The 144179-nt window shown below is 42.8% G+C and overlaps 2 protein-coding genes across 2 annotated transcripts; both read left to right on the top strand.

The window, feature by feature from the left end:
* The first annotated feature begins 11239 nt into the window (after positions 1-11239).
* LOC100194622 (adenylate kinase 1-2) lies at positions 11240-29034 on the top strand. The gene is given in 7 exon segments (NM_001139707.1): positions 11240-11311; positions 16149-16201; positions 17033-17068; positions 17580-17743; positions 18045-18161; positions 26500-26691; positions 28567-29034. Coding segments are annotated over 6 exon segments (585 nt in total). The 5' UTR covers positions 11240-11311; positions 16149-16194; the 3' UTR covers positions 28636-29034.
* Positions 29035-35715: 6681 nt separating this feature from the next.
* On the top strand, positions 35716-107538 carry LOC106565750 (endoglin). Its single transcript, XM_014133218.3, has 14 exons — positions 35716-35900; positions 37816-38045; positions 73874-74022; positions 85387-85506; positions 91213-91384; positions 91526-91709; positions 91840-91945; positions 92175-92376; positions 96609-96757; positions 97494-97724; positions 98199-98265; positions 101574-101681; positions 101829-101876; positions 102155-107538. The coding sequence occupies exons 2-14, from the start codon at positions 37982-37984 to the stop codon at positions 102277-102279; spliced, it is 1725 nt and encodes a 574-aa protein (XP_013988693.1). The 5' UTR covers positions 35716-35900; positions 37816-37981; the 3' UTR covers positions 102280-107538.
* Positions 107539-144179: the final 36641 nt, after the last annotated feature.

Consider the following 144179-nt stretch of genomic DNA (forward strand, 5'->3'; position numbering starts at 1 on the left):
CCATGTCGCAAGGATCTGTACACAATTCCTGGAAGCTGAAAATGTCCCAGTTCTTTCATGGCCTGCATACTCACCGGCCATGTCACCCATTGAGCATGTTTGGAATGCTTTGGATCGATGTGTATGACAGCGTATTCCAGTTATTGCCAATATCCAGCAACTTTACAACAGCCATGGAAGGGGAGTGGGACAACATTCCACAGGCCACAATCAACAGCCTGATCAACTCTATGGGATGGAGATGTGTTGCGCTGCATGAGGCAAATGGTGGTCACACCAGATACTGACTGGTTTTCTGATCCACACGCCTATCTTTTTTTTAAAGGTCTGTGACCAACAGATGGATATCAATATTCCCAGTCATGTGAAATCCATAGATTAGGGCCTAATATATTTATTTCAATTGACTGATTTCCTTATATAACCTCTTACATCTAGACGTTCCGCTAGCGGAACACCTGCTCCAATATCCAATGACGGGCGTGGCGCGAAATACAAACTCCTCGAAAATCCGAAAACTTCAATTTTTCAAACATATGACTATTTTACACCATTTTAAAGACAAGACTCTCCTTTATCTAACCACACTGTCCGATTTCAAAAAGGCTTTACAGCGAAAGCAAAACATTAGATTAAGTCAGCAGAGTACCCAGCCAGAAATAATCAGACACCCATTTTTTCAAGCTAGCATATAATGTCACAAAAAACAAAACCACAGCTAAATGCAGCACTAACCTTTGATGATCTTCATCAGATGACACTCCTAGGACATTATGTTATACAATACATGCATGTTTTGTTCAATCAAGTTCATATTTATATCAAAAACCAGCTTTTTACATTAGCATGTGACGTTCAGAACTAGCATTCCCACCGAACACTTCCGGTGAATTTACTAAATTACTCACGATAAACGTTCACAAAAAACATAACAATTATTTAAAGAATTATAGATACAGAACTCCTTTATGCAATCGCGGTGTCCGATTTTAAAATAGCTTTTCGGTGAAAGCACATTTTGCAATATTCTGAGTAGATAGCCCGGCCATCATGGCTAGCTATTTTGACACCCACCAAGTTTGGTACTCACCAAACTCAGATTTACTATAAGAAAAATTGGATTACCTTTGCTGTTCTTCGTCAGAATGCACTCCCAGGACTTCTACTTCATCACCCAATGTTGTTTTGGTTCCAAATAATCCATAGTTATATCCAAATAGCGCCGTTTTGTTGTGCATTCAAGACACTATCCGAAGGGTAACGAAGGGTAGTGTAGGGTAGTGCCCGGCGCGTATCGTGACAAAAAAATTCAAAATATTCCATTACCGTACTTCGAAGCATGTCAAACGCTGTTTAAAATAAATTTTTATGCGATTTTTCTCGTAAAATAGCGATAATATTCCGACCGGGAGTCGTTGTTTTCGTTCAAAGACTGAAAATGTAAACATGGAGTCGTCTCGTGCACGCGCGCCAGTCTCATTGTTCTCAGATCGACCACTTACCAAATGCGCTACTGTTTTTCAGCCATGGCCTGCAAAGTCATCATTCAACATTCTGGCGCCTTCTGAGAGCCTATGGGAGTGTTAGAAAATGTCACGTTACAGCAGAGATCCCCTGTTTTGGATAGAGATGGCAAAGAAGGCCAAGAAATGGTCAGACAGGGTACTTCCTGTACAGAATCTTCTCAGGTTTTGGCCTGCCATTTGAGTTCTGTTATACTCACAGACACCATTCAAACAGTTTTAGAAACTTTGGAGTGTTTTCTATCCAAAGCTAATAATTATATGCATATTCTAGTTTCTGGGCAGGAGTAATACAAATATTAAATCGGGTACGTTTTTTATCCGGCCGTGAAAATACTGCCCCCTATCCATAACAAGATAAACTGCAACGCAGTAAAATCTTTGAAATTGTTGCATGTTGCATTTATATCACATTTCAGGGAAGAACAGACAATGTCGAAGTAACAAAAGTGTATTACTAGAACAGGGGGCAGGCAAAATGACAGGTCAAGGGCAGACAGAGGTCAGAAATCCAGATCAGAGTCCAAAAGGTAAAGAACGGCAGGCAGGGTCAGGGTCAGGGCAGGCAGAATGGTAAAAACCCGGAAACCTAGAAAACAGGAACTAGAAACAGACAGGAGCAAGGGGGAAAACGCTGGTAGGCTTGATGAACAAAACGAACTGGCAACAGACAAACAGAACACAGGTATAAATATACTGGGGATAATGGGGAAGATGGGCGACACCTGGAGGGTGGTGGAGACAAGCACAAAGACAGGTGAAACAGATCAGGGTGTGACAGTACCCTCACCTCTAAGGGTGCCACCTGGCGTCCTACCTGGGCGCATCCCTGGTTGACCGGGGTGCCGGCGTTGGAAATCAGCAATGAGGCTTGGGTCCAGGATGTCCTTAGCGGGGACCCAGCACCTCTCCTCCGGGCCGTAACCCTCCCAGTCATGCAGGTACTGGAATCCCCTGCCCCGAGGTCGAACCTTCAGGAGACGCCTCACTGTGTATGCCGGTGGGCCGTCGATGAGACGGGGGAAAGGGGTGGGTCTGGAAACAAGAGACAAAGGGATGTGAGACATGGATTTGATCCTTGATACATGAAAAGCGGGATGTATACGGAGGGTACGGTGCAACAAAAGGCTAACAGCAGAGGGGCTAATGATCTTGGTGATTGGGAAAGGGCCAATAAACCGGGGGAGAAGTTTGCAGGAGTCCACCCAGAGGGGCAGATCTCAGGTGGACAGCCATACCCTCTGCCCAAGATGATACCAGGGAGCCTGGGTCCGGTGGCGGTCCGCTTGTTGTCGATACCTGTAGGTGGTCTTGAGAAGAGCCAGCCGGGCTTCTTTCCAGGTACGACGACAGCGGCGGCCAAACATCTGGGCCGAAGGTATGCCGACCTCTTCCTCTTGCTCTGGGAAGAGCGGAGACTGATAACCCAGGGAACACTCAAAGGGCAAGAGACCCATGGCAGAGCAAGAAAGGGTGTTGCGGGCTGGTCCAAGTCTGCTGGGTCAGTCATGGCCAGTTCGTCACTGTCACGTTTCAGGGAAGACCCAGATGCAGACAATGTCGAAGTAACAAAAGTTTATTACTAGAAGAGAGGGCAGGCAAAATGACAGGTCAAGGTTAGGCAGAGATCAGTTAACCAGATCAGAGTCCAAAAGGTACAGAATGGCAGGCAGTCTCGGGGTCAGGGCAGGCAGAGATCAATAAACCGGGGTGGTGTGACAAGGTACAGAAACGGCAGGCAGGTTCAGGGTCAGGGCAGGCAGAATGGTCAAAACCGGGAAAACAGGAACTAGAAACAGACAGGATCAAGGAGAAAAATGCTGGTAGGCTTGACGAACAAAATGAACTGGCAACAGACAAACAGAACACAGGTAAACTCAGCAAAAAAAGAAACGTCCACTTTTCAGGACCCTGTCTTTCAAAGATAATTCGTAAAAATCCAATTAACTTCACAGATCTTCATTGTAAAGTGTTTAAACACTGTTTACCAGTGTTAAACAATTAATGACATGGACCCGTGGAATGGTCGTTAAGACACTAACATCTTACAGACGGTAGGAAATTATTAAGGTCACAGTTATGAAAACTTAGGACACTAAAGAGGCATTTCTACTGACTCTGAAAAACACCAAAAGAAAGATTCCCAGGGTCCCTGCTCATCTGCGTGAACGTGCCTTAGGCATGCTGCAAGGAGGCATGAGGACTGCAGATGTGGCCAGGGCAATAAATTGCAATGCCCGTACTATGAGACAACGCTACAGGGAGACAGGACGGACAGCTGATCGTCCTCGCGGTGGCAGACCACGTGTAACAACACCTGCACAGGATCGGTACATCAGAACGTCACACCTGCGGGACAGGTACAGGATGGCAACAACAACTACCAGAGTTACACTAGGAATGCACAATCAGTGCTCAGACTGTCCGCAATAGGTTGAGAGAGGCTGGACTGAGGGCTTGTAGGCCTGTTGTAAGGCAGGTCCTCACCAGACATCACCGGCAACAACGTTGTCTATGGGCACAAACCCACCGTCGCTGGACCAGACAGGACTGGGAAAAAGTGCTCTTCACTGATGAGTCGCAGTTTTGTCTCACCAGGGGTGATGGTCGGATTCGCGTTTATCGTCGAGGGAATGAGCGTTACACCGAGGCCTGTACTCTGGAGCGAGATCGATTTGGAGGTGGAGGGTCCGTCATGGTCTGGGGCGGTGTGTCACAGCATCATCGGACTGAGCTTATTGACATTGCAGGCAATCTCAACTCTGTGTGTTACAGGGAAGACATCCTCCTCCCTCATGTAGTGCCCTTCCTGCAGGCTCATCCTGACATGACCCTCCTGCATGACAATGCCACCAGCCATACTGCTTGTTCTGTGCATGATTTCCTGCAATACAGGAATGTCAGTGTTCTGCCATGGCCAGCGAAGAGCCTGGATCTCAATCCCATTGAGCTCGTCTCGGACCTGTTGGATCGGAGGGTGAGGGCTAGGGCCATTCCCCCCAGAAATGTCCAGGAACTGGTGCAGTCCATGAGGAGGAGATGCGCTACAGTACTTAATGCAGCTGGTGGCCACACCAGATACTGACTGTTACTTTTGATTTTGACCCCCCCCTTTGTTCAGGGACACATTATTCCGTTTGTGTTAGTCACATGTCTGTGGAACTTGTTCAGTTTATGTCTCAGTTGTTGAATCTTGTTATGTTCATACAAATATTTACACATGTTAAATTTGCTGAAAATAAACGCAGTAGACAAATTGAGAGGACATTTCTTTTGTGGATAATGGGAAAAAAGGGCGACACCTGGAGGGGGGTGGGTGTGACAGTTTATATTTTGTTCAGTATAGTATGCATACTTACTTTATCATGTACTTCTTATTTTTATATCTTGTGTGTTTTAGTTCTACCTTATTATTTTTTCTATTAGATTATTATTGATTACTGCATTGTTGGGGTTAAAGCTGGCAACAAAGGCATTTCACTGTACAGGTGCATGTGCCATTAAAACGTGAAACTATGTAACAGTGGTCAGACTGCAAAGCTCTTTATTCAGCTTGAGTTGTGGTTCACCTTTGCACATTGGCTCTTTTCCTGTTTGTTGCAATAACACAGATGCATCATTTCTCTTTTACTCTTTTAGGATCAGCCTTCCTTTGATAATTACTGTACATAAACAGCCTCTCCTCTATGATGTCATAGGGAAGCTTGCTATGGGAATAAAAGTGAGCAAAGACCAAGCAATTCCCATGCATCTCCAATCTTCTGCTGGAACAGACCACAAAGCTTTCATTGGGCACACCACGTCATTTAAACGTGGAAATGAGGGTGACATTTGGTTGAGACATTGGTCAATGAGATTTCAAAAAGACAGCCAGAGGTTTCCTGAATTCCCAATGTGTTATCACTATGCGTTCAGCCATTTAAAGGTTAAACACATTGAAAATTGTTATATAATGACAGATATTTTGTATTTATACAACAACTTAATGTGCTATCACTGTGCTTCATGTATTAGCACAACCAAATGACCTGGATTGCAGTTTACATAGTGTAAGTGATCAATGCTGTTCAAGATTCTGCACAGATTATTACAGCAATTGTGAAGCTCTCCACAGACCTGCAACCTTTGCATGCTATCATCTTGAACATGCACGCTTTCTATGATTACATAAGAAGACATTTATAGTTACAGTAGGCTAACCTCAAAATGTGGCCATGGATGTGTTACTTATTTTAAGGTTGAATAAATACTGTTACATTAGATTCTAAGATAGCCTCAGCTTTAGGCTATTTACTGTGTTACAAAAAGATTATTGAATTGTGTTTGGTTGACAGCACAATCAAATATCGACATTTAAAGGGTATCTAATGCTTGGATAGTTTCATCTGAGCCACTGGCTTAATCCTATTTTTGAACCTATTTTTTGTTTAGTTGGAGACGTGAATCCAACATTTAATATGTTAACTTGTTTCTAGGCTATTTACTGTATTGCAAAAGTGACAGATTCCACTTTGTCTACAAATTAAGAATTTATATGTTGGATTAACGTCTCCATCTCAAACAAGAATCAAAGTTAAAGAATAATACTAAATTAAATAAAACTTTATTTAAAGTTAATTTAAAGTTTGATTTGATTTAGTCCTACTCTTTAACTTAGATGTTTGTTTGTAGACAAACTGGAATTAAAACAAGACTAAGTCAGTGGCACAGATAGAACTATTTAAGCAGAAGATATTGTAAATCTCCTTCAAATGTTGATATTTGGTTGCGTTAACAACCAAACACAATTCAATATCCAGTTTGTCTTCAAATTAATAATTGGATTCCCATCTCCATCTCAACCTAAAGTCAAAGAAAAAAAATAGGACAACATTTAATCTAATCTAACTTTGAATGCACTTTAGATAAAGTTGGATTTAACTTTTAACTGTGACATGAATCCAATATAGAGTATTAATGATTAACTTGAAGATTACTTTTGAAATCTACCAAAGCTTGGAAAAATAGGCCTATATGTATTGCTTATTTTTCAGTTGAACCCTGGGTTGAATTGAAACTATAGCTGTTGATAACTTTGGAAATGCTATATAGGCCTAAATAGTATCATTCATGATATATGACGTATAAAGATTGGTTACATTTAATTTGTTCTGTTAAACTTAGCCTTTGGAACAACTTCGATAGCAACAGCTAATATACACTGCTCAAAAAAATAAAGGGAACACTAAAATAACACATCCTAGATCTGAATGAATGAAATAATCTTATTAAATACTTTTATCTTTACATAGTTGAATGTGCTGACAACAAAATCACACAAAAATAATCAATGGAAATCCAATTTATCAACCCATGGAGGTCTGGATTTGGAGTCACACTCAAAATTAAAGTGGAAAACCACACTACAGGCTGATCCAACTTTGATGTAATGTCCTTAAAACAAGTCAAAATGAGGCTCAGTAGTGTGTGTGGCCTCCACGTGCCTGTATGACCTCCCTACAACGCCTGGGCATGCTCCTGATGAGGTGGTGGATGGTCTCCTGAGGGATCTCCTCCCAGACCTGGACTAAAGCATCCGCCAACTCCTGGACAGTCTGTGGTGCAACGTGGCATTGGTGGATGGAGCGAGACATGATGTCCCAGATGTGCTCAATTGGATTCAGGTCTGGGGAACGGGCGGGCCAGTCCATAGCATCAATGCCTTCCTCTTGCAGGAACTGCTGACACACTCCAGCCACATGAGGTCTAGCATTGTCTTGCATTAGGAGGAACCCAGGGCCATCTGCACCAGCATATGGTCTCACAAGGGGTCTGAGGATCTCATCTCGGTACCTAATGGCAGTCAGGCTACCTCTGGCGAGCACATGGAGGGCTGTGCGGCCCCCCAAAGAAATGCCACCCCACACCATGACTGACCCACCGCCAAACCGGTCATGCTGGAGGATGTTGCAGGCAGCAGAACGTTCTCCACGGCGTCTCCAGACTGTCACGTCTGTCACGTGCTCAGTGTGAACCTGCTTTCAACTGTGAAGAGCACAGGGCGCCAGTGGCGAATTTGCCAATCTTGGTGTTCTCTATCAAATGCCAAACGTCCTGCACGGTGTTGGGCTGTAAGCACAACCCCCACCTGTGGACATCGGGCCCTCATACCACCCTCATGGAGTCTGTTTCTGACCGTTTGAGCAGACACATGCACATTTGTGGCCTGCCGGAGGTCATTTTGCAGGGCTCTGGCAGTGCTCCTCCTTGCACAAAGGCGGAGGTAGCGGTCCTGCTGCTGGGTTGTTGCCCTCCTACGGCCTCCTCCACGTCTCCTGATGTACTGGCCTGTCTCCTGGTAGCGCCTCCATGCTCTGGACACTACGCTGACAGACACAGCAAACCTTCTTGCCACAGCTCGCATTGATGTGCCATCCTGGATGAGCTGCACTACCTGAGCCACTTGTGTGGGTTGTAGACTCCGTCTCATGCTACCACTAGAGTGAAAGCACCGCCAGCATTCAAAAGTGACCAAAACATCAGCCAGGAAGCATAGGAACTGAGAAGTGGTCTGTGGTTACCACCTGCAGAACTACTCCTTTATTGGGGGTGTCTTGCTATTTGCCTATAATTTCCACTTGTTGTCTATTCCATTTGCACAACAGCATGTGCAATTTATTGTCAATCAGTGTTGCTTCCTAAGTGGACAGTTTGATTTCACAGAAGTGTGATTGACTTGGAGTTACATTGTGTTGTTTAAGTGTTCCCTTTATTTTTTTGAGCAGTATATTTAGTTATTAAGGGGTCTCTCAATAATCATTCTCATGATAGCACATTGGTAGTAGTCAGTGTTCTGTTCAATGTTCTCTACCTATAAATTACTCTAAATACCCCAGTTAAGTTCAAAAGAATACACAATAAAAATTGCTCACACCATTCAAACCAATGAAGGGCGGTTCTGAACAATTGAAACTGGATTTCAAAGAGATGATTGATTCTCTGCTTAAATGCGGAAGACACATTTTAGTTGAATGCATTCAGTTGTACAACTGACTAGGTATCCCCCAATCATATCTGGCCATGTGCCCTCTCTGATTCATGGCATTGAACGCTTTAACAGGATTCTTTCTCTTCACAACTGGCTACGTGATTATTGCATCTCAAAGAGTGTAACTTTTGTTGACAAATTCAATACCTTTTGGAAACAGAACAGGTTTTATTAAGGAGGATGGGATTCAGCACGGTTATAGGGAAGGACATTCAACAAGCACATCACTTACACAAATGACTGATGATTGGCTGAGAGAAATTGATGATAAAAAGATAGTGCGGCTTTTGACATTATCAATCATAGTCTGCTGCTGGAAAAACATAAGTGTTATGGCTTTACACCCCCTGCTATATTGTGGATAAAGAGTTACCTGTCTAACAGAAGACAGAGGGTGTTCTTTAATGGAAGCCTCTCCAACATAATCCAGGTAGAATCAGTAATTCCCCAGGGCAGCTGTCAAGGCCCCTTACCTTTTTCAATCTCTACTAACGACATGCCACTGGCCAATTTGTTTATGTGCGGATGACTGAACACTATACACGTCAGCTACTACAGCGACTAAAATGACTGCAACACTTAACAAAGAGCTGCAGTTAGTTTCAGAATGGGTGGCAAGGAATAAGTTAGTCCTAAATATTTCAAAAACTAAAAGCATTGTATTTGGTACAAATCATTCACTAAACCATGAACCTCAACTAAATCTTGTAATGAATAATGTGGAAATTGAGCAAGTTGAGGTGACTAAACTGCTTGGAGTAACCCTGGATTGTAAACTGTCATGGACAAAACTGTTGATACAACAGTAGCTAAGATGAGGTGAAGTCTGTCCATAATAAAGCGCTGCTCTGCCTTCTTAACAACACTATCAACAAGGCAGGTCCTGCAGGCCCTAGTTTTGTCGCACCTGGACTACTGTTCAGTTGTGTGGTCAGGTGCCACAAAGAGGGAATTGGGAAAATTACAATTGACTCAGAACAGGGCAGCACGGCTGGCCCTTAAATGTACATGGAGAGCTTAAATTAAGGATAGGGGCGGCAGGTAGCCTAGTGGTTAGTGCATTGTACTTGTAACTGAAAGGTTGCAAGATCAAATCCCCGAGCTGATAAGGTAAAAATCTGTTGTTCTGCCCGTGAACAAGGCAGTTAACCCCCTGTTCCTAGGCCGTCATTGAAAATAAGAATTTGTTTTTAACTGACTTGCCTAGTAAAATAAATAAATATGCATGTCAATCTCTCATGGCTCAAAGTGGAGGAGAGATTGATGTCATCACTACTTGTTTTTGTAAGAAGTGTTGACAAGCTGAATGCACAAAGCTGTCTGTTTAATCTACTAGCACACAGCTCAGACACCCATGCATACCCCACAAGACATGCCACCAGAGGTCTCTTCACAATCCCCAAGTCCATAACAGACTATGGGAGGTGTACAGTATTACATAGAGCCATGAGTACATGGAACTCCATTCCACATCACGTAACTGATGCAAACAGTAGAAGCAGATAAAAAAACGGATAAAAATACACCTTATGGAGCAGCGGGGACTGTGAAGAAACACACACACAGGTACAGACACATGCCTACACACATGGGTGCTAGCACACACTCTACACGCATGTACATTGTTGTATTCTTGTATGGTGGTATTATGTATTTTATGTTGTGGATATGTAGTGGTGTAGCGATGTTGTATGATGTACTATTTTTTTGTGTGTGTAATGTACGTGTCTTGATGTGTTTGTACCCAAGGAAGAGTAGCTGTTGCTTTGGCACCAGCTAATGGGGATCACTAATAAAATACACAAAAATACAAATGAGAGTTTGGAACATTAAAGACTATTATATCAGAATAATATTTTGTCGATAGAACATTATATACCCAAGCTCTCGAAATATAAAAGCTGAGCTGTGCTGGGCTTGGTTAAAACCCTGAATGGGAAACTAAATGATCAGCTGTAGATCAACTCTCCAGTAGGAGGTGCTGCCCAGCCCATTGTTTAAACAAAAAAAAAATATATATATATATATAGTGTATATAATGTTGAATTAATGACGTTTCAAAGGTACAAATTCAACACATTTTATACAAGGTTTGTCTATGCTGAAAATTGGTTACAATGATGACATAATCCTGAGGTTGAAATTTTACCCTCAAAACAACAATTGATAAATATTTTCAAATCCAATGTATTTTCCATGTAGATTCCACGTCAGAATACATTGAGAAATGACATTGAAACAACGTTGATTCAACCAGTTTGTGCTCAGTGGGCTCCTTTGTACAGTAGTTGTGTGTTTCCCTACTGACCTCCCCAGCAGTTGGTTCAGTCCATATTAAAGGAACTACATCTCAATCTGCAGTTAGTTGATAATCCCCCCCTTAACTGACTTCCTCATTAGCTTGGTGTCTCCCTAGCTCTCTCTCTTTTCCCCTCGATTACATAACCTCTCCTTAATGAAGCAGGGCGTAAAATTTAAATGCAAAGAGAGCAGCCGCGGATCGAACACACAACACAACAATAATTAATCCTTAGAGAAGCACACTGCCTGCAAACCCTCCCCCCCTCTCTCCTCCTGTCTCTCACCCTCCCTCACTCTCCCTCTTTTCCCAGAATGCACTGGTGTCTGAGCAGGCTGAGCTGCGCTATAAAAAGGAGGAGGAAGGAGAGGGAGGGCCACCGTGCATCAGGGACACTGCTCAGACACACACAGGATACAGGGACAGTCACACTGGTGGACAGATCTGCACCGTTACAGAGAGGTCAGTACAGTACAGACACACAATGGCAGCAGCGCAGAAGAAGAGAGAGTGCAGGAAGTATGGCTTGGGGGCTTGTTGTGCTGCAGGAAGACAGAGAGAGGCTTGTGAGGGAATAGTGGGCAGGGCTGCTTGACTGGCTGGAGAGAGAGAGAGAGAGAGAGAGAGAGAGAGAGAGAGAGAGAGAGAGAGAGAGAGAGAGAGAGAGAGAGAGAGAGAGAGAGAGAGAGAGAGAGAGAGAGAGAGAGAGAGAGAGAGAGAGAGAGAGAGAGAGACTGTGCAGTGGTGCCTGATCTTAGCTGTAACTGCTTCTCTGATGCAATTCATTTAGAGGCTATGAAAGGCTGACAGCCAAAGGAAGTATGAGTCATTCTATGTGTCATCCACCATGGCTGTGAATGGACTAGACCATCGCACAGTATTTATAAATCTCAGTGACTGACAAGAGCATGCCTAGGCTGCATGCACAGAAGGAGATAAAAAGAACAGGCATGGCTGGATTTTGACACACTCATCTTTTATTGAGCTGTCATGAAGTTCAACTGGAATTTCCTACATGTTCCTGTGCCTGTCCTGTTGCTTCTCCCCTCATGTTATTTTTGCATTCCGACATAGGCCTACCTTATTTGCAGTATGGCTCTATTTACAGCATGTTGCATTGATATGAGCTGCTGCATGCCTTTTCATGCTATTGATTCTTCTCAGTTAATGGTGCAGCTCCAAAACAGCGAAGCCCTACAGCCTGGAACTCACACACACACACACACACACACACACACACACACACACACACACACACACACACACACACACACACACACACACACACACACACACACACACACACACACACACACACACACACACACACACACACACACACACAACAAAGCTACAGTAGATCTCTCTCTCTCTCGCTCTTTCAGACTACAGAATATCATAACTCAGACTGGGCTGATGATGTCAAATAGTTTCCCTGCTTTCCCTTAAAGGCATATCACCACTATTAAAGTAGCAGTACCACAGGAGGACCACATACAATATGGTACATCACCTGCGTTGCACAACAGCGAGCAGGGGACACTGCAGTTGTAATGACGGATTATGTGCTTATTGCTAAGTACTCTATGCTACACTTTCATTGGCTTTCCCAGCTGCAAGTGCAATACAGCATTCCATGTGCTTTCTGGGAATAGTTGACATGGTATCTGGGAACAACTGCATGGGGGACTGACAGGGTATTTTTATAGCTGGGGAAAGAGAGGTGCAAAAAAAATTAACAGTCAATGTGGTCAACATTGTGCAGCGTAACATAATATAACACACATGTTACGCCTCATGTCAAATCAATCATACTTCATAACGGTAACCCCAGCTGCCAGGGGCATGTCCCTGACTGGAGGCCATGAGTGTTTGGCATTCCAAGTAGGCTGGAGACCCTGATGAGGGCACCATAATAGGCCAGGATGGGAGTCCCAAAAGGGCACGGCACAGACTCAGATGCCTGGGTGACATTTACAAAGACCACAGGGTCAACAGCCCCTACATAAAACCTGCCACCCTGGACCTGGACTATTGAGCCTTCAGAAAAAGGAAGATAGAGTAGATCCTCTCAGCTCTGTCAGGTTGGATGGGGGGTGTTGCTGCACAGTTATTTTCAGGTCTCTCCAGAGATGTTAGATCGGGTTCAAGTCCAGGTTCTGGCTGGGCCACTCAAGGACCAGCCAGAATGGGGTGGAATGGGGTGAATGGGGTGGAATAATCTTATCAAGCACTGTCTAGTGCAGCTAGACATGTGTAGACACATACACCAGACAGTGTGCAAACAATATGGCCGCTCTATTGAAACACTTTTCCAATGGTGAAATTTATACTCGAGCCTGTCTGTGGAACACGGCTGAGCTGTGACCTTTTCCTGGTGCATTATAAAAAAAATCACAAAGCAAATGAAAGGACATCTATGCTTAGTGCTACTAGTCACCTGCCTACCCATTTCTTTGGCAGTGTCACTGCAATAATTAATCATAGGATATTTTAAACCAGAAACACCTTCTAGTGTGTGTGGTTGGTAACCTGTAAGTTTATGCAATGAAAACTACTGCCATGACACGAGAAAACATGCAAACATTATTCTATTCAGTCCCTAATGAATCTGAATATCCTGTTTTCTCTATGGAGTTCAACGCAGGATACTCAAACCAACAAAAGGTCACTAAGTAACCAAATAAACCCTTGATTATGTTCCACTGTACTCAGGTTCAGGCTAGAAGAAGGGCTAGTCTGTGTTAGTGTATCTGATGCTGCATTCTAATGATTCCCTTCTGTAGACTGGGTCAAGTTACATTTTTTTATTTTTTTATTTCACCTTTATTTAACCAGGTAGGCAGTTGAGAACAAGTTCTCATTTACAACTGTGACCTGGCCAAGATAAAGCAAAGCAGTTCGACACATATAACAACACATGGAGTTACACATGGAGTACACATGAAGTAAAACAAACATACAGTCAATAATACAGTAGAAAAATGTGTCTATATACAATGTGAGCAAATGAGGTGAGATAAGGGAGGTAAAGGCAATAAATAGGCCATGGTGGCGAAGTAAATACAATATAGCAATTAAAACACTGGAATGGTAGATTTGACAGTAGATGAGTGTGCAAAGTAGAAATACTGGGGTGCAAAGGAGCAAAATAAATAAATAAATAAATACAGTAGGGGAAGAGGTAGTTGTTTGGGCTATTTATAGATGGGCTATGTACAGGTGCAGTGATCTGTGAGCTGTTCTGACAGCTGGTGCTTAAAGCTAGTGAGGGAGATAAGTGTTTCCAGTTTCAGAGATTTTTGTAGTTCGTTCCAGTCATTGGCAGCAGAGAACTGGAAGGAGAGGCGGCCGAAGGAGGAATTGGCTTTGGGGGTGACCAGTGAGATATACCTGCTGGAACGCGTGCTACGGGTGGGTGCAGCTATGGTGACCAGTGAGATGAGATAAGGCGGGACTTTACCTAGCAGGGTCTTGTAGATGACCTGGAGCCAGTGGGTTTGGGGACGAGTATGAAGCGAGGGCCAGCCAACGAGAGCGTACAGGTCGCAGTGGTGGGTAGTATATGGGGCTTTGGTGACAAAACGGATGGCACTGTGATAGACTGCATCCAATTTGTTGAGTAGGGTGTTGGAGGCTATTTTCTAAATGACATCGCCAAAGTCGAGGATCGGTAAGATGGTCAGTTTTACGAGGTTTTACATTCAAGTTACATAATATACAAATGGTAGTGTGTTTCATCTGCAAAATACTTGGTCAATCAGAGATGTGTGGAGAATCTGAGGAAACGTTATTCTCACATACATTCTCACAGTGCATTCGGGAAGTATTCATACCCCTTGACTTTTTCCACATTTTGTTATGTTAAAGCCTTATTCTAAAATTGATTACATTGTTTTCCCCCCTCATCAATCTACACACAATACCCCATAATTACAAAACATGTTTTTTTTTTTTTTTTTAATCAAAAAATTAAATATCACATTTACATAGGTATTCAGACCCTTTACTCAGTACTTTGTTGAAGCACATTTGACAGTGATTATAGCCTCGAGTCTTCGTGGGTATGACACTACAAGCTTGGCACACCTGTATTTGGGGAGTTTCTCCCAAATTTCTCTGCAAATCCTTTCAAGCTCTGTCAGGTTGGATGGGGAGTGTCGCTGCACTGTTGTTTTCAGGTCTCTCCAGAGATGTTCGATCAGGTTCAAGTCCAGGCTCTGGCTGGGCCACTCAAGGACATTCAGAAACTTGTCCCAAAGCCACTCCTGCGTTGTCTTGGCTGTGTGCTTAAGGTTGTTGTCCTGTTGGAAGGTGAGTCTTTGCCCCAGTCTGAGGTCCTGAGCGCTCTGGAGCAGGTTTTCATCAATGATCTCTGTACTTTGCTCCGATCATCTTTCCCTTGATCCTGACTAGTCTCCCAGTCCCTGCTGCTAAAAAACATCCCCAAAGCATGATGCTGCCACCACCATGCTTCACCATAGGGATTGTGCCAGGTTTCCTGTCTCGGAGCTCTACGGACAATTCCTTCGACCTCATGGCTTGGTTTTTGCTCTGACATGTACTGTCAACTGTGTGACCTTATATAGACAAGTGTGTGCCATTCCAAATCTTGTCCAATTGATTACATTTACCACAGGTGGAATCCAATCAAGTTGTTGAAACATCTCAGGGATGATCAATGTAAACAGGATGAACCTGAGCTTAATTTCGAGTCTCATAGAAAAGGGTCTGAATACTTATGTAAATAAGGTATTTCTGTTTTCAATTTGTAATACATTTGCGAACATTTCCAAAAACCTGTTTTCGCTTTGTCATTATGGGGTGTTGTGTGTAGATTGATGAGGAAAAACATTTATTTAATACATTTTAGAATAAGGCTGTAACGTAACAAAATGTGGAAAAAGTCAAGGGTATGAATACTTTCCGAATGGACTGTACATTATAAGAAAGTAGCAAGTTCAGACGCAAGTGGTTATTCTCACTTACACATTTTCTCTTTTGCTTGGACATCAACTGTCTTAATGTCAAAACTGAGAAAGAGTATAGGCTTTAGTACAATATAATGAATATGAATGTTTTCAGATTAGATTATGTAATTTGTGGTAATTCACTTTTGACAGAGATTCGTAAGTATACTAAGATAAACTACTGACCGATATTACCATCTTTGAAATGATATGGGTGACTATATTAAATAAGAAAATGAGATTGTTTAACCAAAATATTTGCATGGAATCAAATGCAGTCGAAATGTGATACTAGCTCTGAATGTACAAGCTAACATCTGTATTCTCAGTCTTCTATTTCAGTTAAAAGGAACCACCCTTACATAACAGATCAAGATGGCAGGTAATTATGAGAAATTATATTATGTTGGTCAGCCTTTTACATAACACTGTTTTCATGGTGGAACTGCATGCTTAGGCTATGGTGACCTCTGTTGGTTATTCTTGATATTGCAATAGCTGAAAGGAACATACTGTACCTTTTAACACAACACACATGGGAAAATAGTTTACATGAGTTTGTAGCTACACATTCTATTGTTGTTGATTAATCGATGAGTGAACATGGATTTCTTAGCAACGTCTTATAGCTACTACTTATCAATGACTGATACGTTTTTTCCATTGAGAGATATATTTGCACTGCTTGTGCAAATCCAATCCAGATGTAAAAAACTCAAAGACTTTACTAGAAAGTACTTTGTATTCCCTAGTGACTTTAACACTGCATTTCCTCATGTGGAAACATGTAAAATAACTCAGAATATTATGCATAAAAATCCCAAATTGCTACCAAGTTTGTGTAACTACAGTGAATTTGGATAAACTTACCCCAGAATTCTAGTTAGGGGCCATCTTCTATGTGGTCACAAAGCATTGTGGTTGGTTATAGTTGCCAAGGTAACTCCATTGTAGTCTAATTAGGCAGAGTAGAGCATGGCAGGCTAGCTCCAGTGCAGTGTTGTGAGGTTCCGTGTCAAGATGGGTTGCTCAGCCAGCTGCTCTGGACGAATTGTCCATTCTGATGATGGTTTGTTACACTGTCACATTTAAAAAAATGTTTACTTGGTTCACTCTTAGCAAGCTGCAGGGTTAATAAGTAACCTAAACGTCTAAAGTTGTTTCTAGAACTACCAAGACTCACATGCTGCTCTGTTGTCTCTGTTCCTTCTAGACAAAATCAAGGACGCAAAGATCATCTTTGTTGTGGGTGAGTGAAATACATTTTTCCTCTAATTTTGTGAAACCACACACAAAATCAAAATCAACACCATCAGGCAACACAATACAAAATGTGTACATGTTCTAAACGCCTGATATTCATAGGCCATCATTGTAAATAACAATTTGTTCTTAACTGACTTGCCTAGTTAAATAAAATAAAAATAAATAAAATAAAATATTAGATGTGTAGAGAACACTTCTCTTGAAGGAATGCACTAAAGTATACAGTAAATACATACAACAGTCCTGTGTCATAGACTTCCAACCATCACTAAGGTTATGGCTTGATGGAATTCACCAACCACCAGTAAGGTTATGGCTAGATGGGATTCACCAACCACCACTAAGGTTATGGCTAGATGGGCTTCACCAACCACCACTAAGGTTATGGCTAGATGGGCTTCACCAACCACCACTAAGGTTATGGCTAGATGGGCTTCACCAACCGACCAAACACCACTAACCCCTGGCCTGTCCTTTTTGTATCTGTCCCCAAGGCGGGCCTGGCTCTGGCAAGGGCACCCAGTGTGAGAAGGTGGTGGCCAAGTATGGCTACACCCACCTGTCCTCCGGGGACCTGCTGCGTGCTGAGGTGGCCTCCGGCTCTGAGAGGGGCAAGACCCTCCAGGCCATCATGCAGAAGGGAGAGCTCGTACCCCTGGTGAGTTGGACAGCTTATAGAATCATATCCACAAAGCACTTACTATGTAACATCACGTCAATTAAATGTTGTTATTACAGCAATTATAGTCTAACTTCATACATTTATGGTATAAGGTATAACCATTTGTGCTGAACTCCTTGCAATAAGTACCAATAAATCAGGTAAATACCAATTGTAATAGGGGTGTTATTGTGTTCATAGTTATTTTTCAACACAGAAGTAAAACTGTTCAAACATCTTTCTATGAGGGTGAGTGTGTTTCCTGTCAATAAATAGTACATGTGCTTCCCTCCTATAGGACACAGTCTTGGACATGATCAAGGATGCCATGATCGCTAAGGTTGACGTGTCCAAGGGCTTCCTTATTGATGGCTACCCCCGTGAGGTCAAACAAGGCGAGGAGTTCGAGAAGAAGGTAAGAGGAGACAGGAACATGGAGACACATTTATAAAATCCTTACTCTTCCCAGGGGCAGACTTTGTGATTTGGAGGTCCCAGGCAGAGGCCAGTCTGAGGCCACCCCTGCTCCCCACCCTTCTCAAAAAGGTGTTATGGGATTTATAGTAAAGACATGTCATTTATCTGTAAAAATGTATTACCTTTTAATGTGCCATGAACACAACCAGTCATGATATTTTCATCTGATTGTCAAAAAAAATCACTTAAAAAAAACTGGTTACCTTAGTATGTTCATCCAAAATAATTCCAGCATGCGAACAGTGCACTGTGCACCCGCCAACTTTCCTTCAATTCGCAAGTGGCTCACCAGAGAAAGCATTTGATCGAGCGAAATAGTGCCCTTCTGTCTTACGATATGTAGCCCATGTATCTGATACTGTCTGGCCAAAAAGAGTATGACATGCCTTAATCTTTTTGGCCAGACACCATCCGATACATGAGCTACACATACACATACATGTCCTCTGCATCGACGACGATGGCAGTATTATCAGCAGCACCTGTCTTTTTTACCAAAGAAATGCATATTGTATCTCCCTAAGCTAACACAGAATTGTTTTAAGATCAAATCAAATCAAATGTATTTATATAGCCCTTCTTACATCAGCTGATGTCTCAAAGTGTTGTACGGAAACCCAGCCTAAAACCCCAAACAGCAAGCAATGCAGGTGTAGAAGCACGGTGGCTAGGAAAAACTCCATAGAAAGGCCAAAACCTAGGAAGAAACCTAGAGAGGAACCAGGCTATGAGGGGTGGCCAGTCCTCTTCTGGCTGTGCCGGGTGGAGATTATAACAGCACATGGCCAAGATGTTCAAATGTTCATAAATGACCAGCATGGTCAAATAATAATAATCATAGTAGTTGTCGAGGGTGCATCAAGTCAGTAACACAAGAGTAGGCAGTGGCTCAGCCGCTTGAGAGTATCTCTACCGCTCCTGCTGTCTCTAGAGAGTTGAAAACAGCAGGTCTGGGACAGGTAGCACGTCCGGTGAACAGGTCAGGGTTCCAGCAGGTCTGGGACAGCAGGTCTGGGACAGGTAGCACGTTCAGTGAACAGGTCAGGGTTCCATAGCTGCAGGCAGAACAGTTGGAACTGGAGCAGCAGCACGGCCAGGTGAACTGGGGACAGCAAGGAGTCATCAAGCCAGGTAGTCCTGAGGCATGGTCCTAGGGCTCAGGTCCTCCGAGAGAGAGAAAGAAAGAAAGAGAGAAAGAGAGAATTAGAGAGAGCATATTTAAATTCACACAGGACACCGGAAAAGACAAGAGAAATACTCCAGATGTGACAGACTGACCCTAGCCCCCTGACACATAAACTACTGCAGCATAAATACTGGAGGCTGAGACAGGAGGGGTCAGGAGACAGTGTATAGCCCACAAAGATCTCCGCCACGGCACAACCCAAGGGGGGGGGGGGGGCAACCCAGACAGGAAGACCATGTCAGTGACTCAACCCACTCAAGTGACGCACCCCTCCCAGGGACGGCATGGAAGAACACCAGTAAGCCAGTGACTCAGCCCCCGTAATAGATGGTCATACCAAGGATAATTTAGCTATTTGATTTTGAATTTTAAGACCCCTGTAGGTATAAAAATATATATATTACAAAATGATTTGATGAAACATTGAATTTGGCTTTACTGCTATTAGCCCACAAAAAAGTGTTTAATAACAGATTAATACATGGAAAAAACTGCCAAAAATCAATCAAAAGGAAGTATGTTTTGAAGTGCCTGTCCTATATCTTAGAGAAATAAGCTACAAACATAATAAGAAATGATCATGGAACTACCTGTATACCTTTGATGTGGAAATAAAATGTTCAGCCCGGTACCAGGTTACCTTCAGATGAGTCTTGTGGAACTTCAGAGAGCAAAACAGAGAACAGATGTTAGAGATACTTTCATGAGAAGATTGATTTTCGGGATGTCTCCTGGTCTGACAAACAACTCTGTAGCTAGGGCCACCTTCCACCGCTGATGTTGAAGGCAAACATTGGCGGATGTGGTGGATGAGACGTAGCCCATGCAAAACAGATATCTCTATCTTAAACAGATGGATTTAGATTTTTTCAATTATTTATTTATTATGCCTCAAGAACAATAAATTATGTGAACCAGCCTTGAACAAAAGAGATCTCAGAAGACCTAAGATTAAGAATTGTTGAGTTGCATAAAGCTGGAAAGGGTTACAAAAGTATCTCTAAAAGCCTTTATGTTCATCAGTCCACTGTAAGACAAATTGTCTATAAATGGAGAAAGTTCAGCACTGTTGCTACTCTCCCTAGGAGTGGCTGTCCTGCAAAGATGAATGCAAGAGCACAGCACAGAATGCTCAATGAGGTTAAGAAGAATCCTAGTGTCAGCTAAAGACTTACAGAAATCTCTGGAACATGCTAACATCTCTGTTGAAGTGTCTACGATACCTAAAACATTAAACAATAATTGTGTTCGTGGGAGGACACCATGGAAGAAGCCACTGCTGTCCAAAAAAACCATTGCTGCACCAGGATGTTCCACAGCGCTACTGTAAAAATATTCTGTGGACAGATTAAACTACAGTTGAGTTGTTTGGAAGGAACGCACAACACTATGTGTGGAGAAAGAAATGCACAGCACACCAACATCAAAACCTCATTCCAACTGTAAAGTATGGTGGAGGGAGCATCATGGTTTGGGGCTGCTTGCTGCCTCAGGGCCTGGATAGCTTTCTGTCATGAATTTCCAAGTTTATCAAGACATTTTGCAGGAGAATGTTTGGCTATCTGTCCGCCAATTGAAGCTCAACAGAAGTTGGGGGATGCAACAGGGCAACGACCCAAAACACAGAAGTAAATCAACAACAGAATGGCTTCACAGAAGAAAATACATCTTCGGAGTGGCCCAGTCAGAGTCCTGACTTCAACCTGATTTGAGATGCTGTGGCATGACCTCAAGAGGGCAGTTCACACCAGACATCCCAAGAATATTGCTGAACTGAAACAGTTTTGTAAAGAGGAATGGTCCAAAATTCCTCCTGACCGCAGGTCTGATCCGCAAATACAGAAAACATTTGGTTGAGGTTAATGCTGCCAAAGGAGGGTCAACCAGTTTTAAATCCAAGGGTTGACATACTTTTCCCACCCTGAACTGTGAATGTTTACACGGCGTGTTCAATAAAGACATGAAAATGTATAATTGTTTGTGTTTTTAGTGTAAGCAGACTGTGTTTGTCTATTTTTGTGACCTATGAACTGCTTCTCTTCTAGTTTTTATGAGAAGTATTACTGTGATGAAAAATCCAGATTGTCTGCAGAATCAAATAACTTTCAGCTCAGACACCCATTCATACCCCACAAGACATCCCAACGGGATCCTCTTCCCAGTCCCCAAGTCCAAAACGAATTCACAGCAACGCACAGTTTTATATAGAGCCTTGATCTCATGGAACTCCCTTCCAGCTCCAATCACTCAGGCAAACAGCAAAATGACCTTTAAAAAACGGATTAAAAGACAACTCATGGAATGGTGGGGACTGTAAGGGGACACACACAAACACACCCACACACAGACACACTCTAACACACTCATATTTTTTTAGTTGTAATGTTTGTATAATTTTTTTGTTGCATTGTTTATATATCGTTGTGTTTTAAATGTGTGTTTTGTTACTTGCCATGTTTTATGGTTTTTTTGTGGACCCCAGGAAGAGTAGCTGCTGCTTCTGCAAAAGTTAATGGGGATCCAAAAAAACAATCTACCAAATCACACACTTTAAAAGACTGTAGAATGAATATGCCTTAAGCCACACCCCTACAAACATCACCAGGTGATGGGATTGCACCCCTCTCCACTATGGCCACATTTTGAGTACCGTAATTTCCGGACTATAAGCCGCAACTTTTTTCCCACGCTTTGAACCTCGTGGCTTAAACAATAACGCGGCTAATATATGGATTTTTCCCGCTTTCAATTTTTTTTGAAAGGAGATGACTTCAGTGGTTTCAGTGCACAGGAGGAGGAAGATAGTGATCAATGACTTTCTTGGTAGGCTACTGTTTACTGCTAATTTTTTATTTTTTGTTACAAGCCGTGTTTCTTTAAAGCCTATTTATTTTTGTTACAAGCCGTGTTTCGTTAAAGCCTGTGTAAAGTTATTTAAAAAAAAAATATTAAATTCAGTGGGTGCGGCTTATATTCAGGTGCGCTCAATAGTCCGGAAATTACGGTAGTCTGTCTGTAAATCTTAATGTATTTTGGAGAAGTGTCACTACCGAACATCCGAATCCATCAAGAAATATGTCAACTTATGGTTTTGGGACTAAAATATATGTTTGCTGGGATGCCCACATGAAAGACAGCCAGCCAAATGTAAGCAATGGGGATTTTTTAAAGAACAATATCAGTCAAAATTGTCTAAACCGAAACGGTCACAACCAAAACAATTGACACAATAGAGATATCATCTTTGTATCTGTGCCAGCATGGAGTCTGTGACAGCACCAGCAGCACCATTAAGGCTATCTCCAATCTAAAGTTGCATGCGCCATGCTCTACCAACTGAACTACAAAGGACCACCATGTGGGTAGTGGACAAGTGCAAACTTCAGGAAAAAGTGTAGTGTATTGAAATGCATAGCCAGCAGGGGGGGCTCCAATCCTCCAAGATCCCAAACATTGACATCTATTTGGCCAAAACATAGAAGTCTATAATGTGCTTTACTTTACTGTACTAAACTGTACCCTGCGCTCTATTGTACTGTGCTGTACTGTAACCTACTCTACTGTACTGTACTGTACTGTGCTCTGCAATACTGTAATGCACCCTGCTGTACTGTACCCTACTTAAGTTTACTTTACTTGAGTTTCTAACAATTGAAGAAAGGGCTCTTGGACTCTTGATCTAGTGGTCTTGGTCTTGAGACCACTCAAGACCACACACAGACCTACCTCTATGACTAACACTTGACGGTAAAAGTAAAAACAATAAAGTCAAAATAAAACATAACGAAAAGTAAGTTTGAATGACACTGAGGGGCAGTGTTGTTACAGTTAATGCCGGTTTGCCTGAGGCTGATGAGGTACAGGTATTTGTACACATGCAATATGCACACACTCTCATTCAAATGCACACATGTGCACATACACGGACACACACACATGTAAATAGTGCCATACATGCACTCAAACATTTTCGATTGGCCTTGCTGTTATGGTTTTTTGTTGTCCTTGATGTCTTTTGTTTTTTGCATTGTTTTCTGTTTTCCTTCCTGTCTTTGTCTTTTTTCTCTTTTGTTCATTTTGTTGGTTGTTGGTGCATTGTAGGGGGTGTCTTGGGGGTGGGGAATGGATGGTTGAGGGTCCACTCTAGGGGAACTGTGGGGGGGATCTTGGAGGGCTGGTGGGAGATCTGTCGACGTGCCCTTGAGCAGGTCGTTGACCCTGGTTGCTTCTGTGTGTCACACTGGATGGGAGGCTGTTAGATGACTAATGTGATGTAGTTGTTGAGCGGCTTCATTGCAAGTATATCGTACGTTTTAAATATTCAATATTCAATATTCAATAAAGTAATAATAAACACTTGACACTGAAATGCCTGGTATTTGACCAAAATAAAGATAAAGTGATCATTTAAACATCTAACAACATACAAATGCTTTATGCATAAGTAATTCGATCATTCAACAAGTTTCAGATTCATACAATCAACATTGAACATTTTACAGTGTCACGTCCTGACCAGCAGATGGAGCTGTTGTAGTAGTTTTGGGGTCAGGACGTGGCAGTCTTGTGTGTGTGTGATTGTTCTGTGTTGGTCTTGTGACTCCTGATCAGGAACAGCTGGGGATCGTTGTTCCTGATTGGGAGTCATATATGTAGGAGTATGTTTGTCACTTGGTTTTGTGGGTAGTTGTTTTTGCACTGCGTTGGTGAGCCTGCAAAACTGTTTAGTGTTGTGGGTATCATTTATTGTTTTGTCAAGTGGATGCGTTACTCTTTTTTTGTTAATTAAAATATGAGTATCCACAACTCCGCTGCATTTTGGTCTTCCCTGCAACACAACGAAGGATTTTGTGACAGAACTACCCACCACCAAAGGACCAAGCAGCGGAGAAGAGGACAGAGGCAAGTGAGGGAGGAATGTTGGAAGCAGCGCGCTCGGGAGGTGATGGATTCCTGGTCGCTGGAGGTGTTGACGGAGAGGATTGACTGGACATGGGAGCAGTTGCGGGCCCACTGTGACAACCTGCCTGGGAGGCAGGTAGAACCCGAGAGGCAGCCTTAATAATTTTTTAGGGGGGGGCACAAGGGCTATTTGGCGGGACGAGATTACAGCCCCATGCCAGCTCCCCGTACCCTTGTAGGGCAGACTGGACAGGTCCCGTGCTTTGGGGTTGGGGCTGTGGTGAGGCCTGGGATTTTCAGGCCGGTAGGCAAGGTACCAGCGCCCCGCATGTGCCAGGGCGAAGTAGGCATCGAGCCGGAAGGGGTGATGCCAACCCTGCGCTCAAGACCGCCAGTGCGCCCTTTCGGTCCGGTGTTTCCCGCTAGACGCACTAGCATGGAGGTGCGTGTCTCCAGGCTGGCACGTCCAGTACCAGCCCCACGCATCAGGAGTCTAGTGCGTCAGCCCAGCCTCGCCAGTCAACAGTCGCCAGAGCTGACCGCCAGTCAACAGTCGCCAGAGCTGACCGCCAGTCAACAGTCGCCAGAGCTGACCGCCAGTCAACAGTCGCCAGAGCTGACCGCCAGTCAACAGTCGCCAGAGCTGACCGCCAGTCAACAGTCGCCAGAGCTGACCGCCAGTCAACAGTCGCCAGAGCTGACCGCCAGTCAACGTCGCCAGAGCTGACCGCCAGTCAACAGTCGCCGGAGCTGCCCGCCAGTCAAAAGTCGCCGGAGCTGCCCGCCAGTCAAAAGTCGCCGGAGCTGCCCGCCAGTCAAAAGTCGCCGGAGCTGCCCGCCAGTCAACAGTCGTCGGAGCTGCCCGCCAGTCAACAGTCGTCGGAGCTGCCGGCCAGACTGCGCTGAACTGCCGGAGTGGCCAGACTGCGCCGGAGTGGCCAGACTGCGCCGGAGTGGCCAGACTGCGCCGGAGTGGCCAGACTGCGCCGAGCTGCCGGAGTGGCCAGACTACCCCGAGCTGCCGGAGTGGCCAGACTGCCCCGAGCTGCCGGAGTGGCCCTCCTGTCCTCTGGCCCAGCCCGAGGGGCCCGTCTGCCTGGCGCAGCTATCGGCGCCACCGAAGTGGGCGATGCCGAGGGTGGAGCAAGGTCCACGTCCTGCACCGGAGCCACCTCCAGGATAGGTGGGTTGGGGAGGGAGGGTGTAGCACAGTGCAGTCGTTGACGGCAGCCACCCTCCCTTCCCTCCCTTATTGTTTAGGGGTTATTGTTTATGGGTTTTGTTGGGGATTTTGTTTGTTGGTGTTTTGTGTTAGGTGCATTCCGGGGTCTGCACCTTGAGGGGGGGGGGGGGTACTGTCACGTCCTGACCAGCAGATGGAGCTGTTGTAGTAGTTTTGGGGTCAGGACGTGGCAGTCGTGTGTGTGATTGTTCTGTGTTGGTCTTGTGACTCCTGATCAGGAACAGCTGGGGATCGTTGTTCCTGATTGGGAGTCATATATGTAGGAGCCTGCAAAACTGTTGTGGGTATCATTTATTGTTTTGTCAAGTGGATGCGTTACACTTTTTTTGTTAATTAAAATATGAGTATCCACAACTCCGCTGCATTTTGGTCTTCCCTGCAACACAACGAAGGATTTTGTGACATACAGAGAAGAATAGAGATGATATTTCTCTAAATAAAATGTAAAGGTTTTGAAAATCAGGCTAAAAATCATGTTTTTACTATTTTGTTAATTTAGTATGCGAATCGAAAACGAATCTGTAATAGAAGGTTAATCAAAACGATCATTACTGTGCATGGTTCTCCCTTTATAGCAACTTTTCCCACTATGTTTCAGCAGTGACACATTTAGTGGGGTGGTAAGGAATTCAGGTAAATATTTCAGATATGCAATACAAACAAAGTGTGTGAGTAGTACATACGTCTGTCTACCTGACATGTGTGCTAAAAGTTTGGAGAAATAGGCTTTAAATGGACATTTTTACACCAGTTCTGTAGAATGACCCATACATGAACTTATGAGGTGTCCTTTCCATTCAAAAATCACCAATAGCTCAATATCCCTCTATTTCCCATAGTCCTTCTCTCAATAAATATTTCGAGTTTTGCCCATCACCTCCCACTTCAGAGGACTATATAATTTCAAAAACCTTTGTGTTCACCATTATGTTTGTCTTCTCACAGATCGGAGCCCCCTGCCTGCTGCTGTACATTGACGCCAAGGGTGAGACCATGGTCAAGAGGCTGATGAAGCGCGGTGAGACCAGCGGCCGATCTGACGACAATGAGGAGACCATTAAGAAGCGCCTGGACCTGTACTACAAAGCCACCGAGCCAGTCATCGCCTTCTACTCCAGCCGCGGCATCGTCAGGAAGGTGAGACTGGAACAAATAGCTATAGGCTACTGTCATGAGATAAAAGATAGAGGAAGTTTGTCATGTATGACAGTATGTCATAGCACAGTGGAATAAAAACATATCCATTTTATTTTTATTTTTAAATGGCACGTAAAAAATATACTGCTCAAAAAAATAAAGGGAACACTTAAACAACACAATGTAACTCCAAGTCAATCACACTTCTGTGAAATCAAACTGTCCACTTAGGAAGCAACACTGATTGACAATAAATTTCACATGCTGTTGTGCAAATGGAATAGACAACATGTGGAAATTATAGGCAATAAGCAAGACACCCCCAATAAAAGGGTGGTTCTGCAGGTGGAGACCACAGACCACTTCTCAGTTCCTATGCTTCCTGGCTGATGTTTTGGTCACTTTTGAATGCTGGCGGTGCTTTCACTCTAGTGGTAGCATGAGACGGAGTCTACAACCCACACAAGTAGCTCAGGTAGTGCAGCTCATCCAAGATGGCACATCAATGCGAGCTGAGGCAAGAAGGTTTGCTGTGTCTGTCAGCGTAGTGTCCAGAGCATGGAGGCGCTACCAGGAGACAGGCCAGTACATCAGGAGACGTGGAGGAGGCCGTAGGAGGGCAACAACCCAGCAACAGGACCGCTACCTCCGCCTTTGTGCAAGGAGGAGCAGGAGGAGCACTGCCAGAGCCCTGCAAAATGACCTCCAGCAGGCCACAAATGTGCATGTGTCTGCTCAAACGGTCAGAAACAGACTCCATGAGGGTGGTATGAGGGCCCGACGTCCACAGGTGGGGGTTGTGCTTACAGCCCAACACCGTGCAGGACGTTTGGCATTTGCAAGAGAACACCGAGATTGGCAAATTCGCCACTGGCGCCCTGTGCTCTTCACAGATGAAAGCAGGTTCACACTGAGCACATGTGACAGACGTGACAGTCTGGAGACGCCGTGGAGAACGTTTTGCTGCCTGCAACATCCTCCAGCATAACCGGTTTGGCGGTGGGTCAGTCGTGGTGTGGGGTGGCATTTCTTTGGGGGGGCCGCACAGCCCTCCATGTGCTCGCCAGAGGTAGCCTGACTGCCATTAGGTACCGAGATGAGATCCTCAGACCCCTTGTGAGACCATATGCTGGTGCGGTTGGCCCTGGTTTCCTCCTAATGCAAGACAATGCTAGACCTCATGTGGCTTGAGTGTGTCAGCAGTTCCTGCAAGAGGAAGGCATTGATGCTATGGACTGGCCCGCCCGTTCCCCAGACCTGAATCCAATTGAGCACATCTGGGACATCATGTCTCGCTCCATCCACCAACGCCACGTTGCACCACAGACTGTCCAGGAGTTGGCGGATGCTTTAGTCCAGGTCTGGGAGGAGATCCCTCAGGAGACCATCCGCCACCTCATCAGGAGCATGCCCAGGCGTTGTAGGGAGGTCATACAGGCACGTGGAGGCCACACACACTACTGAGCCTCATTTTGACTTGTTTTAAGGACATTACATCAAAGTTGGATCAGCCTGTAGTGTGGTTTTCCACTTTAATTTTGAGTGTGACTCCAAATCCAGACCTCCATGGGTTGATAAATTGGATTTCCATTGATTATTTTTGTGTGATTTTGTTGTCAGCACATTCAACTATGTAAAGAAAAAAGTATTTAATAAGATTATTTCTTTCATTCAGATCTAGGCTGTGTTGTTTAAGTGTTCCCTTTATTTTTTTGAGCAGTGTATATACAATGTGACAATACACCCAAGTGTCTCATCTCACATCTCTCTGAAAACTCTAACACTCTCGCTCAGAAAATACTCTTCACTTTACAATGATGATGCCACCCCCTTTGTAATCTAATTTCATGCCTTTCTTTCTCTCGTTCTCCTCAGATCGACTCCGAACTGCCTGTGGATGAAGTCTTCGGACACGTTGCCAAAGCTATCGATGGCCTGAAGTAAAAAGCAAACATGACTGGATCTAAATTTATTTTTTGTTATTTTTTTCTAAATGTCCATCTTATGCTGAACAAAGCAACAACCTGCTGAGCCACCTTGGTTATAATGAAAGGCCATTAAAGAACAGTGATGCCTTAATTCAACACTGTACTTCTCCTTCAGCAATAATCTCTTGTTACAGTTCACCAACCACAAACGACACCCATATACGGCCATATTTACAAGAATGTCATAACTTCCTGAGAGTCTACTGTTCACTTCCTGTTTGCCTGCCATGTCTTGTCCACACTTACAGTACAGTATGTCTATGTGTGTTTGTGTGTATGTATTATGTGTGTGTGTGTGGTTTTCTAAAAACCATACCTGTTCCTCTGTCTCATTAAAACATCACCTTCAAACTAACCAAACAACTGCATATTTATTTAATATCTGACAGAAGAGACCTTCTCAATGGGATAAATAATAGGTTGATACAATCTCACAGAATAACACACACACACACACACACACACTTACCGTTAGTGCTGATCTCAGCTCTATGTAATTAATAGAGGGGGCTGTCAACACTTCGCCTGACCTTACATGTACAATGCCTTCCTGGGTTGGGCTCTGCTGCACTCTCTATGCTCATGTGTCGCCATATGGGCACTGGAGTATGTGGGAAAGCATGGAGGGTAGACTCCTTTATGCTTGGTGCTAAATGCCATGCATTGACAGACATGGCAGCAGGCCATATCCATCCTTCAGACATTCAGGATACAGTATAGTTCTCCCACTGCAGGAATAAAGTACAATAGTAACCAACAGTTGTAAAAGAAAATATAGTATGTTCATATTTTATTCCACACTCTAACACCTCATGATATGTCTCATTACATCACATAACAGATCTGCTGTATCTTGAGGGAATCCTATTTGAGTCAGAAAAGGATGTTCATATAATAGGTAAGATATACAAAACCTTGCAGAGAGCCTATCCAACAGACAATCTTTTAGAAAAAAATATAAACTATTGGAATCAAGACTTAAAAAGAACTGATATCAGCACAAGATGGAGGAATGTTGGAACATAACTAACAAATTTACAGTTAACGTTCTACGTTTAATCCAGTATAAACAAATGTACAGAATATATTATACAAGACAAAATTCACAAATTCTACAGCACAACAGCAGAGGCATGTCTTAAGTGTAAAACTAACGACACAATAATCCATGCCTTCTGGGAATACTATAAAGTCCAAAAGCTATGGGCGGAGTTATAAAGTTGGCTGTCAGAAGTATTACACTCTAAAAAGAAAAGGTTCCTGGAAGATCTTTTAGTGGTTCTTCAAATTGAAACTGTGGGGGAACCTCTAAGTTCTTTAAAGAACCCCCTTTAATGGTTCCTTGAATAACCTTTTGGGGTTTCCCCCCCATTATTTGTATTATTAATCAGCCTAACAATAACAACAACAACAACACAATAGTTTAGTAGTCAATGTTTATTATGATTTTAGTGGCAAAGCAGAATTCAAAAATCTAAATATTAGGTAAACTCCCAGCAGAGCTCCAAGTTCAGTCAATATATCCTCTGGCGTGTTAATGTGTTGATATCCTTCGTATCCATAGCAAGAATGATTTTGCAGTGCATGGTGATCGAACAGGTTTCCAGTTATATTCATCAGCGGTGTAGGGAGGATGAAATCTGTGAATACAAAAATAATAATTATACAGATGATTAACAAAGCGTGCACATGGCAGTATTCATACCTTGGTTTTTGTGGTAAATGTGAATGAAAAAACTGTTCACTTTTGACAACGGTTTTCATACACATACCTTGTCCATAATGTAGAGACCTCTGGGATCTTCATTGAAGAGTTCAGGAAGGAAGAAGATGGCTGCTGTGACTGAGTCCTATAAGGTTTTAGAGAAACCATTCATACAAATTAGATGATAGCCTACATGTGATCCATATAACGTTATGTGACAAACCAATACCAATTGTACACAGTGGTGGAAAAAGTATCCAATTGTCATACTTGAGTAAAAGTATAGATACAGTACCTTATGTCACGTTGGTAACAATGATTCGGGAGACGGGCGCAGGAATGGTTATTAGGGTTTTTTGTTATACCCCAAATTACGGCGTGCCGTATAAAGGCATGGGGACAAAGACCAAACAAACACATTCACAACACACAGGGTTGAAACCCAAACAAAAGAGTGAGTACCTTGAATAAATACACACGGGCACAATGATTAACACACGGGACGAAACCCGTAATCATCTGATCAATCCACAAGGGCACGAAAGACCAAAACACACAGCACAGGTACTCATTTACATTTACATTTAAGTCATTTAGCAGACGCTCTTATCCAGAGCGGCTTACAAATTGGTGCATTCACCTTATAATATCCAGTGGAACAACCACTTTACAATAGTGCATCTAAATCTTTTAAGGGGGGGTTAGAAGGATTACTTTATCCTATCCCAGGTATTCCTTGAAGAGGTGGGGTTTCAGGTGTCTCCGGAAGGTGGTGATTGACTCCGCTGTCCTGGCGTCGTGAGGGAGCTTGTTCCACCATTGGGGTGCCAGAGCAGCGAACAGTTTTGACTGGGCTGAGCGGGAACTGTGCTTCCTCAGAGGTAGGGAGGCGAGCAGGCCAGAGGTGGATGAACGGAGTGCCCTTGTTTGGGTGTAGGGCCTGATCAGAGCCTGAAGGTACGGAGGTGCCGTTCCCCTCACAGCTCCGTAGGCAAGCACCATGGTCTTGTAGCGGATGCGAGCTGTCATACTCACACGCACCAACGGACATTGTAACACTAATCAACCCCCCCAATGGAAACCAAAGGGCACATATATACAAATACTAATCAGTGGGAATAGGGGACAGGTGTGCGTGAGGAAAGTTCCGGAGGGATCCGTGAAAGTACCCCACCCAGACACGCTGCTACCGCAGCGCAACAACACCGTTCTCGAGGACGATCACAAGAACGTAGTGCGGGTCGATCAGGACCCAATGAAGCTGCCGAAGTTGCGTCGTTGTCAGACGGGCCAGTTGCCGCTGCCGAAGTTGCGGCGGTGTCGGACGGACCAGTAGCAGTGGCGTCGGACGGACCGGTTGTGGCGGCGTCGGACGGGCCAGTTGTGGCTGCTGAAGTTGCGTCGTCGGACGGACCCATTGTGACGACATCGGACGACCCAGTTGCAGCTGCCAAAGTTGCAGCGGCGCCGGACGGACCAGTCGCAGCGTCATCGGACGGGCCATTCCCGCTGTCTCCCTCAATGGTTGATTATTCTGTCACGTTGGTAACAATGATTCGGGAGACAGGCGCAGGAATGCGTAATCATTTTTTTTATTATACCCCAAATTACAGTGTGCCGTGTAAAGACTAAATAAACACGTACACAACACACAGGGTTGAAACCCAAAGAAAAGAGCGAGGAGTACCTCGAATAAATACACACTCGCACAATGATTAACACACGGGACGAAATCCGTAATCATCTGATCAATCCACAAGGGCACGAAACACACAGCACAGGTACTCACACGCACCAACGGACATTGTAACACTAATCAACGCACCAATGGAAACCAAAGGACACATATATACAAGTACTAATCAGTGGGAATAGGGGACAGGTGTGTGTGATGAAAGTTCCGGAGGGATCCGTGAGACCTTAATAGAAATGTACTTAAGTAAAAGTGAAAGTCAGCCAGTAAAATACTACTTGAGTAATAGTCTAAAAGTGTTTGGTTTTAAACATACTTAAGTATCAAAAGTAAATGTAATTGCTAAAATATACTTAAGTATCAAAAGTAAACAAATAAATAATTTAGAATTCCTTATATTAAGCAAAGCAGATGGCACTATTTTCCTGTTTTTACATTTTTCGGATCGCCAGGGTCACACGCCAACACTCAGACATTATTTACAAAAGATGAATTTGTGTTTAGTGAGTCTGTGTCATAGAATAAGTCGTACTCATCCTTAAAAATGTCGTACTGGAGAGAAGAGGACCAAAACGCAGCAGGTATGTGTATGCTCATCGTGTGTATTTATTTACAGACTAAATGAACATCAAAACAACAAAACGAACTCACGAGAATGAACGAACAACCAACAGTCTGGCAAAGCATAGGCTCAACACAGAACAATTCCCCACAACCCCAAAGACAAACACACACACCTATATAGGACTTCCAATCAAAGGCAACTATACACACCTGCCTTCAATTGGAAGTCCCAATCATCAACCCAACATTTAACAAACACAAACCCCCTGCCACATCCTGACCTAGACTAAGCAATACGCCCTCTGCTGGTCAGGACGTGACAGTCTGCCAGAACAGAGGCAGTAGGGATGATGACGTGTTCTCTTGATAAGTGGTGAATTTGGATATTTTCCTGTCCTGCTATGCATTCAAAATGTAACGGGTACTTTGGTTGTCAGGGAAAATGTATGGAGTAACAAATACAATATTTTCTTTAGGAATGTAGTGAAGTAAAAGTAAAAGTTGTCCAAAATATAAATATTCAAGTAAAGTACAGATACCCAAAAAGCTACTGTAGTAGTTTAAAGTATTTTTACTTCAGTACTTTACACCACTGATTGTACATACCTTGTTTGCCTCCCTGTCAGTATACCGGCAGACACAGAGACACACAAATAAGTGGGCAGTTCAGTCATCTGTGCCCAAAGCAGCTAACGCCTTCAACATATTATTTGTATATCTTTGTTGATTGACATCCATTGAATTGTGTACATTTTCTGTTTTAGAAAGAATTTTTAAAGGGAGAAAGTTCGAAACTACACAGCCATTTGCACAAATGTGAAAAAATACATGGTATCATCATACAACAATATCAATTGAGATCCTACAAGGGAGAAACCTTACCTTAAATAAAGGAGATCTTAAAATGTTTAAGAATGTCACGACAGTACCTAGTTTGACGGTAGGACAAATAATAAGGGAAACAACTTGTGTGTAAGGGAAACAACTTGTGTGTACCATCATGTATTAGGATACCAAAATGGGCCAGTTCAATCAGCCTTTTACATTGTAACCTACATCACATAAAACATATAACAGTAAAAATGTCATGTCAGATTGATGTGAGCCGTTATTGACATGGGGACTTTACAATGCATTCCATCCACCAGCCATCATACAACTTCGTGGAGGCTAGTGGAGGGAGAAATGGGGAGTATCGGCAAACGCTTGATAGGCCAACATGTACACCTACAACCTTAGGCCAACACGATCTAACAAATGCACGGTATGACCTCCAGATCCCGTCTTGCCGTTCTCCCACATCATGCGCCAAAGCTATTTGCTAACACAAGGCCTTGCCCCAGCATCCATAAGGAAACCTGTGAGCTGGCGCATGGACACTTCCACAAATTTCCCCCTCCGAATGACGTGCTGCTGACTGGCGACATGGAAACCATTGGCACCGCGCTGAAAACCTGCGTCAACCCGCAAAACTTGCGATAGCAGAGGATGACGACAGAGCGCCGGATTGTTTCCTGTTATTCTCCCCCCCACAAGCTCATAGAGGAGACGCACCTTGACGCCGAGGTGTACGTGCAGTCTGTCTGGATCGTCTGGGACGCTGCTATGCTAGGCATGCGGGTGTTTATCTACCTAGCTGTCTTTGATGAATGGCCAATGTACTGTAGTCCTCCTCCTGTGTCTACTTACATGTAGAGGGGTGTCTACAACAAGCTGAGAGTTTGTGCATGTTTTACTGAACAGGATGTGAGTTATGTGATACTTACAAGTGGCCTGTGTTTGTTCTTCCCTGGAGTCCTGGAGGAAAGAATGTTATCTAAGGTATCTCCCCCCTAAGTCTGGGGTCAACAAGCTGAAATTGTATACATTTTCCTAATACAGGACATGAGTCTGGGGCCATGAGTCAAGTGTTTTTGTAGGCTTCATAGCATACACCAAATCCTATAGTCAAGTTCTTTCACAGGACTGGTACTATTGCACATGTATAGGCTACAGAACACATTGAGCAATAATTATATATTCCAAACAAACACAAACTGCCTCTATTCTTGTAGATTTTCATAAAAAATATCCACAATCTATTTGAAAAGGTTTCTTCCAACACTTTTACAAACATGTTAATCTGCTTGTAGGCCAACAGTAGGCAATGTAATACCATATATATTTAAATCCTTATTCCTGTTCTGTTCTTAGCAACAACAACATTCAAATATCTGCCCTAACTCCATATACGGCACAGGGTTATAAACATTGTAGCCTACTCTTGACTACGGAAAAAATACAGAAAAAAATATATATATTCAAAGCTCAAACACAATGATAGTCTTGTACTGTGATATGTTATTTTAAATGAAAAGCCTGTCGTGTGTCTCCATGAAGTCTGCAGCCATTGTTACAGTATGAAATTATGAATGTGTAATTTATCCTTCACTGCAGTCACCTGTTATGCCCTCTCTGTTTCTCTGTTCCCAAATATACAACTTATTAATTCGTCTATCAAATAAGAGATTTGACAAGAGGACAATTGCCGGATATCATCATCACAACATCACAATATTCTATATTAGTAATATGTTTATACATTAGAATGTCTTATTTTAACTCTGAAACTACATCTTTGGTTACAAGATCTAAATGTGTTATAAACAAAACAGTCTCGAGGATTGAGAGAGAATACACAAGTTACAACACCACAATAGAGGGACAAATAAGGATTGTTGTAGCAATATTGTCCTCAAGAGGGCGGTGTGATACCCAGTTGGTTGTGATTCTTCCAAAACCCAGGGATCATCATCATCATCATCATTCCATCTAAGATTATAAAGACTCAAGCCCTTTACTTATGATAAATGGCTACGTAACATTGTGGGTTTCTACAATGATATTACGATGTAATAATGCTGAATGGATTATGGAAAGAACAAACTCATTCATACTTGTCTTTTTTAGACTTTATTTTCATTCATTGGGTTGATACCTGTCGACCATAGATGACTGCTGTCGATTGACCTGAGTTGCAAAATATCAAAGAAATACCTGGGTTGTCTTTCACAATGCACTGTGCTGACCAGAAGTCCGGGCATTGACGTGAGTGAAGCACATTAGCAGCAGGACGCGAGGCTCTGATCAGTGGGAGTGGTCCTAAAGTAAATCTGTGGCCGCCGCCTGGCCACACTAGAACGTTTCTGAAAGTATACATGACTGACCGCTTCTCACGCGCTCGTGGATTAGCCTATACCCGGCCGTTCTCCATTGATATGTGAGTTGTATCAATGATTTGTTGTCAGCTGTAGTTGTTGTCACTGATACAATGTATTCCCTTGTTGTGTTGTTTATTTAAAGCCAATGGTAGGTGACAATTACGTAAAATAACCTGTTAACAAGTATTACAAAGTTGTCAACTGTGAGCTATTGTCAGGAAAAACGTATATTAGCCTGTAGCTGTATATGCAACCAAATATTAACGATGCGTTTCACTTACTCATCCTATTTATATCACTCAAATTAAAAAGTAACGGTTTTTATTTTGTTTCACTTTAATAGCCTCTCTTCAGCTTGCCTGAAATATTCAACTACTTTCTAATGACCATTTTCTATAGTTATAGTGATTTGTTTATTTTAAAAAATGTATGGACCACTATGGGTCTTATGTTCAACACAATGTCAGCGTTATTAGGCATCAATAATTCGGGTCTGCCTGGTTAAGGAAGTATCCACAGTTACATTTGTTTTGCTTTGGTTGCATATAAACAGTTTAAAGTATTTTCCCCTCGCAGTATATGAATAGCAACAGAGCAGTCTCGTTGATCAGATCTCAGCATTGTAATATTATTTAAAGAAAGCGACGCCGTACCATTTCCTGACAGACTGGGCCAGCAGTTACTGACAACTGGATTACCCATAGAGCTCTGCGCCCTAATGTGAATAAAACTGGGCTGTGCAAGAACAGATAGTCCCATTGGAAGTATAAACTTAATACGTTTGTAACTTATCATTACAATGTTTTTACATGATTAATAACCAAGAAGTTCCATGCTTGATATTGTACAAGCTTATTCTAGCATGCATTGTTAACACAATACATTCCCTGTGTTTTACTTCAAATGGCAACACATAATAGTGGAGGAACAATACTTTTTGTTGTGTGAAACGGTAAAAGTAAAAGTTATGTCAACTCATTTCGTGCTACATCCTTATAAATAGAGCAGTCTCTCCCCTCAGGATTCTCTGTATCCACATGGTGATGTATTCTATAGTTATTCCATACCCTTAAAATGATAAACCACCCACTGCTTGTTGCACGTTGGTCATATTTGTCAAGAATTGAATGATTATCATATTTTGAATCTTGATTAGGTATCATAGCGACAGTTGTAATCAAGCACTTTACTAGAAAATGGGGGGTAGCTGAGTAGAGAACAGCACAGTAGAGAGCATTACATTTATTAGAAATGGCCTTGTTAATCATCACTTTTTAAGATGTTAATCAGCGTGCTGCATCTCATCCTTCCCGTTTAGGAACAGGCCCTCAGGAGAGAAAATTAAATCCTATAATAAGCTCACATAGCATAGCACTGTCCTAGATAAAAGACAGAAAAATAGATAAAAGATAAAGTGATGCAGTTAATCTTGGCAACACCGTCTCACCATTTCATTTTCAATGGCAAAGGTTCCTTGAGGGGATTTGTAAAGCTTGCCAGCATTGACTGTAGAGAAAGAGTATCACATTGATTAATTTGTATTTTTTAATTATGGCAAAGATAAAGTATGTGCATTGAAATTATATTAATTCTACTGTGATGTGGTAATATACATGTTCAACATCAGTTATATTCCACTGTGATGTGATGATATAAATGTTCAACATCAGTTATATCAGAGATATACACTATTTCTTATTGGTTGTACCGTGTCAGTATTATTTGAATCACCTCATCTATGGTAGAATCTCAATTGCATACTCCTCGCATCCTCTCTCCTCTCGCCTCTTTCTCAAAACCCATTGGAGGAGAAGGTCAGAGGGGAGGGACCTCTGGCTTTTTCATCCAATGGGTTTTGAGAAGGAGGCGGGAGGAGAGTGGAGAAAGGACGCGAGGAGTATGCAATTGAGATTCTCCCTATGACTGCTTGGCAGTCGGTTATCTCCTACTGACGCCCTGCCTCTTTTCTCTTAGCTAACCTTTGACCTATCAAGGCTGGATTTGTGTGGTCACCCCTCTGGAGCGGAACCACTGTCACCACAGTCACAGCCGTGCTGCCATTGGACACTGCTCTCACTGCCCAAGCACCTAGACACCGGCCAGTGCTTCTTTGAGACTCCCGCAGATATCTGACTTTGAGATGGAGAGCAGCAACATGTCGCTTTTACCTCTACTTCTACTGTGCCTTGTCATCGCCACTTCAGGTAAGACCAATGTTTGGTTGAACCTCCAACTTCCATCTCTTTTAAATGGTTGTGTTAGTGAAAAGGTGCTTGGGTGACAGCTAGTGTGCTAGACTTGACTTGGAGACTGATATTGAATTGAAGCCTAGAGGGTCTTTCCTTCAGAGTAAGCAATGAAAAAAGAAAAAAGCCATTAATCTTCAATTTGACCTGTCAAGACTTTGTTATTTTAAACTCTTTTTAAAAAACCAACCCAGAGCTTTAGTTTCTCTCTGTGAACCATTAGGATTTCAAGTTGATTGGATGAGTCTGTATAACAGGATATCGTTTAGGTACAGAGATTTTGTTTCATTTTGGGCCTGACTGACAATAATTCCTAAAGCCTCATTTATTTTAAACTTGTAAAGGATAAGGACTAAATGATACATGTGTGCATCAGTTTATTATTGTGCTGGTATATGCTATAGGCAGGGTAGACATTTTTGTTTGCGTTGCATGTATATTTTTAGGTATGATAAATGGCTATAGTTGCTAGTTGGCAGCTAGCTGGAGTGTCATGTAGGGAATGGGAATGGAAAAGTATCTGCAATGTTCAGTAATGCTCTGACAGGTCTTGTATTATGCTTAGGCTGCTAACAGTTGTGGTGGATCCTTTGGGTGCTGCTTATTATCAGTTGGTTATGTAGTCAGATAAAGCAGATGTGGTACAGGCCATTCCAGAAGAACCCTCATGTTCATACACTTATATCCTCCCTGTGCTCAAGTGGTACTTTGTACTTAGTATGTACATTTGATGTATTTGGCTCTCGAAGAAAAAAGAAAGCAGCCAAAAACATAACCAAGACATAAACAAAAAAAAAACTTTATTCATGCCAAAACATTTATTGGAGTATTTTATGAGCCCCTTCAAGACTTCAACATGGGAATACTATGTAGTAATTCTGCTGAACACAGCATTTTGCTGACTCCAATCACTTGTGAGAGGCTGAGGTTGCGGAGGTAATGTCTGTTGACAGTGTAGCCCTCTGCAGTGGATCCTGGTTGGGGATCTGTGTCCTGTCTTGGTCTCACTGGTTTAAATCCCTGTTGAGGGCCTCCATTTGCACTCCAGTCGAGACGGTAGTTGGGCTCCAGACTTCTGTTCTGTAGTTCCATGGGGGCTGTCAGCTTTACAGTCCCTCTCTGGGGGTGTCCCAACGGGGGGCTGTGTCGACTGTAGGCCTCATTGCAGGCCAGTCATTTCCAATGGGGGGCTATGTTGACTCCTGCCTTCTTCTTTGCAGTAGCTCCATAGGAGACTCTTAATTTTTCTTCCCCTAAAGCGGCAATGTATTGATTATTGTCCCCTTCTGCTGTAGTTCTCCATAGGAGCCTGCCACAGTTCCTCCTTCCTTCTTCCAGGGGGGCTGTAGTGACTATATCGGCTCCCAGCTGCAATTAGTTCGCTGTGGGAGCCTGACGTGACGGTTGTCGACTCTAGGCTTCTCACTGCACTTCCTCCTAGCCGGGTCCCTCTCCACAGACTGAAGGAAAAGTACAAAAGCGATTAGTCAACCGCCTGAAAGGGAGGGGAGCCTGAAGGGGACCTTGGGGGAAGCAGACATATGGAGGGAGATGGAAGGGAGGGAGGGCGAGTAGCAGAACAGCAGGCAGGGGAGCCACTGGGACCCACATCCTCAGGAAGCCATGCTGGAGGCTGAGGGGTGGGGAGGGGTGCAGATGATGGTGGTGGTGGTGAGAGGGGGTTATGTAACTCTCCAAGAGCATATCAGTGGCACAGTGGGGGCGAATCGGGAAAGGGGTGCAGTGAAAGAGAGGGGGATGAAAGGAGAGGGAAGGAGAGAGATAGAGGATGCATTGAGGGATGAGGCAGAGAGATGGAGAGACTGAGATAAGAGATGATGCAAAGGAGAGGGAGATACAGAAAGAGGGAGGGGACTAAAGAGTGCGAGAGATAGAAATACAATATTGCAAGATGCAGAGATAGAGAGAAAACAGGGAGAGATGGATAGAAAGAGATGACAGACAGCTCCTTAGTAGGGCCTTATAGAGGGAAATTACGAACCGAAAGAAAGCCCCGGCTACCTCTGTTAAAAATGGCGCTGGGAGTCTAAATAGCTCACTTCCCCACACTGCAGTAGGGCCAGCCCTGCAGACTGCAGCCAGACTGGGTGGCAGGGCCAGGGAGACGTAGTGACGCGACTCCAGACCGATTTCTATCTCACTGTCGCAATTAGCAATTCATTTCTGACTGCCTCTCTTTTCTTCTCTTTGACTCTAGCAGCGCTGAGTGGGACTAGCTATGCTACAGTATTTTGCTCTTCTCTTCTTTCTCGCTCTCGCTCTCTCTCTCCGTCATCCCTGGAAGGAAGAGAAAGCGTTTGATGGGTTATGATAATGTTTGCAGCTGGATAACTTTTCCTGTTTGTAGATTATGAAGTAATCTCTGGAGTAAATAATGGCAGCAGTGTCATGTAAAACTATTAGAGAGCCAAAGGATTCTTTCCAGCTCGCAAGTTATGTTGTTCTTGAAGTAAGTTGTTAACAAGGCACTCCCCTCATGCGACAAGACATACAGCATTTCAAAGCACTGTAAAACACATCTAGCTCACTCTAATATAGGCTATGCATAACCTAATGTTGATGTAGGCACACTTTCATCTGGGAAACCATTTAACTTAAACCTATTTAATATTTAATATCTAGGAAACATATTTTGCGGCTAACATTTACAATAGTTTGTTTCTCATCTGCAAGGGGATGCTTCCAATCACGTCAAATGTATTCATCACATACACAGTTAACAGCAGGTACAAAAAGGTGCAGCAAATGCTTATGTGCTAGCTCCCTCAACAATGCAGTACATTAATCAATAATCAATAAAAACAATGAAAAGAGTTGAGTAAAAAATAACAAGTAGTAGAAGTAATAGAAGAGGTCATGGACTGTATTTACATTGTATTTACAAATATAAAATGGGTACTGGAATCAATAGTATATAATAGAACAGTAGCCCTGTGTGTGTGTGAGTGTGTGTGTGTGTGTGTAAGGGTTGGATGTGCGGTTAGTCAGTGCAAATCATTTATATGGTGCATATCACTAACAAATTGCTGTAAATTTACAGCAAAACATTTACAGTTAGCTACTGTAATTCTATATTACAGTATGGTACTGTAAAGAGCAATGAGGCCTCAATGGAATTCCGCTACACTGCTGTGAAATTACAGCGATTGCTGTAATTTTACAATAAAATGTTACACAAAAGTACTGTGTTACCAGTTTGGCTGTGTATTTACAGCAGCATATTGTGAATTATGGTGCATTTTGGAAAAATGTTGTGCTCAGGGAAGGAGTCTCTGGCTCATTAACATATTTTGAGTCGTGCCTTCTTAGAGGTTCAATTACTTTTTTCTGTTTTGCCTTGTAATCACAGCCAGTTTGGAAGCCTTTGTTTAGACCTCTAGAAGACAAGTGATATAAAACACCAAATATTAGTAAATATGCTGTAATATACAAATACCTAACAGCAAACCTGCTTGCATTAATCCCATGTAATTACAGTAGCATTTACTTTCTTACAGTCTAGTAGGCTAATTTTACAGTATTTTACTGTATCGTTACTCTGATATTACAGTAACGTACAGGAAGCTGGTGGCAAGTTACTGTGAATATTACAGTAACAAACTCAGCACTATAGTAGCATCAAAAGGTATCTTGTTACAATGACAAAATATATTGAAAACCAATGTTTAACTACAACAACATTCTCCGTAACGGTTACAGAAATGGTTTAATTGCTATGACTGTGATATGTGTTTTTTTAAATCAACCTTAGTTTAATGCAATGACTGTACGTCGCTCTGGACAAGAGCGTCTGCTAAATGACCAAAATGTTAATGTTAAAATGAACTTGCAAAGCACACTGGTGGGTATTATTCTAATAAGATCTGTGTGTAGTGTTCATTTTAAATGTACATTTTGGTCATTTAGCAGACGCTCTTCTCCAGAGCGACTTAAAATGAGTGCATTAAAGTAAGGTAGATAAACAAGAACATACCACAGTCATAGCAAGTAAAAAGTTTATGTTACCGTTACCGAGAATATTGTTGTAGTTAAGCGGGCTACTTGCAAGTTTATTTTTGTATTCGAAAATAAAAAAAGCTAATTAATCTGTTACAAAAAACATAAATTGTACTTCAGGCTAGTGAAATATAAATTACAAAATAGGTATTGAAACTATTGAAATCAAATACATGTAACAGAAATACTGCCCATCGTTGGCACTAGCTGGCTGCACTGTGAATCTGCAACACTTTACTAACCATTGTGCTTCCAGTAATGTACTGTACATTTTAGAAATACAGAATGTTACTGTAGTCAGGTGTTACAGCAATATGCTGTCAATTTGTGTTTCAGTAAAGGCAAGTAAATCTACAGTAATTTACTGGCTTTTGTGCTGCCAGTATTTTACTGTACATTTACAGTAACCTACTGGCTACTGTGCTCCTGGGTCCCCCAGGTTGGACTGGTCTAGTGGCTGTGGTGTGAGCCTTGAATGGCTCATTAGTAGCGGACGCTGATATAAACTCTTCATCAAAATGGCGATCTCCTTGTGCCAATGCCAGCAGCGGGCGCCTGCACACTATGGACAGATAAGGCATGGCATTGTGCAGCTCTTATCTCTGGCCAGTCTGCCCTTGCTCAGCCAAATGTCTGCCCAATCAGAAGTGTTGAAGGGGGACTTGTACCTGTCCCTTAAAAAAAAAAAAACTCAGGCAAAGTGCTTGTTTGACTGTGTTTTTTGTATTTTCCCCAAATCCCAGAGAGAGTCGTACTGGGTTGGTAGTTTGGTACCTATTCTGCATTTCCCACTATGCAAATTCATAAAGTATTTAGTATGCTCTGTTGGTGTGCTGCTTTGATCAAAAGCAGTATGCATAAAGAGTTGTCAGCTAAACATTTAAAAGACAGGAAATTATTATTGAACAGTCGATGCTTTGAAGCTGTGATGAGTGTCATAGGTTTTAATTGAAGCTTGTTGCAATGCGTCTCATGGACTAGGTCTATAAAGTGGAACCTTTCTGATGATTCAGGCGTCATACTGCTTTCTCTGGATTCATGTGGTAAAGCGCTGTAATTTCTCTTTGATTTATGACAAACTTGGTGTGTTCGGGGGCTTGTGTGTGTGGGTGCCTGTTGTTGTGTTTGTGTAGGGGCCACTTTTAGAGTTATAGAGAGTACCTCTGAATATGATCGTATGCTTTTGATTACTTCTCCAGTAGGGTGGCCCCCGAAGTGACTCTTATCAACTCCATGCTAAAGGTTTTATTGTCTCTTTCTCTGTGTTGCTCTCCAAATCCCCCATTCTGTCACACCTCTGTGAAGCAGTAGGTGCTGTTGACTTTACATTCTGTTGGTTGCATATCTAATTGGAGGTTAATTCAACGGTAATGTGATTGGTCAACAACTCAGATTTAAAATCCAAACAACTCAGATGTTATTAAAGAGACTTAGATTAATTGTCTCTTGCTCTTTGTTCCTGACCTGCCGTGGTGAGATACACTCTCTGTGTTGCATGGTGTTCTGAAACGTATTTGATACTTGAACATGAAAAATGGTTCGGTACTAGAATTGTTGTTATTTTAGGTACTTCTGTCAAATGTGTCTCACGTCATAAAGTCTGTTTATCAGCGCAGCCGATGTCCCCTAATAGCGTGAGCGCACTGTTCATGCCTCTTGCCTGCTCCACTTACTCATTGCTAGAGCACTGTGAGTCTGGGCTGCAAACATGTTAGCTCCCCACCAGAGGAGGCTGGTGGGAGGAGCTATCGGAGGACAGGCTCATTGTAATGGCTTGAATGGAATAAATGGAACTGTATCAAACACATTAAACATATGGAAACCACATATTTGACTCCGTTCCATAGATTCCATTCCAGTCATTACAATGAGCTGTTCTTCTATAGCTCATCCCACTGCTCCCCACTCATGCTGCACAGAATTTAACACACTTGAATAACGCAACATGGCATGTAGAAATGTTCAAACGTAGTTACTGTTCACAAAACAATGTCAACACAGGCTAGAGCAAGAAGATACCAGTAGCTTCCAATTTTGTAGTGTAACTTTCCTTGCTAGCTTACATCAATTCACTACAAATAAAATAAAATGTTATTTGTCACATGCGCCAAATACAACAGGTGTAGTAGACCTCACAGTGAAATGCTTACTTACAAGCCCTTAACCAACAATGCAGTTTTAAGAAAGTACAAAAAAAAGTAAGAGAAAAGAATAACAAATAATTAAAGAGCAGCAGTAAATAGTGGGGCTGTATACAGGGGGTACCGGTACAGAGTCAATGTACGGGGGCACCGGTGTCGTGGTAATTGAGGTAATATGTACATGTAGGTAGAGTTATTAAAGTGACTATGCATAGATAATAACAGAGAGTAGCAGCGGCGTGGGGTGGGGGGGGGGGGGGCACTGCAAATAGTCTGGGTAGCCATTTTATTAGCTGTTCAGGAGTCTTATGGCTTGGGGGTAGAAGCTGTTTAGAAGCCTCTTGGACCTAGACTTGGCGCTCCGGTACCGCTTGCCGTGCGGTAGCAGAGAGAACAGTCTATGACTAGGGTGGCTGGAGTCTTTGACAATTTTTAGGGCCTTCCTCTGACACCTCCTGGTATAGAGGTCCTGGATGGCAGAAGCTTGGCCCCAGTGATGTACTGGGCCGTACGCACTACCCTCTGTAGTGCCTTGCTCTCAACCTGCTCCACTACAGCCCCGTCGATGAGAATGGGGGCGTGCTCGGTCCTCCTTTTCCTGTAGTCCACAATCATTTCCTTTGTTTTGATCACGTTGAGGGAGAGGTTGTTGTCCTGGCACCACACTGCCAGGTCTCTGACCTCCTCCCTATAGGCTGTGTCGTTGTTGTTGGTGATCAGGCCAACCACTGTTGTGTCATCAGCAAACGTACTGATGGTGTTGGAGTCTTGCCTGGCCGTGCAGTCAAGAGTGAACAGGGAGTACAGGAGGGGACTGAGGACGCACCCCTGAGGGGCCCCGTGTTGAGGATCAGCGTGGCAGATGTGTTGTTACCTACCTTACCACCTGGGGGTGGCCCGTCAGGAAGTCCAGGATCCAGTTGCAGAGGGAGGTGTTTAGTCCCAGGGTCCTTAGCTTAGTGATGAGCTTTGAGTGTTATGGTGTTAAACACTGAGCTGTAGTCAATGAATAGCATTCTCACATAGGTGTTCCTTTTGTCCAGGTGTGAAAGGGCAGTGTGGAGTGCAATGGAGATTGCATAATTTGTGGATCTGTTGGTGCAGTATGCAAATTGGAGTGGGTCTAGGGTTTCTGGGATAATGGTGTTGATTTGAGCCATTACCAGCCTTTCAAAGCACTTCATGGCCACGGACGTGAGTGCTACGGGTCTGTAGTCATTTTGGCAGGATGCCTTTGTGTTCTTGGGCACAGGGACTATGGTGGTCTGCTTGAAACATGTTGGTATTACAGACTCAATCAGGGACATGTTGAAAATGTCAGTAAAGACACCTGCCAGTTGGTCAGCACATGCCCGGAGCACACATCCTGGTAATCTGTCTGGCCCCGCAGCCTTGTGAATGTTGACCTGTTTAAAGGTCTTACTCAAGTCGGCTATGGAGAGCGTGATCACATAGTCGCCCGGAACAGCCGATGCTCTCATGCATGCCTCAGTGTTGCTTGCCTCGAAGCGAGCATAGAAGTGATTTAGCTCGTCTGGTAGGCTCGTGTCGCTGGGCAGCTTGCGGCTGTGCTTCCCTTTGTAGTCTGTAATAGTTTGCAAGCCCTGCCACATAAGACGAGCGTCGGAGCCGGTGTAGTACGATTCAATCTTAGCCCTGTACTGACACTTTGCCTGTTTGATGGTTTGTCATAGGGCATAGCAGGATTTCAGAACTGTGCAACGGTAATCAAAAGATGTATAGGCTATCGCAATGCTGTATCTCGCAATATCTTGGCGTTTAATGTGTCAATTAGTAGGCTGAGCTATTCTACACAGAACAGACTGAAAACCAAACACACACTAGCGTTTTTCATAGCGAAGAGAAATAGCAGTTGAGCCAGTGAGGGAGAGAGGGGATCGGGGCAGGCAGACATACAGTCGGATTAATGCGCATAGGCTATATCTTGGTAATCTTTCAATGTTTTGTCTTACAATGCCTCGTAATTTCACAGAAATTATATAAAAGTATGTATAAGGCTATCAACGAGTATGACTAAGCTTTTCTTCATAGTGCCAGTGAATTGGAGTTGAACATCGCCAAATGCATCAGTTTAATTAGGCCTAGATGTGCAATAAAAAGTATTGTGCCTATAGTTTATTTAATGAAACCCTGGTGGGCTGTTGATGACCTAGGTCAGGGCTCTCCAACCATGTTACTGGAGAGCTACCTTCCTGTAGGTTTTTGCTCCAACCCAAGTTGTAACTAACCTGATCTCACTGAATCAATTTAAATGTTATGGGGACACCTTTACACCACTATCAGTGTAGCTTATTATCGTCTAGACATAATGTTGAAATATCTTCATGATTAGAATAAAAACCTCCAGGCTTCCGTCATAAGAGTTAATTTAATGTGAAAAAATGTGGAATTACTGGGGGCAATTTGGAAAAACGAATCCTGTGTGAATCGTGCTCTGGAATAACGCACATGCTTGGATAATGATCAAATCAAGCTTTATTTATAATTCACATTTCAGTCATGGAATGCAAAGCAATGTCCTTCACAGGGAAAAAATAAAACTATGAAACTAAAAGCTGAAATATTTACTACACAAGAAACACAAGATAAAAAACTAAAGAATGACAAAATGGAATGACGGAATGACTAAACAGAATGACTAAAAAGGAAAAGCAAAGCTAAAAATATGTGTTCTAAGATCTCTTTTAACCTCACTAGAGCGTGCGGGACGCAAGCGTCCCACCTGGCCAACATCCAGTGAAATTGCAGAGTGCCAAATTCAAAAACAGAAATACTCATTATAAAAATTCATGAAACATACAAGTGTTATACATGGGTTTAAAGATAAACTTCTTGTTAATCCAACCACGGTGTCAGATTTCAAAAAGGCTTTACCGGGAAAGCATACCATGCGATTATCTGAGAAAAGCATCCAGCAGACAAATCATTACAAACAGTTAGCAGCCAAGAAGAGGAGTAACAAAAGTCAGAAATAGCGATAAAATGTATCACTTATCTTTGATGATCTTCATATGTTTGCACTCACAAGACTCCCATTTACTCAATAAATGTTCGTTTTTTTCGATCAAGTCCCTCTTTATATCAAAAACCTCCGTTTTGTTAGCGCATTTTGTTCAGTAAAACACTGTCTCAAACAACAGCCGGTGAAATTGCAGAGCGTGAAACTCAACAAAACAGAAATTCTCATAATAAACATACATAAAAGATACAAATGTTATACACCAGCTTAAAGATAAACTAATTGTTAATCCAACCGCTGTGTCAGATTTCAAAAAGGCTTTACGGCGAAAGCAAACCATACGATTATGTTAGGACAGCGCCTAGCCACAAAACACCATACAGACATTTTCCAGCCAAGGAGAGGACTCACAAAAGTCAGAAATAGCGATAAAATTAATCGCTTACCTTTGATGATCTTCATCTGGTGGCACTCCCAGAACTCCACGTTACACAATAAATGTTCGTTTTGTTCGATAATGTCCCTCTTTATGTCCAAAAACCTCAGTTTTGTTGGTGTGTTTAGTTCAGTAATCCAAAGGCACAAAGCTCACTCTCAACATCCAGACGAAAAGTCAAAAAAGTACAATAAAGGTTCGTAGAAACATGTAAAACGATGTTTAAAACCTCTTACATCTAGGCGTTCCGCTGGCGGAACAGGGAACCCCTAGCCAACAGCCAATGGGATCGCATGGAGCGAAATACAAAAACCAAAAAAATCCAATAATTTACATTTTTCAAACATACGACTATTTTACACCATTTGAAAGATAAACATCTCCTGAATCCAACCATGTTGTCCGATTTCAAAAAGGCTTTACAGCGAAAGCAAAACATTAGATTATGTTCGGAGAGTACATAGACAAAAATAATCACACAGCCATTTTCCAAGCAAGTATATATGTCAATAAAACCCAAAACACAGCTAAATGAAGCACTAACCTTTGATGAACTTCATCAGATGACACTCCTAGGACATTATGTTATACAACACATGTATGTTTTGTTCAATCAAGTTCATATTTATATCCAAAAACATTGCTGCGTGATGTTCAGAAAATGTATTCCCACCGAAAACTTCTGGTGAATTTACAAAAATACTCACCATAAACGTTGACAAAATACATAACAATTATTTTAAGAATTATAGATACAGAACTCCTTCATGCAATCGCTGTGTCAGATTTTAAAATAGCTTTTCGGCGAAAGCACATTTTTCAATATTCTGAGTACATAGCTCGCCATCACGAGCTATTCAGACACCCGCCAAGTTCGGGGCAAACTAAACTCAGAATTAGTATTAGAAATATTGTATTACCTTTGCTGATCTTCGTCAGAATGCACTCCCAGGACTGCTACTTCCATAAGAAATGTTGTTTTTGTTCAAAATAATCCATAGTTATGTCCAAATACCTCCGTTTTGTTCGTGCGCTCAGGTCACTATCCAAAGGGTAACGTGCGAGCGCATTTCGAGACACAAAATGTCAAAATGTTCCATTACCGTACTTAGAAGCATGTCAAACGCTGTTTAAAATACATTTTTGTGGTATTTTTTACGTAAAATTGCGATAATATTCCAACTGGACAATAGTGTATTCATTCAAGGAGGAAAAAAAAACAGCGTGCTCGCGGTAACGCGCATATCCAATCTCTTTGTCCCCAGGCAGTCCACTCAGAAACTGAGCTACTATACTCTGCCCAGTGACAGGGGAATGCGCAAAACACTTTCTGAAGGCTTTAGACAGCCAATGGAAGCCTTAGAAAGAGCAACGTGACAGCACAGAAACTGTAGTTTCGAAAGGGACTAGAAAGAAGAACTACATTTCTCAGATCCTACACTTCCTCGTTGAATTTTTGTCAGGTTTCTGCCTGCCATATGAGTTCTGTTATACTCACAGACACCATTCAAACAGTTTTAGAAACTTCAGAGTGTTTTCTATCCAAATCTACTAATAAAATGCATATTCTCGTTTCTGGGCAAGAGTAGTAACCAGTTTAAATCGGGTACGTTTTTTCATCCATCCGTGAAAATACTGCCCCCTATCCATATCAGGTTAAAATCAATCTTCAGGTTGTTTTTGTCATAAATAATCAATAATATTTCAACGGGACCAAAGCTTCGTCAATAGAAAAGGAGAAACAAGAAAGGCGCGCTCCCGATCACGTGCTGGACTCATGTCTGGAAATTTCCACTGTCCACTCATTGAAAGTGCTGTATCTCCTTCATTTTTCAGAGTAAAAGCCTGAAACAATGCCTAAAGACTTGCCACATGTAGAAGAATCCATAGAGATTGTGAACTGGGTCCTAAGTCTTTGTATGGTGGATAGGCTTTCAATGGAAAAACAGCCTTTCAAAATAATAGTACTTCCTGGATGGATTTTCCTCAGGTTTTTGCCTACCATATCAGTTCTGTTATACTCACAGACATTGTTTTAACAGTTTTGGAAACTTCAGAGTGTTTTCTATCCAAATCTACCAATTATATGCATATCCTAGCTTCTGGGCCTGAGTAGCAGGCATTTTAATTTGGGAACGCTTTTCATCCAAAATTACAAATGCTGCCCCCTACCCTAGTGAAGTTAAATATGTCCACGGTGTCAGTCACCCTCAGGTTCTCTTACAGGCAATTACAGAGGCTGAGGGTATAATATCTAAAGGCTGCCTCTCCATGCCTCTTGGTCCTTGGCTTTGGGATAGTTAAAAGGCCAGTGTTCGAGGACCTAAGGGACCTACTGGGTACATCATTTAAAAGCATTTCTGACATGTATTGGGGTGCACAATCGTGGATTGCTTTAAAAATCAATAGAATAATCTTAAAAGAATTACATAACCAATGTCTCTAGTGATACCCATCAGAATAGGGCTATAACATGGCAAAGAGTAAAGTGCGCTGCATCATACCATCACAGAAATCTTACTCAAATATTCTAGTTCCTATCACCTTCCACATTCAAACCAAATAGGCCTTTTATAGGCTAAGTTGATGAGCAAATGGGCAGCATCATGCTCATGTCAGTCTTCTAGAATGCAAATGTTGTCTTCCTAGTAGGACTTTGCATGTTGTGTACGTGTGTGCGTATCCGTTTCGGTGTGTTTTGGGAGTCAAGCAACAATCCTGGAGTCGTGCACCACAAATGGGCGTGTGCCTCGTCATGAATGACGTCATTACTATGTTTAAAGAGACAGCACACAATTTTATAAAAGAAGAGATTGCTACTTTTATGCAAATGTTATTGATCACTATAATAAAATAAGTCCCAAATGAGTCCCAGATTGTTTGTCATCTGTAGCCACATGAAATCATCCAAAATAAGCTCAATAACTCAATGTATGCCCACACTCATATTGAATATGAATTCACCTTTATTGTGGATAGGCCTAGGCTACATCTTGATTTACCCAGTTTATCAACAGAGATTTACCATTCAAATAAATTATTACCTTTATGTTGTTATGTATTCTAGTTAGATTGCTAAAAATAATTTGAAATTAGTTGTATGATTGTATAATTGATTCATTTACAGTGAGGGAAAAAAGTATTTGATCCCCTGCTGATTTTGTATGTTTGCCCACTGACAAAGAAATTATCAGTCTATAATTTTAATGGTAGGTTTATTTGAAAAGTGACAGAATAACAACAAAAAAGTCCAGAAAAACGCATGTCAAAAATTTTATAAAATGATTTGCATTTTAATGAGGGAAATAAGTATTTGACCCCTCTGCAAAACATGACAAAACATGACATTGTCCCTTTGGTGGCAACACCCTTGTTGGCAATCACAGAGGTCAGACGTTTCTTGTAGTTGGCCACCAGGTTTGCACACATCTCAGGAGGGATTTTGTCCCACTCCTCTTTGCAGATCTTCTCCAAGTCATTAAGGTTTCGAGGCTGACGTTTGGCAACTCGAACCTTCAGCTCCCTCCACAGATTTTCAATGGGATTAAGGTCTGGAGACTGGCTAGGCCACTCCAGGACCTTAAAGTGCTTCTTCTTGAGCCACTCCTTTGTTGCCTTGACCATGTGTTTTGGGTCATTGTCATGCTGGAATACCCATCCACGACCCATTTTCAATGCCCTGGCTGAGGGAAGGAGGTTCTCACCCAAGATTTGACGGTACATGGCCCCGTCCATTGTCCTTTTGATGCGGTGAAGTTGTCCTGTCCCCTTAGCAGAAAAACACCCCCAAAGCATAATGTTTCCACCTCCATGTTTGACGGTGGGGATGGTGTTCTTGGGGTCATAGGCAGCATTCCTCCTCCTCCAAACACGGCGAGTTGAGTTGATGCCAAAGAGCTCCATTTTGGTCTCATCTGACCACAACACTTTCACCCAGTTGTCCTCTGAATCATTCAGATGTTCACTGGCAAACTTCAGACGGGCATGTATATGTGCTTTCTTGAGCAGGGGGACCTTGCGGGCACTGCAGGATTTCAGTCCTTCACGGCGTAGTGTGTTACCAATTGTTTTCTTGGTGACTATGGTCCCAGCTGCCTTGAGATCATTGACAAGATCCTCCCGTGTAGTTCTGGGCTGATTCCTCACTGTTCTCATGATCATTGCAACTCCACGAGGTGAGATCTTGCATGGAGCCTCAGGCCAATGGAGATTGACAGTTATTTTGTGTTTCTGCCATTTGCAAATAATCGCACCAACTGTTGTCACCTTCTCACCAAGCTGCTTGGCGATGGTCTTGTAGCCCATTCCAGCCTTGTGTAGGACTACAATCTTGTCCCTGACATCCTTGGAGAGCTCTTTGGTCATGGCCATGGTGGAGAGTTTGGAATCTGATTGATTGATTGCTTCTGTGGACATGTGTCTTTTATACAGGTAACAAGCTGAGATTAGGAGCACTCCCTTTAAGTGTGTGCTCGTAATCTCAGCTCGTTAGCTGTATAAAAGACACCTGGGAGCCGGAAATCTTTCTGATTGAGAGGGGGTCAAATGCTTATTTCCCTCATTAAAATGCAAATCAATTTATAACATTTTTGACATGCGTTTTTCAGGATTTCTTTGTTGTTATTCTGTCTCTCACTGTTCAAATAAACCATTAAAATTATAGACTGATCATTTCTTTGTCAGTGGGCAAATGTACAAAATCAGCAGGGGATCAAATACTTTTTTCCCTCACTGTAGATACTTAATATTTTGTTAATGTTAGTATTGTCTTGTAACTTAACCTTTATGCCTTGTATGTGAATAATTCATTAATCATTTTTTTTCATAGTTTTGATGTCTTCACTAATTTTCTACAATGTAGAAAATAGTAAAAATAAAGAATGTTTGACCCGTAGTGTATTACAATAATAGTGACGACATCAAAACTATGAAATAACATTTATGGAATCATGTAGTAACCTCAAAATATGTTAAACAAAACAAAATATATTTTATATTTGAGATTCTTCAAAGTCGCCACCCTTTGCCTTGATGACAGCTTTGCACTCTCTCAACCAGCTTTTTAATTACATTTTATTTATTTCACCTTTATTTAACCAGGTAGGCCAGCTGAGAACAAGTTCTCAATTACAACTGCGACCTGGCCAAGATAAAGCAAAGCAGTTCGATAAAAACAACAACAACGAGTCACACATAAACAAACGTACAGTCAATAACACAATATAAAAAACTATGTACAGTGTGTGCAAATGTAGAGGATTAGGGAGGTAAGGCAATAAATAGGCCACAGAGGAGAAATAATTACAATTTAGCATTAACACTGGAGTGATAGATGTGCTGTAAGGGCCGACGCCGGACAGGAGAAGCAGGTAAACATTTAATAGGTAACAGACATAGAACACGACAGGAACAGCGTCAGCACACGGGTAAACAAGGACATATGACAAACATCAATCCCGAAGCAGGGATCAGAGCTAAGGAACAAACAGTTATAGGGAAGGCAATAACACAAGTAGAGCTCAGCTGAGTCTAATGTCTAATGAGCGCAGATACGCATGACGGGGAAAGGCAGGTGTGCGTACTGATGGTGTCTTGATTGCGTAATCCTGGAGAGCCTGGCGCCCTTGTGCCAGGGGGAGGAAGAGCGGGAACAGGCGTGACAGTATCCCCCCCCGGGGCACCACCTGGGCGAGCCGGCCAAGACATGGGCGCTGGGCAAGCAGGCTGGGAGAGGGGGAGGAAGAGCGGGAGCAGGCGTGACATATGCAGAGTGCAGATGATGATGTGCAAGTAGAGATACTGGGGTGCAAAAGAGCAAGAAGATAAATAACAATATGGGGATGAGGTAGTTGGGTGTGCGATTTACAGATTGGCTGTGTACAGGTACAGTGATCGGTAAGCAGCTCTGACAGCTGATGCTTAACCTGTTAGGGCTAGGGGGCAGTATTGACACAGCCGGATAAAAAACGTACCCAATTTAATCTGGTTACTACTCCTGCCCAGTAACTAGAATATGCATATGATTATTGGCCTTGGATAGAAAACACCCTAAAGTTTCTAAAACTGTTTGAATGGTGTCTGTGAGTATAACAGAACTCATATGGCAGGCCAAAACCTGAGAAGATTTCAAGCAGGAAGTGGCCTGTCTGAGAAGTAGTGTTTCATCTTGGCTCTTTTTATTGAAGACTCAGGATCTGTGCAATAACGTGACACTTCCTACGGCTTCCATAGGCTCTCAGAGCCCGGGAAAAAGCTGAACGATATCGAGGCAGGCTCTGGCTGAAACACTTTATCGCTTTTGGCAAGTGGCCACTCAGAATACTATGGGCTAGGCGCGTGCCCGCGTCGACCGAATGCTTTCTTTTCCTTTGTCTGTTTACCTAAACGCAGATTCCCGGTCGGAATATTATCGCTTTTTTATGAGAAAAATTGCATAAAAATTGATTTTAAACAGCGGTTGACATGCTTCGAAGTACGACAATGGAATATTTACAATTTTTTTGTCACGAATTGCGCCATGCTCGCCACCCTTATTTACCCTTTTGGATAGTGTCTTGAACGCACGAACAAAACGCCGCTATTTGGATATAACGATGGATTATTTTGGACCAAACCAACATTTGTTATTGAAGTAGAAGTCCTGGGAGTGCATTCTGACGAAGACAACAAAGGTAATAACATTTTTCTTATAGTAAATCTGACTTTGATGAGTGCTAAACTTGCTGGGTGTCTAAATAGCTAGCCCTGTGATGCCTGGCTATCTACTGAGAATATTGCAAAATGTGCTTTCACCGAAAAGCTATTTTAAAATCGGACATATCGAGTGCATAGAGGAGTTCTGTATCTATAATTCTTAAAATAATTGTTATGCTTTTTGTGAACGTTTATCGTGAGTAACCTGTTAGGGCTAGGGGGCAGCATTGACACGGCTGGATAAAAAACATACCCGATTTAATCTGGTTACCACTCCTACTCAGTAACTAGAATATGCATATACTTATTACATATGGATAGAAAACACCCTAAATTTTCTAAAACTGTTTGAATGGTGTCTGTGAGTATAACAGAACTCAAATGGCAGGTCAAAACCTGAGAGATTCCTTTACAGGAAGTGGCCTGTCTGACCATTTGTTGAACTTCTTTTCCATCTCTATCATTTACTAAGGATCTCTGCTCTAACGTGACACTTCCCACGTCTTCCATAGGCTCTCAGAGCCCGGGAAAAAACAGAATGTCGTCATTCCAGCCCCAGGCTGAAACACATTATCGCCTTTCTCAAGTGGCCCATCAAGAGACACTAGCTTATGCGCGTGACCCCGACCGCCCCCGCCTTTGGGATTTTTTCCTCTGTTTGCCGAAAAGGAGATTCCCTGTCGGAATATTATCGCTTTTCTACGACAAAAATGTCGTAAAAATTGATTTTAAACAGCGATTGACATGCTTCGAAGTACGGTAATGGAATACTTAGAATTTTATTGTCACGAATTGCGCCAAGCGCGTGACACTTCTTTACTATTTCGGATAGTGTCTGGAACGCACGAACAAAACGCCGCTATTCGGATATAACGATGGATTATTTTGGACCAAACCAACATTTGTTATTGAAGTAGCTGTCCTGGGTGTGTATTCTGACGAAGACAACAAAAGGTAATGACATTTTTATAATAGTAAATATGATTATGGTGAGTGCTAAACTTGCCGGGTGTCTAAATAGCGAGCCCGTGATGCCTGGGCTATGTACTTAGAATATTGCAAAATGTGCTTTCACCAAAAAGCTATTTTAAAATCGGACATATCGAGTGCATAGAGGAGGTCTGTATCTATAATTCTTAAAATAATTGTTATGCTTTTTGTGAACGTTTATCGTGAGTAATTTAGTAAAATGTTAGCGAATTCCCCGGAAGTTTGCTAGTTCTGAACGTCACATGCTAATGTAAAAAGCTGGTTTTTGATATAAATATGAACTTGATTGAACAAAACATGCATGTATTGTATAACATAATGTCCTAGGGTTGTCATCTGATGAAGATCATCAAAGGTGAGTGCTGCATTTAGCTGTCTTCTGGGTTTTGGTGACATTATATGCTGGCTTGAAAAATGGGTGTCTGATTATTTCTGGCTTGGTACTCTGCTGACATAATCTAATGTTTTGCTTTCGTTGTAAAGCCTTTTTGAAATCGGACAGTGTGGTTAGATTAACGAGAGTCTTATCTTTAAATGGCTGTAAAATAGTCATATGTTTGAGAAATTGAAGTAATAGGATTTTTAAGGTTTTGAAAATCGCGCCACAGGATAGCCGTGGCTGTTACGTAGGTGGGACGAATTCGTCCCGCCTAGCCTAGAGAGGGTAATTTAGTAAATTCACCGGCAGTGTTCGGTGGGAATGCTAGTCACATGCTAGTCACATGCTAATGTAAAAAGCTGGTTTTTGATATAAATATGAACTTGATTGAACAAAACATGCATGTATTGTATAACATAATGTCCTAGGGATGTCATCTGATGAAGATCATCAAAGGTTAGTGCTACATTTAGCTGTGGTTTGGGTTTATGTGACATTATATGCTAACTTGAAAAATGGGTGTCTGATTATTTCTGGCTGGGTACTCTGCTGACATAATCTAATGTTTTGCTTTCGTTGTAAAGCCTTTTTGAAATCGGACAGTGTGGTTAGATTAACGAGAGTCTTATCTTTAAAATGGTGTAAAATAGTCATATTTTTGAAAAATTTAAGTAATAGCATTTCTAAGGTATTTGAATAACTCGCCACAGGATTCAACTGGCTGTTGAGTAGGTGGGACGACAAGCGTCCCACCTAGCCCATAGAGGTTAAAGTTAGAGAGGGAGATATAAGTTATCCAGCTTCAGTGATTTTTGCAATTTGTTCCAGTCCTTGGCAGCAGAGAACTAGAAGGAAAGGCGGCCAAAGAGGAGTTGGCTTTGGGGGTGACCAGTGAAATATACCTGCTGGAGTGCGTGCTACGGGTGAGCTGCTATGGTGACCAGTGAGCTGCGATAAGGTGAGGCTTTACCTAGCAAAGACTTATTGATGACATGGAGCCAGTGGGTTTGGCGACAAATATGTAGTGAGGGCCAGCCAACGAGAGAATACAGGTTGCTGTGGTGGGTAGTATATGGGACTTCGGTGACAAAATGGATGGCACTGTGATAGACTACATCCGGTTTGCTGAGTAGAGTGTTGGAGGTTATTTTGTAAATGACATCGCCAACGTCAAGGATTGGTAGGATAAGTCAGTTTTACAAGGGTATGTTTGGCAGCATGAGTGAAGGAGGCTTTGTTGCGAAATAGGATGCCGATTCTAGATTACATTTTTTATTGGAGATGCTTAATGTGAGTCTGGAATGAGAGTTTACAGTCTAACCAGACACCTAGATATGTGTAGTTGTCCACATATTCTATGTCAGAACCGTCCAGAGTAGTGATGCTAATCGGTTGAAGAGCATGCATTTAGTTTTACAAGCATTTAAAAACAGTTGGAGTCCGAAAAACAGTTGGACAACAGGCCCTCCGATTTGACACTCTGAACTCTATCTGAGAAGTAGTTGGTGAACCAGGCGAGGCAGTATTTGAGAAACCAAGGCTGTTGAGTCTGCCCATAAGAATGCGGTGATTGACAGAGTCAAAAGCCTTGGCCAGGTCAATGAAGACGGCTGCACAGTACTGTCTTTTATTGATGGCGGTTGTGATATTGTTTAGGACCTTGAGCGTGGCTGAGGTGCACCCGTTACCAGCTCAGAAACCAGATTGCATAGTGGAGAAGGTACAGTGGGATTCGAAATGGTCGGTGATCTGTTTATTAACTTGGCTTTCGAAGATTTTAGAAAGGCAGGGCAGGATGGATATAGGTCTATAACAGTTTGGGTCTAGAGTGTCCTTTGAAGAGGTGGATGACCGCGGCAGCTTTCCAATCTTTAGGGATCTCAGACGATACGAAAGAGAGGTTGAACAGGCTAGTATTAGGGGTTGTAACAATTTTGGCGGATAATTTTAGAAAGAGAGGGTCCAGATTGTCTTGCCCAACTGATTTGGTCGTCTAGTGCGTCTAGTGCGTTAAGAACAGAGAGTAAAAGGAGCATATTTCTGAGCGTGGAAGAATAGATTCAAGGCATAATGTACAGACAAGGGCATGGTAGGATGCGAGAACAGTGGAGGTAAACCTAGGCATTGAGTGAAAATGAGAGAGGATTTGTCTCTAGAGGCACCAGTTAAGCCAGGTGAGGTCACCACATGTGTGGGGGGGTGGGACAAGTGGGCTATCTAAGGCATATTGGGCCAGGCTGGGGGCTCTACAGTGAAATAAGACAATAATCACTAACCAAAACAGAAAATAGTACAAATAAAGAAAAACTCTGGAATGAGTAGGTGTGTCCAAACTTTTGACTGGCACTGTACGTACATGATAAATATAACACTCCCATTATGAATGAATTGAAAAGCAGAAAGTAATCCAGGGATAGGCCTATTTAGGGGGCTTTTAGCAGTTCTGGACTGGTTCCGACCAACATTTTTGTGTAAAGAACGCTTTGTGAATGGCGCAACATCAATTCCACAGGTATAGAGACAAAGTGGAGGAGCAATTCAGCGGGTCTGACACAAGGCATATGTGGCAGGGGCTCCTAACAATCACAGATTGCAAAAAGAAAGCCAACCACCTCACGGTCACCAACGCCACCCTACCAGACGAGCTAAATCTTTTCATCAAGATTAGAGCATAATGACCATGAGCTGCCGAGAAGAGCCCCCGATGATAATGTGGGCTACACACTCACAGTCTCCACTGAGGACGTATGTATGTAAGTCATTCAAACGTGTTAACCCTCGCAAGGCTGCCGGCCCAGATGGCATTTCTAGCCGTCCCTCAGAGCATGTGCAGACCAATCTCTCCCTAGCTCAGGCCTCTATACCCTCCTGCTTCAAGATGTCCACTATCATTGCCGTGCTCAAGAAAGGGAAAGTAACTGAACTGAATGACTACCGACCAGTAGCACTCACTTCCTTCCGTCATCATGAAGTGCTTCGAGAGGCTAGTCAAAGACTATATTACCTCCTCCAACTCCGACACACTCATCCGTCTCCAATTCGCATACCGCCCTGACAGATCCACAGACGATGCAATCGCCATTGCACTGCACACTGCCCTTACCCTCCAGGAACAAAAGGAATGCATATATGAGGATGCTGTTCATTGACTACAGCGTGGCCTTCAGTACCATAGTGCCCTCCCTATAAGCTCATTACAAAGCTCACAGCCCTGGGTCAGAACTCCTCCCTATGCAACTGGGTCCTGGACTTCCTAACGGGCCCCCCCAGGTGGTGAAGGTAGGCAACATTACCTCCTCGACACTGATCCTCAACACGGCGGCCCCACAAGAGTGCGTCCTCAGTCCCTCTTGTATTCTCTGTATACCCACGACTGCATGGCCTCACATAGTTCCAACTCCATCATCAAGTTTGCTGATGACACAACAGTAGTATCCCTGATCACCAGTAACGACGAGACGGCCTACAGGGAGGAGCTGGGCACTCTGAGGGCATGGTGCCAGGTAAACAACCTCTCCCTCAGCGAGGAGGAACCAGGCTGGATACGCCCCCGTCTTCATCAATGGGGCCGCTGCAAACTCCTTGGCGTACACATCTCAGAGAAGCTGAAATGGTCTAATCACACGGACACCGTAGTGGAAAAGGTACAACAGCAACTCTTCAACCTCAGGATGCTGAAAAAATGTGCTCTGTCCCCGAGGGCTCTCACAGTGTTCTACAGGAGCAACATTGAGAGCATACTGTCGGGCTGCATCACAGCCTGGTATGGCAACTCCACCGCCACGGGCCGCAAGGCTCTTCAGAGCCATTCAGTGTACACTGCCTGCCCTACAGGACACCTACAACACCAAGAAGATCATCAGTGACCCCAGCCACCCAAGCCATCCCCTGTTGTCCCTGCTTCAATCACTCAGACGCGGGCAGTACAGGAGCATCATGGTAAAAACTGAGAGACAGGCTGTTGAATATCCACCATTAGTTAGCTACCAGCTCCCCTTCCCCCCTGTTGCTCCCCCCCATGGACATTCCCCCCACACACCCTCAACCCTCACTTACCTTACCTGTTACTCCCCCTATGGACATTCTTTCTCCTGTTGCCCCCCCCCCCCTTTACTCCCTTTATTGGTATTCCCTTTAATCTAAATCTGAATTACTGTGCACCCTGGGAAAACTCTGGTTGTCCCGCTTCACATGCCGTTCCCCGCTATGATGCAGGGCGAGTTTCTTATGCTTAGACGTTGCTGACGCCTGACAGATCTTACAATGCCTGGATAAGTGTTTTAAGTATCAGCTAACCATATCATATGTTATAGCAATTTGTCAGTCGATGACACAGTCTATGACATGCCACACAACCATTGGTTGTTGCGTTGCCTCGCCTTAGCTGTGAAACGTGCCCGCAGGATTGTGAAATCTGACACCTCATTTGCATTTTCTGGCCTGTACAGTCAAAGGATCGATTTCTCAACATGAAAAAGACACATTTAAACACAGAGGTACGAAGTTGTAAGAGGTAATGAGTCAGCAGGTATTTGAATGGTGTCTCTGTGTCGCTCAGAGGATGCTGGGCAGAACAATCAGCTAATAAAATGGTGCCAATTTTGTACTGTCACTAAGTATGATCATATTTATTTTACAGTTATAAGAAAGGTGAAATCTTATCATAAGTAATTTATAATTAGATTGTTGCTATATTTAGAAAGCATTTCAATCATTTTAAATCTTATTCCCCCACTTTTGTTGAACAGGAAAAAAAATAATCTATGATTTTTCATATTTTCATTTTTTTTTAAATCATATTCTCATTGTGTGCTTGAGCTTGTGTCCTCAAAAGTGACTACACCTCAGAATTGTATAACTATTTTTACCAGGATGGCGAGATTTTAATATTTCTGTCAGTATAATCATTACTAGGTATTGTTTATGGCCCTCTCATGATAAATAATTACTTTTGGGTATGTCTATTTAGGTGGAAATCTACATCGACATTACATTTAACAGGTTAATAGTCTGTACTTCCCTTTCTAAAGGAATATAGTCTAGCTTGTTGACAACTCTCCACACTCAGACAATGTCATTACTCTTAGAGGAAGATAAATAATTGTATTATTGACTGTATGTTTGTTTATTCCATGTGTAACTCTGTGTTGTTGTTTGTGTCGCACGGCTTTGCTTTATCTTGGCCATGTCGCAGTTGTAAATGAGAACTTGTTCTCAACTAGCCTACCTGGTTAAATAAATGTGAAGAAAAGAAGAAAAGAAAACAACACTGCAAGCTGCGGAATCTCTTAATCTTTGGGTTATCTTTGGTTCCGACTCCACTTCTTCAACTTCTCAAAAGTGTCAAAAATATCAAAATCTTTATTGCTATGCTATCCCCGATGTGACCAACCAAAAGTGGGCTCGTTAATATTTTCTGGGAAATCAGTGGAGAAAAATGGATTAATGTCTGTTGGTCTATGAGAAACATATGCTGCGCAAAGCGATATCAATCTTGAATGATTGGAAGCACCCAGTATGCAATACGTCGCTGCTGCTTCCATCTGCTCGGCGGAACAGTGTAAGCACAGCAACCGCTAAATTAGTCTTTCCCTCCAAAAGCAACGTTTGCTAATTAACGCCTGGAAGATTAATAGACTCTCGCTATAGTGCAAATTCAAAATGTCTCGTCATTTTGCAATGAATTAATTTCTTCACACTGGGACCAACCTGAGGACTGAGAGCTAATAAGGTGTTTATGGAACACCTTGTCAATTTGACAGAAGAGGCAACTGAACCAACAAAACAAAAACATCGCCCTCTCTGATGCTGCCTCGAATATTACAGATAGATGTTTCTGTATGTGTGTGTGTGAAAGAGAGAAACAGAGAGAGATATGGAGAAAGAGGGAGAGCATATATCAACAGGGAATGGCAATGTATTTAACATTCACCATATCGAAAGTTTCTTGCATCACCGTTCTAGGAAAGAACTGCTAGTGTAGTGAATGACAACAGTACACACAGTTTGTCGACATCAAAGCGTCATATTGCTTTAGGAACAGCAGCACACAGACAGGCCATGAAGACTAATTGGGAGACAACTCTCAAGCCTCTAAGAGATAGGCGTGTTGTGTGTGAGAGTGAGCCATAGGCCCTCCATGCGTCATTGGATTTGTTGTTGCGTCTACTGTACTTCCGACAAAAGGAGACATCTGACAAACGGCTCCCAGAGGTATAAACAGAGCTACTGTATTTGAAGAAAAGCTGTCTCCAGACCAGCTTTCACATCCCCAATGTCAATGCCACGTAACATCCCCAAATAACCGCGCACATGCACACACCACACACAAAATACCCCTCCCCCTTACTACCACATACAGTTGAAGTCGGAAGTTTACATACACCTTAGCCAAATACATTTAAACTCAGTTTTTCACAATTCCTGACATTTAATCCTAGTAAAAATTCCCTGTCTTAGGTCAGTTAGGATCACCACTTTATTTTAAGAATGTGAAATGTCGGAAAAGTAGAAGAGAGAATGATTTATTTCAGCTTTTATTTCTTTCATCACATTTCCAGTGAGTCAGAAGTTTACATACACTCAATTAGTATTTGGTAGCATTGCCTTTACATTGTTTAACTTGGGTCAAACGTTTTGGGTAGCCTTCCACAAGCTTCCCACAATACGTTGGGTGAATTTTGGCCCATTCCTCCTGACAGAGCTGGTGTACCTGAGTCAGGTTTGTAGGCCTCCTTGCTCGCACACGCTTTTTCAGTATTGCCCACAAATATTTTATTGGATTGAAGTCCGGGCTTTGTGATGGCCACTCAAAATACCTTGACTTTGTTGTCCTTAAGCCATTTTGGCACAACTTTGGAAGTATGCTTGGGATCATTGTTCATTTGGAAGACCCATTTGCGACCAAGCTTAAACTTCCTAACTGATGTCTTGAGATGTTGCTTCAATATATCCACATAATTTTCCTTCCTCAATAAGAAATCTATTTTGTGAAGTGCACCAGTCCCTTCTGCAGCAAAGTACCCCCACAACTTGATGCTGCCACTCCAGTGCTTCATGGTTGGGATGGTGTTCTTCGGCTTGCAAGCCTCCCCCTTTTTCCACCATACATAACGATGGTCATTATGACAAAACAGTTCTATTTTTGTTTCATCAGACCAAAGGACATTTCTCCAAAATGTACGATCTTTGTCCTCATGTGCAGTTGCAAACTCATCTCTAGGAGACAGAACACGTCTCATTCCTGAGCGGTATGATGACTGCGTGGTCCCATGGTGTTTGTACTTGCGTGCTATTGTTTGTACAGGTGAACATTGTACCTTCAGTCATTTGGAAGTTGCTCCCAAGGATGAACCAGACTTGTGGAGGTCTACAATTTTTTTCTGAGGTCTTGGCTGATTTATTTAGATTTTCCCATGATGTCAAGCAAAGAGGCACTGAGTTTGAAGGTAGGCCTTGAAATACATCGACAGGTACACCTCCAATTGACTCAAATTATGTCAATTAGCCTATCAGAAGCTTCTAAAGCCATGACATACTTTTCTGGAATTTTCTAAGCTGTTAAAGGCACAGTCAATTTAGTGTATGTAACCTTCTGATCCGCTGAAATTGTGATACAGTGAATTATAAGTGAAATAAACTGTCTGTAAACAATTGTTGGAAAAATTCCTTGTGTCATGCACAAAGTAGATGTCCTAACCGACTTGCCAAAACTGTAGTTTGTTATTAACCTGTTGGGGCTAGGGGGCAGTATTTTCACAGCCGGATAAAAAACGTACCCGATTTAAACTGGTTACTACTCTTGCCCAGAAACGAGAATATGCATATAATTAGTAGATTTAATAGAAAACACTCTAAAGTTTCTAAAACTGTTTGAATGGTGTCTGTGAGTATAACATAACTCATATGGCAGGCCAAAACCTGAGAAGATTCCATGCAGGAAGTGCCCTGTCTGACAATTTGTTGTCCTTCTGTTGCATCTCTATCGAAAATACAGCATCTGTGCTGTTACGTGACACTTTCTAAGGCTTCCATTGGCTCTCTAAAGCGTCCAGAAAGTGGAATTACGTGTCTCCTGTCTCTGGGCAAAGTACAGCAGCAGAGTTTGTAAGTGGCCTGCCTGGGGACAGTGAGACTGAGATGCGAGTTCACGAGACTTCTCCATTTTTTTCTTTCAGTCTTTGAATGAATACAACATTGTCCGGTTGGAATATTATCGCTATTTTACAAGAAAAATAGCATAAAAATGTATTTAAACAGCGTTTGACATGCTTCTAAGTACGGTAATGGAATATTTTGACATTTTTTGTCACGAAATGCGCTCGCGCATTACCCTTCGGATAGTGACCTGAACGCACAAACAAAACGGAGGTATTTGGATATAAGTATGGAATTTGGAACCAAAACAACATTTGTTGTTGAAGTAGAAGTCCTGGGAGTGCATTCTGACGAAGAACAGCAAAGGTAATCCAATTTTTCGAATAGTAATTCTGAGTTTAGGTTGCCCCAAACTTGGTGGGTGTCAAATTAGCTAGCCTGTGATGTTCGAGCTATGTACTCAGAATATTGCAAAATGTGCTTTCGCCGAAAAGCTATTTTAAAATCTGACATAGCGTTTGCATAAAGGAGTTCTGTATCTATAATTCTTAAAATAATTGTTATGTATTTTGTCAACGTTTATCATGAGTAATTTAGTAAATTCACCAGAAGTTTTCGGTGAGTATGCTAGTTCTGAACATCACATGCTAATGTAAAAAGCTGGTTTTTGATATAAATACGAACTTGATTGAACAAAACATGCATGTATTGTATAACATAATGTCCTAGGAGTGTCATCTGATGAAGATCATCAAAGGTTAGTGCTGCATTTAGCTGTGGTTTTGGTTTTTGTGACATATATGCTTGCTTTGAAAATGGCTGTGTGATTATTTTTGGCAGGGTACTCTCCTGACATAATCTAATGTTTTGCTTTCGCTGTAAAGCCTTTTTGAAATCGGACAATGTGGTTAGATTAACCTCTTACATCTAGACGTTCCGCTAGCGGAACACCTGCTCCAATATCCAATGATAGGCGTCGCGCGAATGACAAATTCCTCAAAAATACAAAAACTTCAATTTTTCAAACATATGACTATTTCACAGCATTTTAAAGACAAGACTCTCCTTTATCTAACCACACTGTCCGATTGCAAAAAGGCTTTACAGCGAAAGCAAAACATTAGATTATGTCAGCAGAGTACCAAGCCAGAAATAATCAGACACCCATTTTTCAAGCTAGCATATAATGTCACAAAAACCCAGAAGACAGCTAAATCCAGCACTAACCTTTGATGATCTTCATCAGATGACACACCTAGGACATTATGTTATACAATACATGCATGTTTTGTTCAATCAAGTTTATATTTATATCAAAAAACAGCTTTTTACATTAGCATGTGACGTTCAGAACTAGCATACTTCCGGGGAATTTGCTAACAATTTACTAAATTACTCACGATAAACGTTCACAAAAAGCATAACAATTATTTTAAGAATTATAGATACAGAACTCCTCTATGCACTCGATATGTCCGATTTTAAAATAGCTTTTTGGTGAAAGCACATTTTGCAATATTCTAAGTACATAGCCCAGCCATCACGGGCTAGCTATTTAGACACCCGGCAAGTTTAGCCTTCACCAAAATCAGATTTACTATTATAAAAGTTTGATTACCTTTTGTTGTCTTCGTCAGAATGCACTCCCAGGACTGCTACTTCAATAACAAATGTTGGTTTGGTCCAAAATAATCCATCGTTATATCCGAATAGCGGTGTTTTGTTCGTGCGTCCCAGACACTATCCGAAATGGTAAATCAGGGTCGTGCGCATGGCGCAATTCGTGACAAAAAAATTCTAAATATTCCATTACCGTACTTCGAAGCATGTCAACCGCTGTTTAAAATCAATTTTTATGCAATTTATCTCGTAAAAAAGCGATAATATTCCGACCGGGAATCTCCTTTTCGGCAAACAGAGGAAAAATCACAAAGACGGGGGCGGCCAGGGCACGCGCCTAAGCCCACAGTCCCTTGATCGGCCACTTGAGAAAGGCGATAATGTGTTTCAGCCTGGGGCTGGGATGACGACATTCAGGTTTTTCCCGGGCTCTGAGCGCCCATGGAAGATGTAGGAAGTGTCACGTTAGAGCAGAGATCCTTTGTAAAAGATAGAGATGGCAAAGAAGTTCAAGAAATGGTCAGACAGGCCACTTCCTGTAAAGGAATCTCTCAGGTTTTGACCTGCCATTTGAGTTCTGTTATACTCACAGACACCATTCAAACAGTTTTAGAAACTTTGGAGTGTTTTCTATCCAAAGCCAATAATTATATGCATATTCTAGTTACTGGGCAGGAGTAGTAACCAGATTAAATCGGGTACGTTTTTTATCCAGCCGTGAAAATACTGCCCCCTAGCCATAACAGGTTAACGAGAGTCTTATCTTTCAAATGGTGTTAAATAGTCATATGTTTGAGAAATTGAAGTTATAACATATTTGAGGCATTTGTATTTCGCGCCACGCGATTCCACTGGCTGTTGACTAGGGTGGGACGCAAACGTCCCACTGGCCCAGAGAGGTTAACAAGAAATTTGTGGAGTGGTTGAAAAACAAGTTTTAATGACTCTGACCTAAGTGTATGTAAACTTCCGACTTCAACTGTACATTCACAGTAGCAATGAAAGTGACAGTGGTAATCAGGGACTTATTGATAGACTGTGGAGATTTGTATGGCCTGAGGATATAAGGAGAGAGTTAAGGCACTGTGCAGTGCAGTATAGGGGTGAGAGGCCTGGGGACACTGCGGGCCCCTGCAGAGCACTGATAAGAACTTGTTTACTTTCCTGTGGATGGTCAGGCCTCAGTCTGCAGCCGTGGAAACAGCGGGACAATAGGTGTGTAGAGCTGGAGATGCGGGAGCAGGCCATTTTAATTTAGTTAATTTAGCAGATGCTCACACCATAGTGTCATCAGACTTTTGATACCAATGCATGGTGAAAGGGGGGCACAAAATGGTGAACCACTATAAAAAAAATGGTATAGAAAGTATTTTGTATTTAGAAAATACAAATTACAGCTCTCCAAAGTATGTTGTTACAAAATACATTTGATTTTAGTTCAGCCCAGTGTAATGCAAATTACAAAATACTCAAAAGTACTTTAAATACATATTTCAAGTACATGTGACATAAATACTACTGTATTCATGAATAACAAAAAATAACAAAAAATACTCATCCCCAGAATATCTGATTAAATCAAATTCTTAGGTCTTGATGTAGAATAATGAATATCCTATCTCAAATAAAGGTGAATGTAGGATAGTACAAGTCAAAACTGCTTCATCTGCATTTTGCTGTTCCTCCCTGTCAAAGTGAATAGTGGTTTGATCTTTTGACTCTGTGAAGAGACTCAATAAAGGAAGTCACTGATTCCAGAAAGTGGCTTGTTGCGGGCAGGGTCACAATGCCTCTCTTGAATATATTACCCTTAATGTCAGAGTTGTGTGGGTTTTTATTTCCAGCCAAGGTCCTCTTTCTGCTGAGTCGGGAGATCCATTCCACAGAATACTGACGTTGGACCTTTCACCTTTCAAACAAGAACTGATAGTCTGATCCAAGTCATATGAGGCTGATGATAAAGTAATGCGTTTAATATTTCTGATTTTTGACAGTTTTTTAGAGGAAAGACCCATACTGGCTTTATCCCCTACGTGATGCCATTGTTCTCAATACACCTACATATGTAGGATCTTAATTTGAGCCAGTGTGCTACAGCAACAAAAAGAGATATGAATTATTATGTAATTTTACGAACAAATGCACACTGTTCAATCACCCTATTACAGGCAATGCCATTAAGATTAATGGTATCATTATGTGTTCCACCAAAAATGTGGAATATCTGATCAAGTGTATTTGTGGTCTATGCTATGTAGTAAAAACAAAACGAGCTCTGAAAACAAGGATAGCAGAACACATGAGTAATATCAGTACTCTTGACCAGAGAAGCCCTGTGGCTGCGCATTTCATGGAGGCTTGTCACAATATCAGCTCTCCGAGATACATTGGTATCGAACATGTTAAGAGTCCTTGGAGATTCTGATAATGTATTACTGAGAAGAGAATTGTATTGGATTCACCGTTTGTCTGTCATGTCTCCAAAAGGTCTTAACCAAGAGTTTGATATCAGACCATTTCTTGCATGAATATGTCACATTTATTTGTCCTGCCATCCAGGTCTCCACTTGGTCATTTTGTACATACAGTATACAGTATATTCGATTTTCTGTAATTATTAAGTGCCCATCTCATTGATATACAATTATTAGAGGTACACAAGTTGTTTGTGAAATAGGTCACTGTAATTATATCTACGGCCACTGCCAATGGTCGTATGGGTGGGTATTTCAACAGTTTCCAATGTAATCTATTTTTGGTGTTGCTTAGGTTTTAACTAGAACCGATTTGTATGCATGTAATCCTTTATGACCACATGTACACTACCGTTCAAAAGTTTGGGGTCACTTGGAAATGTCCTTGTTTTTGAACGAAAAGTGATTTTTTTGTCCATTAAAATAACATCAAATTGATCAGAAATACAGTGCAGGCATTGTTAATGTTGTAAATGACTATTGTAGCTGGACAATGCAGATATTTTATGAAATATCTACATAGGTGTACAGAGGCCCATTATCAGCAACCATCACTCCTGTGTTCCAATGGCACGTTGTGTTAGCTAATCAAAGTTTATCATTTTAAAAGGCTAATTGATCATTAGAAAACCCTTTTGAAATTATGTTATCACAGCTGAAAACTGTTGTCCTGATTAAAGAAGCAATTAAACTGACCTTCTTTAGACTAGTTGAGTATCTGGAGCATCAGCATTTGTGGGTTCTATTACAGGCTCAAATTGGCCAGAAACAAAGAACTTTCTTCTGAAACTCTTGTTCTGAGAAATGAAGGCTATTCTATGCGAGAAATTGCCAAGAAACTGAAGATCTCGTACAACGCTGTGTACTACTCCCTTCACAGAACAGCACAAACTGGCTCTAACCAGAATAGAAAGAGGAGTGGGAGGCCCCAGTGCACAACTGAGCAAGAGGACAAGTACATTAGAGTGTCTAGTTTGAGAAACAGATGCCTCACAAGTCCTCAACTGGCAGCTTCATTAACTAGTACCCGCAAAACACCAGTCTCAACGTCAACAGTGAAGAGGCGACTCCGGGATGCTGGCCTTCTAGGCAGAGTTGCAAAGAAAAAGCCATATCTCAGACTGGCCAATAAAAATAAAAGATTTAGATGGGAAAAAGAACACAAACACTGGACAGAGGAAGATTGGAAAAAAGTGTTATGGACAGACAAATCTAAGTTGAGGTGTTTGGATCACAAAGAAAATTCGTGAGATGCAGAAAATATCATGACACAAGGCGAGACCCAGATGCAGACAGAGGAGGCAGATGGTTGGAGTCTTAAAATGTTTATTAATCCAAAGGGGTAGGCAAGAGAATGGTCGTGGACAGGCAAAAAGGTCAAAATCAGATCAGAGTCCAGGTACAGAGTGGCAGACAGGCTCGTGGTCAAGGCAGGCAGAATGGTCAGGCAGGTGGATACAAAGTCCAGAAACAGGCAAGGGCCAAAATCGGGAGGACTAGAAAAAAGAGAATGCATAAAGCAGGAGAATGGGTAAACCGCTGGTTGACTTGGAAACATACAAGATGAACTGGCACAGCGAGACAGGAAACACAGGGATAAATACACTGGGGAAAATCAGCGACACCTAGAGGGGGTGGAGAGAATCTCAAGGACAGGTGAAACAGATCAGGGTGTGACAGAAAAAATGAAAAGATGCTGGAGGAGTGCTTGATGCCATCTGTCAACCATGGTGGAGGCAATGTGATGGTCTGGGGGTGCTTTGGTGGTGGTAAAGTGGGAGATTTGTACAGGGTAAAAGGGATCTTGAAGAAGGAAGGCTATCACTCCATGTTGCAATGCCATGCCATACCCTGTGGACAGTGCTTAATTGGAGCCAATTTCCTCCTACAACAGGACAATGACCCAAAGCATAGCTCCAAACTATGCAATAACTATTTAGGGAAGAAGCAGTCAGCTGGTATTCTCTCTATAATGGAGTGGCCAGCACAGTCACCGGATCTCAACCCTAATGAGCTGTTGTGAGAACAGCTCGACCGTATGGTACGTAAGAAGTGCCCATCAAGCCAATCCAATTTATGGGAGGTGCTTCAGGAAGCATGGGGTGAAATCTCTTCAGATTACCTCAACAAATTGACAACTAGAATGCCAAAGGTCTGCAAGGCTGTAATTGCTGCAAATGGAGGATTCTTTGACGAAAGCAAAGTTTGAAGGACACAATTATTTCAATTAAAAATCATTATTTATATCCTTGTCAACGTCCTGACTATGTTTCCTATTCATTTTGCAACTCATTTCATGTATTTCTAAAGTGATCCCAAACTTTTGAATGGTAGTGTATAGACTCTGTGATTAATTATGATTGACTATGCGCTTAAGTGAATCTAATTGCTTCCACACCCACCATGCGTCATGTGCCTAGTGGACATATGAAGTGAAATGTGTATATTTTGGGATTGAAGCACTCAGACTGTTTGACCTGATGAAGATCTATTTCGGATTGAAACGTTGTCATTAAAGCTGTGAATTGGGAGCATAAACAGTGTATGGGCCTTTCTGTTCTTTTTACGATTATAATTTATGTACATATTTGTAGGGGTGGATCAAAGTCTGACATTAATAAGTACAAAGTTCAGAAGCCTTTTTTAACCTCAAATATACTACAAGTTAAACATTTATCCTGCAATAGGATGATCAAATTAAGATCTGTACAGTATGCCTTGAAGAGTTGGGCAAGTTGCAAAAAAGATTACAAGATTGGAAATAATAATTAAAATAATTTTTGCTGTTTAGTTGTGTAATACGTCAGGGACATCTGTAGATATGAAACATTTCCCACAATGTTAGGTATAAACATTAATGTTAAACAAACTATTTATGTACAAAAAAAACAAGAAGGCACAGATAGTAGACTTGGAATGTACCAGGCCGTGTCAGAGGGCTAACTTTGTGTACTTTACAGTATTGAGAAATCCCCCACCCCATACCTCGAGCCCCACTGTAGTCCGTCCCTCAGACAGGAGCCACATGTCTATTTGGGCATTTTCTTTGGCTCAGCATCAGGTCTGGGAGTTGACCAGAACAATGAGACTAGAAGGGGCAGTCAAGAGACAGATACAAACAGGCAGAAAAAGATAAGGGAGGAGGAGAGGTATTAATGGCAGATTCAGCAAGATGGCCAGACGCGATTCAAGCCAAAGACCTAAATACTCAGATGAACACTGTGACACATCATCATTTTCTAAACATCCTCTATTATCCTATATCATATCATACATCTCATATACTGTAGGCTACATCCTCTGGCATCTAAAATCATGATGCATTCATTCAACCCTGACTCTGCCTCACATCTGACTCACATCTAAATGGGAATCACCACCATCATTCCTAAACATCTCTTCTTCCAATGGAAAATAAAATGTAAGGCGCTGCTGATAAAAATAGATAAAGACAGAGGAGGAATGGAACAGCACTTCTCTATAGCTCATTTACCAGCAAACCGCTTAGTGAGGCCGTTGGCATTTCCGGGTCAGGCAGAGGGGTCAGTGTGACTATGGTTTATATTTTTAGTGACCGGTAAATAGGATAAGGAGAGGATCTGTGTGTGTGTGTGTGTGTGTGTGTGTGTGTGTGTGTGTGTGTGTGTGTGTGTGTGTGTGTGTGTGTGTGTGTGTGTGTGTGTGTGTGTGTGTGTGTGTGTGTGTGTGTGTGTGTGTGTGTGTGTGTGTGTGTGTATGTGTATATGTGTGGTGTGTGTGTGCTTTGCTCGGTGGTGGCAGACACCAGGGGGTGATTTACGTAAAGCAGTCCGGCGCAGTCACAGGCTGTTGACTCTGTCACGAGACAGCGTTTCTTTATGGCAGGTAATCTGGCTGTTAAGTGGACATTATGAAGGCACAGTGGCAGAATAACAGGAAGCCAGGCCTTGACTAGGGCAGGAGAAGAGGGATGATGAGAAAAGAGAGGGAGTAGCTCGCTCGTGGAGCAGTGGGGAAAGAAAGAAAGCCACAGTTCATTAACGAAAAGATGAGAGGCTGGAAAGAAAGAGCTGTTTGTGTGGTGGGCATTGGCTTGACTTTACTCATGCCCCTTCTCTCTCTCCCTTCTCTCCCTCCATCCCTCCTCCTCGTAGTGATGAAAATGTGATTCATTGATCCTAGATCAGCACTGGTACTCTGATACGCTTTGTGAATATGAACAGGCCCAGGAACTGAGAAGCTATGATTGTCTCTTAGATGTTCATAGCAGTTTTGAACTCTCGTAATAAGTTATCAGAATAAACCATTATACGTGTCTAAATCCGATCATTTAATTCTGCCACTGTGAAACATATCAGCTGAATGATAACTGATCTTTCTAGAAAATTGTGAGGTTTTCGATTCATCTTTACCACCGACTCATTCCAATTTTAAAAAAGATCCATCACATAGAACGAGCTTAAAATCCTCATACATTTTTCAATGGAGCATTGTCCTCTGTGCTCAATAATATCAGCCCTTTCCATAATGGGTGTCAGTGGTATCCTGTTTAGATGCGTGTCTACTGATTGGGACTCAGAGACTCAGACCAGGGTCGTCTCTGTTGTATCTGTCCTGTGATCATATCTGGGTCAGGAGACAGACAGTCTGAGCTGTGGGGCATCAGGGCCCAGCCCAGGCCCCAGCACAGCCAATCCAGATCTGAACGTGCTGCAACCGTGACGCCTGCCACCCAATGACCCCGCAAGGTGCAGATAAAGCCCTAATCAGATCTCACTGTGATGGGCGGGACTTGGTCCTAGTGCTGACTGTTGATTGGGTATGAAGCGACACCTGACCCTGCTCTTCCTGAGGAAGGAGGCAGTTTAGTGGTGGGGAATATTTATATAGCACTAAAAGGACACTCCCCCAGGGGACAAAGTATTAGGAACAGATAAAGCAAATACATACTTTTTTTTAACCGTTCCCTCTGAGGTCTCCACACAATGCCAGTCTCTCTGACTCTCTCCCTACATTCACACACACACACACACACACACACACACCCACACACACACACACACTAGTAAATCAGCTGCCCTGTGTCTGTGTGACAGAGAGCAGAGGTTGGGGAGGAAACTCCCTGTGGTGTGGCATGGTGCAGTCAGAGAGTGAGGCATAGCAGAGGAATGGACTTGATTTAATGTTACCCATATGGCCGTGAGGTCCCAGATTCACTTGACCTATCAGCCGTGCCAGTCAGACTGGCAGCCCCTCCTACACATTTAGCATCCATACTCCTTACTTTATCTCCTGATTACAACACATGGCAGTGCTGCTTCCTAATGACCCTCCATGCAACCCTTGTCCCCTCCTTCCCTTCCATAGACAGTCACTGAGTCACGAGTGATGGAGTGTATGTGGAGGAATCAGAGATGAATAGAACAGGAAAACAACACCCTCCATAGGCTAGGCTAATCTGTAACCAAGAGGGTGATTGAATATGTGTTTCAGATCATGTATTATAGTGCTAGTCTACCGAGCTCTTTGCATGTTGCCTAACATATATATTAATATATCTCGCTAATGATACTGTATCTTGGGTTTTACTGTATTTATGGTTTATGCATAAAACATTATGAGGAAATGCATAATGCATTATTCATATGGTCATAATAGAGGGTGTTAGCTCTATCAGCTCTCCTTGGTTTTCTCTTTTTATTGTACCTCTCCTCTTGTACACTCTTAGAAAAAAGGTGCTATCTAGAACGTAAAATGGGTTCTTCTGCTGTCACCATAGGAGAACCCTTTGAATAACTATTTTTGGTTTTAGGTAGAACCCTTTTCGGTTCCATGCAGAACCCTTTCCACATTATTGGCCATCATTGTAATAAAGAATTAGTTCTAGACTCGTTAAATAAAGGTTCAATAAAATGTATGGTCCCAGAACATGTGAACTCTCTACTCTGTTTAACCAGGTTTCCCCCTGTCTCTCCCCCAGCATCCCAGCAGACCTGTAAGCCAGTGGCGGTCCCTGAAAACCAGAATGCCTGGATCAGGTTGAGTGAGATGTTTCCAGGTTGCTGGACCAACTACACCACTCACGACGGCAAAGAAGTTCACATCCTCAGCCTGCACTACACTACTGAGGTAAGGCAATCTACTGTATACGGTTTGCCTGTCCTAAACTACTGTGGAAGGCTTCCACTGCATTTCAATCGACCAGTATGCTCAGTGTAAAGATGCCCAAGATTAAGACACAGGTTCCAATATGCAGTACACTGATATGTGAGGTAATATGATTTTAGTCATATTTGTTCAAATGACTGTAGTTTTTCAAATAATAGCATTAACTTTTCAAAATGTTCTGCATTGTTAGATTAAATTCAGTTTGTATAGCCCACATCATATCTGGAGTCCATATAGTAGATAGCTACGGTAGCTCCATATAGCTGGAATATTTGTCCCGTTCCTGGGGGAAAATGTTGTTCTGGGAGAGTGTCTGCGTGAGATTGATACCAGATGAGTGTCAGCACACCAGGCTAGCTTTCTCATGAGATTGATGCCAGATGGGAGTTAGCACACTAGGCTAGCTTTCTCATGAGATTGATGCCAGATGAGAGTTAGCACACTAGGCTAGCTTTCTCATGAGTTTGATGCCAGATGAGTGTTAGCGTGCTAGGTTAGCTAGCTTTCCCATGTGGCTGAGAGTCAACATTAGGGACACCTCCTCTGGTTAGCCTGAGTGCAAACACATGCAAACACATGCCAAACATAACATGGAGCTGGGGTCACCCCTGAGGTGAATGGGGTTCCTTACAGGCTTACACTACATACACAGTAGTGTGAAAACACACTACCGCATCCAACAGCCTGCATGGAGAATGGGGCTGTGTGTGTGGATGTCAAAAAGTTGTACCGTAAATTGCAGTTGGACCAATTGGAAATCAATTGAAGAAATTGACCCTAGATCAGTGCTTAGGAGGACGAATGTAATCCTACACTGCTATTTCCTACGCAGACTTCCTTTTTCATTTTCTGACAGTGTCTGGTCAGCACATTAGTAATTTCTTTATCAGTGCTCTCTCTCTCTCCCTCGTCCTTCACTCTCGGTTTCTCTCTCTCTCTCTCTCTGACACACGCACGCACAGGCACACACACACACACACACTGACTTTATCTCTCTCATTCCGTCTTTAATATTAATTAAAGGGGGCTCACCCAGGTGTGGGTCTGTGTGGTACCCATTAGTGTGTGGTTGTGCATCGGATGAGACGCCATCACAGGATGATACAGTATCTGAGGATGGCTGCCTGGATTCCTCACCTTAATGAAGGCTAAAGGAGGCCCTCGGCCTAACTGCACTAAATGGAAAAATACTGGAAATCTCTTCCTGTCTTCCTCTGCTTCTCCCTCTGGCGTCATAGAAAACAACTATAACATGTTAAATTGTTCTCAAACTCATGTTTTTATGTACACAGCTAAACAAAGACAGATTTCTTCCAAGAATGGTCCTAGAGTGGTCCAAGAAAGAGAAATGTGGTGTAGAAGAAATGTTAGCTCTTTACTGCCAGGTTTTATGAAACACGAAAGATTGAAGAGGAGGAGGAACACAAAGGCTGTAGTTTGTCTGGAACTGGAGCCAGACGTGTGATCCCGTGGACATTTCACAGAGCAAGCGTATCCTGTTCTCCTGTGGGACCAGGCTAAATGTTTGGAATTGGAGAGTGAGGGTTCATGCTATTTCTCAACACACACAGCCTTATCACTCCTGTTACTGCATCAGTTTGGGGCAGTGCTGAAAATGTATGATTTGGAAGGCTTGGAGGCTTTGCTTATCCTCAGACACAAAGCAGGGGTATGTCTTTGGCTGAAGGCAAAATTACCAGTGGATGGAGAGAAGAGTATTTTTCTCTGTCTGTCTGTCTGTCTGTCTGTCTGTCTGTCTGTCTGTCTGTCTGTCTGTCTGTCTGTCTGTCTGTCTGTCTGTCTGTCTGTCTGTTTGTCTGTCTGTCTGTCTGTCTGTCTGTCTGTCTGTCTGTCTGTCTGTCTGTCTGTCTGTCTGTCTGTCTGTCTGTCTGTCTGTCTGTCTGTCTGTCTGTCTGTCTGTCTGTCTGTCTGTCTGTCTGTCTGTCTGTCTGTCTGTCTGTCTGTCTGTCTGTCATATGGGAAGTGTGGCTGCCTGGCGGTCTGTGTATGGGTTCAATATGGCAGGGGGATGGAGGGACAAGAGGGAGAGAAGGCAGAAGGGGAGGGGCTTGTCCAGACCCCAATGATGTCACATTCTGGCACTGGACTTGGCTCACAGCCGAGACTGGACCGTCGGAGCCAGCTTTGGTTAGGGGAGAGAGACAAAGAATAACGGGAAGCTGTTATGCACCAGCAAAAGCCCTCGAGAAAAAAAAAGTCTGAGGAGGAAAACAATTGTATCTTGAAAGCACAGGAACAAAAATAGCAAGGGCGAGCGACCAGGGACGGCAACGTGCATTGTTCCAACTTATAGAGTAAGTTGGAGATAGTGATGGAGAAAGTAAGAAGAAGAATCGAGGACAGTTCTTTTATAAAGACCTTTGAGTTTTGGTTAAACGTGAAAGTATTGTTATTTCCCAACTGATTTGCATGCGTAAATCCTTTCGACTCATACAGTATATTAGTCACAGACACATCCTTGACGCTATTCACTCAAACTGAGGGAATAGTGAATAAGTTGTCCATACCAGACTGGTACACTGTCAGATAACAGGAAAAATTAGTCATACATTTACTGTATACTGTGTGATTTGCTAGAACACTCATGGAATAACAATAGGATTCTCAACCCAAAACTATTTCCAACCAGGATAACAGCTCATCTAAGACCCTACTATGTTTCATTGAAAGGGAAGTGTAAAGTCTAGTTGTCAGCAAAGTACAAAGTCTAAACTATGGCCCCTTCAATTGTTGAGGCCAATTTATATCATGAACGGCAGAAGAAGAAAACATGCATCTCTCAGCTGACTGGTTATTGAGTAATCCTGCTCCTTCAGGGTATTTCAGGAGGAATTCTCTGAGTTTCGATGATACACATATACTGACACTACTTAAAAGACTAGGCAAGCGATGTACTTTAATGCTCTGTGATGATAGACAGTGGCAAGGGACACGGATAATGTAATCAGTTAGACTGTTTGCCTGCAGCTCGGTCTGACTCCTTGTCTGTAATTCGCGCACGCGAACACACACACACACACACACACACACACACACACACACACACACACACACCCACATACTCCCCCACCATCCTTGCGCACACACACACACACACACACACACACACACACACACACACACACACACACACACACACACACACACACACACACACACACTCCCCCACCATCCTTGCAAACATACACAGCACTTAAGTATTCTCTTTGTTCACTAATCCACGTCCCCCAGACTGCTCACCTCTGAAAATGTTCTTAAGTCTGCGAGAAAAATGAACGCCGGGACACAACAGGGATGTCTTTTATTTTGGACTTCCTGCCAATGGGCCCTGACAACTTCCCTCCTGCGAGACTCATTAGACGAAGGCAGAGAGGAAGAGAAAGCGAGAGGCCCAACTCGGCTGAAAATTTGTCTCCCTCCAGCAGGTGGCGTTTTTTTTATTGTTTCGCCCACCAAGCAAGGAGATTTTGCAGTTTACCGTTTTTTCCAACTGATTACACACAAAATCTTTTCATGTCACATGATTTTTGAAACCTCTCACTCAAAGTGCAAAACTACACACCAAATATCCAAAACCATAAGCTATTTCTCAGCCTTTGACTCAGTTGTCAATTGCATAAAACACTTTTTTCAAAACACTACACACAATTCTCTACCTAAAACACAAAAATCTAACAGGAAGTGACTTGCTTTCCTTTTCCAAAGACAACCAACCAAAATGCTACACTTATTCACCAGGTCACACACACAATAGGACAGAGGGCAATTACCAATGTCCCTGGACAGCGTGGGGGTAATATAACTGTGTGCTGCCATCACTCAAAACGGGGTCCTCCATCACAATGCCACACTGGGTCCGTACAACACCGGCCATATGTTCACTTTTCTGGATGCAATTTACACAATGCTTGTCCCTGATCCAGATCAGGAGCCTGCTAGATTTGTGGTTTTATGGGACAATGTTAGTTTTCACCGGGCTGTTCTGGTCCAAAACTGGTTTGCCACCCATCCACAATTTGTAGTTTTGTACCTACCCCCATATTCACCTTTTCTAAATCCCATAGAGGAATTCTTCTCAGCATGGCGCTGGAAAGTGTATGATCACCAACCCTATGCCCGCATGCCGCTTCTCCAGGCAATGGAGGACGCATGTGGGGACATAGAGGTTGCCTTAGCACTTAGCACGTAGCTTAGCACCCCCCCCCCCCCTACCAATTCCTGGACTGCACCCCCGGGACCCCACACACACAATTGTGTTCTTTACTGTATTCTAAAGAATATACTTTTGGTTTACATATGTTTATGGTTTTGTTGTATGCTACTGTATACAACAGTCATGTTTGGCCTAATAAATATTTTCTGTTTCTACATTGCATTGGTGTTTACAGTGTACTTGTTACCCCTCTCAGCAGATTACTTTCACTGTAGAACATTGTATTGAAATGTAGATATAAGCCTATGAAAGACCAAAGAGCTTTAGCTTTAGAACAACAGTGTTTACATGGTATATCAAAAAATGTACTATTATGAAAGCAGTGTTTGCCATTTGATGCAAATGCTTCATTCTGACATGAGTTTATGGCATTTTGAATGCAGTGTTACATTTTTAAGGAGATGTGAGGCATTTTGCATTTTGTGTGTGCAGTTTTTGGAATTGTGTGTAGAGTTTTGAAAAAAGGAGAGAGTTTTGAAAACGTGTGTAAACAGTTGGAAAAAACTGTAGTGAGAGATAGTCGAATTTGGTCAACATAAAAATGAATGGCTTATTTTCTACGTGAGGTCTATTTGAGCAAATATAAGTTTTGTAATGCTTAGGTTTTTACAAGTGTAGTGCTATAAGTAGGACATGTGACATCCCGGCAACTTTTAAGAAAAAAGTATATCCATAATCTTTGACGAAGGTTTGTCTGTGGATTGGAGACAATCACAGGTGTGTTCTGTGAAGATGACTGATAGAGAAGAGGAGTGATTCAATTAAGGTCGACAGAGGGGAGATGATATCAAACTGCCTATTGGGCACACTAAATGAGTGTGTGTGTACATGGACACAGCATCTGTTGCTCTCTTACATCCACAACACACTGGCCTGTTGACAGCAGCTATCGTGGTGTGTTGTCTGTCTGTTTGTGTGTGTGTGTGTTGAACATGGCCCTTGCAGAGGCCTTGTGTATTAGCCCTGCAGTAGGCCTCAGACAATTCATTGGGGGTCTCCTCCCACCAGCATCAAACATTAGGGGTCCAAATTTTCCACTTTGGCCCCTCGCCTCAGCTCAGCGTGGCCCTCTCAGAATGCACGCTGTCAACAGCAGGCAGCAGACGATCAATTTAATAAGAGCGAGCATAGACGAACAGAAAGACACCGTGTTCCTCAACCCCCTCGCACAGTACTCTCCACACAAAGGCCAGCAGCCAAGAGAATCCAGCTCCAAAAAAGCAAGAGTTTAGAGGCTTTAAGTCTGGATAAAAGTGGCTTTTTGCTCATGTTAATAGTTAATTCCCCAAAAGCTCCTCTTCAGGCCTGTATTTTGGAGGTATTTAAGTACTGTCGTCCACTTCAGTATTTTAACAACAAAATGGATTAATTTAAGGTAATTCATTGGCAAGTTCAAAACAGAATATAAAATCCTTTCTTCCTCTTTTTTTTGCTCTTTGTAAACGTCACTATTTTACAACGCATTCTTGACTTACCAGGTATATATTGTAAGAACATATTTGACTTACCTAAAGCTGAAGCCCAACACTGTTCACCTGTTGTCCACTGTGGTATGAACTGTGAACTAAAATATGCTTCTCTGACCCTCGGTACATTTTGCTACCAGCCTGCTGAATCCTGATGCAGCCTAGTGGAGCTGTGCTTTGTGAGCTAAGCATGTATCGGGGCCACTGCCACTCAGATAGAGGCTGTCTAATCTCCTCCAGGACCACTGAGGCAGATAGTGTACAGGAGGGCATTGATGCACATCCAGTCCTCTCTCTGTCAGGGCTGGGAGTCAACTGCAGGGGGCTGGCAAGGTGGACATGTTGACTCTGCTGTCACTGGAGAGGGGAGAAGAGATTAGTGGAGAGGATATGGCTAAGCCTCTCACCTCTGTTCCTACTGGTACTCCAAGCCTCTCACCTGTGTTCCTACTGGTACTCCAAGCCTCTCACCCTGTTCCTACTGGTACTCCAAGCCTCTCACCTCTGTTCCTACTGGTACTCCAAGCCTCTCACCCTGTTCCTACTGGTACTCCAAGCCTCTCACCTCTGTTCCTACTGGTACTCCAAGCCTCTCACCTCTGTTCCTACTGGTACTCCAAGCCTCTCACCTCTGTTCCTACTGGTACTCCAAGCCTCTCACCTCTGTTCCTATTGGTACTCCAAGCCTCTCACATCTGTTCCTACTGGTACTCCAAGCCTCTCACCTCTGTTCCTACTGGTACTCCAAGCCTCTCACCTGTGTTCCTACTGGTACTCCAAGCCTCTCACCTCTGTTCCTACTGGTACTCCAAGCCTCTCACCTGTGTTCCTACTGGTACTCCAAGCCTCTCACCTCTGTTCCTACTGGTACTCCAAGCCTCTCACTTCTGTTCCTATTGGTACTCCAAGCCTCTCACCTGTGTTACTACTGGTACTCCAAGCCTCTCACATCTGTTCCTACTGGTACTCCAAGCCTCTCACATCTGTTCCTACTGGTACTCCAAGCCTCTCACCTGTGTTCCTACTGGTACTCCAAGCCTCTCACCTGTGTTCCTACTGGTACTCCAAGCCTCTCACCTCTGTTCCTACTGGTACTCGAAGCCTCTCACCTCCACTCCAAGAATGCAGAATGCCGATAAATGCCTTGGTGAGGAAAATGTCACAAATGTAATCATGTAATATTAGGCATACCAGTGTGTGCCCAGTGGGTATCTACTTGCTCATTGACAGCCCGCGAGCTACTGGACCTGCAGTTTTCTGCTGAGGTGCAACCTTTGGTAGGCTGATGGAAGGCTACTCAGAGCCATTGGACGAACACCATTGGACATGAAACAACAATACAAATGTAGATAAATAATTTTATTTTGCAGGTGCCTTTTCATTTTAAACACCAGTGGTGCAACAAGTGCTTTCTAACTCCAATTAACAAAAACCGTGGCGCGCAGGAGCGAATAAATACTTTGGAGGGATCAAAACCATTCATCTTGAGGCGATGGGGTGCAAAATGCAATCTGTTAATTATTATTATATAGTCTATTCAACCTCTCTTTCGTATCGTCTGAGATCCCTAAAGATTGGAAAGCTGTCGCGGTCATCCCCTTCTTCAAAGGGGGTGATACTCTAGACCCAAACTGTTACAGACCTATATCTATCCTACCCTGCCTTTCTAAGGTCTTGGAAAGCCAAGTTAACAAACAGATCACCAACCATTTCAAATCCCACCGTACCTTCTCCGCTATGCAATCTGGTTTCCGAGCTGGTCATGGGTGCACCTCAGCCACACTCAAGGTCCTAAATGATATCATAACCGCCATTGATAAAAGACAATACTGTGCAGCTGTATTCATCGACCTGGCCAATGCTTTCGACTCTATCAATCACTGCATTCTTATCAGCAGACTCAACAGCCTTGGTTTCTCAAATGACTGCCTCGCCTGGTTCACCAACTACTTCTCAGATAGAGTTCAGTGTGTCAAATCGGAGGGCCTGTTGTCTGGACCTCTGGAAGTCTCTATGGGGGTGCCACAGAGTTCAATTACCGGGCCGACTCTTTTCTCTGTATACTTCAATGATGTCGCTCTTGCTGCGGGTGATTCTCTGATCCACCTCTACGCTGACGACACCATTCTGTATACTTCTGTCCCTTCTTTGGACACTGTGTTAACAAACCTCCAGACGAGCTTCAATGCCATACAACACTCCTTCCGTGGCCTCCAACTGCTCTTTAATGCAAGCAAAATGAAATGCATGCTCTTCAACCGATCGCTGCCCGCACTCGCCCGCCCGTCTAGCATCACTACTCTGGACGGTTCCGACTTAGAATATGTGGACAACTACAAATACCAAGGTGTCTGGTTAGACTGTAAACTCTCCTTCCAGACTCACATTAAGCATCTCCAATCCAAAATGAAATCTAGAATCGGATTCCTATTTCATAACAAAGCATCCTTCACTCATGCTGCCCAAAATACCCTCGTAAAACTGACTATCCTACCGATCCTTGACTTCGGCGATGTCATTTACGAAATAGCCTCCAACACTCTACTCAGCAAACTGGATGCAGTCTATCACAGTGCCATCCATTTTGTCACCAAAGCCCCGTATACTACCCACCACTGCGACCTGTATGCTCTCGTTGGGTGGCCCTTGCTTCATATTCGTTGCCAAACCCACCAGGTCCTCTAAGTATTTTCTAGGTAAAGCTCCGCCTTATCTCAGCTCACTGGTCACCATATCAGCACCCACCCGTTACACGCACTCAAGCAGGTATATTTCACTGGTCACCCCCAAAGCCGACTCCTTCTTTGGCCACCTTTCCTTCCAGTTCTCTGCTGCTGACTGGAACGAATTGCAAAAATCACTAAAGCTGGAGACTTATATCTCCCTCACTAACTTTAAGCATCAGCTGTCAGAGCAGCTTACTGATCATTGCACCTGTACATAGCCCATCTGTAAATAGCCCACCAAACTACCTCATCCCCATACTGTTATTTATTTTTATGCTCCTTTGCATCCCAGTATCTCTACTTGCACATTAATCTTCTGCAAATCTTCACTCCAGTGTTTAATTGCTAAATTGTAATTATTTCACCACTATGGCCTATTTATTGCCTTACCTCCCTAATCTTACTACATTTGCACACACTGTATATAGACTTTTCTATTGTGTTATTGACTGTACGTTTGTTTATCCCAAGTGTAACTCTGTGTTGTTTGTGTCGCACTGCTTTGCTCTATCTTTGCCAGGTCGCAGTTGTAAATTAGAACGTGTTCTCAACTGGCCTGCCTGGTTAAATAAAGGTGAAATAAAAATAAAATAAAAAATATCATATATAAAATGGACATATCTATTTTAATACAAAAACAAACGTTTGCACCCCTATTTTGAAATTGGGGATGCAGCAGCTCCGTTTGCTCCATTGCTCAGGCGCCTATGCTGGTACCCCAAGCCTCTCACCCACCTCCTCCTGGTACCCCAAGCCTCTCACCCCACCTCATCCTGGTACCCCAAGCCTCTCACCCCACCTCCTCCTGGAACCCCAATCCTCTCACCCCACCTCCTCACGGTACCCCAAGCCTCTCAGCCCACCTCCTCCTGGTACCCCAAGCCTCTAACCCCACCTCCTCCTGGTACCCCAAGCCTCTCAACCCACCTCCTCCTGGTACCCCAAGCCTCTCACCCCACCTCCTCCTGGTACCCCAAGCCTCTCACCCCACCTCCTCCTGGTACCCCAAGCCTCTCACCCCACCTCCTCCTGGTACCCCAAGCCTCTCACCCCACCTCCTCCTGGTACCCCAAGCCTCTCACCCCACCTCCTCCTGGTACCCCAAGCCTCTCACCCCACCTCCTCCTGGTACCCCAAGCCTCAGAGCAGGAACTGGTGCTGTACTTGGATCACTGCTGTTGGATTGGATTAATGAGCTGGTCCTACTAGTGTTGTGCTGGTTTGACTGTAGCATTGGACAGGTTTTGCTGTAGCCTGTTCCTCTGGTGTAGCCTGTTTCTCAGCCCTAGCCATCAAAACAGTCAGCCAACACCTGCCACTGGGGATGAATGTCAAATTTCCACATTACACAGTGATTTATAGTTGCTAACTTTGCCATTACTAGAGAGACTACATGATGTCTTGTTTCTCATATCAGCTGACGCTATTAAATCACACAAATTACATCTACCATCAACGGAATCTTTCTCATCTTGTCTTCTCTGGAATTGAAAAAGTGAAGAAAGCGGTACATAATTTAGCATGCGGGCCGTCCTTGTATTTTTCACATGTAGTGTCCTGATGTGATGCCTCTGGAAGGGAACAGAAATGGGAATCTCTCAATGACTTTCTCTGTGGGAGAGAGAACACAATAGAAACCCTTGTGTTGAGCTGTCAGACAACATTCCAATCCCAAACTCGGTCCTTTCAAAATAAATGAAGGTGTTGTGTTGGATTAAATTTGTATCTCGAGAACAACATGTGTTACCCCACCATATGATCATTACATTGTAGTGTGGAGTCATTGTATTTTGAATGATGCCATGCGCTGACTCTGTGAAATGGAATAACACTGTTGAAAGAGAAGTAGATTTTTTAACATGGAGGTTTGGAGTCCATATACGAGTGAGGGGAATAGATTGGGAACCAGGTTTTGTGTGCTTGTGTGTGTGTGTGTGTGTGTGTGTGTGTGTGTGTGTGTGTGTGTCATGCTCTGACCTAGGAGAGCTGTGTTTTCTCTGTTTAGTTAGGTCAGGGTGTGATAGGTGAGTGGGCATTCTATGTTTTGTTTTTCTATGTTTTGGCCGGGTATGGTTTCCAATCAGAGGCAGCTGTCTATCGTTGTCTCTGATTGGAAGCCATACTTAGGCAGCCTGTTTTTCCCTTTGTTTTCTTGGGTAGTTGTTTTCTGTTTCGTTTTAATGACCTGACAGAACTGTCGGCTGTCATTTTGTTTATTTTGTAAAGTGTTCGATTTTTTTCATTAAACTTCAAGATGAGCACTCAACATGCTGCGCCTTGGTCCCCTTTATATGACGCCCGTTACAGTGTGTGTGTGCAGTATGTTCTAGTCAGTCAGAAAAACATGGTAGCATTCCAGTAAGCCTTATCTTATCTGTCATAGTACATTTTATACCACTTATCAAGAGACAGTCATGAACAAAAATATTTCAAAGTGCCCCTTATGGAAGGTCTGTAGGGTGACCGAAATGAGAACAGATTAGGTCTCAGAATCCTACAGTAAACATTGCCCTCTGTTTCACCCACCCCAGTGTGACTCTGTCCAAAAAGCGGCAGAGGACAGAACAAATGTTTATGCCGCTTTATTTAATTTCTTCCTGATCATAGCAAAGTTCCTGTGGGAATTTACACCACCACCACCACCTCCCCTGGCAACCATAAGTTGTTTATGCCATAGCAACTGTACATATTATGCATGCCACTGTTTTGAATGTACAGCCATTGTTAATGTGATGATGATATTGATGTGTACTGTACACTCAGATGGTGGAGGGGGTGAAACGTATTTTTCTGAAGCTAACAAACTCAAATTGTGAATTATGACATAAAAAAAATGGTGTTACAGTCATCACCACATTTTTCCGGAAGTTTAACTTGCTTCTTCTGTCCTTCTCTCTAGGCTCCCAACATGTTTACACTGAATATGACCGCTGCCCAGCCAATGCACCTCATTATCATCACAGACTCAGAGCAGATCATATACACTGAGGCCCATGCTAATGCAGATGTCAGCTTTTACGTAAGTACCACCTCTCCTTATGTAAGTGTTGCCTTTTGCCTCCTACTTGTTTACTTAGGGGTTTGCATCTGTTAGTATAACAGCATCACATTAAGTCAGTGTATGAAGAGTATGAAGACTATCTATGCACATTTTTATTCCAGAAATATTACACTAGCTGGGAGGAAAGTAGGTGCTAACTTCAACGACTTAGGCTATTAGACTTACACCTAAATGCCCAATAGCCTCTGTTGCAATAGAGAAGGATCTCAGGAGGTATGACTGCATTGAAACTGATAGCTGGCTAATGGGAGCTTGGCGAGGGCTGGGAGTCTTGCCTGGCATTTCTCCTGTTCCTGCCTGCTGAGCTGCTCTTCTCTGTTTAGCTCTAGTGTTTGGAGCCTGGGAGGGAAGAGGGGGGGGGGGGGGGGGGGGGGGGGGGGGAAGAGCCTCACTGCCAGGCCTCCCTACTTCCATCGTTAACCAGGAGAGAAATGCTTTCCTGCAGGGCCAGATGGGCCAGCTGTATGACATAGTCCCAGCCACAGCTGTGCAACCCCCCGGGCCAGTTTGGAGAAGAAATTACCCTTGTTAGTTTAGTTTTGTGGTCCCTAAGGACCTGTGTGTATTTTATATATGGTTAGCATCCAAACAGGGTCTCAGAGTATGTTGGAGTAGGGAGTGATCAGAACAAGCTAATAACCACAGGGAACAAACGTTGTTTTAAAATAATTTGTCAATGTATTGGGACATGGAATCTATGTGGAAAATTCATTGGATTTGAAAAAAGTCAAGGTAAATCAAGGTAAATTGTTGTTTTGAGGTGAAATGACAGGATTCTATCACCATGGTAACACACTTTCAACATAGACAAACCTTGTGTAAAATATGTTGAATTTGTACCTTTGAAATAATGTCAGATCTTCAACGTTCCACTATCTTCTTCTTATCTTCTTCCACTATCATAAAAAACAATAAGCTGGGCAGCACCTTCTACTGGAGTCTATCTACAACTATTCATTTGGTCTCCCATCCAAGGTTTTAGCTCAGCCGTGCTTAGCTTCGACCAAACATTGTCACTGACTCCTGAGAATGATTATTGATAGATCTCTTAATAACTAAGTATATTCACTGTTGCTATCAAAAGTCATTCCAAAGGGTAGGTTTAACAGAACAAATGAAATATGACCATACTTTATAATTCATATGTCCTCAATGCTGCTGTTTAGGTCTATATAGCATTTGCAAAGTCAACAACAGCTATTGTTTCAATTTAATCCAGGGTTCAACAAATTAATAATCTGATATGTTGGATTAAAATCTCCATCTCAACCAAAAATCTAAGTTAAAGAATATGACTAAGTCAAATCAAACTTTAAATACACTTTAAATAATATATTCTTTAACTTCAATGTTTGGTTGAGATGTAGACGTGAATCCAACATATCAATTATTGATTTGTAGTCTAACTGGAAATAAAGCCAGACAAAATATACATCTCATTCAAATGTTGATATATTGTTGCATTGTCAACCAAACACAATTCAATAATACTTTTGTAGTATAGTAAATAGCCTAAAGCTGAGGCTATCTTAGAATCTAATGTAACAGTATTTATTCAACCTTAAAATCAGTAACACATCCATGGCCACATTTTGAGGTTACTGTAACTATAAATGTCTTATGTAATCATAGAAAGTATGCATCTTCAAGATGATAGCATGCAAAGGTTGCAGGTCTGTGGAGAGCTTCAGAATTGCTATAATAGTCTGTGCAGAATCTCGAACAGCATTGACCACTTGCACTATGTACTTTTAATATAATCTCAACTGCAGATGAAGAACAGTGATAACACATTCAATTGTATAAATACAAAATATCTGACATTGTACAACCATTTGAAGTTTGTTGTGCTTTTAAATGGTTGAAAGCATAGTGATAACACATTGGGAATTCAACAACCTTCTGTCTGTCATTTTGAGTAGGTGAATAAATATCTCAACAAAATATTACTCACATTTCCACGTTAATGTGACGTAGTGTACCCAGTGGGTAGTCTCAGTCATACTGTGGATGTATATTGTTATAGTGGAGACATTAACTTGAGTATTGTGTTGTTCAATCAACCCAGAAAGAGACGACTCCAGAAGAGAGATTGTGCATCTCAAAGGGTTTCGTCTTGTCAATAGAATTTTGGAAATGAAGCAGAAGGGAAAGTGTGCATCTCTAGGACTGATAGGATGTTTTGTTTGGAAGTTTGAGTAAATGATAGTGTTAGTGATTTGGGATCCCTGCCTGGGAATTTAACCAACCCTTGTCTGCAGGCATACAGAACTCTTGCTTTTCATCACAATGAAAGCTGAGAGTTCAGACAAAGTCCACAGCCCAAGCATCCTCCTCTTGAGCTCTGCTTCTCACACAAGGGGTAAAATAACTAACTTTATCTATTATCTATTTCGACCCTCTAGTCTCTGTTTAAGTTGGCCATATCAACTTCTCAATAACCTTCCACGATAAATAGGACTATTCAATGTTTACAACACTGTCAGCAGTCTGTGGTATAGCCTTTAATGTCCTGCAGATAGGGGGAACATTGCATATGAAGAGGGGATGTTTTTGTGGGATGGACAGACGGGATAGTGTGTAGTGGATCACTGGGGAGTGTTACCATTTTTAGGAAGAAGGAAGCAGCATCTGGTGTGTGTCTGAGGAAGTGCGTCACGCGGCTGACAGATCTGCTGGGTACTTGCCTAGTGTTCTATCCAGCTGTGACCGGGACAGGGACAAGTCACCGCGCACACTCAGATGGGACTGAGTACATTTGCTTACATTCACAAAAAGCCGAATGCCCTCATGGAGACATTTCAGGATGCGTCTCCGGAGCCAAAAGGACAGAGACAGACAGACAGACAGACGAGTGGCCTTGTCCCGAACCTAATCGCTGTTGGATGGGTGCCTGTTCTAAACAGCCCATCAGATAGCTCTCTCTGACAGAGACTTATATCCCCCCGACTCCAGGCTCATTCAGCCCCTCTGGATCTAGGCAAAGGGAAGTCTAATCTGAAAAGTTTTTGGAAGCGCCACTCCTTGCTCGGACTACTTCCTGTCATGCAATATGTCCCCGGGCTGTGCCATGTCGAACTCTGACCCCAAGGAGACAAATTCCTGTCTATATTGTTCCTTTTCTCATTCATTGATCCCTCTCACTCTTTTTCTCTCTTCCTGACTTACTCCTTTCTCCGCCCCTCCTCCTCTCCCTCCATTGTGATGTGTTTTATTTTTTTGTCCTCGCAGTTTCTTGTCTTTCTATTTCGATCCAATCTAAACCAAATATACACGCATGAGAAGGACCAATCAATCACACAGGTTTTCTTGGCTTTCAGCAGAGCCTTCTGGCTGTGTGGGGTCTGGCTACAGCCGGCAGGCCTTCACACATACACACACACACACACACACACACACACACACACACACACACACACACACACACACACACACACACACACACACACAGCTAACATGAAGGTCCAGAAAGAAAACAATCAGTGGTCTTTTTTCCAGCCCTCAGTTTTCAGCCTAACATCTAGATCACCAGGAAATACATGGACTTTGTTCCTCCAACTCCAAACACAATGACTGCTGCTCTCTCCTTCTTCCCTGGCCTCTTCTTGGCAAAACACTGAGCACATACCTCCTGTGAGTTTGTGCAATGCAGCATAGCTAATTGTGTTTGTTGTTGTTTTCATGATATCCATTATCATGAAATTAATTGTCGTAACACAGCAGACCTATTTAAGTCCCCCCATTCCAGAACAAGATGTCCATCTGTGTGCTACAGTAGCTGGAACGTAACGGTAATAGCTATGAGAACATTGATTGGGGAGAAAATGAAGCCATTGTTGAGACAGGATCCAAAGGGAAATAGATATCTGCTGAATGCCATCCATCTGCTCTGTATAGTATATCCATTGACTAGTCTAAACCTCTTGGACTAATGATCTAATGTTTTTTTCTTTAGATGCTTTTAGAAGTATAGCTGTCTTTTACAACTAAGTTGGGACCAATTCTGAATTGCGTTCCGAATGTCTTTTTAATTCCAATTAAATTCTTGAATTTGAATTGAATTTGAATTGGCCACACCCCACAGGAAGCAGCATTTGAATTGAATTGGAATTAAAGGAAGTATAATTCAATTAAATGAAATTCAAATGGCTTATTTATCACTATACATATATTTATTTTGACATATGGAGACCAATACTATCTAAAACACATGGATGGAACAGATTGTTTAAGACTCATTCTCCTTACATGTATTTAAAAGAATTACAGTAGTCTGGAAATATTCTAAGATCCTTTTGTAGGTATATAATAATTCATAATTCACTTACATCTTATAAAAAATTCCCAGAATGCAAAAAACTACAGAATGGAAGGGATCAACCTAATCTAATGAGAAAAATACAAAAAAAGACTGACAATAATATTTGAAATGGTATCTGTATTCTTTGCAGTAATACGTGGAAGATGTTTTTGTTAAAAGATTTGTCAAAGGAATAAGACTTTCATGCTTAATGTGTCAGTTGAATTTCTTTGAATTGTTTAAAATCAAATTATACTTCTTTTCATTCAATTCTGCTTCCTGTGGGGTGTCCCCAATTAAAATTAAAATTTAAATGAATGGGTTGAATTGAATTAAGAAATTCCGAATTGATCCTAACCCTGGCACGACTCTTAGGTTACACTGAAACGTCACTTAACCGCCCCATTACAGTAGACCCCCTACTTGAGTGATTCATCTACAATCCATTATTCCTCTAGGCTGGCGGGGGAACAGGGGAATGTGTGCTGTGGTGTGTATGCGCTAGGCTGGATGTATATATGTATACCCGTATGGAGCCAGATTCCAGCCGACTCCACTGACGCACAGAGTTAAAAAGGTCTCATTTCCCAGGCCCACTCAGGAAGCAAAGGAAAGACCTTGGCTCCAACTGGGTTGTGCAAACAGGCTCGCGGACACTTTACCATAATAAACATTCCTTTTCAAATGGCCCTGCTCTGCTCAGAAAATAAAGAGAGGGAGAGAGAGAGAAAAAGAGAGTGGGAAGGAGAGAGATCAATAGACAGACAGGAGGAGGGTGAGGAAGAGGGAGGGGGGGGGGGGGCATGCTTTAATGTGGCTGTTGTCAGACACATTGGGCAAACATGAGTTAGCAGGTTCTAAATAAGGCGCTGACACACCCGATGCTACGGTAACAATGAGCAGACAAACAGAGCTGTCTGGCCCTCCTAGAGGTAGTGTCTTAATGACTTAGGGCTGTATATAAAAAAAAGAATCCCTCCATGTACATAAAGGAAACAAAAAGAATGGAGTGGATCATGTTAACAGACATATTCAATCATATTCAATTGCCTTGTACATGGAGTGTATTTGTTTATAAACTACTGCCTAGGCACACACGCCTTCTTTAAGAAAACTGGAAAAATCTACTTGTTAGAATAACCTGAGAATAGTAGGAAATGAGTAGTTTGTACATTTTTATAGCAGCCTCCCTAATACTCTTCTATGATTTAGTTTAACCAGGGGTCAAAGAGCTACTGGGTATCATTATTGCAATACAGGTTCAATTGAATTGAACCTATAGAATCATAACTTGACATGCATCAATAGATAGATGGTCAAAGTCTTGAAATTAAATGTGTAATGTATTTTCCTTTACTCACCAGGTGGCAAATGACTCCAATATGGAATTCAGGGGTACAATTGTGAACGTCCAGAAAAAAGCCTTTCCCACAGACAATGAAGATATAGTGAGGTGGGCCACCGAGAAGTTTGGTGGGGTGACGTCTTTCACCACCATCCAGAACCCAATGAGCATCGCTTCCACAGGGAGAGAGGGTGAGACAGATACATACAACGTACCGCAAACTTACACAATTCTCAAGTCCGTTTTTTTGCTGGGTTTGTTAAGATAAACTGTGGCGGGAGATTGGCAGATAATGTAACAGATCTGAATAATAAATGTTAATGATTTTACAGGAACAAGACTCCTTCCAACTGGCTCCAACAACTGTACTCTTGAAAACGAATGGCATGTGCTCAAGCACTATCTGAAGTTAGAATCAAACATGCGTTCGCTCAAATCCTGTTCGAACCAGCTTCCCCACAGCCACACTGAGAAAGAACTGTACATCGTCAACATTCCTGAGGATGTCAGAATTCGGTAATACACCGAAGAGTCTCTTGGCTGAAAACATTAGCAACACATTCCATGATAGTGGCATTATATAGGTGATTGTATTGTGTGTTGGTGCTCTTGAACTGTAAAGTAACATATTATTTTGTTCTTCCAGCCATGTCTCTGTGCACGTCATCAGTGAGAGGCAGATCAGTCTTTTCCTAAGAGGACCTCAGGGTACCATGTGGAGCATCCATGACCCAAAGCACACCAGCTTCAGTGTAAGCACTGGACAACATCTACTGCTGGCTAAATTGTAGTATCAATGTCTGAAACTGAATCACCAATGACTCAGATATGTTACCTGCATTTTTCTGGTGTTAATTTCATGCCCAGTTATGCATGCATAACTTGGATTATTCTCTGTGACTGACAAAGTTGTCCTATAGAAATGGAAAAATACTCTCTACTATATATGGTTCATTTGATCTCTCTTTCCCTCTCACTCAGTCCAACAACGTGATCCTGCTTGCTGCCACCAGCATGATGCATGAGATCCCTCCCACTATCACCATCCCCACAGACAGTGCTGATGCTGTACAGAAGAAGGCCTTGGACCATTTCAGAGCCAGTACCATCACCAGCTACTCTGAGATCCGAACCAAGGGCACCATGGTCACACTGGTCCTAGGGAATAAGGACCACACTCCAGGTAAGATACAGCTAGAGACACAGTGAGCATACAGTGCCTTGCAAAAGTATTCATCCATCTTGGCGTTTTTCCTATTTTGTTGCGTTACAACCGGTAGTTTAAATCAATTTTTAGTTGGATTTCATGTAATGGACATACACAAAACTGTCCAAATTGGTGAAGTGAAATTAAAAAAATAACTTGTTTCAAAGAAATAAAAAAATAAATAAAATGGAAAAGTGGTGCGTGCATATGTACAGTATTCGCCCCCTTTGCTATGAAGCCCCTAAATAAGATCTGGTACAACCAATTACCTTCAAAGTCACATAATTAGTTAAATAAAGTCCACCTGTGTGCAATCTAAGTGTCACATGATCTGTCACATGATGTCAGTGTGTACACCTGTTCTGAAAGGCCCCAGAGTCTGCCACACCACTAAGCAAGGGGCACCACCAAGCAAGCGGCACCATGAAGACCAAGGAGCTCTCCAAAGAGGTCAGGGACAAAGTTGTGGACAAGTACAAATCAGGGTTGGGTTATAAAAAAATATCAGAAACTTTGAACATCCCACGGAGCATCATTAAATTCATTATTAAAAAATGTAAAGAATATGACACCACAACAAACCTGCCAAGAGAGGGCCGCCCACCAAAACTCACAGAACAGGCAAGGAGGGCATTAATCAGAGAGGCAACAAAAAGACCAAAGATAACCCTGAAGGAGCTGCAAAGCTCCACAGCAGAGATTTGAGTATCTGTCCATAGGACCACTTTAAGCCGTACACTCCACAGAGCTGCGCTTTACAGAAGAGTGGCCAGAAAAAAGCCAGAAAAAAATAAGCAAACACATTTGGTGTTCGCCAAAAGGCATATGGGAGACTCCCAAACATATGGAAGAAGGTACTCTGGTCAGATGAGACTAAAATGTAGCTTTTTGGCCATCAAGGAAAATGCTATGTCTGGCGCAAACCCAACACCTCCCATCACCCCGAGAACACCATGTTTTTCCATCGGCAGGGACTGGGAAACTGGTCAGAATTGAAGGAATGATGGATGGCGCTAAATACAGGGAAATTCTTGATGGAAACCTGTTTCAGTCTTCTTGAGATTTGAGACTGAGACAGAGGTTCACCTTCCAGCAGGACAATGACCCTAAGCGTACACTCGAGTGGTTTAAGGGGAAACATTTAAATGTCTTGGAAATACCTAGTCAAAGCCCAGACCTAAATCCAATTGAGAATCTGTGGTATGACTTAAAGATTGCTGTACACCAGCGGAACCCATCCAACTTGAAGGAGCTGGAGCAGTTTTACCCTGAAGAATGGGCAAAAATCCCAGTGGCTAGATGTGCCAAGCTTATAGAGACATACCCCAAGAGACTTGCAGGTGTAATTGCTGCAAAAGGTGGCTCTACAAAGTATTGACTTTGGGGGGGTGAATAGTTATGCATGCTCAAGTTTTCAGTTTTTTTGTTGTTGTTTGTTTCACAATAAAAAATATTTTGTATATTCAAAGTGGTAGGCATGCTGTGTAAATCAAATGATACCCCCCAAAAATCTAATTTAATTCCAGGTTGTAAATAGGAAAAATGCCAAGGGGGTGAATACTTTCAGAAGCCACTGTAGTACTATTAGCCTCTAGCAAGGGTAGAATGACTAGGGAGTTGTGTTATGACACCGTTCCTGTCAATTGTCTGTAAACTTAACCAAACAGTAAATCCAACTTCAGATGTAGAGTGACCAGTTCTACAAGCATAAATGCTCATATTGATGTTTGGTATAATGGTGCAAAACTGCAATAAAAATATGCTTTAGTAAGCTCTCTCAGTAATTGGTAGCTAACAGTATGACATTGTTGCCAGCTAGCTCCTGTAGTATTCTAGCTCCTGTACTAGACTAGCTCCTGTAGTATTCTAGCTCCTGTACTAGACTAGCTCTGTACTAGACTAGCTCCTGTAGTATTCTAGCTCCTGTAGTAGACTAGCTCCTGTAGTAGACTAGCTCTGTACTAGACTAGCTCCTGTAGTATTCTAGCTCCTGTACTAGACTAGCTCTGTACTAGACTAGCTCCTGTAGTAGTCTAGCTCCTGTACTAGACTAGCTCCTGTACTAGACTAGCTCCTGTAGTAGACTAGCTCCTGTAGTAGACTAGCTCCTGTAGTATTCTAGCTCCTGTAGTATTCTAGCTCCTGTACTAGACTAGCTCCTGTACTAGACTAGCTCCTGTACTAGACTAGCTCTGTAGTAGACTAGCTCCTGTAGTAGACTAGCTCCTGTAGTAGACTCGCTCTGTAGTAGACTAGCTCCTGTAGTAGACTAGCTCCTGTAGTAGACTAGCTCCTGTAGTAGACTAGCTCCTGTAGTAGACTAGCTCCGTACTAGACTAGCTCCGTACTAGACTAGCTCTGTACTAGACTAGCTCTGTACTAGACTAGCTCTGTAGTAGACTAGCTCCTGTAGTAGACTAGCTCCTGTAGTAGACTAGCTCCTGTAGTAGACTAGCTCTGTACTAGACTAGCTCCTGTACTAGACTGGCTCCTGTAGTAGACTAGCTCCTGTAGTAGACTAGCTCTGTACTAGACTAGCTCCTGTAGTATACTAGCTCTGTAGTAGACTAACTCTGTAGTAGACTAGCTCCTGTAGTAGACTAGCTCTGTACTAGACTAACTCCTGCAGTAGACTAGCTCTGTACTAGACTAACTCTGTAGTAGACTAGCTCTGTACTAGACTAGCTCCTGTAGTAGACTAGCTCCTGTACTAGACTAGCTCCTGTACTAGACTAGCTCCTGTACTAGACTAGCTCCTGTAGTAGACTAGCTCCTGTAGTAGACTAGCTCTGTACTAGACTAGCTCCTGTACTAGACTAGCTCCTGTACTAGACTAGCTCCTGTACTAGACTAGCCCCTCCTGTAGTAGACTAGCTCTGTAGTAGACTAGCTCCTGTACTAGACTAGCTCCTGTACTAGACTAGCTCCTGTACTAGACTAGCTCTGTAGTAGACTAGCTCTGTACTAGACTAGCTCCTGTACTAGACTAGCTCCTGTAGTAGACTAGCTCCTGTACTAAACTAGCTCCTGTACTAGACTAGCTCCTGTACTAGACTAGCTCCTGTAGTAGACTAGCTCCTGTAGTAGACTAGCTCTGTACTAGACTAGCTCCTGTACTAGACTAGCTCCTGTACTAGACTAGCTCCTGTACTAGACTAGCTCCTGTAGTAGACTAGCTCCTGTAGTAGACTAGCTCTGTAGTAGACTAGCTCCTGTACTAGACTAGCTCCTGTACTAGACTAGCTCCTGTACTAGACTAGCTCTGTAGTAGACTAGCTCCTGTACTAGACTAGCTCCTGTACTAGACTAGCTCCTGTAGTAGACTAGCTCTGGATTAGACTAACTCCTGTAGTAGACTAGCTCTGTACTAGAATAACTCCTGTAGTAGACTAGCTCTGTACTAGACTAACTCTGTAGTAGACTAGCTCTGTACTAGACTAGCTCCTGTAGTATTCTAGCTCTGTACTAGACTAGCTCCTGTACTAGACTAGCTCCTGTACTAGACTAGCTCCTGTACTAGACTAGCTCCTGTAGTAGACTAGCTCCTGTACTAGACTAGCTCCTGTAGTAGACTAGCTCTGTACTAGACTAGCTCTGTAGTAGACTAGCTCTGTAGTAGACTAGCTCTGTAGTAGACTAGCTCCTGTAGTAGACTAGCTCCTGTAGTAGACTAGCTCCTGTAGTAGACGAACTCTTTAGTAGACTAGCTCCTGTAGTAGACTAGCTCTGTAGTAGACTAGCTCCTGTACTAGACTAGCTCTGTAGTAGACTAGCTCCTGTACTAGACTAGCTCTGTAGTAGACTAGCTCTGTAGTAGACTGGCTCCTGTCGTAGACTAGCTCCTGTCATAGACTAGCTCTGTAGTAGACTAGCTCCTGTAGTAGACTAGCTCTGTAGTAGACTAGCTCCTGTACTAGACTAGCTCCTGTACTAGACTAGCTCCTGTACTAGACTAGCTCTGTAGTAGACTAGCTCCTGTACTAGACTAGCTCTGTAATAGACTGGCTCCTGTACTAGACTAGCTCTGTACGAGACTAGCCCTGTACTAGACTGGCTTGCTTAGCCAACATTATTATTATTATTATTATTTAGGGTTATGGTGTTTATTAACTAATCAGTTCAACTAATCTATATGGTGCACCAATCCTGTAGTATCCTGTACAAATGGATTCTTACTGTCGGGTGATTTTTGTGTCTTGCTGTCTCAGTCACAGAGGCTGCACCAACCGAGACAACCCCATCGCCCCCCAGCCCCCCTCAGATGCCTCTGCTCATGCAGCTGTACACCTCTCCAGACTACCGCTCCCCTCTAGACCCCAACACCAAGGTGCAGAGCGACAAGAGGATCTACGCAGAGGTGAGAGCCCTTTTATTTATTTCACTCCAGCACCCTCCCGCTCTTAGTAATCCACTCCCAGTTCCTCAGCCGTGCCCACATTCTCACTCCCTAAGCCCTGCACACCTTCACAACTGCACGACTTTTAACACAGAGAGCAAACATCTCTTCCAAAGTATGGCAAGCTAGACAGGTATTCATGTTTGAGAGAGAACTTTTCAGAAAATAATTTTGATAGTATTGTACTATTTATGTACAGTATATAACAACATGCATGATAGAGCGTGACCATATACAGTTATGGGAGCAAATACAACCACCAACAAATACATCCACCAGCAAATTCAACCACCAACAAATACAACCACCAGCAAATACATCCACCAACAAATACATCCACCAGCAAATTCAACCACCAACAAATACAACCACCAGCAAATACATCCACCAACAAATACAACCACCAACAAATACATCCACCAACAAATACAACCACCAACAAATACATCCACCAGCAAATTCAACCACCAACAAATACATCCACCAGCAAATTCAACCACCAACAAATACATCCACCAGCAAGTACAACCACGAGCAAATACAACCACCAGCAAATACATCCACCAGCAAATACAACCACCAACATCTCCCACCAGGCCTGCTCTACACTACAAAACAACACCCATACTGTAGTGTATACAAACATTTCCAGGACTCCAATCATTCCTATCCTCACTTACATCCCTCTCCTCTCCAGATCTCAGGGCGGACACTGGGGGAGATTGTCCTGACCATCAAGGTGATCAACTGCTCGGTGCGCTCCAAGGGCTCTTGCCCGGTGGTGAGGGACATGCCCTTCAGGCCAGAGGTATGCTCCTCCACCGTGTGCCCCAACAGTACCAGGGTTAGCTTCTCCTTAGAGCTGCTCCAAGACCTGGCCTCCACTAGCTGGGACCTGGAGTGCTCCGTCAAACTCTGCTTCAGCGAGGTATGTAGGTGGAGGAGATATGGGAGGTGGGGGGAAAGAGGGGTATTGCTTTATTGACTTATAGGACACAATATTTTGCTGTCATTTATTTTTGTATCTTTTCTTTAATAAAAAAAATGGTGGGCCGAAACATCCAAATAGATGTTTCCATTGAGCATTTATTCATTCAATCTTAAGTTTTTCTCTGACACATTTATTTCAACATCATAACAGTAGCTATGCTTCTAGTACGTGTACTTTTATCATAAGCAGAGTAGATTCTAAAAGTAATAGTGTGTGCCAGCATGTTTAACTAAACTATGTTAATTCTAAGCTGTAGCTTAGTCAACAAACCAAATCTCCAGTGAACTTTCACTTCATCATCAAGGCATTTTTGGTGTTTAGAGTTTACTTTAGTAATTTTTAGTATCTTTTCCAACAAAGTACACTTAATAATCTGTTTGTATCACTCTCTCTTTTGGTAATGTCTTGTAGAAATGTGGAGATGGAGGAAGAGTGAAGAGGAACTTGGAGGTCACCCAGACATACATCCCACCACCAAGTGAGTGTTTTAAAGCCTTCCAGCTCTGTTGTTGTAGTGTAGTTTGTCCTTCTGGCAACCCCGTCCTTCATTTTTCTCTTATCAGTTTTGGCATCAGGTAACATTTACAGTTAACATGATAATCCCATTGTTAGCCCTAAACAAGATTTATAAATTCATATTTGGGTGTATTTTAAAACACGACTCTTCTCTGTCGTTGAGATGACCCCAACTTCCCCTATGCTGCGCAATCGTTTTTCCTTAAAAAAAAATAAAAAATAAAGATAGTCAAATGAAATCACCACTAACACTGCTGTCAAATGCGACATTAGGAGAGACACCGCATTGCCCTCCTCAACCCTCAAGAATTCCTCAATCGGAACATTCCATCATCCATTTCATTCTGGCCACAGCAGAGGCTGGCTGGCTTGTCTGTCCATCTCGGTTGTACTGCCTACCATGGAGTTCCACTCCAACGTTGGGCTCGTCATCATGCTGATGATGAGGTCAGGATATACAGAGAGAGACGGGTCGTGGAGGGGATGTGAGGTGGGGCCTCCACCATAGGAAGGCCTGCAGCCTGACCTTGTGGCCACAATCAGGCAGTATTGACCCTCGGGGGGGATCCATTGTGTCCGAGGTCTGGCTGCTGGGCCGTCTGTCCAAACATGGGCCCCGGGCCTGGCGCTATTGCCAGAGACAGAGGCCCTGAACACAAAAGGGGGAAGGTGTTACTCTTCAAAGGGGAGGACAATCTCCGGGCAGATGAGTCACGAACAAATATCGCATTCCTCAACCGCTGTAGGCCCAGAAGGGAAGCCCATAATTGTTTGGCAAAAAGGAAAAGAAAAGACGACAAACTTCAGGTTCATGTTTTGGCTTACCACACAGCTCCCCAAATCTGGCCAACAACTTATTTTTTCCTGCAATTTCCTCACCCAGAAGAAGAGGATACAGGTTGGATCATCAGCTGATGTTGGTGTTTTAGGCTGATGCTGCCAGGACCTCACTGCTCATTTTTGTTATTGTGTCCCCGTTTTGTCAGCCAACCCATTATGGTCCCTATGTCACGGAAAGGTCATGTGAGTGCGTGGAGGGACTCAGGGAGTTGCTGTGATGGTGGATGAAAGGGAATTCGTGGCAAAGGATCAACGTTTTCTCCCATTAAACTTCAGGCAACTCCTCATTGACCTCACCGCTCCTTTCATCCATGCCTGCCCACACAGTGCACATACCAAACAACTGGAGCCAACCAACTCTATGGGCTCTCCGAATTGGTCGCCTACGGTCATGTAGTCAGTTCCACTCAGTTTTTGTTCAGAATTCTGGGCAGAGAATTGGAGCTCAGTTGAGGCCGGCTGACTGCTGCTAGCTGCTGCTGGGGGCCTCGCCTGTTTTGATTGGCCAGGATATGGCTTCCCCTCGGCTGTCCTTCCTGTTTGGTAGATGTCCCCCAGAGGACTCTTGGGAGTCGTAGTGTCGTAGTGCAGGCCTGCTGCTGTTCATCCCCTCCACTCCACCTGCGACGCAGCTTCTACTTCCTGTCCCTGTTTGCTTTTCGGCCCATTCTGGAAAACAAATATAAAAAATACTTTAAATCAGGCTTCTGTTTAGACATGGACTGGGACAGGGCCTTTGAGTCGGTAATGCTGGTAGTAGATAATTCCCCTCCTATAAAGATCACTTTAATCACTTACAATCTAATTCAGGAGATTTAATCGAAGGATTTAGCCCACATTCAATTCATTATGATGGTACACAAGCATTTCATTATGTTGTGACAGCAGAGCAGTGATGGATTTTAATAGGGTGAGGGGATGAATTATCTTTATTATTCTTATAGATTAATCCATGGAAACCATCATTAGCAATATTAACAGGCTTGCAGGATGATGGCAAGCGGTGCAGCCAAACAAACAGAATGCAGGCCCTCATCCTTCCTGCATCCTGTCTTTCCTGTCCTTCAAGAAAAGAGAGAGCCTAGTGTAGTGCTGGGCCTAGTGTAAAGCACAGGGGAGAATGACTGTCATTGAAGCCATGGACGTTCAAGGCTGACCGCGGTATTGCAGGCATTGTTAGAAAACAGGATCCCCCATTATAGTGAATGGAAAAATGGCAATCTGGTCAATCTTCGTGTAAATAAAATAGAAATTTGTAGACAACCAATAATTGCTTCAAATACACCAAATGTATGTCCGCAAATACACCAAATGTATGGCCGTACGCAGAAGAACTTAATGATAATTTAGTTGCTAATGGCAGCCTGCAGTACCCTGGTCGGCATTCAACTTGAGTTACTCAATGAGAGGGGGCAGCACTGAGCCAGCCTGCAAAGTCACTTCCTGGACGGTCAGTGCTATCGGGGATCCTTGTGACGCCCCTACCCTCCTAACCCTTACACTAACCCTAACCTTAACTATAATGTAACCTTAACCCTTAACCATTTTAAATGTCAACTTCAATAGGTTAAGGACATCCCAAGGATACTGGATTGGAGTATCTCAAACTGCGCATGTTATGTGAACATTTAATTTGACTTCATTTGGCTTCAATTAGCTATTGAGTCTTCACATAGGAATGTATGGTGTCACGTGAATGATGGCTTTGTCCATTCATATATTCAGTCATTGTTAAGACACAGGATGGCTCCTGCCCAGAGGACTGATGATTAGCTTCCTCCCAAATTCTCAGGATCCATGTTGGAGATTTCCATTAGGGAAGTAGCAGAAGCTGGGGAACTTGTGTGTGTGTCTTCGTGTGCATACATTTGTGCACGTATGCTCGCGTGCTTGGATGCACGTGTGTGTGTGTGTGTGTGTGTGTGTGTGTGTGTCAGAGGCCTGTGTCTGTGCCAGAGCTAGCAGCACATGGCCAGAGCCTGTTTTCAGCGAAGCTGATTTGAGAGTTCTGTCGAGGGAGAGCAATTTTGCCTCAGCCGTTGGCTTAAGAGTTGTTTTGTTTGCTCCTACGTCTGTAATTGCTGGAACAGCTTGTGTGGGACAATGCCACACAAAGGCTGCCCAGGGGGCACTGCCAGGGCCAAGCAGTGTGACCACAAACTTAAATTCACATGATGAGAGAGCCAGAACTTCATCACAACAGTGATAACCATTTGTTTCCACAAACAGATTTGGCCTCAATTGTGCAATGTGCTTGAGACAAAGAAAAATTAATGAGCTTGTAATGTTAACTGGTTGTGTGCTGGAAATGAGGAAATCATAGGAGGAATAATCTCTCAGTGATTCCACTGATATCCATGGATATCCAACAATTCTACTAAACACCTCAATGTGAGACATGCATTCATGTGTTTCTCCTGTGTGTTCTAGTGGCGTGTATTGACTTTGGTCTGTCAGCCGTGCTGGGCATCGCCTTTGGAGGTTTCCTGATCGGAGTTCTGCTCATCGGAGCTCTGTGGTTCATCAAGATCCGCACAGGTGAGTCGGAGTCTGCCTTTCTATTTTGTGGTGTTACATTTACATACCATACAAAAGGGTTTTTCGAGGTCTATTTCTCTTGATTTGAGGTCCCTTTTCATTCAAACTTAATTTTAAAACAGTATTATTTTGTTTTATGGGATCTAGGATACCCCACCGGACTGGATGTAGGATCGACTACTGCAAACCTCTCGAGTAAGATGCTAGTCACTGTTTCTGGTTGATGCCAGTCCCAGTTAAACGTATAGAGTTCTATTTTCCTTGAAGGGGGAATAGTAAAGTAGGCAAACCATATCAATGAGGTAAACCTGTCTCCTCCTCCTTTTCTGATCTTTCTCATGATCACTATCCCTCAAACAACCAACCAACCAACCAGTCAATCAGTTTTTATTATCCCAGAAGCAGTTGGTTTGCAAGCTGAAATTGAGTTTGACAAATTGGTTAACATAAATCAAATTGTCCTTTCTCTCCAGGATGTCCTTGCTCTCTGACCAGCAAACGACAACCTGTCTCCAACAACCCCTCCCCCTCTGAGAACAGTAGTGCCAACGCCAGCATTGGCAGCACTCAGAGCACGCCAACAAGCAGCATGGCATGACATCATCACCACCGCCATCTCCCCTCTCCGTCACACTGAGGAGGCTCCATGCTATTTGGTCGCTCTTTCACAATGCTTAAGAAAGCATTACCTCCCTCTCTTTAGTCACACCACATCACGCACCCTCTCTCACCAACCTGAGGGGGATTAGGTCGGGGAGGGGGGGGGGAGGGCAGCTGTAGTCTAGTCCAGGCTCCTAACACCCTCCTCTCCGGCCTCCCAGCAAACGTTCCAGACCGGAAGTCAGAGGGGGTGGGAAAAAAAGGCCCTGGCTCCCAGCAACAGGAAAAACAAAGCATATCCCCAAGAACTAACAGGAAATTCACTGCATTCTTTTCAATGAATTGTGCCTCTCTGATGGCGGCACAATAAGAGTCAGTCAGGGGGGGAAAAAAGACAAAAGATTGACTTTAAAAACATTATTAGATAAACTGTTTTGGCTCTCAACATCCACAATTGTTGTGATAGGAAATGTCAAGGCCCCTTTTTCCAGGCAATTTAGAGATAGATTCTTGACTGACATCTGTTCTTTGACGTTGACTGTAGTTTGAATTAAAATTTGTATTACTGTAAATGGGTGGCTGGAAGACACCATGTCAGATTTAAAGATTACAGACAGTAAAAAGCTAGAATATCCCATGTTCTCTTCCAACACCAAGGGGAATCTGTCTTCACGGGATTTAGGAAAGATTGGGAAAAGGCTACCTCTTAATTTATATAGATATCGGATTGTTAAGCATAAGCTTGACAATGGCTTCTTCTGGTGAGCTAGTGAGATAAATAAAAACAATTTTCTCTTTCATTCCATTTCACTTGAGTTACATCATATTGTTTTGCTCAGAGCCATCTCTTACATACAAGCAGAATTTATAACAAAACATTTCTTGCAAGTCAAATGTTGCACAATGTATACAAAAGTATATGGACACCCTTTCAAATGAGTGGATTCGGCCATTTCATCCACACCCGTTGCTGACAGGTGTATAAAATTGAGCACACAGCCATGCAATCTCCATAGACAAACATTGGCAGTAGAATAGCCTGTACTGAAGAGCTCAGTGACTTTCAACATGGTACCGTCATAGGATACCACCTTTCCAACAAGTCAGTTTGTCAAATTTCTGCCCTAGTCAACTAAGTGCTGTTATTGTGAAGTGAAAACGTGCAACACTCACTACAGAGTTCCAAACTGCCTCTGGAAGTAACGTCAGCACAACAACTGTTTGTCTGGAGCTTCATGAATAGTTCGTCGGGAGCTTCATGAAATGGCCGAGCAGCCGCACACAAGCCTAAACTCACCATGCGCAATGTCAAGCGTCGGATGGAGTGGTGTGAAGCTCGCCGCCATTGGACTCTGGAGCAGTGGAAATGCTCAGTGGAAACGATCAATTGGAACACCGACTGCGAGCCAGGCCTAAATCGCCCAACATCAGTGTCCGACCTCACGAATGCTTTTGTGGCTGAATGGAAGGAAGTCCCCACAGCAATGTTCCAACATCTAGTGGAAAGTCTTCCCAGAAGAGTGGATTATGTTATAGCAGCAAAAGGGAGACCAACTCCATATTAATGCCCATAAATTTGGAATGAGATGTTAAATGAGCAGGTGTCCACATACTTTTGGTCATGTAGTGTACTTGAGCCTCAGCAAATGAGTTGGTTTTATAGTAATTTTTTAAAATAGAATATTTATCTGAAATTGTATTATGTCTAGATACACATTTCATTTTCCTCAATGCAAACCAAAGTCAACACCAAAGCAAAAGTTGTTACCAAAGAAATTGCGCTACATTTTTAAAGATGAAAAAAAGATTGAAAATCAAAATGATTGAACTCAGGAAATACTGTGGCATTATTGTAATTTAGGGTGAAATTATTTATGTCAAGTGCCAAGGAAAATGGAAATCAGATAGATTGAATCGTAAGTGCAAACCCGTTCTATGTGTAAGTGTACAAATGTAAATGTTTCTGATTGTATTGCCTTTTTTTTACCTCTTTGAAATTGCTCTCACAATACAAAGTAAAGCCTTGTGGTTATGACCTGCTGGGTATAAAGACATTCCCTTCAAACATTCCATTCAGCCGTATCTCCTAAAAAAACAGCAATACTGTACCATAAGTATACAGTATATAATTTAAAATGTTATTGTAATGATTGTACTAGTTATTTTATAGTTCAGTATGCCAATGTACAGCGACACAGAGTCTAATCTATATTTGTTAAGCAGTTAATAATTAATTAATTTGTTTTGATACATCACCAAAAGCAGCGATCTTAAAACCAAGTGAGCTTCCTCAACCCAACACTGTGTTTTTAATGCCCCAATGTGTTTTTTACATTTTATTCTAAAAATGATGTAGCTAATAATGCATTGTGTGTGTGTTTCTGTGCATATGCACGAGTGAGTGCATGCATGCAAGTGTGCATATGTGTGTGTGTTTGTGCATACAGGCATGTGTGTGTGTGAATGTACTCTAAGATGTGTACACTCAGAGGAAAACATTAGAAATTGCCACTTTGAGTATTTGTGCAAAATGAGGAGTTAATTCTGTATGTAATGTCCATGCAGTTTATTTTGTAAGAGTGTTGTTTCTTATATTCTTATTTTATAAATTCCATAGCTTCTGTGTTATTCTCCATATGTTCCAAAGAACTAGGACTATTCCCTATTACTAAATGCAGTTTTTTACTTGTAGTCATTTGTAACCAGATGGCCATAGATTTATACTTTCTATATTCCAGTTTCAATCGTATGATTTGTTTTGTTATTCATTTCTATAAACATCATTAAAACTACCATCAAGTCTTTAAAGCCAAACTCCAGAGCCCACATTACTGGTGTTATGTAAACAGTTATTGTTGCTCTAACTTATTCCGTTCAACTTTACCCTCACCCTAAGCCCCCTGCCATACAATAACAAAAGCTAATAATCTCTGATTCAAGATACTCTGTACTGGTGTGATAGGCTGATGCATTCCATTTGTAATACTGTGGACCAGGTCCCAGCAGCACTTCATTTTTTGGGGTGTACAGAAACTAACCTCATCCACCACCAATATGCAGCACCCACCTGATGCACAGCAGCCATTGTGTGCCAAAACCTTTAACTCATGACTGTCAGTGTATGAGTGGCATCCCCTTGAGCTGAACCTCCAAACAGGCAAGCAACAGTGGATTACATTTACATTTTAGTCATTTAGCAGACACTCTTATCCAGAGCAACTTACAGTAGTGAATGCATACATTTCATACCAATTTTTTTTTTGTACTGGCCCCCGTGGGAATCGAACCCACAACCCTGGCGTTGCACACACCATGCTGGCGTTGCAAACACCATGCTCTACCAACTGAGCCACAGGGAAGATTGAGGGAGAGTTGTAGTATCAGACAGTCAGTGACAGCTAGGCTCTTTGTGAATACTGACAGAACACAGGGTAAATCAGATGAGCCGTCAGTTAGTCCAGTCGTTAACCCAGCATATTCCTGCACGACCTCTGGCTCTGACTTCCTCTGCTCAGAGATGCACACGCACCAAGCAATCTTCCACACTCTGCACGTTTCCCTGTTCTCACAATGATAGACAGATGGTGTATGTGTGTTTAAGACAGTGTACGTGCATCTGAGAGTGTGTGTCTATTGGGAAGGTGTCTTTATTTCAATCCAGAAAGGAGAGGGAATCTTTGTTATTGAGTGATCAACTCAACGCAGCTCTCGAGATGGGATGCTCCCAAATAAGCAAGGTCTACGTGGGGGAGCAAAATGTCATCCAGTATTTCTGTGATCACATGCAATGGTAGTCATTCAAACAAGCTGATTATTTTTTTCGTTTTATGACATAATATGCTACTGCTCTCCACAGCATTTCTGCCCTGAATTTAGCAGGCGCTATCGACAAAGATCAGTGGAAAAAAGTTGTGATACACTACTTTCTGCAAATGGTCAGTGTGAACCGGAGTGACTTGACACAACTCAAGCCAAACAAGCTGTACAAAAAAACGGAAATAAAGGGCTTCTAGTCTGCCATGAAGCGTTCATCCATGTGTACGGTTAAGAGTCTAGCTACATTTTCAGCTGTTATACATTTCTAATTTTGTCAGAAATTTGTTTTCATTGCAAGTTAAAGCATACTGTTAGCTAGCTAGTGAACGTTAGCTTGCTGGCAAACGTTGCGTGTGTGATCTGTGTAGTAATATTATTCCTATCTCAGAAACCATTTGCATTGCTAGTTAGAGCCTAAAGTTAGCTAGCTAGCTAACATTGAACCTAGTTGGTTAGTTTTAGCTACCTGCAGATTCATACTACAGCATTTCATGCATGGTGGCTGGCTATGACAATCAGTTTGTATTGCTAGTAGATAAAGTGTATTTTTACCCGGAGTGTTTTATTTTAGGCTACTACCTTACTCACTCTGTTTAGCACATGGCCTCACATGTGAATCCATAAATTGATGGCTGGGTCTAAGGCTTAAGAGGGTGTGAATGATGCTAAATAGGTGTAATCAAAGAAGAGCTCTCTAGTAGGGTTATCAAAACATTCAAGGGCCATTTTCTCAAAAGTGTGGTTACTACTTTATCAACTTGCAAATAATTACTTTCCCATTGTTCCTCAACCATTGTGTATGATTTTCAATGTTGTACATCTGAGTCTCTAATTTTATCCAATGTAAAAAACACAATTTCAAATGTTGCTACAAAAGATTGAATCGAGGTAGTCGGTCACATATTTTGTAACTAATAGAATACATACAACCTGAATACATTAAAACTTCCCTGGAGAGAGAGGAAGAATAAAGTGGCCAAGTACTGTATTTAAACCCTAGTTAACCATTAAGTCACCCCACACACACACAGTTCCCTCCACAGGAATTTTATTCACAGGAATACCTTTTTATGTTATCTATTTTTTTCTGAAACGAAAGCAACGACATAAAGTCCTTTTCCTCATAGTGATCTGTACTGGGCTGCTGTGTTAGACATAAGGCCTTAGATAACGGAGCTTGGATGCACCTGTGTTTAATGAGTCTGTCTACACAGAATGTCACCCCTCAGGATTGTTAACATTGTTAGAGTCTGTCATCTTAACAAAATGGCTGCTCTAATTGAAAATAAATGCATTGTTCACGTGGCACAGGGAATTCCATCTTTCCTTTTATGGCGCATTGACCAAACTCAAATTATACCATATGTATTTGTATGTTGTCTTTTGAAAAATTGATATTTTATTTGTGTATCAAACGTCTTAATAAAATGAATAAACCAAATGAATTGTTTGTGACTCTTATTGTGCTATCTTCAGATCTACAGTATTATGATTCCCTTGCTGCATTACATGTAAGAATGTAAGAACAGGGTTGAAGACACAACATAGCTGGTGTGCGACTCAAGCCACCGCTATATATTGGGTCTCCAACAATGTTAGACACACAGTATCAGAGAGCAATTATAATACAGGCTAGCAAGCTGGGCCGTGCACTTTCACAGGCAAGGCAGGGAGCATCACACATGAAATCAACCAGCAGCAGCATGCTTTTAGTCTTCAATGAACCACTTCCGATCATGGGAAGAAAGGAACAATGTGTTTTAAAACTAGAGCAGTTGGAATTTGTGTATTCTTAAGTAGCACACAATGATCAATTTGGTTTTCAAGGATTCGTGCTGTCCGTAAATTGCAAGTTGACTTTTCTACCCCCGTGCTGTTGAAGGTCAGCATTACATGAGATATAGTACACCCTTATTACTGTATGTCAAAGTATACATTCATACTGCTTGTTTGAGCATGTCTATGGACGGATTAACTGCCTATAATATGCAGTGCATTCGGAAAATATTCTGACCTTTTCCCACATTTTGTTACGTCACAGCCTTATTCTAAAATTGATTAAATAAAATAAAAAATCTCATAAATCTACACACAATACCCCATAATGACAAAGAGAAAACAGGTTTTTAGACATTTTTGCAAATGTGTTAAATATAAAAAACAGAAATACCTTATCAGTATTCAGACCCTTTGCTATGAGACTCGAAAATAAGCTCAGGTGCATCCTGTTTCCATTGATCATCCTTGAGATGTTTCTACAACTTTATTGGAGTCCACCTGTGGTAAATTCAACTGATTGGACATAATTTGGAAAGGCACACACCTACAGTTGAAGTCGGAAGTTTACATACACTTAGGTTGGAGTCATTAAAACTCGTTTTTCAACCACTCCACAAATGTCTTGTTAACAAACTATAGTTTAAGGAAAGTCGATAGGACATCTACTTTGTGCATGACACAAGTAATTTTTCCAACAATTGTTTATTGACAGATTATTTCACTTATAATTCACTGTATCACAATTCCAGTCGGTCAGAAGTTTACATACACTAAATTGACTGTGCCTTTAAACAGCTTGGAAAATTCCAGAAAAGTATGTCATGGCTTTAGAAGCTTCTGATAGGCTAATTGACATCATTTGTGTCAATTGGAGGTGTACCTGTGGATGTATTTCAAGGCCTACCTTCAAACTCAGTGCCTCTTTGCTTGACATCATGGGAAAATGAAAAGAAATCAGCCAAGACCAAAAATTGTAGACCTCCACAAGTCTGGTTTATCCTTGGGAGAAATTTACAAACGCCTGAAGGTACCATGTTCATCTGTACAAACAATAGTATGCAAGTATAAACACCATGGGACCACACAGCCATCATACCGCTCAGGAAGGAGACGCGTTCTGTCTCCTGGAAATTAACGTAGCGCAAATCAATCCCAGAACAACAGCAAAGGACCTTATGAAGATGCTGGAGGAAACAGGTACAAAAGTATCTATATCCACAGTAAAATGAGTCCAATATTGACATAACCTGAAAGGCCGCTCAGCAAGGAAGAAGCCACTGCTCCAAAACCACCATAAAAAAGCCAGACTAGTAGTTTGCAACTAACTGCACATGGGGACAAAGATCGAACTTTTTGGAGAAATGTCCTCTGGTCTGATGAAACAAAAATAGAACTGTTTGGCCATAATGACCATCGTTATGTTTGGAGGAAAAAGGGGGAGGCTTGCAAGCCGAAGAACACCATCCCAACCGTGAAGCCCGGGGGTGGCAGCATCATGATATGGGGGTGCTTTTGCTGCAGGAGGGACTGGTGCACTTCACAAAATAGATGGCTTCATGAATGACGAAAGTTATGTGGATATATTGAAGCAACATCTCAAGACATCAGTCAGGAAGTTAAAGCTTGGTCGCAAATGAGTCTTCCAAATGGACAATGACCGCAAGAATACTTCCAAAGTAGTGCCAAAATGGCTTAAGGACAACAAAGTCAAGGTAGTGGAATGGCCATCACAAAGCCCTGACCTCAATCCCGAAGCAAATGTGTGGGCAATACTGATAAAACGTGTGCGAGCAAGGAGGTCTACAAACCTGACTCTGCGACCTGTATGATCTCGTTGGCTGGCCCTCGCTTCATACTCGTCGCCAAACCCACTGGCTCCAGGTCATCTACAAGACCCTGCTAGGTAAAGTGCCCCCATATCTCAGCTCACTGGTCACCATTGCAGCACCCACCTGTAGCACGCACTCTAGCAGGTATATCTCTCTGGTCACCCCTAAAGCCAATTCCTCCTTTGGCCGTCTCTCCTTCCAGTTCTCTGATGCCAATGACTGGAACAAACTACAAAAATCTCTGAAACTGGAAACACTTATCTCCCTCACTAGCTTTAAGCACCAGCTGTCAGAGCAGCTCACAGATCACTGCACCTGTTCATAGCCCATCTATAATTTAGCCTAAACAACTACCTCTTCCTCTACTGTATTTATGTATTAATTTATTTATTTTGCTCCTTTGCACCCCATTATTTCTATTTCTACTTTGCACTTTCTTCCACTACAAATCTACCATTCAAGTGTTTTACTTGCTATATTGTATTTACTTTGCCACCATGGCCTTTTTTTGCCTTTACCTCCCTTATCTCACCTCATTTGCTCACATTGTATATAGACTTATTTTTCTACTGTATTATTGACTGTATGTTTGTTTTACTCCATGTGTAACTCTGTGTTGTTGTATGTGTCGAACTGCTTTGCTTTATCTTGGCCAGGTCGCAATTGTAAATGAGAACTTGTTCTCAACTTGCCTACCTGGTTAAATAAAGGTGAAATAAAAAAATAAAAATAAAAGAGTTACACCAGCTCTGTCAGGAGGAATGGGCCAAAATTCACCCAACTTATTGTGGGACGCTTGTGGAAGGTTACCCGAAACGTTAGACCCAAGTTAAACAATTTAAATTGCCAAATACCAATTGAGTGTAAATAAACTTCTGACCCACTGGGAATGTGATGAAATAAATTAAAGGTGAAATAAATCATTCTCTCTACTATAATTCTGACATTTCACATTCTTAAAATAAAGTGGTGATCCTAACTGACCTAAGACAGGGATTAAATGTCAGGAATTGTGAAAAACTGAGTTTAAATGTATTTGGCTAAGGTGTATGTAAACGTCCGACTTCAACTGTATATAGCCTTCCCCGTAGCTCAGTTGGTAGAGCATGGTGTTTGCAACGCCAGGGTTGTGGGTTCGATTCCCACGGGGGGCCAAGTACGAAGAAGAAAAAAAAAAAAATGTATGAAAATGAAATGTATGCATTCACTACTGTAAGTCGCTCTGGATAAGAGCGTCTGCTAAATGACTAAAATGTAAATGTAAAAAATGTTCAATAGTTGACAGTCCAAGTCAGAGTAAAAACCAAGCCATGAGGTTGAAGGAATTGTCCATATAGCTCCGAGACAGGATTGTGTCTAGGTATAGATCTAGGGAAGGGTACCAAAACATTTCTGCAGCACTGAAGGTCCCCAAGAACACAGTGGCCTCCATCATTCTTAAATGGAAGAAGTTTAGAACCATCAAGAGTCTTCCTAGAACTGGCTGCCCGGCCAAGCTGAACAATCGGGGGAGAAGGGCCTTCGTCAGGGAGGTGACCAAGAAACCGATGGTCACTCTTACAGAGCTCCAGAGTTCTTCTGTGAAGATGGGAGGACAACCATCTCTGCAGCACTCCACCAATCAGGCCTTTAATGTAAAGTGGCCAGACGGAAGCCACCCCTCAGTAAAAGGCACATGACAGCCCACTTGGAGTTTGCCAAAAGGCACCTAAAGGATTCTCAGACCATGAGGAACAAGATTCTCTGGTCTGATGAAACCAATATTGAACTCTTTGGCCTGAATGCTAAGCGTTACGTCTGAAGGAAACCTGGCACCATCCCTATGGTGAAGCATGGTGGTGGCAGCATCATGCTGTGGGGATGTTTTTCAGAGGCAAGGACTGGGAGACTAGTCAGGATCGAGGGAAAGATGAACAGAGGAAAGTACAGAGAGATCCTTGATGAAAACCTGCTCCAGAGCGCTCAGGACCTCAGACTGGGGCAAAAGTTCACCTTCCAACAGGAAAATGACCCTAATCACACAGCCAAAGACAACACAGGAGGGGTTCAGGACAAGTCTCTGAATGTCCTTGAGTGGCCCAGTCAAAGCCTGGACTTGAACCTGATTGAACATCTCTGGAGAGACCTGAAAACAGCCGTGCAGCGACGCTCCCCATCCAACCTGACAGAGCTTGTGCTAAGTAAAGGGTCTGAATACTAATGAATGTTGACAAACATGTAGGTAATGATCTAAACATCTGCCTTAAATTATTTTAAATTGGGCACCTGCACTCAATGGTGAAAATGGTCTGTTAAATTCATATTAGCCCATCGGGTATGAAATGTTTTAGGTCGTATATCTGCGGTAACACTGTTTCAGTGCTTGCATGGAGTGCTTCAACAGGACAAACCATATTAGAGATCGACTTATAACTGAGCTCATCTAATTCAAGAATTAGTAAAAATAAGTTTGTTGAATTTTTGTATAAATGACAACATAACTGCAGTTGGTACATTGAGTCACGTTGTAGTCCAAACTCTGGAAGAATATTAACAAAATAGAAATGTTTGGTTCTAGAAACAGAAGTTGGAGTGTTTAAGGTTCATCATTGTCACTCCTGGGATGTTCCTCTGGACTCCAATGTGTTTCTCAGTACTTCCACTGAAACGTACAGTACCACTTACATTACAGTACATATCAACTAAAGACAGCTAATGTACTCTATTACTGGAAAATACTGACTGGTTCTAGCCCCAGGGAACGTGCAGCAACCTACGGTCTAGTTCATGATTAGCCCATGGCAGTAGACCATAGAGAAACCCTTGGCTTTCCAGAACGGTGTTGAGCTTAATGTATGTTCTGTCCCAGGAGACAGTTAATGCTCATTTAAAATGTACCACAAGGCTTGGTATTTCTTTTGACTTGAAACTAGGAAATCTATATGAAATGTGCTGGAAATGTAATTTTCCCAATTGCCTTTTGTAGCCTACTACCGCAATAGCATCATTCCAGGTATTTTCACAACCCTGTTCCAATCCCTTATTAGAGGGTTCCATAGCAATAGTCATATTCTGACGCTCTATATATTACAGTCTTTCGATTATAATATTATTTCCAAGTCCATATGACATGGTTGAAGCTATTCAATTTGAGTAGGGCAGACAAAGCAGGAAATTATCTCAGAAGGTAAGGTTGACCCTGTCCTTTATGGAAAAGGTCAGAGTACGTTCACTGTGTCTACTGACCTGTCATTTGTCTGAGTGCACCTGAATTATATGAAGATTGGCCCCGTCATTGGTCGTCTGTCCTATGCTGTCAAATGGATAAGCCTACTTCATGGTTTACAGTTCCTCGTATGAATGCAGTTTCCCCTGACAACCACCAGATGCTGCCAGATTGTCCCATATGCCAGTATCTTCCAGTGGGTCTCTGAAGATGACAACATGGAGAGGAACGCATGAGGAAACAGTACAGGATGTTCTTCAATGGATGTTGTTGTCAGGGGTTACCAGGGTTGGTCAGATGACTTTCTAAATGTAACAGTTGCTAGTTACCTGTCCAAAATGGTAATCAGTAACGCAATTTTGGATTACTGATTAATCTGATTAATTACTTTCAGTTACTTTTGGAATACTTCCCACTGAAGAAGAAGACAAAAAGGATCTATCAAATACATTTGGTGTGTCATCATAGTTGTTTCAGACTTGTGGTCGCTCGCTTGGGTGGAACAAACCAAAGCCTTTTGTGCCTTTTTTCAATACTGAATTGAATGTCATTTATAAAACGATGGTTTCTTAATGTTTTTTTCCCACAAACATCCTTTCTGAATTTAAAAGTAATCTAAGAAGTAATCATCTAGTTTTTCAAAAGTATTTCTAACCTTGTTACAATATTTTTGTGGCTAACATAACTGATTAAAGTTCGTTTTTTTGTAATCAGATTACATGTAACTGAACGCCTACTGTTTAGTGAGAAAAACATGTACAGTTGACAAAGCCATGTATAAAGGTTGGAAACATAGTCCCAAAGTAGAGAAGTTCCCAAGATTTCTCTTGAAATTCTCTGTTACCAATATCATATTGAGAAGATGCGAGGCTACAAGACTGTATTGTTAGTACAGACTGGGATATATTCCGGGATTCATCCGATAGCATTGAGGAGTTTACCACATCAGTCACAAGCTTCATCAATAAGTGCATAGACAACGTCATCCCCACAGTGACCATACGAATGTATCCAAACCAAAAACCATGGATTAAAGACAGTATCCATAATTGGCTAAAAGCTAGAGTTACCGCTTACGAGAATGGACACAGACTCATACAAGAAAGGCTGCTATGACCTCCGACGAGCCATCAAACATGAAAAAGGACAATATAGGAGGAAGGTGGAATCCTATTACACCGGCTCCGACGCTCGTCGGATGTGTCATGGATTGCAGACGATAACGAATTACAAAGGGAAACCCAACTGTGAGATTCCCAGTGACGCAGAACTCCCAAACGAGCTAAATGCCTTTTATGCTTGCTTTGAAGGAAAACACTGAGTCTTGCATGACAACTCCTGTTTTCCGGATGACTGTGTGTTCTGTGGCCGATGTGAGTAAGACTTTTCAACAGGTTAACACTTGCAAGGCCGCAGTACCAGATGGATTACTCAGAACATGCGCTGACAAGCTGGCAAGTGTCTTCACTGACATTTTCAACCTTTCCCTGACCCAGTCTGTAATACCTACATGTTTCGAGAAGACCACAATAGTCCCTGTGCCCAAGGATGTCAAGGTAGCCTGTCTAAATGACTATTGCCCCGTAGCACTCATATCTGTAGCCATGAAATGCTTTGAAAGGTTGGCCAATGCTCACATCAACACCATCATCACAGACACCCTGGACCCACTCCAATTTGCATACCGACCCAATAGATCCACAGATGACGCAATATCTATTGTACTCCACACTGCCCTTTCCCACCTGGACATAAGGAAAACCTAAGTGAGAATGCTGTTCCTTGACTCCAGCTCAGCATTCAACACCATAGTGCACGCCAAGCTCATCACCTAGATAAAGACCCTGGGATTAAATACCTCCCTCTGCAACTGGATCCTGGATTTCCTGATGGGCAGCGCACGACTCCAACATCATCATTAAGTTTGCCAACGACACAACAATGGTAAGCCTGATCACCGATGACAATGAGATAGCCTACAGGGAGGAGGTTAGAGACCTGGCAGTGTGGTGCCAGGACAACAACCTCTCCCTTAACATCAACAAGACAAAAGGAGCTGATTGTGGACTACAGGAAACAGAGGACAAAGCACGCCCCCATCCACAGGGCTGTAGTGGAACAGGTCGAGAGCTTCAAGTTCCTTGGTGTGGACATCACTAAGGAATTATCATGGTCCACACACACCAACACAGTCGTGAAGAGGGAATGGCAATGCCTCCTCCCCCTCAGGAGGCTAAAAAGATTTGGCATGGGCCCTCAGATCCTAAAAAAAAGTTATACAGCTGCACCATTGAGAGCATCTTGACGCATCACTACTTGGTATGGCAACTGCTTGGCATCTGACCGCAAGGCGCTACATAGGGTGGTGTGTATGGCCCAGTACATCACTGGGGCTGAGCTCCCTGCCATCCAGAACCTCTATACAAGGCAGTGTGAAACTTACTCCTTTGCCTGAAGTGTCTCCACTTGCTCCAGCAAATAGCTAGCTTTTCACTGTTGAGTAAGTTTGAGGGGTGAATGTAGCACATGGGAATGTGTGAAACGTATTCCTCAGCCTGAATTGTCCCTACTTGCAACAGCAAATAGCTTTCACACTTACCATATGCTGCTTCTACCGTGTTCTTTATTTTGCTCATTATTATATAGCCTGATGCCTAGTCACTTTACCTCTGCTTTTATGACCATGTCTACATCAAATACCTCGTAGCTGTGCACAATGATATGATACTGATACTGGTACTCCCTGTATATACACTGAACAAAAATATAAATGCAACATACATCAATTTCAACGATTTTACTGAGTTAGAGTTTCAGAAAATTGAAATTAATTATTTAGGCCCTAATCTATGGATTTCACTACTGAGAATATTGATATGGATCTGTTGGTCACATATATCATCAAAAAAAGGCAGGGGCGTGGATCAGAAAACCAGTCAGTATCTGGTGTGATCACCATTTGCTTCATGCATGCAGCGTGATACATCTCCTTTGCATAGAGTTGATCAGGCTGTTGATTGTGTCCTGAGGAATGTTGTCCCACTCCTCTTCAATGCTGTGTGAAGTTTCTGGATATTGGCGGGAACTGGAACAGGCTGTCATGCACGGCGATCCAGATCATCGCAAACATGCTCAATGGGTGACATGTTTGGTGAGTAAGCAGGCCATGGAAGAACTGGAACATTTTCAGCTTCCAGAATTGTGTACAAATCCTTGCGACATGTGGCTGTGTATTATCATGCTGAAACATTAGGTGATGTCAGTGGATGATGGGCCTCAGGACCTAGTCACAGTATCTCTGTGAATTCAAATCGCCATCGATAAAATGCAATTGTGTTCATTGTCCGTAGCTTATGCCTGCCCATACCATAACCCCACCATGGGGCACTCCGTTCAAAACGTTGACATCAGCAAACCGCTCGCCCACACAACGCCACCTGCCCGGTACAGATAAAACTGTGATTAATCCAAGAAGAGCACTTCTCCAGCATGCCAGTGGCCATCGAAGGTGAACATTTGCCCACTGAAGTCGGTAACAATGCCATTGTGAGGCCGGTTGTACGTACTGCCAAATTCTCTAAAACGACGTTGGAGGTGGCTTATGGTAGAGAAATTAACATTACATTCTCTGGCAGCAGTTTTGGTGGACATTCCTGCAGTCAGCATGCCATTTGCATGCTCCCTTAAACTTGAGACATCTGTGGCTTTGTGTGACAAAACTGCACATTTTAGAGTGGCCTTTTATTATGCCCAGCATAAGGAGTGTAATGATCATGCTGTTTAATCAGATTCTTGATTTGCCACACCTGTTAGGTGGATGGATAATCTTGGCAAAGGAGAAATGCTCACTAACAAGGATATAAACAAATGTGTCCACAGAATTTACATGTGGTGTTCATATTTTTGTTCAGTGTAGCTTCATTCTTGTTTGTTTTATTCCTCATGTTAATATTGGTATTTTGTTGTATTTGTAACTCTGCACTGTTGTGAAGGGCTCGTAAGTAAGCATTTCAAGGTAAAATCTCCACCTGTTGTATTCCCGCATGTGACAAATAACATTTTATTTGAATGTTTCTCTCAATAGATTGCATGAGATGTGGTGGAAAACAGAAATACATGTAAATTCATATTACAGATTTGAGTAAAGGTATAGAAGGGTCATATACTGAAATTATCTCCTCACCATGGGAGAGGGCTAATCACATTCATACCTGGGGAAAAGTATATTGGGCTTCATGCATGTTCCGGTGTTGTCTTTGAAACTTCTAGGTTTTGATGGATATGTTGCTAAAATTATCAGGGGGACTTTTACTGAACTAATTCTACATTTTAATTTTAATTTATCTCACTGGCTAACTGTAAACTGCATGGAGTGGGCAGTTAGCTAGCTACAATGTTAGGTTGCTTACTGTTGTTTTCAATGCTTATGTTATTAAATAAAACCCCACAATTTCAGGAGACACAGCAATTCATGAGACTTCTCCATTCTACCAACATTTTGGGAAAGGAATATTTTTTCTTGCTCTTACTGGCTCAAAGGTTCCAGTCTGAAGACTCTGCTCCCTGAAAAGCAACGGTCCGGTTTTGGGCCTTTTCACATTTTTATTCAGTGATATAACTCACCTGCGATGAAGGAGAAGGGGTGAAGGGAAAGAGCAGTTTGACCTGTTTGCTTATGTTTGTTTCCTAATGAATACACCCCAGGAAGGGGATATTTCACCCGTAAATGTTTTTATGTGAAGCTAGAAGTTGGATATAAAATATTAATCTTCGAAGAGAAATGTTTGGCTCATTTAATTTTTCAGTTTCCCTGAGGAAGTTACAAACTTTGTGTGCCGTTTTGCATGATACCGGTAAGCAGCTACTGGCTGCAATTAGCTAGCCAGCTATACAGGGGCATCATGCACCCCAAAAATCTGAGGGGGCACAAAGTATGTGAGGATGGTTAGGGGATGCCCAGAGAATATTTCATTTTTCAAACACCTGAAACAGCTTTTTCCTGCAATCTAAAGCCTTAATCATGCTTAATCAACCTTAATTATGCTTAATTCAATTTTTTTTTAAAGCTGTCTATCCTCCTGACTGATGTTTATTTTAATTTATTATTAATATGCTTCTCTGAATCTCCGCTAAACTCTGGGTAAAATATTTTAAGGAATGTGAGTCTTATTCAGTAGCCTACATTTAGTAATTGCTTTTCTAAAGTCTACCAGCATTGCCAGCCGTCATGCCAGCTAAGATACAGTGACTTCAGAAAGTACTCACACCCCTCAACTTTTTCAATTTTTTGTTTGTGTAACAACTAGAATTTAAAATTGATTCAATTAAGATTTTGTCTATGGCCTACACATAATACCCCATGATGTCAAAGTGGAATTATGTTAGACTTTCTTTACAAATTAATAAAAAATGAAAACTTTTGTTATAGCAAGCCTAAATAAGTTCAGGAGTAAAAATGTGCTTAACAAAATAAGTTGCATGCACTCACTGTGTGCAAAAATTGTGTTTATGTAACATAATGTTAAATTTCACTGCTATGCGGACGACACACAGCTGTACATTTCAATGAAACATGGTGAAGCCCCAAAATTGCCCTCGCTAGAAGCCTGTGTTTCAGACATAAAGAAGTGGATGGCTGCAAACTTTCTACTTTTAAACTCGGAAAAAACAGAGATGCTTGTTCTAGGTCCCAAGAAACAAAGAGATCTTCTGTTGAATCTGACAATTAATCTGGATGGTTGTACAGTCGTCTCAAATAAAACTGTGAAGGACCTCGGCGTTACTCTGGACCCTGATCTCTCTTTTGAAGAACATATCAAGACTGTTTCAAGGACAGCTTTTTTCCATCTACGTAACATTGCAAAAATCAGAGATTTTCTGTCCAAAAATGACGCAGAAAAATTAATCCATGTTTTTGTTACTTCTAGGCTGGACTACTGCAATGCTCTACTTTCCGGCTACCCGGATAAAGCACTAAATAAACTTCAGTTAGTGCTAAATACGGCTGCTAGAATCCTGACTAGAACCAAAAAATTTGATCATATTACTCCAGTGCTAGCCTCCCTACACTGGCTTCCTGTTAAGGCAAGGGCTGATTTCAAGGTTTTACTGCTAACCTACAAAGCATTACATGGGCTTGCTCCTACCTATCTTTCCGATTTGGTCCTGTCGTACATACCTACACGTACGCTACGGTCACAAGACGCAGGCCTCCTAATTGTCCCTAGAATTTCTAAGCAAACGGCTGGAGGTAGGGCTTTCTCCTATAGAGTTCCATTTTTATGGAATGGTCTGCCTACCAATGTGAGAGACGCAGACTCAGTCTCAACCTTTAAGTCTTTACTGAAGACTTATCTCTTCAGTAGGTCCTATGATTAAGTATAGTCTGGCCCAGGAGTGTGAAGGTGAACGGAAAGGCTGGAGCAACGAACCGCCCTTGCTGTCTCTGCCTTGCCGGTTCCCCTCTTTCCACTGGGATTCTCTGCCTCTAACCCTTTTACAGGGGCTGAGTCACTGGCCTATTGGTGTTCTTCCATGCCGTCCATGGGAGGGGTGCGTCACTTGAGTGGGTTGAGTCACTGACGTGGTCTTCCTGTCTGGGTTGGCGCCCCCCCCCCTTGGGTAGTGCCATGGCGGAGATCGTTGTGGGCTATACTCGGCCTTGTCTTAGGACGGTAAGTTGGTGGTTGGAGACATCCCTCTAGTGGTGTGGGGGCTGTGCTTTGGCAAAGTGGGTGGGGTTATATCCTGCCTGTTTGGCCCTGTCCGGGGGTATCATCGGATGGGGCCACAGTGTCTTCTGATCCCTCCTGTCTCAGCCTCCAGTATTTATGCTGCAGTAGTTTATGTGTCGGGGGGCTAGGGTCAGTCTGTTACATCTGGAGTATTTCTCTTGTCTTATCCGGTGTCCTGTGTGTATTTAAATATGCTCTCTCTAATTCTCTCTTTCTCTCTTTCTGTCTTTCTCTCGGAGGACCTGAGCCCTAGGACCATGCCTCAGGACTACCTGGTATGATGACTCCTTGCTGTCCCCAGTCCACCTGGCCGTGCTGCTGCTCCAGTTTCAACTGTTCTGCCTGCGGCTATGGAACCCTGACCTGTTCACCGGACGTGCTTGTTGCACCCTCGACAACTACTATGATTATTATTATTTGACCATGCTGGTCATTTATGAACATTTTAACATTTTAACATCTTGACCATGTTCTGTTATAATATCCACCCTGCACAGCCAGAAGAGGACTGGCCACCCCGCATAGCCTGGTTCCTCTCTAGGTTTCTTCCTAGGTTTTTGGCCTTTCTAGGGAGTTTTTCCTAGGGAGTTTTTCCTAGCCACCGTGCTTCTTTCACATGCTTTGCTTGCTGTTTGGGGTTTTAGGCTGGGTTTCTGTACAGCACTTTGAGAATATCAGCTGATGTACGAAGGGCTATATAAAAATAAATTTGATTTGAAATTTGATGTAACGCCCTGGCCATAGAGAGGGTTTTTTGTTCTCTATTTTTGGTTAGGCCAGGGTGTGACATGGGTGGGAGTTCTAGGTTTCTTTTTCTATGTTGGTGGTTTTCTTTGTTTCGGCTGTGTATGGCTCTCAATCAGGAACAGGTGTAGATCGTTGTTGCTGATTGAGAGTCAGACATAGGCAGCCTGTTTTTCCTTTGGGGTTTGTGGGTGAATGTTTTCTGTTTAGAGTTTGTTCCTGACAGAACTGTTGCTGGTCGTTCTTTTGGTTTCGTTTTTGTATAGTGTTCATTCGGTCATTAAAACCTTTCAAGATGAACACATCCTCCGCTGCACCTTGGTCTCATTTCAACGACAGCCGTTACAGTTTAACATGATTTTGACTACCTCATCTCTGTACCACACATACAATTATCTGTAAGGTCCCTCAGTCGAGCAGTGAATGTCAAACACAGATTAAACCACAAAGACCAGGAAGGTTTTCCAATGCCTCACAAAGAAGGGCACCTATTGGTAGATGGGTAAAAATAAAAAAGTAGACATTGAATATCCCTTTGAGCAGGGTGAAGTTATTAAACTTGCTCTCAGTTGCCGGAGAGGAAGGAAACCGCTCAGGGATTTCACCATGTGGCCAATGATGACTTTAAAACAGTTACAGAGTTTAATGGCTGTTATAGGAGAGAACTGAGGATGGATCAATATTGTAGTTATTCCACAATACTAACCTACATGATGGAGTGAAAAGAAGGAAGCCTTTACATAATACAAATATTCCACAACATGCATCCTGCTTGCAACAAGGCACTAATATGAAACCTCAAAAAATGTGGCAAATAAATTAACTTTATGTCCTGAATACGAAACATTACGTTTGTGGCAAAATCAGCTCAACACATCACTGAGTATCACTTCATATTTTCTAGCATGGTGGTGGCTGTATCCTGTTATGTGTATGCTTGTCAAGGACTAAGGAGTTTTTTTAGGATACAAAGAAACATAAAAGTAAAATTCAAGAGGAAAACCTGGTCAGTCTGATTTCCAATTGACACTGGTAGAATTCAAGGGGTATGGATATTTTCTGAAGGCACTGTAGTTAGACAAGCTAGCTACTCTAACTTGAATTAGCTCAAGTAAAAGTTGATAGCAGATTCCAAATAAATCACATCACTTCTCTCAACTGAAGATGTCAGGGGATGTTTTTCTGCTGAGACGTGCGAAGAGGAGAGATGATGTCAGAGATCCTGCTTCTGCTGGAGTCTCAGTGAGTAACTTACTGGGGTGCATATGAACACTAAGTGCAGTATAAGTGTCTGGAAATGCTGTAAACATCTGACTCAGTTTGTTATGAACAGGCTTTATAGAGATAATCAATCAAGATATGTCTTGTTGTTTTGGGATAGCACTTCACAAATCAAAAGCAGTGGAGTAGAGAGTCCTACAAGATCAAAGGTAGCAAACCAATTCTGTTCAAACTGTACAGTAGCTCTATATTTTTATGCAGTGGTCTGGGGAGGGGGTTACCAAATAAATATATGATTGATCCTGTCGTATGTAGCCTGGCAAGACTCCAGGCCAATTTAGATTCTATAAGCTAGATGTAAGCATGGCTGCAGCTACTTCCCCTGCTGGCTGAGCTGCCTCTCCCCAAGACTTTCACACCCTGAGGCACTCTAGCGCAGACAAGGTTGTTTACTCACTTTGAGCTGGTGTACAGACAGTATTCAGACGAACACACTTGCATGCACGTGCAGAAACACAGATGGACGCATCCCTCAAATACACAAGTGTGCGCACACAAACACACACACGCACACCCAAAACTGGGGTTGGGGTAATCCTTTAAAATCTCTTAAATGTAACAAAATGTAATCTACTTAATCCCCAAAAGTAATTATTTATCATGAGAGGGCCATAAACAACAACTAGAAAGGCTGCATACTCCAAAAAAGGTTCAAACTCACCTTTCTGGTAAAAATTATTATAAATTGCTGAGGTGTAGTCACTTTTGAGGACACAAGCTCAAGTACACAGTACAAATATGATACAAATATGAGAATGAAATATTTTATATGATGTATTTCCTATTTAAACTATATGAATAAGGCTACATTTAGTATAATCAGTTTATAAAATGACTAACTACTTCCTTATAACTGTAAAATACATATTTGTACTGTATATTTAGGGTTAGAGAAAATGTGCATATTTTCTAAAGGGCTCTCTTTACCAAAACGTCTGCCCCCATCATGGTTAATATCACACAGAGCTCTAGCTTGGCTTCATGAAATCATTAGGAACTCGCCTTTCATCTCATATTAATCTTGTCCATATATGACAAACGGAAAGTGTTTTTTTGTTTAAAATCTATTAACTATTTCAAATTTCTGTTTATACATCGATCTCGGAATGGGCTACAGTGACGAAACCACACTCTCCTGCTGCGTTACGATGTAAGGATTCCAGGCATATGCATTGTAAGTGGCTGTGACATAGGGTTCAGCCAGGAGTTGGACAGTTGCAATAGTGAATGAAATGATGGGAGGGACATCCTGCTTCACACAGAAAGAAGATACATACTGTACTCCTGTGTCCGTGAGAATCAGGACTACCACTCAATGCAAGTCATTTCGATTTATGGTGTCCACCAGGGTGCAAATTATGGGGGAGCCAGAGGGGGCTCAGCTCCCCTGAATGAGACATTAGCTCCCCTAAATGCAAGTCAAACTCTCAAAATACTGCTTATTTAAAAATTCTCTTATTTGTTAAAAATCTGTGGTGAATATATTTTACAGTGGTAAATATGAAAATAAAACCTTCCAAATGAAACGAATACCCACACCACTATGTTATGGTTTAAACCATGTATTGCTACATGGCTGCAGAAACCGTCTCCCTGTCCAATCAGTAGTGCTGAATTTGGCCTCAGCTGAGCTCCTTTAAACGCATAGATTTTCCTTTGAACTTGCTAATTTTCACCATTTGTTTGCCATGCACCATTGATAGAAATAGCCTTTATTCCAATGCATGAGATTTAACCATTGATTTATCATTGTTTGCTTTTGACAGTCAGTTGTTTAGACCGCTCTTTGCTTTGTTTCTCAGGTGCGCGCGAGAATTGGTGTTCTCTGTGCCATCGGTGGTCAGAAGTAGACCATTTATTTAGCTTTATTATTTTCTATCAATATTTGATTTGTTTCACCAATGCACATTCAATCCATCCAGTAGCGGTGCTTGGGAAAATCACTAAGGAAGCCAAGCCAGTTGTCAGGTATGCGTAAATGGCTGTACGGGAGTCAGGTGCAGGAGAGCAGATATTGGTTAGCAAATGGAGCCTTTTATTTAGGCGAACCAAAAACACACGGCAGAACGAACATGAAATACAATACGGGTTGACATAAGCCAGCGCAACCAGTCTAACGTGCGCATACATGAAACAATAAACAATCCCACACAAAGACATGGGGGGAACAGAGGGTTAAATACACAACAAGTGATTGAGGGGATTGAAACCAGGAGTGAGGAAAACAAGACAAAACAAATGGAAAATGAAAAGTGGATCGATGATGGCAAGAAGACCGGTGGCGCCGAGCGCTGAGCGCCGCCCGAACAAGGAGAGGACCCGACTTCGGCGGAAGTCGTGACAGTACCCCCCCATTGACGCTCGGCTCCAGCAGCGCGCTGACGCTGGCCTCGGGGATGACCTGGAGGGCGAGGTGCAGGGCGATCTGGACAGAGACGGTGGAACTCCCGCAGCATTGAAGGGTCCAACACGTCCTCCACCGGAACCCAGCACCTCTCCTCAGGACCGTACCCCTCCCACTCCACGAGGTACTGAAGGCCCCTTGCACGACGCCTCGAATCCAGTATAGAGCGAACGGAGTACGCCAGGGCCCCCTCGATGTCCAGAGGGGGCGGAGGAACCTCCCGCACCTCAGACTCCTGGAGAGGGCCAACCACCACCGGCCTGAGGAGAGACACATGGAACGAGGGGTTAATACGGTAATCGGGGGGGAAGCTGTAACCTATAACAAACCTCGTTCACTCTCCTCAGGACTTTAAATGGCCCCACAAACCGCGGGCCCAGCTTCCGACAGGGCAGGCGGAGGGGCAGGTTTCGGGTCGAGAGCCAGACCCGGTCCCCCAGTGCGAACACCGGGGCCTCACTGCGGTGATGGTCTGCGCTGGTTTTCTGGCACAGCACGGCCCACTGGAGGTGAACATGAGTGGCGTCCCATGTGTCCTCCGCACGCCTGAACCAGTCATCCACCGCAGGAGCCTCGGTCTGACTCTGATGCCAATGCACCAGAACCGGCTGGTATCCCAGTACACACTGGAAGGGGGAGAGGTTAGTGGAGGAGTGGCGGAGCGAGTTCTGAGCCATCTCGGCCCAGGGCACGAACACTGCCCACTCCCCTGGCCGATCCTGGCAATACGACCGCAGGAACCTGCCCACATCCTGGTTCACTCTCTCCACCTGCCCATTACTCTTGGATGAAACCCCGAGGTAAGGCTGATCGAGACCCCCAGATGTTCCATGAATGCCTTCCAAACCCTCGAAGTGAACTGGGGACCTCGATCAGACACAATGTCCTCAGGCACCCCGTAGTCTGTAGGGCCGTAGGGATACCGGGCAGAGGGAGGAGACGGCTGGACTTAGAGAACCGATCCACAACGACCAGGATCGTGGTGTTTCCCTGTGAAGGGGGGAGATCGGTAAGAAAATCCACCGACAGGTGCAACCAAGGCCGCTGTGGAACGTGTAAGGGGTGTAGCTTCCCTCTGGGCAGGTGGCTAGGAGCCTTACACTGTGCGCACACTGAGCAGGAGGAAACATAAACCCTCTTGTCCTTGGTCAAAGTAGGCCACCAGTACTTCCCAGCCAAACAGCGCACCGCCCGACCGATCCCAGGATGACCAGAGGAGGGTGACGTGTGGGCCCAATAGATCAACCGGTCACGAATAACAGACGGAACGTACAGACACCCAGCGGGACACTGGAGGGGAGTGGGCTCTGCACGTAACGCCTGCTCAATGTCCGCTTCCAGCTCCCACACTACCGGCGCCACCAGGCAGGAGGCCGGGAGTATGGGAGTGGGATCCATGGGCCGCTCATCTGTGTCATACAGTCGGAACAATGCATCTGCCTTCACATTTTGGGAACCTGGTCTGTAGGAAAGGGAAAAAACAAAACAGGTGAAAAACATGGCCCACCTTGCCTGATGAGGGTTCAGTCTCCTCGCTGCCCGGATATACTCCAGATTGCGGTGGTCAGTCCAGATGAGAAAAGGGTGTTTAGCCCCCTCAAGCCAATGTCTCCACGCCTTCAGAGCTTTGACGACAGACAACAGCTCCCGGTCCCCCAAGTCATAGTTTTAGTTCCGCCGGGCTGAGCTTCTTCGAGAAGAAGGCACAGGGGCGGAGCTTCAGTGGCGTACCCGAGCGCTGAGAGAGCACGGCTCCTATCCCAGCCTCAGACGCGTCCACCTCCACTATGAACACAAAAGAGGGATCCGGATGGGCCAGCACGGGAGCTGAGGTAAACAGAGCCCTTAGGTGACCAAAAGCCCTGTCCGCCTCAGCCGACCATTGCAAACGTACCAGGCCCCTCTTCAGCAGTGAGGTAATGGGAGCCGCTACCTGACCAAAATCCCGGATAAACCAGGTGTGAGGAAAACAAGACAAAACAAATGAAAAATGAAAAGTGGATCGATGATGGCTAGAAGACCGACGACGTCGACCTCCGAGCGCCGCCCGAACAAGGAGCCATATTACAACCTGTTGTGATAATTGCGTTGTTTGCTCTATAACCCATACGTTCATACTCCACGTGATATACAATAACGCCATGACAACACAAAGTCAACAGTCACACAGTGGTGGAATAAATTCAGCTACACATACATTTGTTTCATCACAAAACCGGACAGCAGCATCTGTTCGGTGAAGTCCACAAACCAAATATTGCATGTAACAATCAGTAACAATCATGTAACAATATATGACCTGCAGCATGGTCAAGCAAGTTCATGTTTTCAACAGATTACTAAACAACTACTGATTTAGAACCACAGAGTTACCACAGAGTTACCACAGAGTCAGCACAAAGACAACAGGAGCGCTGCCTCCGCTATTCCACCACCATTTCATTATCAAATCAACAAGGTTATATATGCTTTGTTTAAAACACTGAAAACAAACTTAAAGATACCAAAAACAATTTAGTCCAATCAATGTTGCTAAATATCATGCGACTTTCCATGGTACTGATTTCTGTCTGCGTGTGTGTGGGTGTAGGCTACCTGCAATGGTGTTGGCCTAGTTGAGGGTAAATGTAACTAAACAAAGTTTCCTCACCTTTTTCAATAAAACACATTAAAACTATCGCGAGCCTTACTTTTTTCACCGCGAATGGCAATCAGAGTTTACCCACCTTTTTATTTGACCACTACATCACTGGCTACATGTAGGCCTATTTGAAGTTCATGGTAACACATTGTAGCCTGGTCTAGTAAATTGACTGTGGGTGTTAGGGTGACCATCCCGTTTTTCCCGAGAGTTTGAGCCCCATTTCAGCTGTCCCGACTTTTCAGGCTACAAAAAATGTAAACATGTCAGCAAGATGTATCAATTAATGTAGGCCTAATTGCCGAATGCCATTGGGCACACACTGGTGTTTTTGTCAACAGATTTCCATTTATCAAATACATTGCACTGCTTGGAATATTTTGGCGTGGACGAACATAAACAGGTAGCCTATTTTTGTGGTTTATCCCCTCGCCGACATAATCTTGTCAGGTATCCAGCACGCCAGCCTCTATAACTCAGCTTTTTCCTTCTTTGAGTGTCAGGGATTTGGGCCTGGTCTGGGAATGTCATTTGCCTCCGATTCATTTAAAGCAGAAATCCTCATTCAAATTGAGGTTAGTGATCGTTGTTCTGATGTCCAGAAGCTCTTTTCGATTAAAAGAAAGGGCGGAAACATTATGTACAAAAAAAGTTAAGATCAGCGAGAAAACCCCCCCACAATATCACAAATGGTCAGGAGACTATAAAATGGCTGCTATTCCCTCCAGTGCCATCTCATAAACCATCTCATAAACCATCTCATGATGATCCCGGATTTACGGGCTGTGCTATACGCAGGGAGCAAATCCCATCCCATCAAAACACATAGACCTCTTGGTTGATGTGACCTGACTGAATCCTTTTGGGACTGATATGGCTACTTCCCGGTTTCCTCCTCCTCTTTCTCCTCATTTCTCTTTCCTCCTTGGCTCAGATAGCTTTTACAGTAATCTCTCTCCCTTACTGTACATGTCTATGGCGCTATTTCCATCTGGACTTAAATTAGTGTCCAATTTCCACTGGTTCCTATTTTTGGTCACACTTTGGATTGCATAGAGTTAATACCAGATTAACTTCTATTGAAATCATTTATGTAGGCCTAATTGCCCTGTAAGAAGCTGGTAAGTGCATTTGATTATGCCTGCTTACCACTTTAGCTCTCACCTTTTTGTTTTTTCTTGGGTTAACAAAGGTAAGAGATGTAACTGTCTGGGTTTACTAGCGACAAATTATACAATTATTCCCTTTTAGATTCCCTGTAATAGTAATTCCCAGTCAATGTAATACTGCCTTCATTGTCACTTTGTGTTCTATTGTATTCCAGAGTAGCCTGGTCTTCTCGTCTATTGCCCAGTTTCATCACGGGTTTCTCCTATCACAGATGTGACAGTCTAGCGGCAAACTCACTGGACCACTGATTGATGTCTGGAGAAATCTCACATCGAAGTGTCCAATTCATTCACCCTTGAGAGCTATTTACCAACAGACATTACTCTGGACACTTTGCAGAACGTTACAGAGCCATGATAGACAACAGAGCTGGAGAATTGTTTTGTTGCTGCTGTTGGATAGATAAAAAGTGAATACAATACAGTGAGGGAAAAAAGTATTTGATCCCCTGCTGATTTTGTACGTTTGCCCACTGACAAAGAAATGATCAGTCTATAATTTTAACGGTAGGTTAATTTGAACAGTGAGAGACAGAATAACAAAAGAAATCCAGAAAAACACATGTCAAAAATGTTATAAATTGATTTGCATTTTAATGAGGGAAATAAGCATTTGACCCCCTCTCAATCAGAAAGATTTCTGGCTCCCTGGTGTCTTTTATACAGGTAACAAGCTGAGATTAGGAGCACACTCTTAAAGGGAGTGCTACTAATCTCAGCTTGTTACCTGTATAAAAGACACATGTCCACAGAAGCAATCAATCAATCAGATTCCAAACTCTCCACCATGGCAAAGACCAAAGAGCTCTCCAAGGATGTCAGGGACAAGATTGTAGACCTACACAAGGCTGAAATGGGCTATAAGACCATCGCCAAGCAGCTTGGTGAGAAGGTGACAACAGTTGGTGTGATTATTCGCAAATGGAAGAAACACAAAAGAACTGTCAATCTCCCTCGGCCTGGGGCTCCATGCAAGATCTCACCTTGTGGAGTTGCAATGATCATAAGAACAGTGAGGAATCAGCCCAGAACTACTCGGGAGGATCTGGTCAATGATCTCAAGGCAGCTGGGACCATAGTCACCAAGAAAACAATTGGCAACACACTACACCGTGAAGGACTGAAATCCTGCAGCGCCCGCAAGGTCCCCCTGCTCAAGAAAGCACATATACATGCCCGTCTGAAGTTTGCCAATGAACATCTTAATGATTCAGAGGACAACTGGGTGAAAGTGTTGTGGTCAGATGAGACCAGAATGGAGCTCTTTGGCATCAACTCAACTCGCCATGTTTGGAGGAGGAGGAATGCTGCCTATGACCCCAAGAACGCCATCCCCACCATCAAACATGGAAGTGGAAACATTATGCTTTGGGGTGTTTTTCTGCTAAGGGGACAGGACAACTTCACCGCGTCAAAGGGACGATGGACGGGGCCATGTACCGTCAAATCTTGGGTGAGAACCTTCTTCCCTCAGCCAGGGCATTGAAAATGGGTTGTGGATGGGTATTCCAGCATGACAATGACCCAAAACACACGGCCAAGGCAACAAAGGAGTGGCTCAAGAAGAAGCACTTTAAGGTCCTGGAGTGGCCTAGCCAGTCTCCAGACCTTAATCCCATAGAAAATCTGTGGAGGGAGCTGAAGGTTCGAGTTGCCAAACGTCAGCCTCGAAACCTTAATGACTTGGAGAAGATCTGCAAAGAGGAGTGGGACAAAATCCCTCCTGAGATGTGTGCAAACCTGGTGGCCAACTACAAGAAACGTCTGACCTCTGTGATTGCCAACAAGGGTTTTGCCACCAAGTACTAAGTCATGTTTTGCAGAGGGGTCAAATACTTATTTCCCTCATTAAAATGCAAATGAATTTATAACATTTTTGACATGTGTTTTTCTGGATTTTGTTGTTGTTATTCTGTCTCTCACTGTTCAAATAAACCTACCATTAAAATTATAGACTGATCATTTCTTTGTCAGTTGGCAAACGTACAAAATCAGCAGGGGATCAAATACTTTTTTCCCTCACTGTAGATTTCATAAACAGTTGATGATTGAGGTTCAATCTTTCAAGTTGAACATTGTGCCTAATTGGTATCAGAAAACTTTTGACATAACGTAGGTAGCAAGATACTCACTCATACAACCTCAATCTCAGTTTGTTGGTTGGAGGTGAAGTTGAGATAAGGCCCCATAACAATTTAAGTATCTGCTGTTATGTTTCCAATCCCTCAATTATATTACACAGATAATTTGACAGAGAGGAACATTGCTAAAGTTACTTTACTGCACACAGACAAGGTGCGGAGTGTGGGTATACCAACGGGAGGAGAAAAGAGGAAAGAGGCTGATGTGTTCGTGGCCTACAGATTGTGTTCCTCAGTAAAGAGCGTCAGCTTGCTAGCGTTATCAGTAGCCAAGGTCAAGTTGAAAGTAGTGGGTGTTTCAACCAAGTCTGAATTCAGTTCTTCATTTCCTCTGTCAGCATTGAGCAACGAGAATCTGCTCTCCCCCTACAGTCAAATACTATTTTCAACAATACAAGCGTTTATGCCCTAAAGCTGTATCAAATTTGAGTGACTTGAGTGATATAAAAACAGAGAGATATGGAGTACCGCATATATTGAGGCTTTCCATTGTCTGTGGTGACTGCTGGATTCCAGAGGTGTGTGTAGGCGGGCAGTCTCACAAAGACTTTAGAGTTCCTGTTGAGGGTAATGCTTTAGGAGCCTTATTAGTGTGCAGAGACACAGGGAAGGCCCAGGGTAATACACCTCCATTTATGTGACACGTCACCTCTGTGATATATGGGAGCTTTGCTCCTGATGCTCATACACTACCTCATAAGGTGTCAAGTAGATAGAACCCTAACTGAGAAAACGTGTGCATGGAAGTTATGTGGATGCATATTGACCTCAATCATCACGTAATGTACTGGTATTGTAGATAAGTAAAAGCTTAGCATGTAATCATTTGCCAAAAATTCAAGACAAAAAGTACAGTTCAAACTCACTATGAGGCCAGCCAAGAAGTTTGCTGGACGTCAAGTCTTGATTTGAATGAGCACAGATTTGAATGTGAGATTCCTGCTGAAAAAAATGTCTGTTCAGGTTTTGGGGCACTGCCATGCTATTACTCGATCAATCATATAGATGCCGATGTATTCGCCTCAGAGTTTTCTCCATTTTACATATTTTTTGGTTGAGAATCAATGAGTCATTATTCTAAGCAAAGCCCCTCTGCCTACGACTGACTCAAGACTCTGGGAGAGAGAGGTTGAGATTTTTCTGCACTATCCGAGAGACATCTGAGAGTAAAAGACAAATCTATATTTTGTTTTTGCTCTCAGCATGTGATATATATTTAAATTTGCCCGTAGGCCCAGATTAAAATTAAACAGCTCAAAGGAGAATTAATAAGGCGAACAAAAAGTACACCTCAGTAGAAATTCTCACTAAGAACACATCGGAGTGGAGACTATATATTGAGAAATATATTTGAGTGCCACGATCCGTACTATTTGGTCATGACTCATTGCGAAAATGCAATATCAAGATTTTTTGTTGTTGTTGCATAGCCTACTGTATTGTCTTGAGGTAGGGGATTTAGCCTCTATACAACGTATAATGCATTAGAACATGTTGTAAAAGCTATAAATGTTTCGGTAGCAATAAGGAGAAAATCAAATAAAAATCTAATCAAGGTTTATTGGTCGAGTACAAAGATTTGCAGATGTTATCACAGGTGCAGCAAAATGCTTGTGTTTCTCGCTTCAACAGTGCAATAATACCTAGCAATACACACATAATCCAAAAAGTTTAAATAAATTAAGAAATATCAGAACGAATACAATTACCAACCAAATTAGCACTGTAACAGTAATCCAAATGCAATCTAAACATATATACACCACAAGAATTTACACAAGATATACTAGGAATGATATGTACAGCAGTAGCTATATTTGACTGTGCTACAGTGCCTTCAGAAAGTATTCAGACCCCTTGACATTGGGCCTCCTGAGTGGCGCAGTGGTCTAAGGCACTGCATCACAGTGCTAGCTGTGGGGAGGTGCACAATTGGCCCAGCGTTGTCCAGGTTAGGGGAGGGTTTAGCCGGCAGGGATGTTCTTGTCCCATCTCAAACTAGCAACTCATTTGGCGGGCCGGGCGCAATGCACGCTGACACGGTCGCCAGGTGTACGGTGTTTCCTCGACACAATGGTGCGGCTGGCTTCCGGGTTAAGCTGGCATTGTGTCAAGAAACAGTGCGGCTTGGCTGGGTTGTGTTTTGGAGGATGCACGACACTCAACCTTCGCCTCTACCGAGTCCATACGGGAGTTGCAACGATGGGACAAGACTGTAGCTACCAATTTGATACCACAAAATTGGGGAGTAAAAAGGCGTAAAAAAAAAAAAAAATAAAAAAAATACTCAGCAATCTACACACAATAACCCATAATGAACAGGTTTGGTGGTGGTGGCAGCATCATGATGTGGGGAAGTTTTTCAGCGGCAGGGACTGTGAGACTAGTCAACATTGAGGGAAAGATGAACGGAGCAAAGTACAAAGAGATCCTTGACTAAAACCTGCTCCAGAGCGCTCAGGACCTCAGACTGGAGCGAAGGTTCACCTTCCAACAGGACAACGACCCTAAGCACAAAACTAAGACAACACAGGAGTGGCTTCTGGACAAGTCTCTGAATGTCCTTGAGTGGCCCAGCCAGAACCCGGACTTGAACCCGATCAAACATCTCTGGAGAGACCTGAAAATAGCAGTGCAGCGACGCTCCCCATCCAACCTGATAGAGATTGAGAGGATCTGCAGAGAAGAATGGGAGGCACTCCCCAAAAAGGGGCCAAGACAAATTTCTCCTTCCTTCATTTTGTTGACTTTGCGGGAGAGGTTATTTTCCTAGAACCACTCCACCAAGACACTTACCTCCCTGTAGGCTGTTTCGTCGTTGTTGGTATTTAGGCCTACCACTGTTGTGTCGACAGCAAAGTTGATGATTGAGTTGGAGACGTGTGTAATATTTGTATTTTGTCAAAACACATGGACTTAGCTTAAACTGATTTAGAACATTATTTTATTCCCCCCCTCAATCATGTAACTTTGTTAGTCATTGCTAAAACATGATTGATATATTTCCCTGTCTGTAAATATGGAAATAACTAAGAGAAACATACATGTAAATTAGGCGGAGAGTGGCTATAGGTAAACCTTTGCCTGTCTGTGAAGACAACAGGCCTTACTCTAGGAATGCTAAGCAGCCTTGCCCATTGTAAACAAGCTGCTTCTCTTTCATTTCAATTGGCTTAATTAGAATGGATGAGGAGGCCTGAGCGCAGAGCAAAGCGTTTCGGCAGAGGGAGAGAGGGAGAGATGCAGTGGCAGATGGGGAAGCTGGACACAGAGATAAAGTTGCTCACAAGCTGGTGTAAACCAATCGGAAGACAACAAACCCCAGGCCGGTGGGTGACAATGCTGCCAGAATTACTTTAAGTAACAGCACACGTGTTAATGTGCATCCAAATTGAATTATGATTTCATGCAATATCTAACCCAAGTAGGGGTGGGGAATTGAGTAACTCGGTGTGTGTCTGTGTGCATTTATGCATATGTGTGAAGCACTTTGTATTTTGACAGCAGCATTTGCAAGAGCTTACTGTAGCTTGCAGACTGTTACATGTGCTTACTTTTTAGTCATGCATGTTCAATCATTTTGCCCATGCTCGCTATACATGCTTGCTATAGGAAAATCTTGCTATACTTACAGTGCTTTCGGGAAGTATTCAGAACCCTTCCCTTTTTCCACATGTTGTTATGTTACAGCGTTATTCTAAAATTGATTAAATAAAACATTTTCCTCATCAAACTACACACAATACCCCGTAATGACAAAACATGAAGAGGTTTTTAGATATATTTGCAAATGTGTTAAAATTAAAAACAGAAATACCTTATTTACATAATTATTCAGACCCTTTGCTATAAGGCTTGAAATTGAGCTCAGGTGCGTCCTGTTTCCATTGATCATCCTTGAGATGTTTCTACAACTTGATTGGAGTCCACCTGTGGTAAATTCAATTGATTGGACATGATTTGGAAGGCACAGACCTGTCTATATAAGGTCCCACGGTTGACAGTGCACGTCAGAGCAAAAACAAAGCCATGAGGTTGAAGGAAATGTCCGTAGAGTTCCGAGACAGGATTGTGTCGAGGCACAGTATCTGAGGAAGGGTACCAAAAAAATGTTTGCAGCATTGAAGGTCCCCAAGAACACAGTGGCCTCCGTCATTCTTAACTGGAAGAAGTTTGGAACCACCAAGACTCTTCCTAGAGCTGGCCACCTGGCCAAACTGAACAATCAGGGAAGAAGGGCCTTGGTCAGGGAGGTGCCCAAGAACCCCATGGTCACCCTAACAGAACTCCAGAGTTCCTCTGTGGAGATGGGAGTACCTTCCAGAAGGACAACCATCTCTGTAGGACTCCACTAAATCAGGTATTTATGGTAGAGTGGCCAGACGGAAGCCACTCGTCAGTAAAAGCGCGACAGCCCGCTTGGAGTTTGCCAAAAGGCACCTAAAGGACTCTCAGACCATGAGAAACAAGATTCTCTGGTCTGATGGAATCAAGACCAGTGCTCAGGACCTCAGACTGGGGCAAAGGTTTACCTTCCAACAGGACAACTACCCCAAGCACACAGCCAAGACAATGCAGGAGTGGCTTCGGAACAAGTCTCTGAATGTCCTTGAGTGGCTCAGCCAGAGCCCGGACTTGAACCCGATCGAACATCTCTGGAGAAACCAGAAAATAGCTGTGCAACAACACTCCCCATCCATCCTGATAGAGCCTGAGAGGATCTGCAGAAAAGAATGGGAGAAACTCCCCAAATACAGGTGTGCCAAGCGTGTATTGTCATACCCAAGAAGACTCAAGGCTGTAATCGCTGCCAAAGGTGCTTCAACAAAGTACTGAGTAAAAGGTCTGAATACTTATGTAAATGTCATATTTCAGTTATTTTTTTTGTTGTTGCCTGGTTTAGCTTTATCTTTATAGGCTATTGTGTGTAGATTGATGAGGGGAAAAAAACAATTTAATCCGTTTTAGAATAAGGCTGTAACGTAACAAAATGTGGAAAAAGTCATGTGGTCTGAATACTTTCAGAATGCATTGTACATTACTTTGATTCTGTGCCGATACAATTTATACTAAAGAGCTTATCTCATCCTATTACAAAACAATGCCCAAAGGCTGCCAATGTTGGGAAAATATAGGACTTCACATAGCCTAGTACTACAACAATCTCGTGGTGATTATGTGAAAAGTAAATCATACATCTCTTTCAATAGACAATGAAAAGGCATTTTCCACTAATGTATATTTTGGAAAAACATGAGTAGCCTCTAACCTGTTGTAGTTGATGTCAAACATTAATTGTAATGAATATGAGGTGATGAGGATTTCAATGACCAATTCATTCCATGTTAGCTGTGGGGAACATAACTGTTACATATCTCCCTCTGGTGGTCAGTATCTGTTTGATCACCATTACTACTGGAAGCTGGAGCCAAGCAATCCTCCAGATTGTTTGTCTTCATTTTACTTTCATCAAAAATCCCAATAAAACAGTAGATTCATTATTCTTTTGGTCACACACAAACACGCATGCAAACACATATGCATGCATGATGCATGCACACACACACACATCAGAAACTATTTGGCTCAGAGACTATTTAAGTGTTAAAGATCCTCATTAGTTATTGCCTGGAAGGTGCACACAGAAATAGCATCCAGAATTAATGCCTTCGGTTGTTCTAATTGTTTTGGGACACCTTTGTTTTTAGGGTGAGAAATGCACGCATGCTCTTATTTGTTGACCAAATAAAGCAGAACCCCTGTGGAAGATAGAGAAAGCATGGCTCCAGGCAAGGCAAGGAAGAGCTAGACTGTGTTGTAATGCTTCTGCTCCACTTTGGGGGCCCCCTTAACGTCTGGGGCCACCAAAAAGTGGCCTTTCGTCAGCAGGATGCTAAGAGCTGTGTCTGTCTGTCTGATATTATTTGTCACGTGCCGAAAACAACGGGTGTAAACTTTACAGCTTGCTTACGAGCCCTTCCCAATAATGCAGAGTTTAAAAATAAATAATGATACATAAAAATATATATACAAATAGTAACACAAACAGTAACACAAGAGGAATAAAATACACAAAGATGAAGCTATATACAGGGAGAAGCCTACCAGTACCATATCACTGTGCAGGTATGTGAGGTTGATATGTACATAAAGGCAGGGTAAAGTGAATAGGCATCAGGATAGATAATAAGTGTAAAATAAATAACAGAATAGCAGCAGCATATGATGAGTGTGAAAGTGTGTGTATATGTATGTGTGCTTGCCATCAGAACAGCCTCAATTCGTCGAGGCATGGACTCTACAAGGTGTCGAAAGCATTACACAGGGATGCTGGCCCATGTTGACTCCAATGCTTCCCACAGTTGTGTGTCAAGTTGTCTAGATGTCCTTTTGGTGACGGACCATTCTTGATACACACAGGAAATTGTTGAGCATAAAAAAACCAAGCTGTTTTGCAGTTTTTTGTCACAAACCGGTGCGCCTGGCATCTACTACCATACTTAAATCTTTTGTCTTGCCCATTCACCCTGTGTATGGCACACATACACAATCCATGTCTCAATTGTCTCAAGGCTTAAAACTCTTTAACCTGTCTCTTCCCCTTCGTCTACACTCATTGATGAGTCGGTGTCGGAGTTGTCTCACAAACAACTTTATTTTGAATAGCTATAAAAGTCAACAACAATCCTATAAAACAAATGATTATTTATCCTATAACATTCTTTATAACACTTGGATGAACATTAGCTTAGGCTAAAAACAAATAGGCCTATCACTAGGCCATGCCTTTTGCCAATCGAACTACGTATATACAATCAGATAAAACATGTGATAATTTATCACATTCTTTATAACATTCTTTATAACAAGGAACACTAGCATTACCACCCCTTGAGTAACTAACTCAGCAGGAAGACTAAGGTTTAGTCTGTCCATCCTTTGCTCTGATAATCTTTTTGCAACTTCTGCAAGTGACTTGGTCTGCTGGCTTTATCATGCGGCCTAAAACCAAAGAACTGCAAAGATTTGCTTTTCTTTCCCACCAAGTCAGCCATCATTTTTTTCCCCTGATTTAGCTAAGACAGGCTAAACTATAGTTACTAAGTGAAATACTGTCACTTGCTTTTTTAACAGTCAAACTGCCGGAAAGTAGCCTAATGGAAGAATGTCGCAAATACGCTTATCCAGATGATTAAGATGAAATAACAATAGTCTACACTTAAAAGGTAGGCTAATACAACTAATATTGGAGTATTTTTATGGACAAGAGAAACATAACCCTACCAATTTGAAAATCATTCTTCAGCCTAGATTAGATTAAAAAAATAACTAGGGCCTCCCGAGTGACGCAGCGGTCTAAGGCACTGCATCGCAGTGCTCGAGTCTTCACTACAGACCGAGTTCGATTCCAATCTGTGTCACTACCGGTCATGACCAGGAGTCCCATTGGGCGGCGCACAATTGGCCCAGCATCGTTCGGGTTTGGCTAGGGGGCCTTTACTTGGCTCAATGCGCTCTACCGACTCCTTGTGGCGGGCCGGGCACCTGCAAGCTGACTGCGGTCGTCAGTTGGACGGTGTTTCCTCCGACACATTGGTGCGGCTGGCTTCCGGGTTAAGCAGGCAGGTGTTAAGAAGCGCATTTTGGCGGGTCATGTTTCGGAGGACGCATGAATCGACCTTTGCCTCTCCCGAGCCCGTTGGGGAGTTGCAGCGATGAGATTGGATTGCAATTGGGGAGAAAAAAGGGGTAAACAAAAAAATTATAATAACTAGGCCTAACACTGTTTTGTTCTGAACAAGGATTTAATGAGATTGTTTGTGGCTGTGTGGTCAAGGGCGGTGCGTTTGCCATGCCAAGCGGTAATGCAGCCAGTCAAGATGCTCTCGATGGAGCAGCTGTAGAACTTTTTGAGGATCCAAGGGTCAATGCCAAACCTTTTCAGACTCCTGAGGGAGAAGAGGCATTGTCATGCCCTCTTCACGACTGTGCTGGTGTATATGGACCATGTTAAGTCCTTAGTGATGTGGATGCCAAGGAACTTGAAGCTCTCAACCTGCTCCACTACAGCCCAGTGAATGTGGATGGGGCGTGCTATCCTCTTCCTGTAGTCAACAGTCAGATCCATGGTCTTACTGATGTTGAGGGAGAGGCTGTTAACCTGGTACAACACTGCCAAGTCTCTTATCTCCTCCCTGTAGGCTGTCTAATCGCCGTCGGTAATCAGGCCTACAACTGTCATGTCGACAGCAAACTTTATGATGGTGTTGGAGGTGTGCATGGTCACACAGTTATGGATGAACAGGGAGCGCAGGAAGGGGCTAAGCACACACCCCTGAGGGGCCCCCGTGTTGAGAGGCTCCCGTGTTGAGGGTCAGCGTGGAAGAGGTGTGTTGCATACCCTCACCACCTGGGGCCGGCCCGTTAGGAAGTCCAGGATACAGTTGCAGAGGGAGTTGCTCAGTCCCAGGGTCCCGAGTTTGGTGTTGAGCTTGGAAGGGACTGTTGTTGAATGCTGAGCTGAGGTCTATGAAAATTATTCTCACATAGTTATTTCCCCTCTTGTCCAGGTGGGACATTGTGAAGTGCAATTCAAATTGGGTAATCTGTGGATCTGTTTGGGCAGTATGCAAATTGGAGTGGGTCCAGGGTTTCTGGGATGATGGTGTTGTGTGTCATGAACAGCCTTTCAAAACACTTCATAATTGCTACGAGATAATAGTCATTTAGGCAAGTTACCTTGGAGCTCTTGGGAACAGGGACAATGGTGGTCAGCTTGAAACATGGGGATTGCAGATTGGGAAAAGAGAGATTGATAATGTCAGTGAAGACACTTGCCAGCTGGTTTGCGCATGCCCTGAGAAAGCGCCCTGGCGGCCTTGCGAGTGTTAACCAGTTTACTCACATCAGCCATAGAGAGTGAGATCAGACAGTCATCCAGAACAACAGGGGCTTTCATCCAAGACTGTTGTTTTCCTTGAAGCAGGCATAAAAGGTATTTAGCGTATTTGGGAGTTCTGCGTCACTGGGCATCACACGGCTGGGTTTCCCTTTTTAATCCGTTATCAACTGCAACCCCTGCCACATCCGACGAGTTTCGGAGCTGGTGTAATATGATTCCACCTTCCTCCTGTATTGGCCTTCAATATCTCATCGGAGGTCTTAGCGGGCTTTCTTGTATGCGTCCATGTCCACATCCCGTTCCTTGTCAGCGGTAGCTTTAGCCTTTAGTCCAGTGTAGATGCTGCCTGTAGTCCATGGTTTTTGGTTTGATACGTTGGTGTGGTCTCTGTGGGGATGTCATCTATGCTCTTATCATTGAAGCCCGTGACTGATGTGGTAAACTTTTAGTGCCCCTCATAGAGCATGAGACGTGTTGGTAGAACAGTTTTACGTCTCTGCCCACAAGAAACACCGCCTCTGGGTGTGCGGTTTCTTGTTTGTTTGTGGCCCCATACAGTTCTTTGAGTGCCAGAGTGGTGTTGGCTTGTGGTGGGATGTAGACAGTTGTGAAAATTAGGGATGAGAACTCTCTTGATAGATAAAAAGGTCTGCAGTTTACCATGAGGTATTCTATATCAGGTGAGAAAAAGCCTGTTACACTGGAAGCAGTGCACTAGTTATTTATGAAAAGGCATACCACTATCTCTTTAAACTTGCCCAAGGCCGCCGTAGTCTGATCGTGTCGCTGCATGGAGAAAACGTGTGTGTGTGCGTGTGTCTTTGATAAGTGGTGATGCTCTCATTGCAAGAGGCTTTTGATCCCATCCCATTACCCCCACCCCCTACAAACACACACACATACAAAAACACACAGCGAAAATGAAAAGAATGACAGGACGGCATCTCTTTCACACAGCTGTGACACCTGCAGAGGTGAGAGGTCATATCCACATGGAGAGAAAGTGATCATGGCTAGCGTCTGTTTTAAAGATGTGAAGGACTCAAATCAGCCCGTGTCATACCAAGTCACAGTCAGCTGACAGCTGAGGAAAGGGGAGCCATATGCTTTCAATACCACGGTCACAAATAGAGGTATGAAATGTCCTTGGGCAAATGGTCAAGTTAATAAAATAGGCCTATTCTTTTGACTTTCTAGTTCATAACCTCTTACAAAAGTGTCAGTACAACGTAATTGCTAAAGCACATAACAGGTAAGTGAAAGACAAGTTAGCAGAATCCTAACCTACCTTTGTCTGTCTGTTTAGGGGTACGTCCTCCAGCTAAGGTTCCTTACGGCAAACAAAGAGGTTAGCGCACAATGTGCCCAAACACAAACAAGTCTTCCGTATTGACTTTGTGTCAACTTGCCACTTGGCCTTTTGTTTCCAGGGATGGCCTGTCATTCCATCGGAGGAGAGGAGGAGAGATTTCTTCCAGGAAGAAGGCAGAGAAAGGTCATTGTGAATAAAATGCTTTTAATCGGACCACTTTAACACACACCCAGGGAATATCAAAGTCACCCCATCGCTATGGAGGTCAGGCCAACCTCCCTCCCCGCTCCCCTGCTCTCCTCGACTCGCTTTGTTGATGCTTGGCTGCTCAGGGTTGGGGAACTTAAAGAAAAGGTTAGAAGCAGTCGGTGTATGTGTGTGTGGGTGCGTCAGGCACTTTGTAGTGGTGTGGTGATGTGAGATGAGACTAGCCTGCTTTGAAGCTTTGTCATCTTTGAAAATGCCTTCGGTTCAACCGCAAAGAGAGAAAATCCAGGAGTTATTGGATATAATTGAGAGTGCAACACTTAATAACCAATGCATTCTTTTTCATATTCGAAAAGAACAAGAAGTACTGTATAGGCTACAGTAGGTCTTTCAAAGTACCTGTCCTATTAATATCATATACGATTAGCTTCTAAGTATATCTTGAAATATGACTGTTCCATAATATTTAGAAATTATACAAAGCCTTTTGAATTATTATACACTTGAATGATTCATCTTGCCGTCTAGCCATATAACACTGTACACATTTGAGGCAACATCCCATCCCAATGTTGGCCAATCAGTGCCAGTGAGAACTGATGATATAGGCGTTGTGTTTGGATGTCAGAAGTGTTGGATAGGCACCTCGGCTGGGCGCCCTAGCGTTCTTCTCTTCACCACTCTCAGGAGAGGCTTGCAAGTCCATTAAATGTGAAGTGGAATCATGTTTTCCAATATGATGCCTCTTAACATCCATCTTGTCTCACATTCACAACAATCCTCCCACAAACAGACAGAAAAAAAAAATCCCAAAGCTCCCAATTGCTGTTTTAGAAATTGCCAGGGGAAAAAACTAAACAAAAGCATGATTCGTTGGAGGAGAAATCTAGAGGAAGTTGGCGATTCGCTTTGGACATTGCCATTCCTATGGTATATAGCACAGTAGGCACATATGGAGTCTAGATCATAGATTATATGATGGCTTCATCATTCAAATAGTCTTCTATTGTTGTAAAGCTACTAATGGAGCATTCTGTAAAATGACCTCACTGACTGTGTATTCTACGAGTCTGTTAGTACAGTGAGCATGAAGTGGTCACACATTCTCAGTCAGAAACTTGGGCCTGCCCTGACGAAGAGTGGCTGTCATCACTACTTGGTCTGATGTGCTGAAGAGAGCAGCTGGACAGATGGACTACAGTGATAACTGCTACACTGCAGTATTGTGTGCTGTGCTGAGTGATAGACAGGCAACTGTACTTGAGCATACTGTAGTCTACTGGCTGTTTGTTTGTGTGTTGTGTGTGTGTGTGTGTGTGGGGGAGTGGATGCATTTGTATGTACAATTGTATGCATGTCTACTGTGTATGTTTTTGCCTGGAGCTCTGCATCTCTCAGATTTCTATCTTAGTGTGTAAAGTACTTCAGTAACATTCCAGAGCCTCTGTTACTATATTTCCAATGCAGGAGACTTCAGGCCTCTAACTATCCATCTATCAGGAATTCAGTTCTCCAAAACAATGTCTAATTGCACACAGGCCCTCTAGTGACCATCGGGGACAGTGTTGCATTGGATCGGATTCAAATCTATTATTTTTGTGACAGCGGCTACCCCATAGAGAAGAATAGAGGCCTCTAGATGCCAAAAGTCAGTTTTAGCATGGGCAGTGCCATTGAGGGCTTCCAAAATGCTTCAGCCATTTTAAAGTAGTCAAAGTAGTCAAATGGGTAGGGGATTCCTATGGGTTGTAGCCTCAATGGCGCTGCCCATGCTGTCACAGACACTAATATCTCTATGGACGACCCCTAGTGCTCTGATTGTTGTTGTTTGCTCTTTCTCCAGCCTCTCTCTCTCTCACACTCACTCACTCACTCACTCACTCACTCACTCACTCACTCACTCACTCACTCACTCACTCACTCACTCACTCACTCACTCACTCACTCACTCACTCACTCTCTCTCTTCTCTGAGACATGAAAAGCGGCTAGCGTAGTCCTGATACAACACCCTTGACAGGCAGATCGTCGGCTAGTAGTGGGCACCCCGACAGCGTCGCTCACAGCGACACCAGCCATCTTTGTGTACACTGCCGTTGTCAGGGAGCTGCCAAGCCGCACGTCTGTCTGTCACTCTTTCTATCTGTGAACCCACTCTCAGGCACGTCCACCGTCATAGTGAGTGCCAACAGTCACATCCCAGGGATAACGACGTCAGATTAATCTGACGGAGGAAAGGAGAAAAGCCCTTGACACGAGAGCTGCATCACTACTGTACAGTTCATCTCCTCTACAATGGCTCTCTGGCTGAACCTGGGACCCTCCTCACCCTGTCACCTCAATGTCTTTCTATGTTCCTCATGCCTACTCTCTTTTTACTTAACTCACAAACACACCTCTCTAATTCATTTACTTCCCCTCTTACCTCCCTCTTCTTAGCCAATTATTTTCATCTTCAGGCCCTACTCCTCTTCTCTTCCCCTCTAGCCCCTTCTTCTCTCACTCTCTATCAGATGGGCCTTCAGCGATCCCCTCTCTCCCAGCGAGGCGTGAGGATAAAGCAGAGCCTGTCATTAGGGAAGGCCTCCAGCCACCAGTCTCCTTCCTTCCCTCTATCCCTCCCTGCCTGCCTGTCTGCCTCCCACCATCCCTCCTGCCTGAAGAAGCTCTTATCAGCCTTAGACACAGAGAGGACCTCTTTAGATCCCACACTAATGGCTGCTAATGGATCCAGTTCTACCCCCCAGCCAGGGAAAAGCACGCACTATAAGGCCAGTTTACACAAACACACAGGACATAATAAAGGTCTGCCGGCAGATATGTAGCCGAACATACATTAACACTACACATGCAATAATAGGATGACAGATTACGTTTGATAAGATATTTGGGTTGAGCGGGCTATTGATTGGGTTTCCTGCCTCATGATCTCATGTTTGTTTATTTGTTTTAAAGGGAATTTTGGAGTAGTAAACAAGTGCAGAATGTTTTTCTTTTCATCTGACGTGCACATGAGACTGGACTGTATGTACTGCAAAGTGAAAACAAAAACATAGGGTGAAAGAAGCCACTAATGTGCTTGAGTCGTTCAACTAAAGTACTGTAAGTATCCTTGTACATTACATCCATGTATGTGTTCTTTTTTTCCAAATGGGACGTGACTCATTTTATTATCAGTGCATGCTTGCAGGTGGTGGAGAAATAGAAAAACAACAACTTAAATATCTTTTAGAAAAGGTGATTTGGTGAGTCTTGCCAAACAGTAACTCAATGTACAATTTGTTGGATAGTAAAGATAGGGCTCTATTTTCGGCTGATGTTAAGGCGGCACTAGTGTCAAACGCATGTTAGTTTGCAATTTCGTCATGTAAAAACTGGCGCACTGGCATTTTTCAGTCCTAATGCCAGGTCTCTTACAAAAAAAGATTGCAGTTTTGAAACTGCAGAATCTGCAGTCAACTGAGGTATTTTGGATGCAGTAATTGTAGAATAATTGCAGTGTACTACATACAGTACACTCTAACTGCAGTTACACTACAAAATGATTGCAGTAAAAGGGGTTCAGCAATTTACCTGTCTAACATCAACATGCTTGCGCTCAGATGGGAGAGTGTTGGAAATATTTTAGGCATGTCCTTAACATGAATGCTAATTTCAGGCAGTGCTGGTAGGGATATGCCCAATGCCGTCGCAAAGTAGTCAAGACTGTCAATAAAGCATTTGGCTCCTGAGACC

The sequence above is a fragment of the Salmo salar genome, chromosome 01 (assembly GCF_965601325.2).
Source record: "Salmo salar chromosome 01, fSalSal1, whole genome shotgun sequence".
Taxonomy (NCBI): Eukaryota; Metazoa; Chordata; class Actinopteri; order Salmoniformes; family Salmonidae; genus Salmo; species Salmo salar.

Coding starts and splice junctions, on each gene's coding strand:
- LOC106565750 (XM_014133218.3), top strand. CDS start 37,982: ATGGAGAGCAGCAACATGTCGCTTTTACCTCTACTTCTACTGTGCCTT. Junction 91,385..91,525: donor CGCTTCCACAGGGAGAGAGG/GTGAGACAGATA, acceptor ATGATTTTACAG/GAACAAGACTCCTTCCAACT. Junction 101,682..101,828: donor GTTCATCAAGATCCGCACAG/GTGAGTCGGAGT, acceptor TATGGGATCTAG/GATACCCCACCGGACTGGAT.